This window comes from Megachile rotundata, chromosome 5 (assembly GCF_050947335.1).
Source record: "Megachile rotundata isolate GNS110a chromosome 5, iyMegRotu1, whole genome shotgun sequence".
Classification (NCBI taxonomy): domain Eukaryota; kingdom Metazoa; phylum Arthropoda; class Insecta; order Hymenoptera; family Megachilidae; genus Megachile; species Megachile rotundata.
In genome coordinates, this window is record NC_134987.1 from 4714338 (window position 1) to 4858516 (window position 144179).

The following is a 144179-nucleotide window of genomic DNA, read 5'->3' on the forward strand; positions in this document are numbered from 1 at the left end:
ATTTGGTAATTTGGTTATTTAGTAGTTTGGTAATTTGATTTTTTGGCAGTTTGGCAATCAAGCAGTTTGATAGTTTGATAGATTGATAATTTGGTAATTTGTGAATTTGCTTATTTGGAAATTTAGTAATTTGAGAATTTGATAATTTGGAAGTTGGAAAATTGGGAATTTAGAAATTTGAGAATTTCTTAATTAGAGAACTTGAAGATTCCTGAACAATTGAGAATAATAAATAAAATTAATGAATAATTAATAAAATTTCAAATTCAGATATTTAGGAATTTGCAAATTCATTAATTTGGTGTTTCGATAATCCGATAATTTAGTAATTTAGAAGTCTATAAACTAGAAAACAAATGTTACTAACCACTAAAATTACCGATTGAATGACTTCCAATAAGCAACACACGAACAATACGTCTCACAAAATCCAAAAAAAGTGTTTATTCAAACAATCATCAGCCCATTATGCAAATGATCGTAATTCCGAAAACATAAGAATATAGTCGGTTAAGTTTTCGCGGGCTGATCCAGCGAGGCAGCTCTCACGACGTGCTGCGTTTTAATGTTGCGCTTCTACGCTCGAACATTTCGGGTTTGGTGTTTCTATTCCTGGAGCGGGTTGACTCCTCGCTCGGCTCCTACGGGAGGTGCTATGCCCTGGCTAGCAAACACGACCAGTCGTGGCAAGTCGAGACTCGAGTCTCTAACGTGCTTTTGCATGTCGTGTAACGAAATAGCGGACGTGCGCGTGCGATCAGACAAGCGGCGTGCCGATACTCGCCTAATTTCCTCGCGAACATCCACGTTTCTTGTTCTCGATCCTCGGATCCGAATCGTTCGTGTTTCTTTCCAGTGCACAACCTTCGCAAACACCACTTTTTTCTCTTCACCATCCGTTTCTTTCGTTCTCGACATCGCGCACGCACCGATCCGGAGCGTGTGTGCGCGTCGATGAAAGTTGCTGCTCGTTTCGCGTACACCAGATTTAGTCTGGAGAGGTGCCGCATTGTCTTCGACGATTTTCTTCGGAAAACTTTCAATTACTCCAACTATTTCTGGGCTTGAGCTCACTATGATATATTTGTTACGTCCGCGACAAAAGCGCGGGGGGTGCGCGCCGTTTGACGTGCGTTACGACGACAATTTCTCGAGGAGATGCAGCGAAGTCTAAAGTCGATGTTCTGACAGCAGGGAAGCGGATGACAAAGCGGAAGTAAGGATGACGATGCTTGAAATTGGTCGGTTGATTGACTCTATGATTTTAAGAATCACCGATTTTTCTGAGTGGTTTTAATGGGTTTGAGAAGACATGAAATTTTTTAGTGATTTCGGAAGGAAATAAAATCTTTGGGAAATAATTGTTTTTGAAATTAAAATATAAGGGATAGATTGTGATGGTTAAGCTTTGGAGACAGATAAGAACGATTGAGAAATCTTTGAGGAAATAATTGTTTTTTAGAATTAAAATTTGGATATAAGGATTAGATTGTGAATGAAGATTAAACATGAGTAAATACTGCTGATAAATAAGTAGTATATTTCGTAAACAGACTATTGAGCTGAAGGAAGTAAATCTTCTTTAAAATTGTTCGTTCTCAAGTTTTAGCTACGATAAGATGATAAATATTTGTTAAATAGTTATTTATATAATATCGTTGATAAACTAAGGAAGGTTAGGAATAAAAGTACGTTTATTAATTGATGCATTATTGAAATCTTCATTTTTAATTTTTCAACGTTCATTTTGTAGCATATTGTTTTGTAAACAGATTTTTGAATTTATGGAGGTATTAAAATATTTTTTCAAATATTTATTCATTTTCAAATTTCAGATATAATATGATGAATGCTAATTAAATAATAGTTATTTATTTAATATCCTTGACTAAATACAGAAAATTAGATATAAAAATATGCCCATTAATTGATGCATTATTAAAATTTTTCTTCGCTTTCCAGTAATTAATTTATAGCACGTCGATTCTTAAACAACTTTTTTAATTTAACAAAAATGTAAATATTTCTTAAAATTTTTATCAATTTTCTAGATTCAAATACGATAACTGGATGATAAATATCAGTACAATAATTTTTTTTTTATATCATTGACAAAATAAAGGAAAGCAGTAATAGAAAAATATTTTTCAATTGAGTATCACTGAAATCTTTTCCCTTTATCTTACAACATTAATTTCGTAGCGTATTGTGACATAAACAAGTTTTTTAATTAAAAGTTGCTTTTATTCTCAAATTTTAGATACTAAATTTCTGTCAAGTGCAATAAGTGTAATAAAGCTTTTGTAGTTTAGTTGCATGGAGAAAGGTAGTAATGGAAATTGATGAATTATTAAAGTCCACCTTTTTTGATTTTATGTCATCTATTTTTTAACACATCGTTTCACAAATAAACTAAAAAGAATTATTAAGAGTTTGTTTCGTTGTTTATTCGCAAGATTTAGATATAACAATTAAATCGTGACTTTTCAAGTTTGTTTCTTAATATTGTTGAATTAAATTCTATACAACAAAGGAAATCATACAGTTTATGATGTAATATACATATGTTATGATATATTTATCTATTTTTACTGGTTTCAATAACCTTTTTCTGTGAAATTTTTTAAAACTTCAGAAAGCAAAACGCATTTCAAATTTGATATTTTTAAATTGACAAGTGAAATAAAAAAAATTATATGTTGCACCTTCAGAAATCATTATTTTTTAATTACAACAAATTCTTTGTTTACATTAAGTCTAATATCAGTAAATATTGAAATAAATATTTTTACAATTATACAAAGCTTTTGCAAGAAAAATATTCGATTTTGTCAATAAAATTAACATTGATCAAAAACAGCTTTTCTCAAAAATTTAATTTTGACATAGCTTTATTCATTTCCACTCTTCAATTATTATTGTCACATGAAAAGTTCAAAGTTAAGTGAAACAAACTAAGAAAATAATAATATTACAAGGTTAATTCATAGAAAAGAAAATAATTGCAATTCCACATTGAATCACAAAGTGACATAACTAAATCTGTAACAAAATTCAGATTTTAGAAGAGGAATGAAATGAAATGTGTTTTACATAAAAAGTAATACAATAATTTGCAGTAATTCAACAAAGAAAATATTAGTTCCGTAAATAATAGTCTCTGTTACAGTAACAGAAGTATCTCAGTTATTTCGAATAATTTGAATTTAAAAAGTTCACTGAATGAAAGATATTTATGCGATTTGTTACATTGTTTTCGTACGTTTCGGCGGGATAAGTTTTTTAACGCGAGTTCGTTGATCGACGAGGAAAACACTTGGAACACGTTTATCTTGAAAATTATGTTAACTTAAAGCACATTACGAAAGAACACGAGTACTTTTCATGTAACTAACTTTTCAAATCGCATAAACCGAACTGTCTCGTATACTTTCCATAAAATTATCTTTTCTTGAAATTCAACGATGGCGATTCAAGGAACTTTCATGAGATCAAAGACCTCCTTTTCCTTCTGGTAAAATTATTGCTTACATCCATTCTTATATCTTTTATCACTTTGCTGAACAGAATTTTTTGTGTCAATACGTTTCATTACTGCATGCAATGTCTATTGTGACCAGTTTTTGAAAATCGGTTTTTTGGAAAGTAAATGTATTATTTTCAATCTTATATTATGCAACGAATTATTTTTTAATAATTTTTTTTTAATTGCTGGATACTGGGGTATCAACTTTTATGTATTCCAATTTGTTCTGCGTTTAGTTTCCAAAATAATGTTTAATTATATTAATATGTCAACTTTTTGATTGCTGAATTAGTGAAATATCAATTTTGATGTATTTTTATTTGGTCTATGTTTAGTGTGTAAAATAATATTTAATTTCTTCAATGAATCAATTTTTATATTGATGGATTAGTAAAACTTCAATTTGTAATTACTCTAATTTGGTTCACGATTAACTTGTAAAATATTAATTTCATTAAGTTTCGTTTCATCAATGAATCAACTTTTTGACTGTCGAATCGGTAAAATATCAATTTTGATGTGTTCTTATTTGGTCTACGTTTAATATGTAAAATAATATTTAATTCTTTGAATGAATCAATTCTTATATTGCTAAATTACTAAAACATCAACTTATAAGTATCCTACTTTGATCTACGCGTTGCTTGTAAAATATTTAATTTCTTCAATGAGTCAAATTTTTGATTGCTGGATTAGTAAAATATCAAATTTCAAGTATTTTTATATTTGGTTCACGCTTAATTTGTAAAATAATGCTTAATTTCTTGAATGAATCAACTTTGTCACACAAGTTCCATTAGAATGTAAAATTTCAGTAGGTTAAAGTTTTTATTTCAAAATGTTTGTCAACAATTATTACAATGATATTTAACATCTTCCAAAATAGCTTCCTTGATTCTTTTAATGACTAACTCTTGAAACAATTTCCAAAATTCACTTTGGAAAACTTGTTTCAAGTATTTTTAACTTCAGACTTGTTGTTAGAATTTATCAAGTAGTGATAAAATCAAATTTCAAAATATACGACGACTTTATTTTAAACAATTTTTTCTTTTAACTATTTAATACCACATCAGTTTGTTTTATTAAACGCTGCAATTTGTTAAATTGTTTTAGTGTACAATTTATTAAAATTTCATGATGCTAGAATATGTGAATATTTTATGATGTTACAATTTGTGGAAATTTTAGGATTCTAAATTTGATGGAAATTTCATACTGCCAAAGTTTGTAGAAATTTTAGACTTCTAAATTTGATAGAAATTTTATGACGCTAAAATTTGTAGAAATTTTCCGATGCTAAAGTTTGTGGAAATTTTAGGATGCTAAAGTTGGTGGAAATTTTACGACGCTAAAATTTGTAGAAATTTGATGATACTAAAATTTATGAAAATTTTCTAAAACAAAATATGCTAAAAATTTTATAAAATATGTTTAAGTTTTTCCATATAAAATTTGTGAAAATTTTACAATACAAAATTTGTGAAAATTTTATAATTATAAGAGTGAAAATTTTCAAATGCAACATATGTCAAAATTGTACAATGTAAAATATATTAAACTTTTACGATACTAAAATTTGTGGAAATTTTACAATGCAAGGTATATTAAAATTTTATACTTCAAAAATTTGTCGAAATTGTACAATGTCAAGTATATAAAAATTGTACGATACTAAAATTTGTGAATATTTTACAATGTAAAGCCTACTAAAATTTGTGAATATTTTACAATACAAAAGATGCTAAATTTTACACTACTAAATATGTAAAAATTTCATCTCAAATAGGAAATACGAAACTATAAATACGTTTTCACTTTATTCATATATCTTTTCCATGTGACTCAATATAGGAAACATTACATCCTTAAAGAAAGTTTCATAAGAAATTCGAAATGAATCATTCTGCTAGGTTTCCGTACTTGCAGACTTAATCAAGAAATCTCGCTACATTTCATGTTTTATTCTTTCCTTCTGAAAATTTCGTCGAAAAGGAAAGTGTCGGCTATCTCCACGAATTTGACCGCTTATTCGTTCCATTATTTTTAGACAATCACGCCTTGTGTTACAAATAGTATCACGAGGCGTTATTATCGTCCATCGTATGACAACCGCTGGTGCACTCGCTATACCGAAATATTACTCGGGTTACTGTTTTGTCTTCGTTTAAAAAAAGAAATAAAAAGGAAACTTCTGGTGGGTGTAGAAGTTGTTTTATGTGACAGCTGTTGTCTCCGGGTTGAGGAATACGCTTTCATAGGTGACAAATCCTTCGAATCGCACGTTGTCGACACATTTATCCTATCATCTTCCATTTGCTACTTATCGAGTATTCTTCGAAAATAATTTGTGAGGGGATTTATTTACTCGACGACATTGTTTTATGGGTTGTATCGAAAGAGAGGTTGGGGTATACTGTAACTGTTGTGACTGAATTGCATAAGAGTTATGGGCGATTTTTAATTTTGATCGATTGAATTAATTATACTTTATACAAACATTGTAATTTATTGTTTTTATCACAATTATTCGCAAGTTGATCAGTGCTCAGAATATGCAAATCAAAGTTAACTTTAATATTTAACATTTTAAGTTGGTTAGTCCTTGATAAATTGTTACTAAATATTCAAAATATTTATTCAAAGCTATATTATCATTCAAATAGAAATTCACTATAATACTGAATAAAAAATATAGTAATGATAGAAGTATAATGATATATGATGTAATCATTACTATAATAATGATATACATTCTATATTGATTAGTTTGTAATGAGTTGTCACTAAATATTTAAAATATTTTGCAAAATTTTATAATCATTCGAATCATTCAAATAAAAATCCACTTTAACGTTTAGCATGTTGATTAATTTCTAACAAGTTATCACTGGATATTTAATGTAGTTATTCACAATTTTATTATCGTTGACATATTTCACATCAAAATGAACTATTTAATATTTAAGATTCTAAGTTGTTTAATTGTTAATAAGTTGCCTTTAAATATTTAATATTATATATTCATAATTGCATCTTCACTCAAATCATTCGAATCAAAGTTAACTGTTTAATATTTAATATTTTAAGTTAATTTTTAATAAGTTGCAGCTAAATATTTAATATAATTATTCACAATTTTATCGTCATTCAAATGATTCATATTAAAGTTCGCTATTTAATATTTGTCATTTTAAGTTAATTACTTTTTAATAAGTTATTGCAAAATAATTCTGAAACATCAGATATTTAATAATTTGATGATATAAAATCATTAGAGAACTTTTTCATATTTTCATTTACAATATATGTATACAAAAGTTCTAAATATTTTAGGATTTTAAATTCTAAAGTTTAGCAATAATTAATTGAAAGAGAAGTTGTAAAATGCATTAACCTGCACCGAATTCCGCTACTTTAGATTTTAAACTAATTTGCTGTGTGTTATTTTGTTTCACTTTTTAGTTCGCCAATTTGGTATAAGATGGAAAGAATAACCATCATTAAAATGATGAAACTTTGGCGTTTTCTGTCGTGGTACAAAGAATTCTCTTGAATCAGTGATTCCCAACGTAATTCGCAATAATAATTTATATAAATTATTGTATACGTTATACTACTCTATTACAACAGTTTTCATGAAATTCTTCCATCTTTGTGATACAGTGTATGTGGGGAAAATATTAAATAATTCTTTTTATATAATATTTAATATACATTTAGTACTTAGATATAATTTTTTATAACACATATAATTTCAATACTTAATTCGTCTTACTCAATATTCATATATCAGTGGGACATTTCTCTTATTCAAGGTACACTCTATTCAACCCCGCGCAATTCCCGATTCTTACTTCTTTTAACATTCATACCAATTTATAAAATATCTCACTTATACCAACTTCACTCACTCAGCACTCTTACCAACCTTATTCATATAACACTCTTACCAACTTATTATACTGTAAAAACCTCACAGTATATTCTTCCAGATTTTTAATATTCGCGAAAGAAGATTAGAAAATATATTAGTTTATTATTTTAAAACGTATTATTCTTAAAATATATATTTAAGTATATATAAATATATAGAAATGTATATAAGTAAAATATATATTTCAAATCAAAATTCACTTTAATATTTAGCATTCTATGTTGATTAGTTTGTAATGAGTTGTCACTAAATATTTAAAATATATATTTAAAGCAAATGTATTATTATAAAAATATCTATTAAAACATAGAATATATTATTTTATTATTTAAAAAAAATGTATGCATATAAATCTACATATATCATTATCTAAATTCAAAAGAACTTGCTCATCATAAATATTTTGAAGTCATTTTATTTTTACAAACGTTAGAAACAAACGAATAGAGAACAATTAGTGAATGACTGCAGAAAAAGTTATAAAAATTGTGGTCTAGGTAATAATAAGCATATAATTTTTATAGTATTTACATATTGGTATCTAACAAACAAACTTCATTCTTCAATGAAGTTTGATCGAAAAGAGAGTGAAGATTTAAAAATAATTCTCTTCGTCTATTCATAGATTCGAATGTTAATCGTCACGATATCTTTGTACGGTCTGCTAGAATATAACCAGTTAGTGTCAGTATGTTTTAAATTAAGCACAAAATTCTTGTCGAATATTTTTTCACTGTCGGTTAATTGACAACCTAACATTTAACATATTTTATGATCATATATCATCCTACACAATTTTTTGTTAATTAGAGGCCATGTCTTGTATGTATGTACATCATTCGTTATTATGAGTTTTTTTGATTTCTTAAATGTCATTATTTGAATATTGTATATTATCTGCTGATATTATTGGTACTATTATTAATACTGAGTATCTGTTTATTCACTTCTTTGTATTTTTGAAGACGAATTATACATACTTGTTAAAAGACACTTTTCTGTATTTTTTCATAAATTATATGTGTTTTAATTCTGACTTTATTATTTACTGATTTGACATTTATTTGTATCACAAGAAATTAATTTGTTTGACAATTTAAACCCTGGAGTCTGTGAAATTGTTTAGAAACAATCAAGTACTATCGATTTGAAGTTCAAGTATAACAAAATTTTCAAAAACTTATTTTCTATATTTGCAAATTTTCATATTACCAAATTTTCAAATTTCCAAATTCCCACATTTCCAAATTTCCAAATTTCCAAATTTCCAAATTTCTAAATTTTCAAATTACCGAATTTGTGAACTTTCAACTTCCAAGTGGTCCAAATTCCAAAATTCTTAAATTCACAAGATTTCCACATTCTCAAGTTTCCAATATTCGCAAGTTTTCTAATTTTCCAAAATCCAAACTTTTAAATTACTGAATATCCAAATTATCCATTTTACAAATCACCAAATTTTCAAAATCTTAAATTGCAAAATTTTTAAATTTCTAAAATTCAGTGTGATATTTTCTGCTATCACATACCCATTTCATCATATGTGACATACAGCTCAAATATAGTATACTTCAGTATATATACTATATTATATTAGAAATTTAGTATACTTTAATACATTATATTAAAAATTTAGGTTAGGTGAGATTACGATTATACCATTAGGAATATTAAAAAAATGCAAACCGATGATTTAATGGAAATATTGTGCATTTAATTAAAATTTTCTCACAAATGTTTATCGAGAGATTTCATACGTAAGCACAATTATTCGGAATATTGACCTTGACAACATATTTTGTATACAATTACAATATTTAAAGTATTTTTGTGAATATCTCTGAAATTAAGGATTAATGGTGGTTATATGCATAGAAAAAAGTTATTCACTATAACGTCCTTGATACATGATCATTGTAATGAACTCCGTGTCCCGTTGCAAATAATAACTACATCAAAAATATTATTACTGATACCTCTAAAATTGAGACCTAGCAGTGGTTGTACAAAGACAAATTTTTCAGTATAGCGCCCTTGCTATCATACTTGGTCACTGAAATTAATGAACACTATCCTAAATAATTACTAACACATCTAGCTGCGATTAATTAATTTCAAACATACGTTGTTAATAAGTATAATTTGTAGATGCGTTAAGTGAGCACAAAGCAGGACAAAATTAAATAGTCCACAAATAAAATTTCAGTAGACGTATTTCTGTCTATTGTCATCAGGTGTATTTCGAAGCGTTCGTTGCTTCGCCCTGTCCAATTCGCAATAAATCGCTTTGGTACGCTTAAACGCTAAAATAGAATGGCACACGAATTAGACAAAGTTACAATCCCGCGAATACGCCCTCTTTACCTATTTTCCCCGTGTTTTACTCGCTCCAACACGCCGAACACGAATTAACAGCTTCATCTTCGGACAGGGCTCGTAAAGATTGTCAGACTACGATAGTTTGTTTTTTCTAGTAGAATGCTGGAGCATCGAGTCCGAAAGGAGCCAGTGAAACGTGGATCGTTCCGCAAATTTATGCCCTTCGTTAACATTACCGATCAAACTAATGTCACCGTCGGCGTCAGGTTTCCGAGATGATCGATGATCGCGACGATCGTTGTCGGTGAATGAGAAAGGTGTTTCATGGTGATCGGTCGGATATTTCCGCCCGTTGATCAAACGAATTCGCAAAATCCCTCGCGACCGTTTAAAAACATGAGTGATCCCGACGCAAGTGTGACCGTGTCCGAAGTAACTCGGACGTCCGTTTCTTCGAACACGTAAAGTTACGGAGGGTCGTTCGTTGATCGGGAACAGCGATTAAAGATGCTTTGACTGCGAAGAAGAATGTGCAGGAAGATCCCGGTGACGGCACAGGATCCCAGCTCTTCGAAGGATCCTCCGCTGTCGAGATCGATCCCCTCTTCGAAGCAGAGCGAGTCGTCCATTTTTAAGAGAACCGTGCGTTGAAGTCGGTGGATCGACTTCAAAAAGTTCCTTCGAACCTTTCCGTTCGCTCCTATCTTTGAAGTCGCACCGACCCTAACCAGACAAGATTCCTGCTCGAGCGACTCAAAGATAGATCAAAGGCGAGGAGGGAGACGATCACGAAATCGAGCACGAAACATGTGAAAGACGAGGATCCAAGGGATCGATGGACGATGTTGGAGTCGTCGGTGATCCAGTGATACCCTCTTGCCGCTGTCGTTCCCTGATCCAAAATGCTGGACATATTTCGGGGCCTGAAGAGCTTGATCAAGATCTCCCATGTGCACATCGACACTGCCGTTTTCAGACTGCATTATAGTCTGACTGTAATCCTGTTGATCGCATTCTCGTTGATCGTCACTACCAGACAGTATGTTGGCAATCCCATCGACTGCATCCACAGCAAGGACCTCCCGGAGGATGTGTTGAACACTTATTGTTGGATTCATAGCACTTACACGATCACCGCTGCTTACAGGAAGAGAGAAGGCTTCGAGGTGCCCTTTCCTGGCGTCGACAATTCCAAGTTGCATCCCGAAAGCGAGAGGAAGGAGTACAGGTATTATCAGTGGGTCTGCTTCATGCTGTTCCTTCAGGTAATCAGACGTTGATATATTTTGTACATCTTATGCTAAGGATTTATTATACACCAAAGTATTAATATTCTAAATTAGTTGAGTACATTCACACTTCAAATAGGTGCTTCTATTTGGACAGATTCGTTCGCTCAACGATTAAGTATTCGTTATTCTGACTCTGTATAGCAGGATTGGGCAAGCAGAATGATAAATGTGTTCCGGGCTATTAGCGTTAGGAAAGAATTATGGATGAGTTGTTAGGCTCCTGGTGTTGAAGACTATAATATCTCTGTTCTGGGTGGATATTTCATGATCATTAATGTTCTTTTTTTGCTGCATTCAATTTAGTATGTTTATTAACAATATCAGATTGTACAGAAATTCTATAACACAATATATGTATAACGTACATACGTTATAGAATATATTTTACATATACACTGTTATAGAATATATTTTATTAAATATACATAATATTGAAGTTTAACTTTATATATACGAAAAAAGGTGTTGAATTCATTATTGACATAATCATTCATTCATGACATAATAATGACACCCAATTCGAAAATCATTTTAACGAATTTAGGTATGAGAGATTAAGATATCCTCAAAGTGATATAAGTAAAAGTATTATCACAAAATTGGTAGTTTGATGCTGATGAATATGAATACTCATCTAAATGCAGGGGTACCGATCATAAGAACATTCGGCAACGAGGAAAGGCGGATAACGAGCGAACTGGTTGCGGCTACGCTCGAGGAATTTACTTGCTGCTTACAGAAGCTTATATCTAGTTCATTGCCAAGAAGGAAACCCTAAGCATATTAACCCCTTAAACCCGCTACTTCGTCGCCGAGGGTCGCTGTCGTGCCAGTTGCCTTGACGTTCGGTCAAAGACGCTCCTCCACCCTCACCTTTTAACTGATCTCTTCAAGTAGAACGCATGTTCTTAGATGGAATTACTCTTTACGCGTACTTAAAGAGTTTCTTCGTGATAGGCGAGATTTAGGAAATTATGTAAAATTTTGCTGCTTACAAATCTCGAGATTTTTAGATTTTTAGACTTTTAGATTTTTAGATTTTTAGATTTTTAGATTTTTAGATTTTTAGATTTTTAGATTTTTAGATTTTTAGATTTTTAGATTTTTAGATTTTTAGATTTTTAGATTTTTAGATTTTTAGATTTTTAGATTTTTAGATTTTTAGATTTTTAGATTTTTAGATTTTTAGATTTTTAGATTTTTAGATTTTTAGATTTTTGGATTTTTAGTTATATAGGTTTTTAGATTTCTGGGACTTTAGATTTGTGGGGTTTTAGATTTCCAGGTTTTTAGATTTGTGGAGTTTTAGATTTATGGGTTTTTAAATTTATGGGTTCTTAGATTTTTAGATTGTAAATTTATAGTTTTCTAGATTTCTAGATTTTTAGATATCTGGATTATTGAATTGTTAGATTTCTAGATCTCTGGATTTCTGAATTTCTAAATTTTTGGATTTTTTAATTTCTAGATTTCCACCTTTCCAAATTCGTAAATTTTCCAAAACAAAAATGTGCAAACACGCAAGTTCTCAAATCTTGAGATCTTGAGTATCTTCAATGCCACTGTTCAATCCCACATCTTCAAATTCCACAATCCCGAAATTTCCAAATTAAAAAATTTCCAAATTTTCAAACTCCCAACTAAAGCATCAAATCTCTACTTTTCCCAATTCCTAAGTTTCAAATTAACCGTAACACCCAGTGTATAGAAAGTTAATGAGGCATGTGCTTAAATATAGTCGTTCAAAGGAATAGTAGAGCAATGAAATTAACGATTCGTGCAATCTGCGTGTTCGACCCTGTTCATTGACTTACACCCAAACGAGATGGAAGATGTCCAACTGGTCTTCAGCGTAATTAAAATTATCATCGTCGCTGTTTAAATATGATCGAACTAATGCAAGCCCTTGATCTAACTATAGACCGACAATGACCCGAATGCTGCTTCCACTTTTTGTTGCGTTATTTCTCTCCATGTTCTTTCTTTTTTTCTTTCATCCGTTACACGACAAGTTCTGCTGGCCTACGGCCAATTCTCGATAATCGCAATATCGCAGGATGTTTTTCAATTTTTTCTCGATCCCTTCGGCCACTTCATCACCGATATAAATTAATGTCACCCTTGGGGGACTTGCGTCGAAGATTTCGTTTCGTACGCTTATCTCCTTGAATCTGCTTCGTGTAAATGCTACTTAAAGCTTTCTGCGTTCGTGTAAACTTATTTTATGGTTAACTATTTGCCAGTATAATAATACATTGGGGTTATATTGGCATCTCAAATGAGCTATTAGAAAAGTAGTTTATAAACGTGAGATGATCGAAGAGGAGGGAAGAACCACTTATGCGTAAAAGCGTTTTGTGCGATGTATTGTACTTAGGGTTCTTTGCGTTTATTTTCAAGCGAAGAGTGTTCGAATTTGGAGATTTGAAGATTAAGGACGAAGAAGAATTGAGAATTTTGAACTTGTATATTTGTAGTTTAGTAATTTGATAATTTGATAATTTGATAATTTGGGAATTTGGGAATTTGTAAATTTGTAGATCTGCGTGTTTGTGAATTTTGGAATGTGACAATATGGTCATTTGGGAATTTAGTAACTTGAAATTTGAGAATTTTGGAACTTAGAAATTTGATAATCTATTTACATAGTAATGTGGTAATTTAGTAATTTGGTGACTTGGGAATTGGGTAATATATGAATTTCTGAATTTTGAAAATTTGGTTATTTGGAAATTAGGGAATTTGGGAAATTTGGAACAAGGTGAAGTGGGGTAAGTTCGTAAATGGGGCAAGTGCGTATATAGGCTATTTTTATTACAGTATGAGCGAAATTTCTTCATTTAGTATGTTTGTTGCCTTGTTTTGTTTTACTATATCCCCTTTTATATTTCAGCTATGAGTATTTGTTTGCAGTATAGAGTACTTGCGTAATGCAGTGAAAAGCATTTTATAGCAGATTTGTTAATAATTCTGCTTTTGTCCCATTGCACATGAAATAAAGTTTCAAAGTATTTTTAACTTCAAGTTACGCTCTTATCCCATTTTCGGGGAAAGTGCAGAGTAGGTGACATTTTAAACAATTTCCTATCAAAATCAAAATGTATAAAGAAAATTAAGGTCCTAGTTAATATTAATTAAATAGTAGTAATTGTGCAAAACGTTCGATACTGACAGCGTTAAGTATTTACATAGCAGACTGAAAATACTTACATTTAAATACCAATTTTACAAAAACCAGTCTGCTCTTACCCCACTTCACCTTATTGGAATTTGAGAATGTAGGACTTTCAGAATTTGATAAGTGACAAATTTTAGAATCACAAAATTTAAAGATTTGTGATTCTAAACTGAGATTTGAAACTAGGTTTTTGTATAATTAAAAATATTGTATTCGAATATTTGTCTTTAACAATTTTAAAACTTAGAAATTTGCAAAATTTAATAATTTAAGAATTTGGAAGTTTGATTATTCACAACTTTGGTGGTTTGAAAAACTAAGAATATAGAAATGAAAAAATTTTGAAATTTGTTTAATTTTTCCAGAAGTATGTTCTAATTATGATACAGGATAGCTGTAAAGTATAAAAATGTGTAAATTTGTAAATTGTAGAATTTTTTAATTTTGAGATGTAATAAGTTAAAGTACGAGATCTTCTTATATTAAATATTAAAAAATTTTAATATTTTTCAAACTTCTTAATAATAAAATTTGAATATTTGATAATATAGAAATTTTTCAGAAATTAATAATATATTTAAAAAATTTCTAAGTATGAATTTCTGTAAATGTCAAAGTTTCATATGCGTAATACTTCATACCACGAAAAGCTAAATCTCCAGACAGGAAATAGCTATGTATACAGTTCTTCCTGACTGCTTTTGTCATTAATCTGGTAGATTAAATATTCTTCTTTTAACGCGTTTCTCAGAAGAAATTTGATCGACGAGGCACGTTGTATACGAGGAAGATCATAACCTTATGATTAATGGATGTTACAAATTAATAAATTCCGCTAAAAGGTATTATTATCAATTATCTTCTGTACATCGTGAAAGAACAATGTCATATGTGTAATTTAATCGTAATTGTAACATGTTTCTCTTGTGTTATGTACAGGTGTAAGTGAAACTAAGCAACTCCAATAATTATATTTCATGTATTCAAACCCTCAAATTTCTAAACTTCCAAATAAATTCCAGGTTCCGAAATTATTAAAGTACTAAATTTCAAAAATTCCAAATTTCAAGATTTCAAGATTTCAAGATTTCAAGATTTCAAAATTTCAAAATTCTAAAATCCTAAAATTCGAAAATTATCAAGTTACCAAATTGCCAAATTCTCAAATTCCAAATTTTCAAACTTCCTAATTTCCAAATTTCCAAATTCCAAAATTTCCGAATTCCAAAATTTCCGAATTCCAAAATTTCCGAATTCCAAAATTTTCTAATTCCAAAATTTCCAAATTCCAAAATTGCAAAACTCTAAAATTTCCAAATTCCAAAATTGCAAAACTCTAAAATTTCCAAATTCCAAAATTGCAAAACTCCAAAGTTTCCAAATTCCAAAATTACGAAATTCCAAAATTCTAAAATTTCAAAATTTCAAAATTCCGAAATTCCAAAATTCCAAAATTCCAAAATTGCGAAACACCAAAATTACCAAGTTACCAAATTACCAAATTACCAAATTGCCAAATTGCTAAATTGCCAAGTTTCCAAATTTGAAATATTCCAAATATTCCGAATTTCCAATTTCCCAATTTTTCAGTTTTCTCAATTTTCAATTTCTCAGTTTCCTAAATTCTCAAATTCCCAAATCCCCAAATTTCTAAATTTCTCTCGGAAAAGAAAGAAATACTCCAAATTTGCTATTTCTTATTTGCGACTTACTGTTTTTGGAAGGAATTAATTTATATTTGATCACTTTACTTATTTTAAGTCATACTATATTGTTTGAATAATGTGTAAAGCTAATTTGGTCTCAGGAGACGACTATGTACAATCAGACCAAATTTGACTGTCGTAAGAATATTGTGACAATGAAAGTGGAGAAGGTTTCTCACATGTTAATTTTTAGTTAATTGCTTTGCAAGTTTAGAACGTAAGATATTTGGAAATTTGGGTAATTGAAAATGCGAGAATTTCGACATTTGGAGCATTGAAAGTTTCAGGACTTGGAAAATTAGGAAATTGAGAATTTTTAAAATGGAAAATCTAGGAAATTAGAAATTTGAGAGTTTAAAAGTCTGAGGAAATGAGAATTTGAGAATTTGAAAGTCTGGAGAAATGAAAATTTGAGATCTTGGACATTTACAGATTTGAAAATTTTTAAATGTAGAAACACGTGAATAAAGGAATGATTTTCATCCCATACTGCTTGTCTCTCAAAAACAAAAAAACGTGTGTTACACATTATTCGGTATTTAATATACGTCCAAGTTTAATATAATTGAAATAAGAATAATGCAACCTTAGTTAATCATAATTAAAAACAAGGAAATAATACATACATTGCATAAACAAACTAACTTAATGATACAAAAAGAAATAGTCTCTAAATTGCAACCACTCATCTTTACTCGCGAAGCGTCGCAACGAAAGTGAGCAAAGAACACGCGAAAGCAATAGAAAAATACAACTCATGCAAACTTAACAAAATTACAAACCTTATGTTCTTCACAATCTTATGTTCTGTCAATCCAACATTTAAAATGGGCCGAACAACTCTTTAATAAGTCTGTGAAGTTTCATTGGAATCAGTAAGTGTCAGTCGCGTAGTGTTACTTGTTAGAAGATCATATAAGTTATGTGTTTAGCATTCGAGGCCAAGGGATGCCTTTCAAGTTCGGTCAGTCTTCTAACGGCTTGCTTCCGTGCTCCACGTGTCTCTGTCACCGTGTCCGAATCCTCTCGTTTAGTTCGAAAATCTCCATTTTCTGTCAACAGTGATATCTTTTTTCTTAACACGTTGACTGCCACAGTGATAACCACCACGTATATTAATAACACACCCTATTGCGACTATTCAACGCTACTGTCATTTCATTCTCCAATTTAGACTTTTCTTCTTTCTTAAAATTTTCCTCTTTCTAATTGTATTTATTTTTTATTAAATCTGCATTAAATTTGTATTAAAGTTGCATTAAATTTGTCTTAAGTTTGTCTTAAATTTGTATTACATTTGTATCAAACTTGTATTCCTATTAAATTTCTACTACATTTGCATCAAACTTGTATTTCTATTAAATTTCTACTAAAATTGTATTTTTCTATTAAATTTGTATTAAACTTCTATTAAATTCCCATTGAGTTTCTACTAAATTCGTACTAAATTTGCTGGTGTCTCCAGTGATCCCTGCGGCAGTTAACGTGTTAATCGTGACAAACGTCCACATGTGTCTCCGGACCATGCACCCCATTGTGAATTCTTGACGCTCCCGTTGTCTTCATCGAGTAAATCATCAGCGACAAAGATAAATCCAGTTACGAGTTGACACAGTTCAATTGTTACAACGATGATCGAAGGATCGAAGAGGTTCAATGGAAACCGTTTAACGTACGTGCTATTCAAAAAGAAGAAATGACCAGCGCCTATCAGTGATGATTTAGTATTCAAATGGTACAACGCCGACAAGATGTATGCAATACTGTTACTGCCTTTTCGACCGCAAAATTTTGTTAACGCGGAGTTTCCCGGTGGGAATCGCGAGAAACGTGATGAAGAGAACGATACGGATTTGAATATCCAAGAAACTATCCTGAACTGTTGAACATCAATTACTGTCAAATACAGTTTAGAGAACGAATTTTTTAGGATATTGAAATTTTGAAGGAGATCGAGGGAGAAAAAGAGACTCCAATTAAATATAATTCCTAATAGTTTTCCAACCTTGAAAATAACCAAATAGAAATCGTATGATACGTGAAGCCAAGAGGAAACCACCATATGCTAATTTTGGAAATTCGAGAAGATGTCTCCAGAATAGCGAAGATACTTTATGAAACAAACCTTAAAGTATTTTCGTGTCTCTAATATTGAACCTACGAAATTCGAAGCCAAGGAAGTCACCATACTCAAATTTTGAAGATTATCCTCCCAATACATTTCTTCAGTGTTAGCAACAAAGGAACCTTGCCAAAGTATTTTCTTAGATTAACTTCCGCTCAACTTCCTCAATCAACCTTCATTCAACTTCCAAAATTACCTTCCATTCAACATCCTCAATTAACTCTAATCCAACAACTTTCCAATCTTCTTCAAATTTCCGAAGAAGCAATTTTCACAAAATAAATTTACACAATATTTGAAGTCTGAGGTTGAAAGAAGGCATGTTCAGCACTTCAGTTTCAAGGTGCAACGTTCCTGAGGATCTCTGAGATTTCTGTGGCTACAGTTTCGAAGGATCCGCTGCAAAAACGGATTTGTCAAACGAGGAAGAAGGCGATTGTCTTCTGGTCGAGGAGGAAAGTACGCGATCGAAGGCGGTTCGCCGTCCGCGACGTTCGAAAATGCCTCTGATGCTTAGAATGATCGACGTGTTCGGATATTTGAGATCGCTGTTCAAGGTACAAAAGATCTCGGAGGACACTATGATATTTCGATTGCATTATCGCGCGACGGTGGCGCTCTTGTTGGGCGGTTGCTTGACCTTAGCCTGTAAGAGTATTTCCGGTTCGCCTATACATTGTGAAGCTTCCGGTTCTGTGGACAAGGTTGTTTTGGAGACGTTTTGCTGGTTGCATACTACTTATAGCATGGTGCACGCGTTTAATATGAGTCTTGGTCAGGCGGTGCCATATCCCGGTGTTTCGAATAGCAAGGGTGATGGGATGCATGGACACACCTCGCATCCTTTGGTTAAACAGCACAAGTATTATCAGTGGGTCATCTTCTTTCTGTTACTGCAAGTATGTGAGATTTGTTATTGTCTTAAGTAACGATAGTGTTGAGTATCGAGTTGTAATGGTAGTAGAGTAGGAACAGTAGTACAATAGTATTTATAATACAGGAGCTACGATAGTAGAGTAGTAATAGTAGTGAAGTAGTAATAATAGAGGAGTAATAATAGTAGTGAAGTAGTAATAATAGAGGAGTAATAATAGTAGTGAAGTAGTAATAATACTAGAGTAGTAATAGTAGTAGAGTAATAATAATAATAGACTAGTAACAATACTTACAGTAGTAAGTATAGTAAAATAATAACAGTTGATCAAATGTAAATAGCTTTAAGATGAGTTGTATAAAACATACCAGTGTCTAAACGAAACACTTGAATACAAGTAAATATCTCGATGATCAACCAATTAAGAAGAAAATAATTAAGACAATCGTAATTTCTTTTGTTTTTGAATAATGTGAAATTTTTATAACTAAGATGAAATAACAGAAGTCGACATTTGTGAAAGAGAAAGTTGTAGATTAATTAAAATCTGAAAATGTTCATATTGTCCAGTAATGAAACAATATTTTTAGTATGTCCTGGTTATCAATCATTACTGTCCCAAATATTAAATATGTATTTAATTATACTGTATTATATTAAATATGTATTTATTACTTGTAATAAATTCGTTTGAAAAATTGCAATGAGTTTTTTCTTCTGAATTAATTTTGGCGCACTTTTTATTGGCAACTTGAAACGTGGTTTGTTGTAAAGGATTTTGTTACTGCACAAACATCTTTTTGTGTGTAATATTTTTTCTTTTTCTTTGGCATTCGGAAAATTTTATGTAGCTTCATTATATTATTATTTCTTGCTATAATGTTAGAGAAATAACAGAGTATATTATAAAATTTTAAGTTATGTTGATATGACGAGTTTAAGAATAAACAGAATTATATTATTATATAGTTATTATTAACATAAATGTATAGAATACACAACATATTTATTTTAATACAATAAATATTAACAATGTAATAAATTTACTAAGATTGATTCGTTTAACAGGTCGATCTCATGTGAAATAATCTTTGCATCGACATTCAGGATCTAGTCAATGTCACGTTATCACATACTAGCGGAAAAACACTATACTTGATTTCCATATTTAAACAAAATTAATAAGAAATTAAATTAATTTGAATTTCTTGTTATTTAAAAAATCTAGAACAACTTTTCTATTTACAAAATTATATAAAATTAATTCATTATAACTTTAACAAAAGTACTCCCTCGCCAGCTTGAGGCATTATGAAACAAGTTCAAAAAGGTTAAATCTTGGAGTACTGTACAACAATATTTTTACGTGATATAAGTAGTGAATTATAAAAGCTTATAATATCTATGTATAAAGCTAAGACATTTTGCTTAAGTTAATCGTTCAAAATAAGTAGAATATTATTGTTAACAAAATTTCAAACAAAAAGTTTGAGTATTAGAATATTTATCATAATAGAAACGGTTAATTTGATTCTCCGTTTTTGAAAAGAGTAAGTTTTAGCATTCGAAGTTTAAATCATCAACGCTCTTTACTGAAAGGGGTCGCTAATCCCTACAATAATAGCCATTCTTTTAAATCAATTGAAGGAAGCATTTTCATTGGGAAGTCGAGAAGTCGATCGTTTTTATTATTACTGAATTTGGCGGTTCAGGTAGCTAAGGTAGGGAGCTAGGAAAAGTAAAGGAGAGGGAGAACGTTTCGTCCGGGACCTGCTAGTGGACTCATCAGTAAGGCGTTCTAGCAGGCCCTTGCATTAAACGCGGGGATGTAAGGAAGGGATGGACAGGAACTATATACATATATGAATAGGAAGACTCTTTGAGTACTAGCGAGAAAGTCTAGGTCTCGATCCTATGCGCCGTCTAGTGGCGATGAGCATGGGAGTGAAACCGCCACACTGAATATTATTAAATTACTTTTATTGTTACTGAAATTTCTATGTTACAATACAGTTATAACGGTTCTAACAAGAGAGCAATACATAGGAAAATGGCTTAATGTTATGATACTTTGAGTTTTTTTCGAAACCATGCATTGAGAACTGGCTGCGTTGATATTATAATTATAAATGTACCAATTTTCTTCACATTTAGCACACCCATATAACACTAATACTATCAGAGTAGATAAATGATCATCTTACAAATTTTCATCTTACAAGTTTACGTAATTTACAATAATAATAAAGGTAATTGTTAAATATTTCAGTGTGCTGTTTTAAAACATGACCAACTATACCTACAAAGATTCATAATTCGATAAATTTGTATCTTATGTTGTATATCGCCTAACATCAATAGCTCCGAATATCCCCTTAACGACAATACTGAAGGTAACATGACTTTTATTTTTGAAACATATTCCTTTATTGCGTAATTTTTATATATGGAAAATAGGTAATAATAATTAATAATGTGTACATATAAAAATAATCAAAATATGCACTACGAAATAATCAAACAGAGAGGGTTATACTTACGAGTTTGAACAATTTTTTATCAAAATAATGGAATTGTATAAATTTTATACTTTGTGTTTATTTTCTGATAACAATTTTTTAGATTGATATAACAGATGTCTTATACACTGTGTATGCATGTAAGAAAATTAGAAATTTGGTAATTTTCAATTTACCAAATTTTCAAATTATCAAAACTGTCAATTTTTCAAAACCTCAAATTTTCAATTTCTCAAATTCCAAAATTCCAAAATTCCAAAATTTTAAGATTCCAAGATTCCAAGATTCCAAGATTCCAAGATTCCAAGATTCCAAGATTCCAAGATTCCAAGATTCCAAGATTCCAAGATTCCAAGATTCCAAGATCCCAAGATTCCAAGATCCCAAGATTCCAAGATTCCAAGATTCCAAAATTCTAAAATTTCAAGATTCCAAAATTCTAAAATTAGAAGATTTCAAAATTCTAAAATTCCAAATCCAGAAGTCCCAAAATTCAAAAATTCAAAAATTCAAAAATTCAAAAATTCAAAAATTCAAAAATTCAAAAATTCAAAAATTTCTAAAATTCTCAAATTCATAAATGACTGAATTCCTTGCATTCGCAAATACTTACATTTGTAAATTTCTAAATCTTCATGATTTTCAATTTTCCAATTCCCAAATTTGCAAACCTCTGAAAGCCCCTTTCTGGGAATCTCAGAATTTGGCAGCCTTGGAAACTGCGGATTTGGGATTTAAGAATGTGGAAATGCATGTATTTGTAGTTATAGAAATGTAAGAATTTACAAATTTAGAAATTTTTGAATTTGGGATTTTAGAAAATTTGTGAAATATAGGAAAATTTAAAAATTTTGGAAGACTTGGAAATTCAGAAATTTGATGACAACAAAGTTGAGGAATATAACAGTCTAGTAATTTAGCAAAATTCCAACGATGACTATAACTTCATTGTTTGCTGCATTACCTTAATTTCTAAATTTTTAATCATAAGAAAGTTTTAAAACTATAGAGTTCACAATTTTTTTCCAAAGTATAGCTTTAGAAGCTACCAAAATATCTGATAGACCATCTAGTGCTTATTTCTACGGTTAATTTTATTATTCCATCGTTAACATTTATCACAGTTAAAGTAATTACATTTTATATAAGGTAGAGGTTACAAGAATAGCAATGTCTGTACATGTGTTAAGTAAAAGTACTGGTGTTACTATCACAGTATGTATACAGAAACCACATTCTCGCAGACATGTATCATAAAAATGATTCGAAATATTTAAAATGGTGAACAAAAACAGAAATTATTAACTTTAACTTTCTACTAACAAACGAAATAATTTTACCATCTACACAAGTATTTACGTATTTTTTAAATGTAGTGTTTTAGACAAATATTTCAGCATTTTGTTTTAATAAAATACTTTAGATAAATACTCAAGTATTTTTATATAAATATTTAAGAATTTATTATATCGATAAAAAACTGCATAACACCTTCAACATAATTATGCTGACACAGTCCACGTTAGATAATTAAAAATATAAAACTATAACCTTATTAAATTATCGTAATCTTGTAATTAAATCCGGTGAAAACTAAGCCTGATCACATTTCAGGACCATAAATCAAGACATAACTTAGACTTGATCAAATTATTAGAATCTCAATACAAACCCGATTAAATTTTCAGAATTTTAAATCAAGACTTAACCTAGACCTTATCAAATTATCAGAAGCTCTGCTTTAGACAAACAGCACATGTTTGGACAAAAAGAGACAAGTTTTCATACCTCGCCGTTTCTTCATTATCGATCAGTCGTGGCTACATCATAATCATACTCATAAGTCAAGGTTAGGCCGAAAACCTTCGGTAGGATTTGCTCGAACAATAATAACCTCGTCTTAATAAGGAAAATAGGCAGATATTTTGTTAGAAGGTTACACGTAATCGGCGGATTTAAATTTTTGCTGCCCTTGGTTATTATCATTTTTATCATCAGTGGCTATCATCATTATTATCACCTCTGTTTATCATAATTTTTGTTCAAGTTTAACTCTTTGTGATCGAATTAAATTTGGTCATGGGTGTCGTACTGGTCGGAGCTAATTTCCCTTGGGCAGTGATACATAGCATGTAAGATCATGAAGGATAAACAAGATTTATTAATTCTTTTGTGAATTTACCATCAATATAATCGATAAAGTTGCCCACTTTTTGGATTCCCGTCGTTACATTAGAATTTTTGGAAACATTTTCATTCGAATATAACATTCAAAATATTTGGAGAAATTTTTCCTTTCGAAATATATGTCTAAAAAATAGTATGTTCCCAACATGTTCGTTAGTCCAATAATATTTCATATTAGGATCTGGCATAGTACCCATGTTAAAGATTAAACCCAAAAAGCTGTTAACTCTTCTTTCGTCACATCGATCCAGTTATTCCATGTTGATCACTCAAATAAGCTCTGCTGTTCTATTTTATTTTTGGCACATTTATTTGTTTCTAGTACAATTGTTTCAAGTAGTGTATCTGTGAAGAAGAGTCTGAAAAAGTCGATAGGTTCGATGCAATGTACAGGTACATTAGGTCCAACAATCTTAGATCCTGTCGAAAATTTGCTTTTTGATTGTGGTTGAATAAAGTATAAGATTAGTATGGTTCTTTGCTGTGGTGGCTGAGAGTAGACATACGAACTCAAAGGGTCAATTTAAGTGAAATAATGAATACATAATCATAGTTAAACATAACAAAGTAAGGAGGTAATACATACATAGTAAATAAACTAACTTAATAAAAAGTCAAAGCTTATTATATTAATTTGTAAATATGAAGTTGCTTAAAACAAAAATATTTCTAACAATTGTTACTGCAAAAATACTATAATATTATAAACTGTTACTATTGTCCTTGACAATAGTCTATTTAGCTAATGCCTAAATTCTCCGCTGCAATTAGAAAAGCCTGTGAAAGCAGATTCCGCAAAGCCTATTTTCGTCAAAATGTAGATGTAACAAAACGAAATGGAAGGAAAGTGTCACTCGTTCGAAGAGAGATGTACCATAGGGTTTTCCGCTTGTTTGGCCAATTTTACCCATTTGCTGGCTGTCTCCACCTGGAACGTTGCTCTTTTTCCTCGGAAGTGCGAACAGTGGATGTATGCAACTGGCACGTGAGCACGATGCGAAATATAGTTAGCTTAGTTCTATTTTCATCCTTGGATTTTCCCTTTTTATTGGACTCGCGTGAACGCAGCGTACGGAACGAGAACAAGTGACCCCTTTCAATGGCTAGGTCTTTTCTTCGTAGTATGTTATTTAGAATTATTTTTTTCTTTAACCCCTTGCCATAGGTTGACGACACGTGACGCATTTGTACTTTAATTGTAATAAATCGTACAAGAATTTTTTTAATAAATTATTATTAGGAGAACTGAATGTAACTGTATATTGAAACACTGTATATTGTCTGCATAGGAAAACCGTATCAACTCCAATAGGTTTATGGGGGCGACTATGTATATTATACCAGTTTCCTTGTCAATAGGTAGTCGAATTTTTGTCTTTTTTACTTTGTCTTTACTATGTGTGTCTGTGGAAAAAGAATGTAAGAAAGAGAAAGTAACCATTTTCTTTCCACAGCTGCATATTTTCAAATTTCTACATCCTCAAATACTTACATCCTCAAATCCATACATCCTCAAATCTCTACATTCCCAAATTCATACATCTGTAAATCCTTAGACCTCCAAATAGCTAAATTCTCAAATTCTGAGGCTTCAAAATTCCTAAATCCTGAAGTCCCAACATTTCCAAATTCCTACATCCTCAAATCCCTACATCCCCAAATTTCCACATCCCTAAATCCCAACATTCTGAAATTCGTGCATCCCCAAATCCCTACATCTCCGAATACTCACATCCCCAAATCTCAACATTTTCAAATCCCTACATTCTCAAATTCGTGCATCCCCGAATACTCACATCCCCAAATCTGTACATCCCCAAATTCCAACATTTTCAAATCCCTACATCCACAAATCCATACACCCCCAAATTCCTACATTCCCAAATTCCAACATTCGCAAATTCGTGCATCCTTATATACCTTCATGCCTAAATCCCTACATCCCCAAATATTCACATCCCTAAATCCCTATATCCCCAAATCCCAACATTCTCAAATACTTACATCCTCAAATCCCTACATTCCTACATCTCTACATCCCCAAATTCCAGCATTCGCAAATTCATGCATCCCTATGTACCTACATTCCTCAGTCCCTATATTCCCAAATCCTTATATTCTCAAATTCACGCAATCCCAAAAGAAGTGAAAAGAGTATTGTTATTTTTCACGCATTTGCAATACACTTCGATTTAGAATTAAAATCCAACTATAATTAAATTTAGTCAAGGATAGTTGAATACAAAATTAGCATTACATTTGAACTTTCTTTATGTGTCTAAACCTTGTAGCTGTGCTTAGTTAGTTCTGACTAATGGACGTGACAAATGAATCATAAGGCAAATGGCTAACATGTTGGTTGGCATGGTGGACGTTGATATTTATTTACGTACTTAACACCATATATTTATAATAATACTAAATATACCAAAGTGTAATGTATACTTTATTTGAAATGGAAAACGAATTAAAAGATAAAACATAAATTAATATACAGGGTGTCCCGGTTTTTGTCCGGCCAAACTTTGGCAGCGTGTTCTATGCGTAAAAGTAAGAAAAAAATGTTATATGAACATATGCTCTTCAATGTTTTAGTAAGGAGTTATAATTAATAATACGAAATTATAATGAACTTGCATTTCGTCGATATAGCGTACGTATTCGTAATAACGGACGTCGTTACGAAATGTCAACTGGTTAATAAATCGTTAATAAAAATGTCGATATCAATTACCAGAGCAAACAGATATAAGAGTTTACGTAAACAAAAGTAGAGATATTCATAATACGTTTGTATACTGCGTCGACGAAATGCCAACTCATTATAATTAATATATTAATATAATTAGTATATTCAAAATATACTTAATATAACCATTTTGTATTCAAAATATTAATATTTATGTACTCATTTGCATTGAATTTCTAACTTTCAATAGAAATAATATCATTATAGTATGTGTGTACTTTCAAAATTAAGTAGATAGTGAAAGTTCATGAAGAAATTTGTGAAGAACAATTAGAATGTTGTATAATGTTGTTGAAAACATTACTTATTTTATTATTATAAATAAGCAAACTATTTCACTTATTTTATTGTTATAAATAAGTAGAATTGCATTTGCGTACAACGCCAGAAGTATACGTGTGTCGGCCATTTTTATTAGTTCATGTGCTCATTGTTAATGTTGCATGCTTTATAATATACTGAAATACATTTATAATTTCATAAAATAGAGATCTGCTTAATGAAAATTAGAAGCATTACTATTGTTATATATGTGAATAATAGTTTTTAATTGTGGGTGAGGTTTAAAATTACAAGTATGACTTAAAGTAATAAAGAAAAAGAAATAGAACTGTAATGAACCATGTGAATTACAAGTCTAGTTTAAGTTATTTATAATATTTCATTAAATATATTATCAGTTACAATTGTATTACATTCATTTATCATTAGTAATATGCGATAACAAACCAACAATCACAATAGTTTAAAGCTATTAAACTATGACACCTTTCAAATTTTAACTTGAAATTATTCTTCAAATTAAATCATTTCTCTACAATTAATTTTTTTATTTTTCATGCAATAGTTGAATTAATTCAGCGGTATTATTTTCTACAGCTCATTCTAGATCTAGAAATGTGCATATGATGTATTTATTTCTACCATAAGGTCTTTTAACACCTTCAGGATTTGACAGTGGCTAATTTTAAACCATTTCACATATAAATATCAACACCATTTTGCAATATCAATTATAATCAGATTAGAGAATCCCGATTTCAGTTGTAACGGAAAATACAGAAGTTGCGGCATGACTTTGATATTCGCTTATTTCCCGCCATGTTGCATTTTACTGTACACCGCTGTATTTATATTTTATAGACTGATGAATTAAGCTAGAATTTACAGCCTGATTAAATAGTCTCTAATAAAAACACATTAATGTATCAAAAAATATATTCCTCAAATTATCTACATGTAACTGATAATTTGAAATCCCCACAGTTTTGGCAATTGTTTGCATTCAAACAAAAAATATTAAAATACACCTTTCTTTCGAAATAGGTATAATGTGAAGTGGGGTAAGTTCGTAAACGGGGCAAGTACGTATACAGGCTATTTTTATTACAATGTGAGCGAAATTTCTCCATTTAGTATGTTTGTTTCCTTGTTTTGTTTCACGATATCCCCTTTTGTATTTCAGCTAAGAGTACTTATTTGCAGTATAGAGTACTTGCATAATGCAGTAAAAAGTATTTTATAGCAGATTTGTTAATAATTCTGCTCTTGCCCTATTGCACATGAAATATAGTTTCAAAGTATTTTTAACTTCAAGTTACGCTCTTACCCCATTTTCGGGGAAAGTGCAGAGTAGTTGACATTTTAAACAGTTTCCTATCAAAATCAAAATGTACAAGGAAAATTAAGGTCCCAGTTAACATTAATTAAATAGTAGTAATTGTGCAAAGCGTTCGATATCAACTTTACAAAAATCAGATTGCACTTACCCCACTTCATCTTACACAAAATTATAGTAGAAATAGTATTAAGGAGTTTCGAAGTGTCAACATACTGAAATCTTATCCGAACCTTAAATCTCAAGCACCGAAGGGTCAAAATATCGACATGTTTTTGTTTTTTTAATAATCTCGTGTTAACATGTGTCTCTTGGCACGCAGCAAGGATACCAAATTAGATATGCATTTCGTAGGGAACGATAAAATCGCAATAAACGGTGGATTGATTAATTACTGTTTATTTAAGAGCAATTAATTCGTTTAACGAGTTTACGTTGTCGCGGAAACACGAAATGTTTCGTATTCCATTAGGAGAGTCGTTAAATTTTGTAATGTTGCTTTTAACGCTAGCTCGACTACCATTTCGTTCAGACATATGAGGAATAGTGACATAAAAGTGACTGGATTATTGTTTTCATGAATAGAAATGGATATTTTCATTTCCGTAGATCCAAATATTGATTTGAACAAATGTTTAACTCTCGTACAGCGAATAACTGGGGTGCGAACAATTCAAATTTCATTTTATGTACATTCTATATTCATGTTTGTTTTCTCAGCTATTCAATATTTTTGTCAATATTATCTTCTGTTGTCAACATTGTTTTCTATTGTCAATATTATCTCTTATTATCAGTATTATTTTCTAAGGTCAATATTATTATATAATATTCAGTCTGCTGAATATTTATAAGTCTAACTTCAAGAGAAATATTTATATATTTATTTAAATTTATACTTCTTTTATGCAAGTATAATGTAAGATAAGGGTGCACACTTTCATTACGTTATTGTTTACAATATTGTACAATTTTTAAAGAATATAAATTTCGTTAGTAAAACTTTCGAATATTTCATATTTTGGTTCTTATGTAGTGTTTGGAATAAATTAAAATTTCAAAAAAGCGAGTCTTCATTCAATTAAATCAAATTTAACAGATTTGGTTACAGTCGAAATTATCATATGTGATATGAAATGTAAAAGTGTAAAAGATAAAATGTAAACAATTAGTTGGAAAGTGAACACAATGAATTAATGCAGTAATTTTGAATGAGTGAATGGCAAGAAACTAGTGAAAGAATCAGTATATTTCATTTTGAAAATACTATAAGTCTATCTATTCTCATTTCGAGATTTAAAGATTTGTATTTGAACTGAGTCAAAAATATTATACTTAATATTGCATAAACCATTTTCTTCATTTGAATTAATAACTCATTTACTTTTTCTAATGATGCGTCTTATTTCAACAAATATAATAAAGAAAATTAATTTAATGAATTTCTTTTTTCTATTATTTAGTACCACTGACAGATCTACTTGAGATAATCACAGATCTGTTTTCTAGCCGTTATAAGTCATTGTATGACATTTTCTAATTTAATAAAATAACACGAAAAGTACTATAAAAATAAATTTAACCCAATAATTTAATAAAATCTATCAAATTAAGAAATACAAGTCTATTATTTAAAGTTTACAAAACAGAGCTGAATGAAATAAGAAAGTTCCTATCATTTCAATAGAGTAATAGCACAATCTTCTCTCTAATTTTGTAAAGACATTAATTACTCTTATTTTAAAGACATTAATTACAAGCAATTATAAAGACTTTAAGAGCTGTACACACTGAAATTATAACACTGACTAAATTAATGCAATTAGAAAGCTGTTTCAATTGTTGATTCTACTGTAACTAAGTCACAATAATAAAATGCAGAATAAAAGGTTCATAACAGTTTCTTTATCTTAAAATAATCACGCTGATAAAAAATAACAATATTTTTGTAACACAATTTTCTAGAATTTTTAGGAAATAATATTCACAATTAAAAATATTAATAAATACAAGGTTTTTAAAAATTATTACATTTATACGGTTTAACAAGATTTTCGAAATTTTTAAAAATTACCTTTCTTTATCATTTTTCATTTATATATCTTAGATTTTGTTGTTAAATTCATTGACTCATGAAATTAATAAAATATTAACTCTTCAGGTTCACAATTTAAATTAAGATAGGAAGTAATGAATCGATAGATTTGTGGCTTTGCAGATATTCTAGAGAATTTACAATTTTAATAGATAGATTGATTTTATAGTCTTCCTGTGTCTATTGATGTTGCACGTTCATGGATGATCCAGAACTTTGATTCGAAGTTGTTTTCAATGGACGAAGAAGTTTCGCGCGTTGTGTACTGAAAGGTTCATTCACGTTTTTGGCACATCTGGTACATTTGTTTGCTAGCTTTCAGCAAATAGAGTGAAATAACACTCGGATTTTAACACGTGTTTCAGCGAAAGAGAGAAGATAACTTGACGTTAAAAAAAATCGTGTGAAACTGTATGAACGGTGTTTATGAAATATACAAGAAACATTTTTTTAATATTTTCACGTTTATGACGTTTAATGAGGAATATTTAACACTGAACCTACCGGCATATAATGTGTACTTAACTTGAAATTAAAAATGAAGTTAAAATATAAAGAAACAAATGACGAAACATAAATTAGTGCACACATTTACTCTTTATCTTGATGAAAATCAATGCTGATTGTAAAGAATGTATAATACTTTAACAAAATGTGTATCTTATAATGAGAAACTTGTGGAGCGGTCATTTGACCGGTTTAGTAGTTTTAGTGTTAAAATTGTACTATTATTAAATTGTACTACTATCGTTATTTATTGTGATATTATAAAAGTACACAAATGTAACTATGATTTATAACATGATATAACTAGTAGCGTGATATATGGATGTAGTTGATGACGTGATATAATTAGTATTATGATGTGATTAGTATTATGATATAATTAGTAATATGATGTAATTAGTATTACGATATAATTAACAACATGATGTAATTAGTATCATGATATAATAGTAATATAACATAACTGGTAACATGATATAAGTAGTAATATGATATAATGTGTATCATGATATACATAAATAATAGCATGATATAATTGCCATCAACGCATGCTAAATTAATATTAACCCCTTCCCGTGCTTTGACGAGTTTCACTCGTGACGCACTCACAACTCAAATGTGATTAATGTTACTCAAATTTTGAATACTCTTCAACTTGAATTTTAGATCTAACTATAATTTGCGTTGTCAAGGATCCCTGAATATAAAATACTTAGAACATTTTAATTTTCTTTGTTCGTTTTAATGTTATAGTCCTGAGTGGTTAGTCTTGACTGACGCACCTCATAAATAAATGGCACGGCAAGGGGTTAAATTAACAAATATATTAATTATAACATTGCATGAAATAAACTATATTTAAATATTAGCTATATTTTTTGGACAAAAATTTAATATAAATAGCAGACGACTGTTGTCCGCTTTTTTAAAAATATAACATTAAAATTACTAAATTTAAGGTAAAGTGGGGTAAGTGCAGACTGGTTTTTGTAAAGTCGGTATTTAAACGTAAGTATTTTCAGTCTGCTATACTTAACGCTATCGATATCGAACGCTTTGCACAATTACTACTATTTAATCAATATTAACTAGGACCTTAATTTTTCTTGTACATTTTGATTTTGACAGGAAATTGTTTAAAATGTCCACTACTCTGCACTTTCCCCGAAAATTGAATAAGAGCGTAACTTGAAGTTAAGAATACTTTGAAACTTTATTTCATATACAATGGGGCAAGAGCAGAATTATTAACAAATCTGCTATAAAATACTTTTTACTACATTATGCAAGTACTCTATACTGCAAACAAGTACTCTTAGCTGAAATATAAAAGGGGATATAGTGAAACAGAACAAGGAAACAAACATACTAAAATTAATCAAAGAAAATTTTATTAAACTATTTGCACATCAAATTATATTTACACGTACATGAACAATTCAGCAAACAGATATTTCGATTATTTGCGAATTAAATTTGCTAAGTAAAGTAAAATGATTATAATAATTTTTGATATATGAAATAATTATTATATGTTAATAATTATATTATTAAACGAAAATACATTATTTCATAAAGGACTTAAAAATTCAATTGTACTATCAAAGATGCTCATAATTTGATCACGTTTTAGAATTCAGATTCACAAACCGTACAAATAGAGAAAGTTGAAGTCTTATTTCAACAGTAGAATAAATAATTTTTAGCATTCGAATCAAAAGAAGAAAATAAATTGCAGACATTTCTCTTTATTTATTGAGAGTTTGTATTTCGTATTATATTTAATGGACATTTGTAAAATTTTGAGATTAATTCCTAACATTCCATGAAATAACTCAAATTAATATATCGACATAAATACTGTATAGCTTTAACAGTTTACTCAGAAAGAACATCTTATTTCCTGTTTATGAATTAATTAACACTCCTCAGTTCCTTAACGCCTAATATATGCACAGTTGAAAAACACTTTTACTTAGTATTTTTAACCTTGAATCTTATTTCATTCCACAAATATGTATTTAATTTGATGTGGAAAATAATTTGTATAAATTCCGTGCAAAGGAAGTGCATAACGCATTCCTCAATTTGCACGTTAATTTTTTTTCGCTGTAAATTACAAAATTAGTTACATGGTAGCCTTCACGTGTTACATGTGTTACATTAGTTACATGGTAATCTTCAATCTATCACTAGAATATACAGTCCTCGGCCATCGAGTTAGAATCACTACAAATTTTCAGCATTTTCCATGATTTAGACCTTCAAATAGCTAAATTCGCATATTCATAAAATCTGAAATCCTACTTTTCACAATTTTGGACCACCAAACAGCTAAATTCTCAAATTTCCAGATTCGCGAATTCCTAAATCTTGAGAATCCTATATCTCGAATTCCCTTTTTTTTTACGAGGGGAAATCTTCGAAAAGACACCCCCACTCCCCGGGAGGAGCGGGGACAGTGTGGGATTTGTACCCACTAAAACCCCTCGGTGATTCCCGCCCCGGCGGCATGGCGCGTCCCGGGATCGTGCGTTATCGTCACCGCGACATATCTGGAATTCCTAAATCTTCAAATTCGTATATTCATAAATATCTACACCTCTGAATCCCTACATCCCTAAATCTCTAAACGCTCAAATAACTAAATTCCCAAATTCCTAAGTCCTGAAATTCCTGTATCACACATACCTACATCCTCAACTCCGTATATCCACAAATCCGTACATCCATAAGTCTCTAGATCCTCAAAAGATAAGTATCCAAACTCCTGAATCCTAAAATCCTACGTCTCCAAAGTTCTAGACTTCCAAATAGCTAAATTCTCAAATTTCCCAATTCCCAAATTCCTAAATCCTGAAATCCCTGCATCTATAAATGCCTAGATTTCCGAAATCTTAAATTCTGAAATGCACAAATCTCCAAATCCTCAAATACCTAGTCGCTAAATCATCAAATCCTCAAACCATTGCATTAACAAATTTCTAAATCCACAAATCTTTGGATTTCCACACCTCCAGTTCTGAAATTCTTATAAATCCTTAAAAGAAAAATGGTTTCTTTCCTCCCTCACCTACTTTTGCCAACAATGCACTTGGCACATACAAAGTAAATGCAAAAATCCGACTACTTACTGGCAATGCTACCGCTCGGGTTACTGACATAAGACGGTAGCTTACGCTCGACTATCTTAAATATGATTTTTTGCCAGTACATATTTATACTATTTTGGTACTTCTGGACCCGTCTAATCACGGGTGTGTGCCGCCGCGTATAAAGGTTTTACGACATGGCCTGCCCGAGATACGCTAGCTACGCGGTGCGCGAAAAATACATTCTACTTATAGTTAGATTTTATTTATGTACAATATTTACAGTACTTTTTAGAATCATTTACGCTACAAATTTATATATTAAAATATTTTAAGTTGATACTTGAAATACTTCAAGGTAAAAGTTAAAATATTCCAAGTAATAACGGAAATGTCGATTGTTTTTAATTAAAGTAGTGATAGAAACTACAATTTAGAAGATTAGGAATATAGGAATCTAGGAATTTGGGGATCTATGTATGTGTTTGTAAATTTGAGAATTTGGAATTTGGGAAGTTGCAACATTTGAGAATTTGGGAATTAGGAAATTGGGAAATTGGGAAATTGGGAGATTGGGAGATTGGGAGATTGGGAGATTGTGAAATTGGGAAATTAGGAAATTGGGAAATTGGGAAATTGGGAAATTGGGAGATTGGGTGTTTGGAGATTGGGAGATTGGGAGATTGGGAGATTGGGAGATTAGGAGATTGGGAGATTGGGAAATTGGGAAATTGGGAGATTCGGAAATTGTGAAATTGGGAGATTGGGAAATTGGGAAATTGGGAGATTCGGAAATTGTGAAATTGGAAAATTGAATAATTGGGAAATTGGAAAATTGGAAGATTGGGAAATTAGGAAATTGGGAAATTGGGAGATTGGGAGATTGGGAGATTGGGAGATTGGGAGATTGGGAAATTGGGAGATTCGGAAATTGTGAAATTGGGAGATTGGGAGATTGGGAGATTGGGAAATTAGAAAATTGGGAAATAGGGAAATTGGGAATTGGGAATTGGTAAATTAGAAATTTGAATTTGAGTAATTGGAAGATTTGAGAATTTATGAATTTGGAATGTGGAAAGATAAATTTTGGAACTAAAGAATTTCGAAATTCGAAGATTTGAAAATATTATAATTTCGAAAATTAGAAATGTAGAAATTGGAATTGGAGACTAAGAAATTTGGAAACGTGGAAATTAAAAAGTTAGAAATTTTAGAAGTTTAAGAAATTAAAAAATTTTGAAATTTGAAAAGATACAATTTTGTACCCATGCAAACGAAGCCCGCATTCAAGTTTACATTATAAATAATAAGTTTTGTTATACACTTCTGAATTTAAAACCCAATAAAAGTCATTATATACAATGTGTACAGTGTATGAAAGAGTAAAATGGAGTAAGTGTTTTCTAATGTTCGTCAAGGAATTCTGATTTCTCGTGGCCTTTCATCGTTTAATATTAACTTAACGTTACGCATTCCTTAGCAGTGTTTCTTTTGCTAACATATTATCTTCATGGCCGAAGCTTGAAAATTGAAGAGATTCAGATATTGAGGCAGTTCATAACACCAGGGTATCTGCTTAATGCTTCTGATAGTTTATAATGAAGCAGAAATGGTGTTAAATATGTTATTACGTTGGAAGCTAATGTTTTATAATGATTGGCATTGCTTTCTAATCCACTTCTCCGTGAGCATTTTATTATCTACAATTACTTCTCAAAGATAACATTTATTGGTAACAGGAATATTAAGTGGTTTGTGCAATCAACTATTTGTTTAGGTATTTTCTTTTGTGAAATATGCGATCCATTATGCTTTTTTACTGCCCATATTCGAAATTTCTGAGATTTGTAAAATATTGTTCCAGTACATTTTTATGTTATTTATTGTCACGAAAGTAGCTTCTGGAACATCATAAGAGTAAAATACAATATACTGAACAAAGAAGATCTCAAAGATACTTTTAATGAACCTGATTATTTACTACGCTGTTATTCATTGTATTTTTATTCAGTTGTACACATTGTTGGTATCATTATGCTATTAGAATAGATCTATGAATTACGGAGCCTTTGTATTAAAATTATCGATTAAAAGAGATACATATATAAATAAGAATAAACAAACTTTTCAAATTGAATGTAATTATCAATGAATAGGATTCAGAGTAAAAAACTGCAACAGTAATATGTTACAATGTTGTAAATATTTACCAAAGAATGCGCGTTATGCTTTCGACGATTTTGGTAGAAATTATCCAAAAGAAATGTTTCGTATTAATCAATTATAAACTGTACTTTTGCCGTATAAAATATATATTCCATCATAAAATGGTCTAATATAGTAAAAAAGAATGCATGCAACATCTACAAGCCTTTTTATTTTTATTTTTCAGTAAATTCTGTAATACCGCGAAATTTTCAAGCTTGTCCATAATACGGAGGCCCTAAGCACAATATTTGCCATAGCCTTATATTTATTCTAACCTACAAAAGTAAAATGTGTCGCGTGTTATCTCCCAAATAATTTTATTTTCATTAAATTATTTTCTACAAAACAGTATTTAGAACGAAATTAAAGGGAGCAGCCAAACATAGAGACTCCGAAACTGTGACCTCCAAATATATCTGCAATAACCGAAAGATCTCCATAACACAGATAAGAACATTTGTTTTCATTGCGTTAAATAAATTACGAAAATTTAATTTCTTTAAAGAAAATTATTTTCAAGAAGAGAATGCTCAATGTTCATTTTAAGAATGACATTCCTGTAGCAGTACTTTTTATATTATGTCCATGCAAACTGGTTTGGAGCCTTCGTAATTGGGATATACATATATTCTGCAATATATAGAAACACAGTAGTAAGCAGCTGTTCTTTTTTTACTTTCAGGCGATCCTCTTCTACACACCACGATGGTTGTGGAAGGGGTGGGAAGGTGGCAAGATCCATGCGTTGATGATGGACCTCGACATCGGCCTCTGTTCCGAGGTCGAGAAGAAACAGAAGAAGAAGATGTTGCTTGACTATCTCTGGGAAAATCTTCGCTATCACAATTGGTGGGCTTACAGGTACTACCTCTGTGAAGTTCTCGCCCTGCTGAATGTGATCGGTGAGTGGCATGTTACTTTCTTTCCCAGCATACCTTTCAGCGCATACTATTTTCAATTTATCTTCGCGACGCTGATCAAAGAAGATTTTTTTCAGTTTGTAAAGTACGGGACAACAGAGTACAACTGGACATGTTTTGAAATAAATCTTTTGCCACTTTCGTGGTCTTTATAGCCCGAGTTATCTTTAGCTAATTAAGTATTGTTCGTTTTTGGTAGATTCAGACACACATTTTTTAAATTCTTACGCAGCAAAAATAATTTCGGCATGTGTCGTTAATCTGTTTTCTTTCGTACGCAGAAAGTATTCTAAGAATACCAAACGGGTGGCCCTTTGATCTCTCTTTGAAAGAACAAACCCTGTCTTTGCCTTCTTCAGTTATTTTTAAGACGACTGCATGTCCGAGCTCTGGTCGCTTAAATATATGACTTTAAGAAGAATATAACATCCTGTGTTTTAGAGAACATTGTACACTTTTTACAATTTTTATAATTTTGTAGGGAGATATTTAGACAAGTTTATTTATCAAAACCGTCTACTGCTCAAGTATTTTCTATCAAATTTCGAGTTCATATTTACTTTGAGGATACATCGTGTACTTATATAATTATATACATAAGTACCTGTTACTTCAAGTTACGAATCCCTAAAATATAAAATACCGAATTATTCGTTATCATTGTCGATGTTACACTACTCATTATTTTAGAATATTAAAAGTATAATACTAAAAAATACTAAGAGCTATGTAAGTCTACCAACAAATGCACAAAATCACAGTTAAACTTTAAACTTAACCAGGTATTTCTATGATACTTATTGTACAGGCGAGAAGTATGTTTACAATCCGGAAAATAATCATTTCTAACCTAAATATTTTCATGATATTTAATACGCTTGAGAATACGCCGCGTTTCTAAAGTTTGACCACCTGTTTCAGTAACGTTATGTGCAAAATTTAACACTAAAGCCGTCTGGTTCTTTTGTTTGAGAATTTCCAAATCTAAACACTTTTGTTTTCTTATTAGTTCGAACAATAGAGGTTAGTCTACATTTCAAATGTCTCGGCTCTAAAATAGCGCCCTCTGTTCCATGCTAAATCATCTGATACTGTATGTTTCTCTTTGGCCGTCAAATTTTCCCATTTGCCTTTCCTTCACCATTTTATTCAAACCCCGTTGATATGTTTATCTTCTCTCGATATTTGCTTTGTTACTTTTAACGATTCCATAATTCATCGGTGGAATTTAAAGTCTCGTTTGCTTTTGTTTCATATTTTTCTTCGAATCGACTCATTTTTAATATGGATATCATTGTTAAACTTTGTCTTGGAGCTCCATCTTTCTAATTTCTTTAGCATGCTCTGATAGCACTCCATACATACAGACGAAATATAATGATTCGGAATGTCTGAATTCATTGGTTCAGAAGTTATATTCTCCAAGTTTGGTTTTAGAGTACAGCTTATAAACCAGGTGAATATTTCTCCGGAAATTATGTATGTTCGTTTTGGATTACCATCTTCTTCTCTTTTATATAATTTAATAGTATTCAATAAATATGGATAAAATTTTATGATTTCGGATGTCGAAGTACATTGGTTCAAAAGCTATTCGCTGTTCAAGTTTGATTTTGGAGTGCAGCTTACAAACCAGGTGAATTCTGTTATTTAGTAAAACACTTATTATGCCTGGATCGATTCCATTAGGAATGCCATTAGGTAAACATTATTTCGGCAAAATTGTCGCTGTAAATATTCGCATAGTCGAAGTGCAAATGCATTGTCGTGAAAACATCCTCTTCCTCTCATCCACCCTTTTGCAGGACGCCAGCATGATTCCAATTTTTGAGTATGAGTATCGTCGCTAGCTAACATTTATTGAATTTCATTTAGTTAGAGTTTAATCGAAGTTTGGCCGTAATCTAACTGAAATTCAAAGTAAATCATATTTGCCTACGAACTCTTTACCGTAATTAACACTCTTACGCATATAGCTATCTGCGTTGAGTCCTGTGCAACTTTTGAAACAGTCCGTATAAATTTCACTATCGATGTTAATGTGTCTCTGTATAACTGGTAGTATAGTGAACGTCTCATGATTATGAATCACAATCATACGATACTTGCTTGTGTTAGTCGGCCATCCCCAACACCCAATGATCGTCTACTTTTCTGACTCGATCATATTTTCTTTTACCAAATTTCGCTTCGATCTTTGAAATCATGCAAAAATATGATTTGATTTGTGCCTGTTGACCGTCTGCTGGTGGCTGGATAAATATTTGACCTGACTCATACTACTTGTATTTGTCTGTACTTAAATTATGTACCTCAATAAGCATTACAAAATCAGACTTTGAGGTTCCTACTAATAGATTCTGACGCCCATAATCATTATATTTCGTCTATATTTACCAAATACTATCTGATTATGAAAAAAAAATACCAATAAAAATAGTCCAAAATTCAGTTATTACAACGAGCCTGGAATGCAATTTTAATGTATTTGTAGTTTTCGTCTACTGTTAAAAGTCGAAATACTTTTAAGGAAAGAATAGAAAATTGACTTTAAACTTCTGTAAAAAGGATAGGAGTTAATAAAAAATAATTAATAGTAATTAATATATGATAGTAAATAAGAATCATTTTTTAATACTAGTCATTAAATGATGTTAAATTTTGGATCCTTCACAATTAGCCATTGTTTATAACTAGTAACCTGCGAATTTATATAAAAAATATTAATGAAAATTTTATGTAATTAATTTTGAGAAATTTTAAGAGTAAAATTCATATAAAATATGTCATACTACGGTTCTATTATTACCTAGTTTTGTCCGTTTTTCAATATTTTGAGAATGCGTCATGTAATATGCAACAGTGTAATGCATGCGAAAAGACTGAGAAAAAATCACGATAAAGTAAAATTTCCAATGTTAGAAAAATAAACTTTATGAAACATATCTTACTGCATATGTGAGTCTGTTCATTTTACGAAAGTAAAGTTTATTTTTTTACCTCATATTTTGGTCCAACATAATGTTAATAAAAGATAGTATGGGGTTTAATCAGTTTCTTTTATGAAATAATTCTCTCTTTAGATAAAAGTAAAGATCAGAAATGTAATAAAACATGTGCGTTTTAAATAAGAAATTTTCAAATTTTTAGTTGCAAATTTTTTAATTTTTGATTTTCTAAATTTAAGAGTTTCTAAAATCCTCTATTTCTAGATTCGTACATTCTTGAATTTTCCAAATTTATAAGTTTACGAAGTATTTAATACTGAGAATTCAGGATTTTTTAATTTCCAAGTTTTTAATTTCCAATATTTCAAATTCCGAATTTGCAAATTTTTTAATTTACACAAAATTATTGAATTCTTCAATTTTTAAATTTGCAAACTAAACTTCCGTATTTTGGGATACTAAAATTATTACATCCTTAAATTTATAAATTTTCAAATTTCTGTGCGTTTAAATTTCAAAATTTGTAAATGCATAAACTTCAAATACTTGAATTCCACAATTTTTAATTGGAAATTTGAAATTTTCAAATTTTTTTTTTTAACATTCAACTTCCGGCTTTCCCAATTTCGTATATTCTCAGTTTAGAATTCTAAAATTAAAAAAAAACTTTTAAATTAAAATATTTCATTTTGTTGTTACATTTTATTTCAAGAGTGAAGTTAGGTGCAATACATACATGTAAATAAAAAATATATCTAAATCTTTATTAACACATTACTGTCCCTGTACATTGCCAGTGTTATTATGTACATAATATTAGATAATATTGGAAATATTAGACATATTAGAAATATTAACTGAAATATTAGATTCAATGTAGAATGAAGATTAAGGGGGGCAATACTTCTAGAATTTTGAAAAATTAAAAAATTTTTTTTTCTATAAAATGTTAGTGTAACATCTTAAAAATATTGTCTCAAAATTTTCAAGTGAAATACGAAGCCCTTTTGAAGTTATGGCCAATTAACGCCGCGAGTATTCACGCGTTCAGTGCGGAGGACTGAAACTTTAAACGCGTTTTTCTCAAAACTACATTTTTACAATTGGTGTGGCTGATAACTCAAAAACTAGTTTATCAATCGCGCTCAAATTTTTTGTACATATCCATGACAATAGTATCTAACATATGAACCTAAATTTATGAAATAAATTGAACATTAAAGTCCTTTTTTATTGCAAAATATTGCAAAAATTTTTAGTAAAATTCAAAGTTTTTCTTTAAAAGCGCGCTATTTCTTTAATTTTACACATTTTGCACATTTCTGAGGTTCATCTACTAACTGTGAATGTTAGTTTTCGAAACATTGTCTACAAACTTGCTTCAGACCAATATATCTAAAGCTAGAACCCACACCGATTCACGAGACGCGCCCAAACACTTCCAGAAAGGATTGTTATAATTCCGCCATTTTTAAGTGTATTTAAAAACAAAAAATATTGTGTAATAGGCAATAGTTATAATAAATTATACCTGAAATTTCAAAAACGCAAAACAAAGATATCCTATACAAAAAAATTCACAAAAATCAGCTTATTTTCATCGGTCTTAAGGTATTGCCCTCCTTAAACTATGTGTCGCAAGTAACTTGGCGTCGACGTATTGCAACGTTCTTTTCATTCAACGTTCCTAGAGTAATTTATTATAATATTTGAGATTAGAGATAATCAAATTGAAATTGAATTATCTATAATTAATCAGAGTTATCAATTACTTAGTATTTGTTGTGTAATACAACTATTTTTACAGTTAGTTTATAAACGCTATAAAAATAGTCCCAGGCCATCGAATTAGGACTACTACAACTTCTCAGCATTTTGTACGTTCTCCGCATAATTAAAACGCATATTCAAATTACAATGATATAATTTATTAGGTACTAACATGATACACTATTATTGTATATAACATTATTAACATATGTTAATATCTTATATATGTATCCTTTGCTTTTACCCTTTGTTTTTATATCTCTTTTATATCTTCATTATTTTCCCAAATATCTGTAATTTTTTTCAACTCAGATAATGTGATTGGAGTTGTAAACTAGTCTTTTGAGTAAACTCCATTCACCAAATTTGACCTCACACGCTTCCGATACTCGAGCCTAACGTAGACGCTTGCACAGGCCTTAATCGCTCATCACCCACACAATTGATTATCACAAAAGCAACAAATTGCTATGCATATATCGTTATTAACGTATTTAGTAATAATGTGCATGACTTAAGACAATTTTCCATATATAACATAATGTTATAGCAATAAAAGAGAAATTTTCATGCGTGCTCCTAATTCAACGGTCAGAGACTATACATATGTACATATACATATATAGACGCAATGTCAGTTCTCAAGTGAAAAGTGTGAATAATAAGTTTTAAGGTAAGAGAACAGGTATTTGGTGAATGAACGATCCACAATAAAATTTGGCAACGATACAGCTGGCCACCTGCTGCATTGGAATAGCAAATCCATGTGACTGACTGTCAGTATTATTTAATGACTACTTAGCACTCTGGCATGTTCATGTCAACCTTTGACACATGATTCTTCCACGTTACATTATACTTTTATTTCTTCCGCATTCAAGTTCGTTCATCTTCTTGTTCAAGTACTAACTCTCGACTGAAGAATGTTGAGTTATTTATGACGTTACTTAATCCATCAAGGGTCTACTCAGGTGATGGAATGCTTGTGAGTATAATTTTTAATGACTCTGGCGGAAAATTAATAACTCTGTCAATCTTTGTTTATCTTATGTTGCTTTGAACATGAGAGACAAGGATAGTTGTTGTTGATTTTGTTAGGGCCTCGATTACTTTAATCATTGGCCCAAACAAGGATAGTAGATATTTAATTTTTAAAAATGTACAAAAATGCGATTTCGTTTTGTCAGGATTTTGAAGCCAAGAATCAATATTTTTTCATGATATATTTTGCAAAATATTCTATGTAAGGTGAAGTAGGGTAAGAGCAGACTGGTTTTTGTAAAATTGGTATTTAAACGTAAATATTTTCAGTCTGCTATCTAAATACTTAACGCTGTCGAAATCGAACGCTTTGCACAATTACTACTATTTAATTAATATTAACTAGGGCCTTAATTTTCCTTGTACATTTTGATTTTGATAGGAAATTGTTTAAAATGTCAACTACTTTGCACTTTCCCCGAAAATGGGGTAAGAGCGTAACTTGAAGTTAAATATACTTTGAAACTATATTTCATGTGCAATAGGGCAAGAGCAGAATTATTAACAAATCTGCTATAAAATGCTTTTTACTGTATTATGCAAGTACTCTATACTGTGAATGAGTACTCTTAGCTGAAATATAAAAGGAGATATAGTGAAACAAAACAAGGAAACAAACATACTAAATGGAAAAATTTCGCTCATATTGAAATAAAAATAGCCCGTATACGCACTTGCTCCGTTTACGAACTTATCTCACTTCATCTCACAATAATCTGTGTCAGTAATGAGCTCAATGGTGTAACTTTACCCTTAAAGTTTTACGAGAAGGAAACATGCAAACTTTTATAAAAGAAATTTGTTCACGTCTCATTTTTCTGAAAAAGCGTTCTTTACCGCACTGAAGAATTACACAAAGAATATTTTGAAAAAAAAAGTCCTGACAAAATATTGCTTCTTAGCTTTCAAAACCTGGCCCAATGAAGTCACGTTTTGCACATTTTTGGAAACCGAATAACTCCTGTCCTTGTGTCTCTTAATGAATACGCTATAAGATAAACAAGGATCGCCGGAGCTTATCAATTTTTTATCGGAAGCTCCAAAAATGACAAAAAATGATACTCCGAGTATTCGGTGCTTATTTTTTACCCTTAATACATTATTTACTGCTAGCCTATTTATCGGCTTTTCGATTGCCAACGCTTATTGAAAAATTGAATTATTATAACCTTAAATTTATTTTATGAATATTAGTTTAGAAGGCCCTTTATTATATAAAATGAATGCAAAATAAAGTATAAATATCAATAAAATTACATTCCTTTGAAACAAAAGAAATAAGCACAACACAATGAATAGCGAAAATTTAGCCGGTACTGGAAGTAAATGTGTGCGCGACTAAGCCGGTACTTAATGAGTGGCAGCCTCAACAACGATCGGTCAATAAAGTGTTAAGATCTAATGGAATCATAAAACAATGTTATATTATTAAATTATTATATGAGCATAAAAAGGAAGAGTTAAAATATACAGTACAATAATGATCTAGTATAAAAACTTGATTGCAAATATTTACACACACAAAATTTAATTTAATATCATTATTTACTATCAACACTTTTTAACCAGTTAACTGTGATTGACGAGTATACTCGTCATGCGTATAAAGTAGTGACCATTGGCTATTTAACCCTTTCATTACGGGTGCCTCCTATAGGCGGCGGCCGCGCGTCGACCTGTGTGTACGGGTGTTATATGTAAATAACTGAATATTCATACAATATACTCATTTTCATGTGTTTCCTATAATACGATGAAACAGTTGTTATGTAGCTCTTAAAAAAGTGTACATACAGGACAATCACAAAGTGGCGTTGAAAAACGTTAGTCCGAATATCGAAGACTACTGACGAGTAAAGTGCACACTTCGCGGCGCGGACTGCCGTAAGGAAAGGGTTAAATTGTAATTTTTGAGAAAAACAAAACGTATTCTTAAATTTCAAGATGTGTAGAATATTTTGAGGCCAGGCCGGAATAAAACGCCGGAATAAAAGCGCCCCGCATGCACCGGCTGAAACAGTCGGTTTCAGTTCGCATAACGAATTTATTTATGTGCGACGACAACGTTTTTTAGATGTTAGCATAAAAGGAAAGCAAAAGCAAAAGTCGGAAAGCTGATTTATGATAGGGTCCCTTCAGGAATGGTCTATCATATGCATTTAATTTTTATTGTTTTTTCGTCTAATAAGTATGTAATATATGTTTAAGTTAACCAAATAAATATACATTAGTAATAAAAGTGTCAATTTTATAAAATAAACCCATCTTTTTGATCCAATATCTTACCAGCGCAACTTACTCTGTGATTGACGAGTATACTCGTCATCGCTCGATTTCGGCGACACAGTTAACTGGTTAATTAATATTTGAATGACTATATACATAATAAATAACGATGATGCATTATATATAATACATAATGAATGAATAACTGTACAGTCATGCATTAAATTTCGTTATATTTATAAGAAAGTTTACCATGCAGTAGCATAGAAAAATTATTTTATTGTTGAGTTATGTTTGACTCAGCATCCGTCACATTTGCGACTATTGCGTCATCTGCTGTTCGTGAGTCGATTTAAATTATTGGGTTAACCAAAAAGTATTGTTGTTTTTTAAGGCGACATTCAATTACAAATCTAACATATGTAACTAAAATTTTATTATGCTACATATTAATTGTTTTATCAATGTGTAAGGAAAATTATTATTGATCAAGATCTTCATTTAATCGTTACTAATCATCTATAACTATGCTTGTTCTTCAAGAACATGGATCGTTAATCACAGGAATATTTTCAACACAAAGTTTCGTAAACCGAAACTGACATCATACAGTGCAACCTCACTGTATTCTCTATCTGTCTTATTCGAGTTTAATCATTGTTCTTATTTTTGTAAACATGATGTAATATAGTATTGTCAAAATGAATTAATAGATCTTCCATTTTAAACTATTTATAATATAGTAGATGAAAAACTTCATTTTATTTGATACTGTTTTATTAAAATGTAGGATTCAAGATCACGTATGCATTTATAGAAGAAAAAGTATATGGCACATAAATTGAGTATACGTCATTTATTGATAAAAGTGACATAACCCTTTGATCAACCCAAAATAAAACCAACGTTGGTATTTTAAAAATTAATGTTTTGTATTTGTAAAAAACATATTAGATTTTTTATTCCTTTTCTTTTTTCAATTCAAGACATAGAATCAAGATTGATGGTCTAATATGTATTTTATTATTATTATGCAAAATGTAAAATAAATATTTTTTGTTCAATTTTGATAATTCAGATTTGTTGCTCGCAAAATAAAATTAAAAATTTAAGTTTCGAAATATGTATATTAACATTAAGGGGGTATTCCAGTGTGATGCGACTATTTTTAGCGGTTAGTCAAGAATTTTTTTCAATAACTGATTAACACATTTCGGTCCTGAAACTTTTCTCGTTTATTTGTCTATGTTTAGGTATATAAAAAATAATTTTTTCGAAGCGAAGTTATGTGCAGTTAGACGGCTGAGATCTAGAATGTTAGCCCCTCGAGAAAAGCTACCCAACTAGTCACCATGTTTACTGCCCTCCAGTTGGTCCGCAGTTACAAAATCGAAAGGATTGTTAAAATATATGAATATGGCTATCGCCCCTACCTCAGGTTTGAATAGATATTAACAGCTTTCAAAGTGGTGCAAATTTTAACATTGAATGTGTTATTTTGGTACATTTTTTCATGACTTTCTATGCTGCAAAATTTAAACAAACTAATATTTACGTATACCTGTGGTAGGGACGACACCCACGCATCTGCTAAACATGTATGTATAAGCTGAACCCTATTGGTCAAATCATTTTTGAGAAATCATGGTGACCAGCCGGAAAAATGGTGTTCCGAAAAAAACGATGTTAAAGTTATACGTGCATACGCGGGATAGTGCTATGTGCGATACGGAAACAGGTCTAGCGACGGGAGTTTTTCGAATTTTTAAACCCGGGTTTCGGCATTATACGCAGGAAAGAAGGGAGACTTTTTTAAGATGATAAAAAATAAATCGATTTTTTTGACCAGTCACACTGGAATACCCCCTTAAACATACCATCGTGTAATGCATAACATAATTTGAAAGAAAAATGAAGTATGAGATATATAACAGGTATAATAAGGTATGAAATGAAAAATAAAGAAGCCATCGATGAAATGTAACTGAATACATATTAATGTTTAGTTCAATAGAAATCAATATAGATTTCAAGAATAGCATCTTAACAATTCTTCTATTTATTTGGTAGTTTAAGTGTTGATATTTAAGTAGTTTAGTGTCAATAGTGAGTTATTATACAAAGTAATATAACAAATCGTCATTAATAATTTTTATCAAATATAATTAAATTTTATCAAATTACTAATCGAAGTCACAGAGCTTAACCTCAAAAATTCATAGAGCACGCTCTTATTCAAGCAAATAATTGACTTTTCGTTGCTATATATTAAAATATGCTATAATAATATACAATAATAACAATAGAATTCTTGTATTTTGTAAAATATAAATGAACTATACAATACACTATTAACGAAAGTATCGAAAATATTTCTTGTCTTTTCCACTAAGAATTTTTTATATAACATTCATATAATGTTACAATCTTGTGATATTACACAATGTTTTTTAAAATATATACACATATAATACAGGAATATTTTATTGTTACTCTCACTTCTTTACTATTGTTATTATTATTTTCTTATTACTGTTACTGTTATTTCCTTATTATTTCCATTATTGTATTCTTATTATCACCAATTTTGAAAGTTCAAAAATGTATTACCTCCGTAAAATTCTCACACACCGAATTAACAGTTTTTACAACAAAACGAAGAAAATTAACTCATTTTCAAATAATTTCTCTTATAACTCATTTCCAATGTTTCCTTAACTCTTCTATCACAACATTCGATGGCTACAAGGTCACATTCTATAAATAAATAAATTACGAATTCTTTACTTTGATGTCTTATTCTCATTTATTCAAATAGTCAAATAAAATTCGCAACGAATTCAATTTTAATTTCATTCCTTTTGCAAATAACGATTTTTCAACGATGCAGTCATCTTAAACAGCTAAAACGTTAATAAGTCAGACGAGAGAAACAAAGAAAAAGTACAAGAATGAGAAAGTAAGGAAGAGAAGTTTACGCTAGAGAGTTAAGTATGTTAGGGCCGCCTGTCGAATTTATAGCGTGGTTCTGGTTTATATCATTTATTTGAAGCGCACCTCAGATGAGGATTGTATCTTTACTTCTGAAACGACATCGCTGTATAGGACCTCAAAGAAGGGACAGTTCATTTCTCTCTAAAGATTTTAAGAACCCGTGTCCCTACTATCTATTTCCAGCAAAAGGAATACACATAATTGGACATCTGTTTAATGTCGCGTTCTCGGAACAGATTCTGGGAAGGCTATGATTAAATACAAGTTGTCCTTGTGATGCAGTCGAATATCTACTTACTGGTTCCGTAACTGTTGAGATTCTTCGTGTGCTCATTACCTAATCGTTCAAACGTTTCGAGTAATTTGTATAAATTAAATTGTATCTATGTTTATACTGTTGCCTTTAATGTTGAACTCTGTGACTTCATAAGACGGCAGAAGATAAAATTTTTATTGAGCAACTGTCAACAAGTTGTAAGTTCTGTCTTATATGTAAATTAACTCATTATTTTTAATTTTCTGATATTGGAAGGGACAATATTAGTTCTTGACAATGTGTTGAATTTATAAAGTTAGTTTCCTGACATTGTACTCTTAGCATTTTTTAGAGTACAGTACTTTTCCTGTACTGAGCATTCTAAACAACAGTGATTCTATATAAAGAAAATTTACTACGTAAAAAGAATCTTCTATGTGACTCTATAGTACTATATATTGTCTCTATGTCAAAATATTCTTCGTATGTTGAACACTAGATGCAGCATTTAACCTCTTGCCATACTTCCAACTAGTCTGACGCACACATAGTTGTATACTAAATACTACAAGATTTTTTTAACATTTTTAATATTTAATTTGAAGTTTAAGACCGAGTTAGAATAATCAAGGGTTACTGAATACAAAACTACCATAAAATTTCTGCTTTCTATATTCATTTCCATTTTGTACTGGTAGACAATTACTCCTGATTTACAAATAAATTGTCTGACAAGTTAGAATTCAAAAAGATGAGTTATGTGATAAATAAAAGATTGCGGGATCGTTCCATGACAATACGAATCACAAGAAAGATTTAAATGTGTGCAGGTCAGATGTTTCTGATGAACCGCTTCTTCGACGGTGCCTTTTTGACGTTTGGTATCGACGTGCTCAGGTTTCTGGAATCGGATCAGGAGGACCGGGTCGATCCGATGATTTATGTGTTCCCGCGAATGACCAAGTGCACCTTCTACAAATATGGCGTCAGTGGTGAAGTGGAGAGACACGACGCTGTTTGCATACTGCCCTTAAACGTCGTCAATGAGAAGATATACGTTTTTCTTTGGTTTTGGTTCCTCTTTCTCGGCGTGCTCAGCTTCATAACGGTTTTATACAGGGTGAGTGATATTTTTTTATCTTTAGAGGAAGGATATTTTTTTATCTTTTCGTGGAAGTCGATATTTTTTAGAGGTATAATTCATGTGCATAACTAACAAGTAAGGTGAGTAAGGTGAAATGGATAAGTTCGTAATATGAGCGAAATTTCTCCATTTAGTATGTTTGTTTCCTTGTTTTGCTTCACAGCCTTTTATATTTCAGCTAAGAGTACTTGTTTGCAGTATAGAGTATTTGCATAATCCGGTAAAAAGCATTTTATAGCAGATTTGTTAATAATTCTGCTCTTGCCCCATTGGACATGAAATAAAGTTTCAATGTATTTAATTTCAAGTTACGCACTTACCCCATTTTCGGGGAAAGTGCAGAGTAGTTGACGTTTTGAACAATTTCCTATCAAAATCAAAATGCACAAGGAAAATAAGGGTCCTAGTTAACATTAATTAAATTGTAGTAATTATGCAAAACGTTCGATATCGACAGCGTTAAGTATTTACATAGCAGACTGAAAATACTTACGTTTAAATACCAACTTTACAAAAACCAGTCTGCACCCCATTTCATCTTATTGGAGTTGCCTGCTGTTTTCTAAAAGGGTCAAGCCGACCCAGATCATGGTCGTTACTTACCAATATTGTGTGCTGTAACTACCAATATACAGGGTGTTATCCATAACGCTACTCACGATTTTTCTTCTATTTGCAGCCACCTTACGAAAAAAAAGTTAAGAACAATATTTGCAGGGTATGAAATGCACAATAGATATTAGTAAAGCGAATTTGAAAAACAGTTTGTTTCTTTTGGCAAAGTCAAAGTCACCTTGGGTTTTTTAAATAGGAACATACATTTTTTTTATTTATAACATTAGAGGACATTGAGACGAATTCAAAACACATATTATACGATATATTTATAATATAAATGCCTGAATTCCTAAATTCACAATTTTCCAAATTCTCTAATTCTAAAATTTCCAAATCTTCATATTTTTAATTTCTCAAATTCCAAATTCCCAAATTTCGAAGTCGTCAACTCTTCAAATCTTTAACCCCCCACATTCCCATTATCCGAATTTCCAAATTCCAAAATTCCAAAATTCCAAAATTCCAAAATTCCCAAATTCCCAAATTCCCAAATTCCCAAATTCCCAAATTCCCCAATTTTTTATTTCGCAATACTAAAATATATCGATTTTTAAATACCTAATTTCCCACATTTATTTGTCTCGAAATTCTTAGGTATCCTTACATCCTCAAATCCCTACATACCGATATTCCTACGTCTCGAAATCCCTATATCCCAACACCTGTCTATTACGATTCCTCTGCACAGATTTCGATATTCTTAATATACCTAGTTTTTCAAATTTCAATATTCCCAAAAAATTACGTCTCCTAGTACGAGTTTAAATCATTTCTGTAAAAAAAAACATTGGCTTAATAGCACAGGTCTACTATAAATTTTCAAACTTGTTTTTCTCAAAAGCTAAAAATTAAAAAACTCTGTTGTACATACTTTTCTTATTTTCTCTTTGTAAGCGTTAATTTGTTGTACGCTTTGTATGTGCGTGTGTGTGTGTGTGAGTGTGCGTGTCCGTTGCAGGATGCATCGGGGAGTGTCGAGAAGGATCCCGAATGTTCGGGAAGTGTGGCGAACGGAACAAACAATTGAAAGCTAAGGCTTCCAGAGCCTTCGATACAGAAATTAATAAAAGACGCGAGGACACGCGCCTCGGGGCATTACTTCGCCAATTGTTGTATAGATCACTCGCGGTACCTCGCAAATTTTCAGAAGTGGGATTCGAGGCTAATTAAGTTGCGGTGTGAGTTTGTGGTTTGTGCAAAGTTTTATGTTCTGTGATTGTGCCGTGCAGCAAAGTCTTCCGTTATCTTTCTGTAAAGGTGCTAAGATTAGTTGTGCTTTGTACAAACTGAGTAAACAATGAAAGACCCAAGAAACTTTCGCGTTTCGCAGTTGAAACAAAAATTGGCTGCGTTGGGATTGTCAAGCATAGGCAATAAGCCGGATTTAATTGAAAGGCTAATGGCAGCCGATCCGTCGGGAGCGTGGATGGACGATATAGTTCCAGAAGAAAACGAAGAAGGTGCCGCTGTGTCCAACATGGAGAAGGGAGCGACGGCAGAAATTCAATCGAATAGGGAAAGTGCAAGTACCACAGCTGCAAGCGACGTAAATTTGGCGATTATGTTACGTGAGATGGAATTATTGCGAAAAGAAAAAGACATTATGGAAAGGGAGCTCAAATTAATGCACAGAGAAAATGAATTATTAAGGGGCTCACCACAATCTAGTGTGGTTTCGCAGCAAGCACCGCAGGGGACAATTGTGAAGGCGGTGAGTGATTTGTTGTGTGATTTTGACGGAAATAGTCCGTCTTTTGTGCATTGGGAGCGGCAAATAAAATTATTGTGCAGTACTTATCAACTCGACGATAGTGCTGCTAAGATCCTGATTGCAAGCAAGTTAAAGGATAAAGCGCTTGCGTGGTTGCATTCGCGTGTAGAGCATATAGAAATGCCCCTTAACGATCTATTGCTAGAAATGAAGAATATGTTTGATCGGCGTGTCAATAGATTAACACTGCGAAAACAGTTCGAAGAGCGCGTATGGAAACGCGGTGAACCATTTTGTGACTATTATCATTCAAAGTTAGTCATGGGAAATAGTGTGCCGATTGCAGACGAAGAGATTATTGATTATATAATCGATGGTATTCCCGACGTTCAACTTCGAGATCAAGCACGGATTCAACGATTCACGTCTAAAACTGAGTTGCTGGCAGCGTTTGAGAAAATTTCGTTATCTGATCGAAGAGATCGGCCAGTGAGGGAAGGACAAGCTGGAAAAACGGAACCAAGGAATATCAAGGCCAATTTCAAGGAAAGTGCTACCGGACCGTCTAAATCTGTTAGATGCTTTAATTGCGGTAAGAGCGGACACTTCGCCAATGATTGTAAACAAGCGAAAAGAGAGAGAGGTTCATGCTTCAAATGCGGTGAGTCAAACCATACTATTAAAGATTGTCCAAAAAACGAAAGGCCACAGGTAAATTTGATTTCGAAAACTACTAGTCAGGCAGACGAATTTAAAGAAATTGTTATTTTTGATTTGAGCGTACCAGATGTAAAGTGTTGTCTCCAGTTAGAAACTTTGATAGATACGGGTAGTCCGATTACTTTCATTAAAGAAAAATATGTTCCAAGCAGCTTACTTGATAATAGAGACATTACAGAGTCTCAATTTCATGGAATTAATAATAGCGCGTTAAATATCGTAGGTGTTGTCTCGGCAAATATTGTATTGCGCGGTCGTGAGAAAGAAAATTTGTCTATTTTTGTAGTTTCAAACGATACTATGAGTGTGCCAGCTGTTATAGGTAGAGATATTTTGAAAGTGTTTACCATTAGTTTATCCGAGGCACCGAACACTGATGAAAAGGAAAGAAATGACGAAATTATGCACATCGATGTTTCAGAAATCCAAAATGAAAGTACCGATCGATTAAATATAAATCCTGAAATACCTGTTACAGAACAATTAAAATTTGAAAACTTATTTCGATCTCATTATTTAGATGCAAAAAGGCCAGAAGTACCAAAGATTAAAGCAGAGTTAAAACTCACACTTACAGATGATAAACCGTTTCATTTTTCGCCGCGTAGATTATCTTATTTTGAAAAGAATAAATTGCGAGAAATTATTGATAGTCTGTTAGAGAAAGGTATAATACGAGAAAGTGAATCTGCTTACGCGTCCCCTATAGTTTTGGTTAAAAAGAAAACAGGAGAACTTCGTATGTGCGTAGATTATAGGACGTTAAATAAAGTTATAGCTAGAGAAAATTTTCCGTTACCCATAATTGAGGATCAATTGGAAATAATGCAAGGTAAAACGTATTTCACTGTTTTGGATTTGAAAGATGGATTTTACCATATTAGTATGTCAGAAGAGTCAATTCCATTTACTTCGTTCGTAACGCCGATAGGGCAATACGAATTTTTGAAAATGCCGTTTGGACTGAAACCAGCTCCACAGAGGTTTCAAAGACATGTATGTACTATATTTAAAGATTTAATTGATAGCGGTGATGTTGCTGTTTATATTGATGATTTCGTAATAGCATCTGTCACAATAGAAGATCATTTACGTGTGTTGCAGAAAGTTTTTAAATTATTGATCGACAATCATTTAGTTCTCAGAATTGACAAATGTAAATTTTTATATACTACTATTGATTATTTAGGTTACACTATAAGACGGGAAGGAATACAACCCACTAAAGATGGAATTGAAGCCGTGATTAATTTTCCAATTCCTGAAAATGTACGGAGTGTTCAGAGTTTTCTTGGTCTATGTTCATATTTTCGTAAATTTATTGAAAAATTTTCAATAGTTGCTAAGCCGCTTTATCATTTACTGAGGAAGGACTGTGAATTTAAGTGGGGTGATATAGAGTTGAATGCTTTTAAAACGCTAAAGTCTAAATTAGTAGCCGCGCCAGTATTGGGGATTTATAGTCCGCATGATGTAACCGAACTTCACTGCGATGCTAGTTCGATTGGGTTTGGAGCTGTGTTGATGCAAAAGAAAAGTGATTTAAAATTTCATCCGATCTTTTATTTTTCCAAACGCACTACCGAAACGGAAAGCAAATATCATAGTTTTGAACTGGAGACACTAGCTATTATTTATGCATTAAAGCGATTTCGTAGTTATTTAATAGGTATTAAATTTAAGATCGTTACTGATTGTAATTCGCTTAAGCTTACTTTAGATAAAAAGGAAATAAACCCAAGAATCGCCAGATGGGCTCTTGAACTTGAAAATTATGATTATTCGGTCGAACATAGAAATGGTGAACGTATGAAACATGTAGATGCTTTGAGTCGGGTAACTAATATTATGGTTATCGAAGATAATCCGTTCGAAGTAAATTTAGCACTTTGTCAAGCTCAGGATCCTGTAATAGAAAAGATTATGAAAGAATTAGAAGTTAGTGAGAGCCGTATGTTTGAATTAAGGAATGGTCTTGTTTATAGAAAAAAAAAGAATGAATTATTATTTTATGTGCCTGCGAACATGGAAAGTAATGTATTGTACAGATATCATGATGGTATGGGTCATTTAAGTTATGAAAAGGTTAAGGATGCGATTAAAACGAATTACTGGTTCCCGCAGATGAAGGAAAAGATAGAGTCTCACATAAAAAATTGTTTGAAATGTATTTCTTTTTCACCAAATACAGGTAGAGTCGAGGGGTTTTTGCACCCCATTCCAAAGGGAAACTTACCTTTTATGACCATTCATATTGACCATTATGGTCCCGTAGACAGACAGCGACTCGCGAAACAATATGTTTTTTTGGTAGTAGACGGATTTACTAAATTTGTCAAATTGTATTCAACAAAAACCACAAATAGTAAGGAAGTTATCGCGTGCTTATCACAATATTTTGCTTATTATAGTAAACCCAATACCATTGTGTCAGACCGAGGCACTGCATATACCTCAAAAGAGTTCGAGGATTTTGTGACGAGTAACGATATAAAACACTGTAAAATTTCGACTGCTTCTCCAAAGGCAAATGGGCAGGTTGAAAGGGTCAATCGTGTCCTTACGCCAATGCTTGCCAAATTAACCGACAGCGCAATAGGTAATCACTGGTACAAAGTGCTAGAAGAAGTAGAGTATGCGATTAATAATACTGTGCACAAAGCTACACAAGAAACACCGAGTAAATTATTATTTGGCGTCGCGCAAAGAGGAAAAATAACAGACAACGTAAAAGAATATCTTGATTGTGCGGTAAAGACAAATGATAGGGATCTTGAATTGCTTAGAAGCTCGGCAGAAGAAAAAATTGGAAAAAGTCAAATGTATAATAAAAAGTATTTCGATAATAAAAGAAAGGATCCTCATATTTATGATATCGGTGATTATGTAATGATAAAGAATTTTGAAGCAACGTCTGGGGTTTCTAAAAAATTGATACCTCAGTTTAAGGGACCTTATGAGATTAAACGGAAATTGCGTAATGACCGATATGTATTGGGCGATATTGAGGGATTCCAAAGAACGCAGAAACCATACATAGGTACTTGGGAAGCTTGTAATATCAGACCGTGGCGCTAGGATGAGGTGAGCTTGTGTTGATTTTGAATTATTTGTATTTTGGCGTTGATTTTAAATTATTTATACTTTAGCTATAAAGTCCGGGCCGTACTTTTGTCAGGAAAGGCCGAGTTGTAAGCGTTAATTTGTTGTACGCTTTGTATGTGCGTGTGTGTGTGTGTGAGTGTGCGTGTCCGTTGCAGGATGCATCGGGGAGTGTCGAGAAGGATCCCGAATGTTCGGGAAGTGTGGCGAACGGAACAAACAATTGAAAGCTAAGGCTTCCAGAGCCTTCGATACAGAAATTAATAAAAGACGCGAGGACACGCGCCTCGGGGCATTACTTCGCCAATTGTTGTATAGATCACTCGCGGTACCTCGCATCTTGAAGAATTTCTTGATGTCCACTTTCACATGTTATTTGGTTAGACGCTGTATAATCAAATGTCGATACTATTGAGAAATACTGAAACTAATTGCGCCCTAAATATTACAGATTACAGATTACAGATTAGAATGAAGAAATGCAGTATAGAAATACAATAGGAATTGTTTTGTTTTATTAATACTATTTTCCTTTTGCAGATCGTAATTATATTTTCGCCGCGAACGAGGGTATATCTTCTAAGGCTACGGTTTCGTTTGGTCAGGAGAGAAGCCATCGAAACAATTGTTCGAAGAAGTAAAGTGGGCGACTGGTTTCTTCTTTACATGCTCGGTGAGAATTTGGACACGGTGATATACAGGGACGTGATGCACGAGCTAGCAAACAAACTCGCGTCGAGACACCATCATAGTGTGCCTGGAATTAAGGGAGAGCTTCAAGAAGCCTGATGGAAGTGAGTAATATTCCTCATTGTTATAAACACTTTTGAACCAGAGGAACCTGTTTTAATTCTCTCCGTATACATTCATGTAAGTTATACATCCGGTTAAACTTTGTTTTGGGGCATTTTTCTGAACTATTTTGCAGATATTGCTTCAAATATTATGCATAAATAATTAAATATATTATTTGATAAATATAGATGAAATACAGAAATTTATTGGACTCGAAGTAATTAATCGCAATTTATTAGGAAACTTGTAGTCTGGTTCTCAAATCGATGTATAGATACATATGTATATTTAAGTACAGAAAAAAACGAATAGTATTGCTTGGAATAAATATTTATCCGGGCACTTGTAGACAGCTGTCCAATTATTACACAGTCTTGTATACAGTCTTTTTACTGACAATTTTACTGTCTTCTTTGAGAATCATCTTGAATTTTCACACAATTTTAAATATTGACAAAACGAAATTTGGTAAAAGAAAATACAATCCAGTCAGAAAAGTAGACGATCAGTAGGTGTTGGGGATGGCCAACTCTAACACAAGCAAGTATTGTTTCAGTTATACATTGATCGTGTTAAATTGCAACTAACTAAACTGCAACTATACCTATTTCATTTACAGTTTTCTTAATAAGAAACATATTCTGCTACCTAGTTTTCTTTTTGTCTTCTATTAAAAGAAAAAAATACATGTTCTCAATGCCATGTGATCTCTAAACTTTAATACAGTACATATTTCTATTTCTTTCGTTTTCTACGGTCTTATAAACAGTTGAAATTAGATAAAGACAAACAAAGGAAGTAATATCAGAGGAACAAGTAACATATGGCCTATAATTAACAAAATTAAAAGCTATAAATGTTCATAATAAGGCAACCCTCTGACCTTCCACCGAAAGAAAAAATACACTCGTCCTCGCTGCAACATGAACTCTAAGTTTCAGTGCACCACATGTTCCTGACTCTTTTATTTTCCACGGCCTTATAAACGATTCAAATTAAATAAAGATGAACAAGGTGAAAAAGGAAATACAGCAGCACCAAGTTGAGCATGTCGTTTGTAATATTTTACCCCTTGAATTTTCATCGACAAAAAGAAATATATTCGTCCTCGATGCCGCGTGATCTTCGTTTTGGATCACAATTTTTCTTTAACTTCTTTTGCATATTCAGATACCATTCGATAAATATAGATGAAATACAACGAAATTGTCAGAATCTTTAGGAGCCTCAGAGTTTGGTTTTACAATCATTATTGAGGTACCTAATTTAGGTGTAGAAAAATGCAAGTAGTATCGGTCAGGTTATATATTTATCCATCCATCAGCAGGCGGTCAGTCAATTGTACTGAGAATGTTGCACGAATCAATTCATATTTTTACATGATTTTAAAGACGAAGCGTAATTTGATAAAAGAAAATACGATCATGTCAGAAAAGTAGATGGTTCTTGGGTATTGGGGATGGTCGATTCTAACACAAGCAATTATTGCATAATTGCAGTTCAGATAAGGCGTTCACTATACTACCAGTTATACAGAATCACGTTAATATCGATAGTGAAATTTATTATACGGACTGTTTCAAAAGTTGCACAGGACTCAACGCAGATGGCTATATGCGTAAAAGCGTTAATCACAGTAAAGAGTTCGTAGGCAAGTATAATTTACTTTGAATTTCAGTTAGATTACGGTCAAATTTCGATTAAACTTTAGCTAAATGAAGTTCAATAAGTGTTAGCTAGCAACGGTACGCATACTCAAAAATTGGAGTCCTGCAAAAGGGTAGATGAGAGGAAGCGGACGTTTTCACGATAATAAATTTACACTTCGACTATGCGAATATTTACAGCGACAATTTTGCCGAAATAATGTTGACCTAATGGCATTTCTAATGGAATCGATGCAGGCACAATAGGTGTTTCACTAAATAACAGAATTCACCTGGTTTGTAAGCTGCACTCCAAAATCAAACTTGGACAGGCAATAACTTTTGAACCAATGTATTCTGTCATACGAAAACATCAAATTTTGTCCATATTTATTGAATGCTATTAGATTATATAAAAAGTTAAGAAGATGTTAATTCAAAACGAAATTTAACCACATTTTCTATTAAAAATATACATTCCTATTTAGAAAGACAAATTTGAATGGATAACCTAAGATAACCTAACAAGACAGGTAATCTGTACAGGAGATAAGTGCAAGGAGACGAGGAATGTACTAGTAAGACAATTAGTATAGAAGGATAGAGAGATAGGCACAAAACAAGTGCCGTTAACTATTTTAACGTTTTTTCTTACACATACCAAGAATATGTTGTATTAGAACATAAGAGTCACTGCTAGAGTTCATGGGGTCAGGACTCTATTGAAATCTACAAGAAACTGTTGTTATTCCGCTATACTACGCTCTTTCCCGTTATTCTCTGCTATATGTATACATTTCATGTGTTGTTCTGTCATGTATCTGCAAATTTTTAAATTTCTTAATTTCTATGTATCTAAATTTGAAAATTTTTAAATTTCCTAATTTCTATGTACCTAAATTTGAAAATTTTTAATTTAAAAAATTTCTAAATTTCAAATACTGAAAATTACAAAATTCAATTATTCATTTAAGTGTTATTATAATGCAATTTATTAATTATTAATCGTAAATGATCCATTTAAGTATTGGTTTGCCACACGTTTTCAATTATTACTTCGTATGCATGATATAATCTTCGTTGCTGTATCTTATTAAGTTAAACTTAGTAGATTAATATTTGATATACACTTGTTAACATTTTCTATCAAACTTTTCTCTAGAAAAATTTATTTATAATTGCAAATTTAGCTTAAACACTAACACTATCAAACGTGTCATTTGATCCATACACGAGTTTTCCTTTTTAAATAAAAAAATCTATTAAAATACTTTTCTTGAAGTCAGTGTTGACTCTTATCAAGATAAAAAGTTAACGTTTATATTAATTCATGTTTCATCTTTTGCTTATTTATTTTTGTAGTTTATTTCTTATTTCAAGCTGTGTGTGCATTATACACCCATAGGTTCAGTGTTAATAGCTCTACCATATGAAAACGTCAGCAGCAAATTAGGCACTGACAAAGATTTTACCGAACTTGAAACCTATCGATTCACATAAAGAAATTAAAAGTTTCAGATTAACTTTTGTTACACCCTTATATTTGATAACGCAAGTAAACTGTCGTAAGAACTGATTCTTCTATTAATGTGATAAACAGTTATTCTGAATGAGTTAAATACTCCAAAAGACTCCTAAATATGTATATTGTGTGACATAATTGAACAATCGTAAAAAGGTACTGAAAATGACTATGTGTATCTCATAAATACCTCTCAAATGGTTGAGAAGATAAAGCGTATTTTGTATATTCAATATCATACTCCTCTCAAAAAAGGAACAAATTTTTCTGCTGCTCAATACCGTAATTCTATGATCACCATCGATCTATCAAAGGGACCGCGATTTAGAAATGTCATAAAATCGTTCAGGTGTAAAAGTACACGAAATCTGATCGCCGAAACAGCAGTTTAGGAAATATAGGGGGAGATAAAGTCCCCTATACTTATACTTGAAGATAGGGCTACACAAAGTTGAAGTCTATTTAAGAGGGAACCCTAATTTCATTCAAATTTTGCACAATTACAGAGGATACCAGAAGTAATAATTTCGCGAAAACCCAACGTGCAACTATTCAAAATAAGGGAGACATTAATCTTCAAATTTCTTGTAATTTACATATAAATGCTTGGCATTAGCATAAAATTAGAAATATATTGTAACGCAATGGACAAATGCTCAGTGCAATAAACTGGGAGTCGCAAATTCGAGACTCACAAAATTTATATAAAATTTTTTTTTCATTAGATGTTGGTCTTTAAATGTTTAAAATTAAATTTTTATTCTGAAAATTCTTTAAATTAGTTAAAAAATATTTGTCTAACTCTAATAGAAAAATTTGAATGAAAAAAATTGTATATTTAATTCTCTACAAATAAATTCTAGATAAGTATTGGTGCAATTATATACATACGTTTATTTAATAATTAAATTGTACAGTTTTCGTAACGATGTTAAAATTGCATTTGTCCTCTTCTAAATGTGTTAAAGTGCAGAAAATAAATGAAAAAAATCTGTGGACAAAAATCACTGTCAAATACTATTCTTAGTATTGTATATGTACACACTTATTGTTAGTATCACATATAATAGTGATGTAGTACTACTTTTAGTACTGTAATAGCATTGTAATACTGTTTTTAATATTGTAGCAGACCTATATCATTATAACTATAGCTTTAATTCACAAGAAATATTGTTCTCATTTTTATTTTTACTTTTCCTAATTTGTTAAAATGGTCTATGTTGGCAGAGTTCTCTTAATTAAAATAACATGTGTTTTATTTGTATATCAAATAATGTATTTTAACTAATACACTTTATAATACTATAAATGTAAATATTAAATGGTGTATAATATGTTTTTACGGCTACACCACAGCATCGGGACAAACAAAGAAACCCCTTTTTTAAGAGACATCTCGTGGTGGGATGAGAACGCTACAAATTCAGACCCACTCGCATATTAGTGTTGTTTGACTGGCGCCAATATTCAAATTTAGATTGGTACATTCCAACAGTCTAAAAAATAATAATGCATTATTGTCTACTTTCCAGTAGAGATAGATTTAATTTTTACAGGATTGAATCCAAACCTACTATTAACCTTGCGCACTACAATATTATTACACACGCATAACGCACTTCACTGTTCATACATGATAAACCAGACTCATATTTCCATTCCAACTGAATTTTTGGTTCAATTTTAATTACAACCTCCATATTCAAAGATCATTGAGTACAAAACATGCTTAAGTTTTTAATTTCTTTATTTGTCTTTGCGTTGTAGCTAATAAGTAATGAGCTGTGAATAACGCAACTGTCTAGAAAATTGTAAATTAAGGAGTTAAACATTAATTTACAATTTCATTGTACCCTGGCTGAACAATAAACACATATCAGTTAATTTAGTATTAAACGTGTTAATATAAAACATCTGAGTTCGTGATGACACATGTAGTTCAATCGATATACATCGTAAATGAATTCATTAGGATGCGGCACCGATTAATGTCAAGATGTTCAAGAACGCATGTTGTTTCTGAGCGTCGCGACATCGATCGATGTTGATGTTATTCGATGATCAAATTTCGTGTTCTTTCACGCCTGAACAAATTCACGACTCGTTTGAGTCTCACCGGCTTTTTGCTTAAGTGTAGATTTACTCGAGTAAGCGCGAACATGTTAAGTAGAGACGAGCATCAGAGCAATCGTAACGTAATGCATTTTAACCCAAACAAACTAGGATATGCGCCCCAGTTACACAAGTTTTAAGTTTGCACAATCATATATTAATTAAAAAGTACCGTTACACGAATATCATTCCTAAAATCAATATCTGTTCACTTCTTTTTACGAAGGAATTTTTAAGTAAAAGAAATTAAATCTTTGTAATTTATTTAACGAAATAAAGAGATTGTTTTTTCAGTATTACTTAATACATTTCAGTATTACGGAACGTTTTTGGATGTTGCAGATTCAATTTCGGAGTCCCAATGTTTTACTGCCCCCTGATACTTTCAATGTTCCTCTAACCTAACTTTTTGAAATAAATGACAGCTTCATTCTAAATACTTTCGTTTTGTGGAAAATTATTTAATATAAATACACGATATACACCTTTATTTTTGGAAGTTCAAATGAATATGAGGTTATGGCAAATACCTGCGCTTAGGACTCTGTATTACGGTCAAGTTTAGAAATCTCGCGATACTATAGAATTTACTGAAAAATAAAAATAAAGAGATCTGTAGGTGTTGCATGTATTAGATTTTTACTGCATTAAACCATTTTATAATATAATATGTATTTTAGACATATAATGAAGAAACGTATGTTTCATGAAAACGTGGAAACTCTTCATTTAGCGATTACATCCAAAAACATTCCCAAGTTTCATCTATTTTTGGACGCCCCGGGTTGGTGTCCCTCCCTAAGGGATTAAAACGGAATTTTGTGGCGTCATTCTGGTTTGTTTCGGTTATAATGTATCATATTACTCCGGAAGATGGCCTTGAAGTTCGTCCTTGCGGTAGATTCAACCCATGGTGTACGAAACCTTACACTAGCGCCCTCATATTCCGGTAATGCTTCATCATTTTATGACGAGGAAGATCAACCACGTTCCTGTTTTCTCTATTTTTTTGTAAATTTAAGAAGACTATAAAATAATCTGAATAATGAGATCATGTATATGTATACAGCCTACATGTGTGAATATACGTGACTATGTATCAATGCATGTTAATGTGTATGCAATATATGGATATATGTATGTGTATATATGTGGATATATGTAGATATATTTGGATATATGTGGATATATGTGTATATATGTGGATATATATGGATATATGTGGATATATGTGGATATATGTGAATGTACGTGAATATATGTGCATATATGTGAGTATTTGTGAACATATGTGAATACATACGAATTCTAAATAGCACTCTGCCGCAACAAAGTTACATAAAACTTTTGTACACGAAATCGAACGCGCCACTTGAAGTTCGACATGTAACATACTGTCGATACTCGACCTCATAGACATAAATTCGCTGGCAACAAGCTTCTGACATTAACATGTTCTCCTATTTTGAGCCATTTAACAGTCAGACACGACATACTTTGCACGTCTAATTTGAATTCGAAGAAACTTTGTTATCTTAAATGCGATGCATTCGGAACGTTAGCTACAAAAAGAAAGAGTGCAGCACTGGATATTTCTCGATCCTACAAACGATCTGCTATACACAAGATAAGTTCGTAGAAACTCGTATAGATTGTATGTACATCGTCGCAATTTTCACTTGCAATTTCATTTGAAAAATTAAGTTTAATAATTTAATAATATTGAGCTTTTTGGAAAGTAATTATATTTTTTATATATGCGAGTTAAATTATTTAATCTTAGTTACTCTTTATTTGAATTTAGAAGTAACGTACTTATAAGTATATGAGAAACAATGGAAGAAATTATGCTTTTTGTTTATGTTTATTGCTAGTGTATTATAATGTAACTGTTGTATTGTTTCCAATACCAAAAAATGAAGATGCTTTTTCACTGAGATTTAAAGTACTTTTAATATCTCCAAGTAGAATAAAAATTATTTTAAGACTTAAGCGATATTTCTGAATCCTGAAACAGATTTAGTATTTATACAGTGGCCTACATTTGGAAAAATCGACTACAAATTTTCTAAATATATAAAACACACATGTCACATGTCACATGTCAACATGAAAGTATAACATAATTAAGAATCACAGAAGGATGATTAACGACTGTCTTAAGAATGCTACTTTTGCTTATATTAATATTAAGATGAAATGGGTTAACATAATTTCCGATTCGATTTATGCAACTGAAATAACTGTAATCAGCGCGATGTGAATCAGTACAAATTAAAATGTAGGTTCCTAGGCAAGTTGAGGGTATATTTAAAGAACAAAGTTGGATTACCGTCGAGCAAGATATTATACATTTTTCTATATTACAAAAGAATATAACGTCGAACATTTTTTTTCTAATGTATTGTATTTGGAGATTTACATTATTCAGAATTAAATCATAGTTGCAAGAGTAAAACGACGTGGGTCGACCACTATGCTTGGCAGCAAGCCTTCATTTCTGCTGGATGCTTTCAGTATCATTAATTTGAAAGTCATAGTACGGATACTACATTTCCGTAATCTAAAATAAAATATTAAAAATGAATACTGTAGATTGTAAAAAGCGAATTATTTATTGATACATCTAATAACATTCTTCTTACTTTTCCAGATTGCCTCGGAGAGCCGTGGGAGCGATTAGGATTTTCAAGGGGAGTAAAATTCTTTTCGGCCAAAAATGGAACGAACGATGCCAAAGATGGAGATCCAAGGATGAAATAGAATGGATCACTTTTTATTTACAGCTCGACGCGTGTGTTTTTCTTATTTGTTCGAAAAATGATCGAAATCTTCGCGATTGATGTGTATATTACAGACAATCATAGTTGAATGGAGGTTGATCATTGTTTCGCGTAAAAGACAAATTGCCACTCTATGATGGTCTCTTTATTTCGATTTTTAAATATATTCACAATCAGGCTCGAGTTTCGTGACTTTTACAAAAGAGAAAAAGAAAAAAATATCTGGACTCAAAATTGCATCCTTTTCGTTTATGCACTTCGAATCTAAGGAATATCAGTATAGTTTTGTAACTGTTAATAAAATCAGTTGTAATAATTTATAAGATTCCAGCTGCCTTAGACGAAAATGAAAATACATGTATTCCTTTTGCCTTACGCATTCTACCTCGTAGTTTCGCTGAAAATCGAGGTTTGGAACTTCGCCATTTTCTTATAGAATGCGTGACACACCGGTAGAAATGCAACGAGGATCGATGTATTTTCTTTTACAAAGACTGTGCGAACGTAAGGAGATTCGTGAGAATAACTTTTACCAATGACTCTTGAAATAAATGTATTTTTATTTAAAAGGTAATTTAATAAATATAGTTTATCATATTAAATTTGGGAAAAATATTGTCCACCAGAAATTGACGGAAAGTTTTCTGCTCAATAAATTAATTTCATATACCAGCTTGAGGTTTCTGGATGTAAACCGGTTCCATACTTTTTTGTGCTTCTAAATTAGTCAGTTGATCATAAAAAACAAAAGAATTCATTAAGCAGGAATTTGTATTTAACATGATATACATCCAGAAGTCTTAAAGTATTCCTGTCATACTAAATACTGTATCGAACTAAACCATAGGAATCTCAAAACTCTTAAATCGTTATAACATTTAAATTTAAACTTACTAACTGCTTTCACTAAGGAGTATAAACTTAAATTTTAACTTTGTTTAATCTGATTTTTATTAAAAATGTCTCCTTCTTATCATTTTATTTGAACCTTTCGTTACATGACAATTTCAATTTTTAAAGAAAATTTATTTTCGAAATAATAGTAGTGAGAAAAGAACAATAAATAAATATCTGTTACTCATAAAATGTTGTACAAGAAGACGATATCGTATTGCAATAAATTAAGCACAGTACGGAATGTTTTAAATAATTTTCTTTTAATTGTAGTATACATTTTAATAAAATGTATATTTATATTATTTATAGTGTTTCATGCAACATACTTGGAAAAAAATGTAACGAAAGGTTAATATAAATGTTAGCAGTGAAAAGAGTCCTATTTTAGGAATTTTTTAAATAATTTGCAACCTATAAATGCTTAATCTAATTTTTATTAATTAATGGGTGCTTCTTTATTAATATATATTTATTAAATTTGAAGAAGTTTCACAAATAATATAGTTCCCGGAAAGATTAAGAAAACAACTAAAGGAAAAATCGTGAATGGTAAATCATTTCATTGGAATTGTCGAATTTCATATTTGGAAATTCAAGGATTAAGAAATCAGAATTTAAGCTTTTAAAAAACTTGAAAGTGAATTTTCTAAAAATTTACAAATTGTTGAACTAAATTTAAACACAACTTTTATATGAGTCGTTTATTTACCAGAGTGATTAATTCCTGGTGAGCCTGGTTAATCCGTAACGGATCACATTTTCTCAACACTTGCATTTTTTGAGGATTTTTATGAACGGACAATTAGGGCACATGTACTAATTACAGAACCTTTGTATTAAAATTATCGATTGAAATGGATACATATATAAGGAAGAATAAACAAATTTTTTCAAATTAAATATAGTTATCAACGAATTGGATTTAGAATAAAGAAGTGCAACGGTAATATGTTACAATGTTGTAAATATTTACCAAAGAATACACATTATGCTTTCGACAATTTTAGTAGAAATTATCCAAAAGAAATGCTTACTGAACTGTTTCGTATTAATCAATTATAAACGGTATTTTTGCCGTATAAAATACATATTCCATCATAGAATGGTCTAATGTAGTAAAAAAGAATACATGCAACACCTACAAACCTTTTTATTTTTATTTGACAATAAATTTTATAATACCGCGAGATTTTCAAGCTTGTCCATAATACGGAGGCTCCGAGCGCTAGTACTTGCCATAACCTCATGTTCATAAAATCCTGCAGAAGGAAAGTGTGCGTCGTGTGTCATCCCCCAAATAATTAGGTATTTTATTTTTATTAAATTATTTACTATAAAATGACAGTATTTAGAACAAAGTTGTCATATTTCACAAAAGTTAGAGGGCGACATTGGAAGTAACAGGGAGCAACGAAACGTAAGGACTCCGAAATTGGAACATCGGAATACATCTGCAACATTTACAAGGGCTCCGTAATGCAAACAAAAATATCTGTCTTTATTTCGTTAATTAAAAATCGTTTACTTAAAAATTCCTTCGCAACAAGAAATAAATAAATATTGATTTTAAAAATGACATTCGTGTACCAGTACTTTTTAATTTATATATCATCATACAAACTTGAAGTATCCGTAATTAGAACGCATAACCAATTCTGTTCCTACAAGGTTCGTTAAAAAAAAACTTGTGCAAAAGAAAGGAATAGTTAGGTATAATTTTCATAAATTTTGGTTGATTACAAAATATAAAGTAGGTATTATGCTTTTATCAAGCTTATCATCAGAGAAGCGATAATCCGAAGAATATGTATTATTGAAATTCTCCAAAATATTACGTATGGTATAAAATTTTGAAAAATATGTACAGTATGGTCTAACCGATGTATGATTTAAATCATATACATTATGATCCAAGTATGACTATCAGAGGCGAAATTATAATCATCTGAAGTCCAAAACAGACCAAGCATTTGTACAGAAAATTTCTACTAACCTACTTAATCCCTTTTCATAATTCTATGCTATTGAACCCGAAGTAATGATGTGTTATGAAATGATTTAGTTGCACGTCTACAGAATTTATGTTACAAAAGACGTATAAATACGAATTTCTACTCAGTCAAAATCCTCAAAAAGATCAAGCAACAGCATTCTTTCTGCAACAAATAGTTAAGCAAACTATACAGTGCATTAATTTCTCATGACAGTTATAAAATAATTCGACTGCACGTCTACAGAATTTATGTTACAAAATACGTATAAATACGAATTTCTACTCAGTCAAAATCCTGAAAAAGATCAAGCAACAGCATTCTTTCTGCAACAAATAGTTAAGCAAACTATGCAGTGCATTAATTTCTCATGACAGTTATAAAATAATTCGACTGCACGTCTACAGAATTTATGTTACAAAAAACGTATAAATACGAATTTCTACTCAGTCAAAATCCTCAAAAAGATCAAGCAACGGCATTCTTTCTGCAACAAATAGTTAAGCAAACTATGCAATGCATTAATTTCTCATGACAATTATAAAATAATTCGATTGCACGTCTACAGAATTTATGTTACAAAAGACGTATCAATACGAATTTCTACTCAGTCAAAATCCTCAAAAAGATCAAGCAACTGCATTCTTTCTGCAACAAATAGTTAAGCAAACTATGCAGTGCATTAATTTCTCATGACAGTTATAAAATAATTCGACTGCACGTCTACAGAATTTATGTTACAAAAAACGTATAAATACGAATTTCTACTCAGTCAAAATCCTGAAAAAGATCAAACAAGAGTATCCTTGCACCAACAAATATTTAAACAAACTCTGCAATACACTAATTTCACATGACAATTTCAATGAATGACGTCACTCAGAATTTCAACAAATCCTACCGTTATCGCAATTTCGGCAAACGGTGCAGTTTTCGTGCGTATAATTGACAGGTTCGGAGAAGAGGATCAGGACGATGGTGGGTACGGGTCACCATATTCGGAAGTGCGAGGCAAGAGTAGCAACCGGTCCATTGGTCCTGTCCGAGAGTCACGAAACAACGGGTTTGAAAAGGAGCCGGAGGTGAACGCGTTCCTTCTTTGTAATCTGATCGAGAACATTGGCATTTAGCACCCTTTACATCCTTTCACTGTCCACGCCGTTGGTCCAGCCACTGTGCCGTGTCAATTGCGTTCTAGTATCTATTATTTTTCTACTGATATCCTGTTATGATAATTGCATTCGTATTCTTTGTTTCTTGCATTTTTCTGAATGCTGGAAAAATTCAAGGTTAAATATATATTGGGCTCGGTATATTAGCGATTTAATATGGTGGCTGTGATGGAAATGGACATGGGTAGCAAGGCATATTGAAACTAATTATTATTAGCTCTGCCATGGTGAAAACCATGCGTAGCAACAGGGCTGGCGCAAAATGCGTGGAATGTGCGGAGTACATATGAGACTTTCGGGTAGAGAGAAATGTATGGAAGATATTTTAGTACTTTGTATTTTAATAATTTTTAATTTTTTAGTTTACTGGTTTACATACTTCAAACGCCCAAATTTATAGATTACCAAGCTACACCATTTTTATATTTGAAATTTTCAAGGTTTCACTTTTAATATTTTAAATTTTCAAATTTTAGAGTATTCAAGTTTTTAGGTTAGCGAATAACCAGATTTCTATATTTTTATTTCTAAAATTTTCAAATGTTTATATCTTCAAATTATAAATTTTTCAAATTTAGAAATTTGAAACCCTCATATTTTTAAAACTTTAAATTTCCAAATTCTCAATTTTTTAAATTTCCAAATTACCAAACCCTCAATTTTCAAGGTTTTACATTTTTAATATTTAAAATTTTCCAATTTTTTAGTATGCAAGTTTCCAAGTTACCAAATTACCAAATCTCTAAATTACCAATTTCTAAATTTCTCAAATGTTAATATTTTCAAATTACTAAATTATTAATTCCTAAATTTTGAGAACCTCCAATTTTTAAATTTCTAAACTCTTGAATTACCAAACTCGTCTATTTCCAAATTCAAAATTTTGAATACCATAAATTTCTAGATTTTCAAATATCCAAGTTTCCAAATTTCCAAATTCCTACATTTTAAAACTCTAAAATTTCTAAATTTTCACATTTCTAAATTACTAAGCCATTGAACTCTCAAACTTTTTAATCCATAAATTTACACATCTCAAATTCGTAAATTACCAGAATTATAAATTTTTTAATTTTTAATTCACCAGAAACGTATTGCAATTATTTCAAATTTAATATTTCAAATTTAAAACGTTATCAAATTGAAATATAACAAAGTTGGGATCTTCTAAATTTTTCAAGTATTTCAAATTTAGAACATTTTGTATTCGAAACATTTCATGTTCAAAACGCTTCGGATTAGAACTATTTCATATTTAGAACATTTTAAACTCGAAATATTTAAAGTTCATAACATTTCAGTATCGAAATAGTCTAAATTCAGAACATTTCAACCTTGATATATTTTAAATTCGAAACGCATCAAATTCGAAATATTTGAAATCCAAAACGCTTCCAATTCGAAATATTTCAAATTCAGAAGGCTGCAACTTTGAATAATTTTAAATTCGAAGCGTTTCAAAGTCGAAATAGTTAAAATTCAAAACGTTTCGTATTGGAAATATTTCATATTCAGAACATTTCAGTCTCAAAATACTTCAAATTCGCAACTCTTCAATATCGAAATTTTCCAAATTCAAAACATTTCGACTTTGAAATATTTTGAATTCGAAATTCATCAATGTCGAAATATTTAAAATTCCAAAAGCTTCCGATTCGAAATATTTTAAATTCAGAAGACTTCAAATTTGAAATATTTTAAATTCAATGCGCATTAAAGTAGAAATATTTAAAGTTCAAAACGCTTCCGATTCGAATTTCAAATTCAGAACATTTCAAACTCGAAACATTCCATATTCAAAACGCGCCACAAATTCGAAAGCCCAAGACTCGAATCGCCTCAAACTAACAAAAATGCTTCAGGCTCGAAACGATTTGAAACTCGAATGCTTCAAGCTTGAAAGATTTATAAATTTTATGAGTAGGTGTTCATCCATTTATGGTATTATGCGTAGAGCTCCACAAAGTTTATGATGAGCTGTGCATAACGTGCAAGGACTCTTAAAGTGTAGAGCAGTATTCCGGGGAATGTCCTGAACTCGCCTGGCGCCGGCCCTGCTTATTATGCATCATGCTTAAGCTCGAGAGACGTTGGTTGTTTAATAAACAAGCGTTGTCTCAAGCCTATAATTTAATTTACTAATTGCTAAATGAACTTGTCTCATTTTTATATGAACAGGTACTTATTTGTAGCCGTATTTCATTATCTTGAATGATGGCACCACAGATGGATTAGCGGTGTTATGTCGTATAATTAATTATGTCCTCTAGATTAATTGATCAAAATTATATTATATATCGTTGCATTATGTTTTCAATTTTGAAATGAATGCATTTTTGTAATTTTCTAAACGACAGGGTATCGACACCTGTGCAGTGTGAAACGTTTAATTTGAAAAATCTTCTAAGAAGACTTGTATTACTTTCAATTAACGATAAATTAATTTAATAGATATCAATATGTTAGTTGATTATGCAAAAATTTCAATGTTTTGAAATTATGATAAAAAATGTAAAAATGGTCTTATGCTATGGGTTGAAAAAAAAAAGATAAATAATATGGTGAACGCTAGAAAGTAAAAGATGTTTGAAAGTAGGAAAGTCGGAAGTTTAAGAAAACTTCATTTTTCATTTATAAAGTTGATTTAAGAAAATATGTATAATATAATATTTCCAATTTACAACAACTTCAAAAGATACAGCAAGAGATTATAATTACTAAAAACTAGAAATATTTTGAACAATTTCCTTAAATTATGAAATTTGCTCTTCATTTATGTTTGACATAAATCAAGCACAGATGCAGTTTATCATATGTCTGGTACATCGTAGACACACTGCGTTATGAATTTCTTTTTTAATTCGACTAAATATAAACGATAATATGTAATATTTAAACACTAATGAAATTTCAAAATGCTTACTTAAGCCAAAATGGATATAATTCCATTTAAAATCATAGTACTTAATATGTAAAATATAGGAAAGATATTTCCTGAAGGTACAATATTTATTACAATTTGATAATGTTAGTTTCAAGTTTCATAAAAAAGCTAAAAGATTATAGTAGAATATAAATATAATTTACACTAACAAAAGTGAAAAAGAGTGAGTGCATTCCTCATCACAAAATAAAATACAATGAATTTTTTACTAAAATTACTTCATTTTTCAAATTTATCAATATTGTAGGTTCTGAATTTGAAAGTCACGATACCTCCTTAACAAAATACAAAAGTTTCACAGTACATTATATTATGTAGCATGTTTGCAACAAAATGCAACAAAGGATTACATTCTCTTTTAAACCATTATTTCTCTGTATATGTCAACAACACGGAAAAACTTGTCTTTTGAGTTGACAACATTAGCAATCTGATGGGTAGCAATAGCGACTACATGGTAGAGGCTGTTGACAAGAAATGAATACTAAAATAAATCGTTTCATATAACCTAGGCATAGTACAGGGTGTCTCTTAAATAGTGGTACAACCGAAAAGAGGGCGAATCTACATAAAAAAATAAGTCAAAGATATAAAATAAAATTTTACCTTATGTGACTTCATTTTCAAGAAAATGGAATTTGTACATTTTTCAAGTATTTGTGAAGAAGTTTGTTTACAACGTAGAAAATGAGAACATCGACAAGTTGTTTGTTAATTCTACGATCAGCAAATATTATCAATCAGTAAAGGTAATTATTGGTTTCATTGAAATATGTTTACCTTTGTTGCTTTTGGTACATATTATTACATATGTATATGTGTTGCGATCATCGACTAAATTTATCACGTCAAACACTACTACCTATATCAAAATGTTACGATTGATAACGATATGTTATAACTGATTACAAACTTTAATGGCATTAACACCTAGATTTATTTATTTAATAATTTTAATTCATTATTATATAAATGAAGAAATTGTGTTAGTCACATTTTATGTTATGAGTCAACTTTTTTATAAATGATACAATTTTGTAAAAATCTATACAATAACGATTTCTGTAAAAAAATCATATCAAACATCCTTTACCTTATTACTGATATTAGACCTTGATGTGATATTGAAAACAATATACATGATACTCTGTTTACTTTCAATTATACAATTCTCATGACTGTCACATTTTTGGGAATATGTCAAAAATATCTGTCAGTTTCAAAGCCATTTAACTGCACCCATAGTACAGTCTACTGATTCGTCTATGCTTTTAATTTAATAGCGTAGACCAAATGTTCCATACATCCTTGAAAGTAAAGAGGTATAAGACTGCTGGAAGGCCGCTTTGAACGTAATTCTTTGCTCCTTATCCAATGACCCGGGTAGTTGTTACTTAACACGTATCATGCTATGTGAATTTCAGGTTTCGGATAGTATGTAATTATTAGCAGCAGAAACGCCAGTTACGATCGATTTTCTATTATTAACTGTGAAAAATTAAACTGTAAATTAAATTCTATTACTCTTCTTTATTACAAAATCAATCAGTTCATAATTGATATTTAATTTATAATTTAATTGAATTTCATTTAATTTTCGATTGTATTATTCATCTAATTGTTCAAGAAATATTGAAAATAAAGTAACTCTGTATTATAAAACAGTTTTATGTTTTATTTAAGTGAAATTTCTATTTTCATGAACAATCATTGGGATGCTCATTAGTTAGGAATTTGAAAATTTCGAAATTTTATAATTTTGTAATTTAGCAATTTGGAAATTTAGAGATTTGATAATTTTGTAATTTAGCAATTTGGAAATTTAGAGATTTGATAATTTTGTAATTTAATAATAGGAACATTTGGAAATTTGGAGTTTTAATAATTTACGAACTTGGACATTTGATAATTTAGAAATTTTAAGTTTAAAAATTTGAGATTATAGAGGGTTGCTACTTTGGAAATTTTTAACTTTAAGTATTTGGTAATATTTTAATGAAATAATTTGCAAACTTGGCTTACTGAAGATAATTCAGTAATTGGGAAATTTAAGCCTTGAAAATTTAAAAATATGGGAATTTGGAAATTTGAAAATTTAAGGGATTGGTAATTTGGAAATATTGATTTATACAATTTGATAATTTCGAATTTGTCAACTTTCTCAATTAGAAAATTTGTGGTTTTGATAATTTGAAAACTTGTAGGCTTAAAATTGTAGAAATGCAAAGCCTTAGTTTGCAAATTTTGTCGTTTGAATATTTTTAATCTTTTTAATCAAAAAACTTGAAAATCCATGAACTCTACTATTTAGAATCTGAAAAGCCATTTATAATTTAAAAATTTGTGAAAGTGAAACATTTCTCAACATGTAACTCCACATGCACCAAAATCTGAACTACAGAATACTGCACACATTATACACAATTCGAGCCGTCCCTGGTGGGTGCTTAAAATATTACGTCATACAATCGACCTGGTTTATTCGAATTGCAAATATCATTATTCCAAAAAATCGCATAACACTCGTGCTTGCTCCAGGAGAACAAAAAATAGCAACAGCAATATGAAACATTCGTTGCTCCAACAAATATGTTTAGAATTTCTTGTTCACTCAGAATCATCTATGAAAAGCACCGTTAATCGATATTTCATAATCGTTTCCTTTTATTGAAAAGAAACTGAAGAGAAAAGAGACGGAAAGTTTGGGTGTGGGTGTCCAAGGTCTTCTGCTTGCCATTTACGGCCGCGTGCAAAACCGGACACAGAGAGCTGCGACAATGAGCGAGAACGAGACAAAGTTGAAAAGAAGAAAGAAACGAAAAGGCAAAGCGTGTTTTGGTCTTATCTCGAGCTGGCAAGATGGCTTAAATCTCCATCTTGAAGTTGTCTGACTCTGTTCGTTCACCACTCATTCTTGGCAGGTAATTTTTACTTCACACCTGCTGTTATCGAATTAAATGTAACAATCTGCTTCTCTATCAGATATCGCTAATTATGGAAATATATGTGGGATGATGTTTTATTTGAGAGGTAGTTAACACGTTTACTTTTATGGTGATCACTAGCACCTAGTATTTTGTATAATTAAGTAATTAGTAGAAGGAGAAACAGAACGGAAATAAAAAGGAAAGAAAAAGAAATGAACAAGAAAAAAAATTTGTGCTCTTATTGCATTAAAAATGTACAAAATTAATATAAAAATTAAAATTTGGAAATTAATAGATGACATTCTTAATAAATAGTCTTAACCTCTTTTACTTTGTATAAATCTTTATTTTTAATATATCAATTAATTTTCATTGTGTTAAACAATTTTGTAGACATTTTCTAAAATATTTGTTATAATTATGAGAATGTGAATGTAAAATTTTAGTAAAATACTAAATAAATATTAATGACATTTTTTATAAAATAATTATTAGATATCTTTGATGAAGACCTCTTGAACAAAATGGATGTGTAAAAGAGCAGTAATATATTAGGGGTACCGAAAAGTAATCAAAATCTCTTCAATGACTTCAAAGTTTTTCAATGAAAAATTGAAGGACTTTTTTAAAAAGGGAATCGAACAATTGCCTTTACGCTAACAAAAAGCGTTAGAAAATTATGGAAATTATTTTGTTGATTAGCATTTAAGATTTCTTTAATAAATAAATGTTTTTCGAAAGCAAACGAAATTTTGATTACTTTTCGGTGCCTTTAATATGTTTAAAATGATGACATTTTTGTTCGGAAAAGTCTTTTTTTCTCCATTTATTTATTCCAATCTTACATTGGCACTTTTATATTATATTTTACATTTTGTATTTTAAATTTAATATTTTACATTTGATATTTTACATTTGATATCTTATATTTCATATTTTATATTTCATATTTTATATTTCATATTTTACATTTCATATTTTATACTTGTTATTTTAAATTTGATATTTGATATTTGATATTTGATATTTGATATTTGATATTTTATATTTTATATTTTATATTTTATATTTTATACTTGATATTTTTAATTTGACATTTTACATTTGATATCTTATATTTGATGTTTTATATTTGCTATTTCAAATTTGATATTTTATATTTAATATTTTGTACCTGATATTTGAAATTTGATATTTTTTATTTTATGTATTACATTTCATATTATAAGACTTTCATATTATTGATGTCTTCCAAACATAAAACATCTTCATAAATAAATAACAAATCCGTTACTAATACTGTAAAACATTTCTGGATCACCAACACACACGAACCACAAAAATTATGAAATACAGGGTCGACGATCTTCCTCTAATATATGCAGACAGGAGCACCATGTACAAAAGTTTCTCTTCTGAGTGAATATATTTGAAGAAGGTAGTCATTCATGGTGTTTTCTTACACCTCTCCATTGATGCTGTTAATATTTGCACATGCAAGCTAAGGTTAGCATGCGTGTACCGGATGAGTTATTAAAATCGATTTTCTCGAAAATAAAATGTCATATGAAGGGAAAAGATATTCCACTTTCGCTTGATCTTACGTAAAGAATTGCTTGATGCACGGTTATGTCATAACTGATATATTCTCTGACATTTTAACAAATCATTTCCTTTTGGTCATCTAATCACCCTTAAGTAGTTGATGATTTCTGGTATTTCTCGACTATTTTTGCATTGTTAATTAATATATTGTTCATTCATTTTTTGTGTGTTAACCCTTTGTTGCATAATTTTTTCAATTTTGAAACGAAGAATCATTTTAAATTTTCAGAAGTTATGCTAATAATAAACTAATGTAGTTATACTAATAATGAAGTTAATATAGTTATACCAATAATAAAATTGCAAATAATAAAATAAACAAAACATCTTCTAATAAATTTATTTAAACACATGCATGTATCAGTAATCAGGAGATTGATTAATGTTAAAATTTAGAAGGAATTGAAGCTTTGTGAATTAAATCGTTATTAACATAGATATAGTGCGATTTTCATTCACATAATTTCATTATAAACTAAAGTTAGGAATATTTATTGTCCAAACGCGTGGGAAGTTTAATTTGTTTAAAATGTTGAGTTAGACTTCATAATCGAAAGCAAATATTCAAATATTGTACAGGACCACATATATTTTAGCATTCTTACATTCTTATACTTCCATGAATCTGAACTACCAAATTTTGCAATTTTAATATTTATATATTTCTAAATTTCAAAATTCCCAAGTTTTTACATTTAAATTGTCAGGCTATAAATTTCCATATTCCTAAATTATACAATTATCAAGTATCAAAATTTCTAAATCTCCAAATTGCAAAATTCACAGATTCCTAAATACTGAGCTACAAATTTCAAATTTCAAAATTTCAAACTCTCAAATTCTTAAATTTCTGAATTTTCAAAAATTTCTTCAAATTCTGAAATCATCAAGTCCTTCAATCTTCGAATTCTAGAATTTCTAAATTCTCGTATCTTCAAAATAGCAACTTCCCAAATTCTCGAATCTCTAAATTTCGAAATTCTCAAATTCAAATCTTAAATTTTCCCAACTACGACATTTCTAGGTCCTTAATTCTCCAAATTCTAAAATTTCCACCCCCTTAAATTTTTCCATTAGAAAATGTCCAAATCCCCAAATTTTTAAAATTCTAAATGATCAAATCCTTTAATTCCGAAATTCCGAAATTTCCAAAATCTCCAATCTAGAAATTCCGCCACTTCCAAATTCTTAAACTTCTAAATCTTGAAATTTCCAATCCTCAATTCTCCGAATTCCGAAGTTCCCAAATTCTCAAACTTTCCCGACCAAATCCCAAATCCTTAAAACTTCAAATTCGTAAAGTACCAAATCCCTAAATTGTCAACCTCCCCAAGCCCCACCACCCCAAATCCTCAAATCCTGAAATTTACCCCTTCCAAACCACCAAAACCACTAAAAATGAAAAATGATTTTCACAATCCCGATAAGTGATCATCTGGAATACGAGAAATTCTGAAGTAGCCGTAGCAATGCAAAGAGTATAAGAAGCAAATTCTGTGGCTGGAGGTTGCAGAGCTTAGCGCGACATAAGGCCACGCACTCGCAGGCGTAAATAGGTGGGTGGATTGGGTAGGCAGGAAGGATAGCCGTAAGAACGCGAGAGTGGCGTGTACACACGCGAGGCCGTGTACACCGTAGAAAAGAGAGGGAACCGAACCGCTCGGTTTGTTAAGAGGTCTCTCCTGTCGCAGGTAAAACGTCGTCTCTGGAAAGTGAGTTCAGTCGCGGCCGCGCGATCGCGTCGAACGATATTTGTCTGCGCGGTGCAGCCTGTTCATCTTAGGGGCGTACCGTTCGGCTCCGTGAAACTCGGAGTGCATCGACAACAGCATCCTCCGCACGTTGCCACCGACTGTACAAGGTACGAGAAAACTACCTGTTTAACCGTTTGCCAACGACAAATAACCGAACGGACATTGTTGGCTTTGACCAAGCATCGCTTACCTAACACCGCTCGTTCGCTTACGTCGGTGACAAGCCGATTGTCTGTCAGCGTGAATCGTTGTCGGATGAAAGAGACAGAGAGTCGTGAGAGTTCGGGACACGGATGCGTGCACACGTTCGAATTGTCACCGGTTCACCTGGATGATCATGGGATACACCCACGTAAAAAAGAAATACCAAGCCAAAAACGGTTTGCCAATTTCACGCCTCCGAAATGCTCTCTGTCTCCGTTTAATGTAATTTCATACTGGCAATGATTCGGTTTTCACTTTCTCGAAAAAAATCTGACTCTTTCCGGGAAAGGAATGCGCGGTGTCCATTAGCCTGGCTATTAATGCAACCGGGCCCGTGTGTATTAACGGCGGTCGGTAAGTTTAAGAAAGCGAACGGCCGTGCGTGCAAATTAATTACTTTCACTGGACAGAGTACGGGACGAAAAATCGTCGGATAGCTGTGCCGCTGGTCTCCGGTTACTGTGCAACCGAGTCGACGAATAATCCCTTCGTGTCTCGCTATTATACGGAACACGACCACTCAGGGAGGTCCTCTTTTTCGCAAGCTTCTACATTTCGGCCGCAAAACGACGAAACCGCGCGGTTAAACGACTCGACTCGGCTCGGCTCGGCTCGGGATTCCGCTCCCCCCTTAACACCCCACTACTCGCTGGCCCCCCTGTTGCCCCCCTACGTCGAGAACCGGTCCTGCTCGCGGCCGCTAGCCGATTTTGCCTGGCAAATACGCAAGATCGCCATCTTGGATCCGCCGGGGATGACGTCATTGGTACAAGGTACGGTCGCTTGCTCAATTCTAGCTGCAGCTAGAGATGGAAACAGAGGCCACGTTCAACTTGATGCTTCGATATTTCCTCTTTCGCTTTGTTCGTCTTTATTTAACCTTAACCCTTTATAAGGCCGTGGAAAATAAAAGAGACAGAGATATGTATTGTAGTCAAATTTAGAGTTAAACATCAACTTGGATCACAACCTTTTTTAGATTCTATAGCACATTCAGATATAGATGAAATATAATGATTTTGGATGTCCAAAGTCATTGGTTTCGAAGTTCATTATCTGATACTGTATGTTTCTCTTTGGCCGTCAAATTTTCCCGTTTGCCTTTCCTTCACCATTTTATTCAAACCTCGTTGATATGTTTATCTTCTCCCGATATTTGCTTTGTTACTTTTAACGATTCCATAATTCGTTGGTGGAATTTAAAGTCTCATTTGCTTCTGTTTCATGTTTTTCTTCGAATCGACTCATTTTTAATACGGATACCATTGTTAAACTTCGTCTTGGAGCTCCATCTTTCTAATTTCTTTAGCATGCTCTGATAGCATTCCATACATACAGACGAACAATATAATGATTTGGAATGTCTGAATTCATTGGTTCAGAAGTTATATTCCCCAAGTTTGGTTTTAGAGTACAACTTATAAACCAGGTGAATTTTTCTCCGGAAATTATGTATGTTCGTTTTGGATTACCATCTTCTTCTCTTTTATATAATTTAATAGTATTCAATATATATGGATAAAATTTTATGATTTCGGATGTCGAAGTACATTGGTTCAAAAGCTATTCAAATTAAAGTTTGATTTTGAAATGCAGCTTACAAACCAGGTGAATTCTGTTATTTAGTAAAACACTTATTGTGCCTGGATTGATTCCATTAGGAATGCCATTAGGTAAACATTATTTCGGCAAAATTGTCGCTGAATTTCTTTTGGTTAGAGTTTAATCGAAGCTTGGCCGTAATCTAACTAAAATTCAAAGTAAATTATACTTGCCGACGAACTCTTTACAGTAATTAACATTCTTACGCATATAGCTATCTGCGTTGAGTCCTGTGCAACTTTTGAAACAGTCCGTGTAAATTTCACTATCGATATTAACGTGTTCCTGTACAACTGGTAGTATAGTGAACGCCTTACGATTCTGAATTACAATCATGCGATAATTGCTTGTGTTAGAGTCGGCCATCCCCAATACGCAAGGACCATCTACTTTTCTGACATGACTGTATTTTCTTTTATCACATTACGCATCATCTTTAAAATCATGTAAAAATATGAATTGATTCGTGCAACATTCTCAGTACAATTGACTGACCGCCTGCTGGTGGATGGATAAATATATAACCTGACCGATACTACTTGCATTTTTCTACACCTAAATTAGGTACCTCAATAATGATTGTAAAACCAAACTCTGAGGCTCCTAAAGATTCTGACAATTTCGTTGTATTTCAGCTATATTTATCGAATGATATCTGAATATGCAAAAGAAGCTAAAGAAAAATTGTGATCCAAAACGAAGCTCACGCGGCATCGAGGACGAATATATTTCTTTTTGTCGATGGAATTCGAGGGGATAAAATATTACAAAGGACACGCTCAACTTGTTGCTTCTGTGTTTCCTTTTTCACGTTGTTCATCTTTATTTAATTTGAATCGTTTATAAGGTCGTGGAAAATAAAAGAGTCAGGAACATGTGTTGCACTGAAACTTAGAGTTCATGTTGCAGCGAGGACGAGTGCATTTTTTCTTTCGGTGGAAGGTCAGAGGGGTAAAATATTTGCCTTATTATGAACATTTATAGCTTTTAGTTTTGTTAATTACAGGTCATATGTTACTTGTTCCTCTGATATTACTGATATTCCTTTGTTTGTCTTTATCTAATTTCAATTCTTTATAAGACTATGGAAAACGAAAGAAATAGAAATATGTACTGTATTAAAGTTCAGAGGTCATATGGCATAGAGAACATGTATTTCTTTCTTTTAATAGAAGACAAAAAGAAAACTAGGTAGCAAAATATGTTTCTTATTAAAAAAATTGTACATGAAATAGGGGTAGTCGCAGTTTAGTTAGTCACAATTTAAAATTCCTTTAGATAAGAACAACTACTCAAATTTGATACGTTGTACATTTGAAACTTAGAAAGCTGAAATATTTGAATATTAGGGGATTTTTAAACTTGAAAATTTCTTATGTTAAATTATACAATTTTATTATGGCACAAAAGATATAGCAAAATGTTAATTGTAGTCAAATAAAAAATTTTCAGCATTACTCTATTAATATTTTCCTACAAAATTAGGTACTTTTAGTATTATTCATATTTTTATTACGTAACAGATATAATCAATCATTAGATATGCTATTATTGCAATGAAATTATACGAAAAAGTATACCACTTTATGTGAATTAAATCCATCTTTTATGAACAGTGACTTTTGTCATAATCATTTATAATCCAATGCATATTCATGGCTCTACAATACACACCTTTATGTCTTTAAAATTATGAAACACCTATATTTGACGTTTGAAATATTTTGTTAGAAATGTACACGCTATTACAAAAACTAGTTAATAGTTAGATATTTAATATATTATATATTATAATATATTATATATTATAATATATTGTTATTTAACTAATCTATAGCCACTTAACATGATAATGTTCAAATGAACGATTTTTCAAGAACCAATTAAAAATCTGTCATTGAATTTTCTAAATTCAAAATGAGGAATCCAATGTGGCTAAAAATGTTCTAGAAAATGACAATGAAGTTAGAAATATTTACATTACCGTCCGTAAGTATCCGGACACTTGATTTCGTTACATAAAACATAGTTGAACTTTGTACAAAAGGTATTTAGGGTTATCATATCATTTGTAATAATTATTATTATCTTTTCTGAGGTGCCATAACATAATAGAATTAATTTTTAAGTACAAATTATACAATGAGAATGTGAAAGTAAAATTCATGTCCAGAAGTACAATGTCCAAATTTGTGAATCCAATGTACACTTTCGATTCTAAAAAAATTTTAATTTCTACTGTGTTTCATTTCTATGGTGCAGAACGTATTCAGAGGGTTCTTCGATATGTTTCAAGTGTTTGTAAACTGTTGGTAGTTGTTTAGGTTCCCTCAATGGAGATAAGAATAGAGGTAACGCTACGCACTCGACAGTTTCGGTTTAGTTCGTCTGTAGCTTCTTTTCCATCGAAATATGAGTTCCAAACGAGAATTATTAATCGGAAAACGTTCCAGTATTCTGACCTTCGAAAAAAAATTGATTTTAGTTACTGTTGTAGATACTTGAATAACTTCCATGCAACGCGAATGCATATTTCGCTTGTGTCCGGATACTTATGGACGGTAGTGTAACACGTCACTCAATAAGTCTCCGGTCTAACTAAGAAAAACAAATTTTTTTTTAGAAATTCCACTTTAATCATCAATATACTTTCCTTCCAGTGTGATTCATTGATTCCAACGCTCCTGTAACTTTTCAATTCCCTTTATATAAAACGATTTGTCTTTGCCCCCAAAATAAGCTTCAGTTTCCGCAATCACTTCTTCATTTGAGCCAAATTTCTTTCCCTGGAGCATTTTTTTCATATCTGCAAACAGCCAGTAGTCGCTGGGGTCCAAATCTGGGGAGTACGATGTGTGGGGAAACAATTTAAAACGTAATTCATTTAATTAAACCATCGTGTTCATCGACTTGTGACACAGCGCATTGCCTTCGTGAAACAGCAAACGCGGAAACCACTTTGAAAGCAATTTGCATATGCCCAAGTTTTCATGCAAAATTATGAAGACACTATCTTTTGATATCTTCAAGGCATCAGCTATCTCACGCAACTTAAGTTTACGGTCTTTTAAAACTACTTTGTGGACATTTTTTATGTTTTCCGGAACAACTGCCGATTTTGGGCAACCAGAGCGTTCAGCATCATCGGTGCTTGTACGACCGTGTTTAAATTCAGCATACTAGTCAATGATAATTGATTTCCCTGGTGTAGAGTCCCTATAATGCTTATGAAGTCACTTTTTGGCTTCAACAGTATTTTTTCCGATTAAAAAACTGTGTTTAATCAACACACGAAATTCCTTTCTATCCATTTACTTCAAAATTACGAAACTAGAGGTACTAAAATGACTGTAACTTCTAAACTATTGGTCAGAATACCCTGAAATTTTGATACGTACTGTTTGAAGGTTAGTATTATTCAAAAATTATTGAGTGACGTGTTATATAAAAATTTTTGGATCTCTAGTGTAGTCATTTATGTAATTACACATAGTTTCGGTCCTGAACAAGATCTGTTAAATTGAATGAATATTTGTTTGGTTGATCAGTATCTTCGATTGATAGAGTGTGATCATCGCGTAAATTAAATAATGTTGTTAGAGTTTAAAAACACATCTTGTTATACGCTTCAAGTAATAAAAGTTCATCAAATGTAATCGTAATTATTTATTATAGTGAACCAAGCTACACTAAATACAAATCCGACGACAGCGACTCGAAAAACCCCTAAGTACAAACTTGCATGAGAATTTATTCGAAAACGTTGTATCAATAAAAATGATCAGAAATAGCATAAAATTTTCAACTTTGAGCCGCCATATTGGATGTTGCCATCTTAAATTTCGAAAAACTTATAAACGCAACAAATTTCCTTCTCCAAGTTAAACTGAAACAATTGCAATGTAAATATAAAACAAATGTTTATATAAAAAATTGTATTTGAGAAAATTCGCCAGAGCAAATATACTTATTTCTTTTTTTAAATTGTAAGCGATCTTAATAACAATCTTAGAATTAATTCTTCGAAAATAATGAACTGAAATTTTAAAGGAACAGAATACTTTACGTGAGAAAACAGTTGTGTTGTATTCTTTGAGGAGACAAAACATCTCGAATTTCTTGACCGAAAAAGTCTTCACAAACATCGTTAATGTGAACGTTAACGGATTAACAAAGACGTGCAAAATGTGTTAATGAGAATCATCATCTAAAGTAACTTATGTTTTCATTGTATCCAATTACGGTAAATAAAATATGTGATGTTTTAAAGGACACATTATACGATTGCAATTTAATTGTCCTGAATCACATTTATTTCGAAGTATTTTGAGTCAAAGTATGTTGTCTCAGTTTGAGGTTGAAGGTCAATTGAAGGTCAACGTGTTCGGGTCGTTGAATTAGTCTTTCATCGGTTATAATGTTATATTAAAAAAGATACATTGACCTTGATAACACTGAAGGTTGTCTTGATATCTCGCAAAAGATAAAATACATGAAAATCAAGTTCATTGGATGAGTCTGTTAAGAGCTGCTCATTTTATATAAAATGATTTTTCGTACAATAATTAATGAGTTTAGACGTCAATTTTTGTTAAGTTGACTTATATTGATGCGTTCTAAAAAAACTTATCTTTACTTGAGAAAGAAAAGACTGAAATTAAAGATTTAGCAAAATGGAAATTGAAAAATTTAGGAATCTGGAAATAGAAAATTGGAATGTGCAGAAATTTTTTAATACTGGAATTGGGAATATGGGAAAGTTAGGAGTTGAAGTATTTGAAAATTTTTAACAATTTTAGTACTTAAAAATTAGGAAATTTAGACATTTGAACTTTGAGAAATCGACAGTTTGAAAATTTAGAGATTTTCGAATTTAGGAAGTTAGGAAACATGGAATTTGAAAATGTGAGGATTTCGAAGTTTGCATATTTGAAAAATATGATTCTCGGAAAATTTGCAGATTTGGAAATGTGGAAATTGGAAAATTTAGAAATTTGATAGTTTGAAAAATTAGTAATTTGGTAATTTGGTAATTTGGTAATTTGGTAATTTGGTAATTTGATAATTTTGTAATTTGGTAATTTGGTAATTTGGTAATTTTGTAATTTTGTAATTTTGTAATTTTGGTAATTTTGTAATTTTGTAATTTGGTAATTTGGTAATTTGGTAATTTGGTAATTTGGTAATTTGGTAATTTGGTAATTTGGTAATTTGGTAATTTGGTAATGTGGTCATTTCGTAATTTCGTAATTTAGTAATGTGGTAATGTGGTTATTCGAAAGATTTGTAATTTTGCAATTTTCTAATTTACTAGTGTAGTAATTTAAAATTTTTGTGAGTAGCAATTCAGAAATTTGGGAATTTGGAAACTTGGTGATTTGATAGTTTGGAAACTTAGTAATTTGGTAATTAGGTACTTTGAAAATTTGAAAATTTGAAAATTTGGTAATTTGTAATTTGGTAATTTGGTAATTTGGTAATTTGGTAATTTGGTAATTTAATAATTTGATAATTTGGTAATTTGGTAATTTGGTAATTTGGTAATTCGATAATTGAGTAATTTAGTAATTTAGTAATTTAGTAATTTAGTAATTTAGTAGTGTGGTAATGTGATAATGTCGTAATTTAGCAATGTAGCAATTTGAAAATTTTGTAATTTTGTAATTTGCCAAATTGCCAGTACTGTAATTTTGTAAGTTGGCAATTTTGAAATTTAGAAATTTGGAAACTGTACAATTTACTTATACTTTGCATTACGCTCGAATCTGATAATCGGCAATAACATTTTCAAACTTAATAATGTTCCTAAAAGTTTCATTTAGAAAATTATTCATATATTATATAAATATCTTAACGCATCAAAGATTAGTGTTTTTTTTTTAATTATATTTGCAAGTAGGAAGGTAATATTGAATATTGACAATTTTTCCATCATGATTGAATGGACGATTAAATAAAGAATGATTTATTCTCTACGTTATTAAATTGTTATTTCGAGAGAGTTGGATGTAGAAGATGTTCCTTCATTTCTATAGATGGAGCGAGTAAATTTACATAAGAACGTGACCTGTATTGAATAATGAGTAAACAATGGAACTGTTACTGACGCTTTACGCCCATCAGATCTCAGCATTCTTGACATTTCTCATTTATTCCCTACCGAGTGTTTCAAAACTATTACAAATTTTGAGAAGACAGATTTTTATTTGAGAACTTCATAAGTAAATGTTTGGTACGTACTTATAGAAAATAATATTTTATATTTCTTTTAGAATCAACTTGTATTTACTTAATACACAATGGAATTATTTTACTAAGATTTTTAGACTGTGAGTTCACGGTAATGTTTTTTTATTAAAATCGTCGATTTGTTAAGTTCTTGAACGTATTTACACGCTTCACACAATTTCTAGCAGGATTTTGTATACCAATTTCTAGCAAAGGGTGTCTTTTAACACCTTTTCGTTGGAATGCAAATAATTGCCAAGACTGTTGGGATTTCAAATTGTCAATTAAATGTAGATAATTTGAGAAATACATTTATTGATGCATCGATGTGTTTTTATTAGAGATTATTTAATCAGGCTATAAATTCTAGCTTAATTCATCAATTTTTTTAATGCTAAAGGAGGACATAATCATCCACCATTATGTGACTCTCAAATACTAGCTATAAGTATGAATATGATCACCCAATATTAATTTCCTGTTGCATCTTGCAAATTAAATAAAATAAAACAACAGCGTAGAATAAAGAAAAAGCATAAGTAAATAAGAAGATCACGCGTGTTCTTCAGTAAAAGAAAACTTGCAATACATCATTCAATAGCATGAAGCTGAAATATGAACCGTTCTAATAATATATTTTCACGACAGAATTTTTAGTTCGATGTTAATAATAATCTGCACAATCAAAGATCGCTACACGCAAACTGTGTTTAACGTTCTCACTTCCTTTATTCGTCGTAACATTGCAGCGATAAGTACCACTGACTGGTGCAACTATGAAGAGTCTTGTAACACCTTTTCGTTTGAATGCAAATAATTACCAAAACTGTGAAGATTTCAAATTATCAGTTAAATGTAGATAATTTGAGAAATACATTTATTGATGCATCGATGTGTTTTTATTAGAGATTATTTAATCAGGCTATAAATTCTAGCTTAATTCATCAATCTACAAAATATAAATATAGCGATGTACACTAAAATGCAACATGGCGGGAAATAAGCGAATATCAAAGTTATGTCGCAACTCCTGTATTTTCCGTCACAACTGAAATCAGGATTCTCTAATCTGATAATAATTGATCCGATGTTACAAAATGGTATTGATATTTATATTTAAAATGGTTTAAAATTAGCCACTGTCAAATCCTAAAGGTGTCAGAAGACCTCATGGTAGAAATAAGTATACCATATGTACATTTTTAGATCTAGGATAAGTTAGTAGAAAATGATATCGCTGAATTAATTTAACAACTATTGCATGAAAAGTGAAAAAGTTAATTGTGGAGAAATGATTTAACTTAGGCAATAATTTTAAGTGAAAATTTGAAAGGTGTCTTTTGACACTTTTCGGTAGAAATAGTGTTGATAAGGTTTTAGAATTAAGATCGTTCAAAATGATTATGTAATGAGTCTCAAGTTTATACAAATCCGTATTCATATTGATTATTAGAGAAAACAATATGAATTACTAGTTTTACTGTATTATGTGATAAAAACAATACATTTGATATTGAGATCAGATTAATCACTAGAAATTATTAGATGTTCGTATAAAAAGAAGTATATGGGGTATTTCAGTCTTTTACTGCAAAACTTTACTAACATATTCCATACAAAAAAAATAAGAAGAAGTTCTATTAAAACAGAAATTTAAACACTCCATGAAAAAATGAAACAAAAATACCAAATAACTTGGATCTGTTTTGTTTTTTAATGTCATATACAGTATGTCCCAATTTCGTACATAAAACTCTATCAGCATGTTCTACAAATAAAAATGACACAAAATTGTTATATGATTACAGGCTACATAATGTTTTGTCGAAATATTGCGAGCAATATACAAAATGATAATAGACTTGTAATTTAGACTTGTAATTTATAATATTGACTCTTGTAATATTGCATACAAATTGTCGAATTTCATATATTTTTTATCAGCTTTGAATAATACATTCAAAAACTTATGTTCATATTAACATTGTTTCTTATCCTTATTTGTAGAATATTCGTTAAGTTGCAGGGACAAAACTGAAACACTCTGTATGTCATACTAAACAAAGCAGTCGTCATTTTTCTTCTATCTTTTTAATAAAGTATTTGAAATCCTACGTTAGTATAACATTTTTTCTATTTCTACGAATAAAATATATTAATAAAGTTTACATAAAATTTTACAAAAAAGTTTTGCATTTGTGAATGCTTCAGAAATGAGACACTCTGTATATCAAGGAACATATAAATTAATGTCTCCGTAACAAAAAATAGATATAAATAGACATAAATTGGATATCTTGAAAAATTTATTATGTCAATTTTGTTTAGATAACCGATTTATAGACCGAGTTTAATTCACTATGTACGTTTTGCTGTCGATACGTCTTGACTTGCGTCAGATAGTATGCCCCATTTACATTTTATCAGCGTCATTAACAATTCCTCGTAATATTTTAAAACTTGAAAAATTATCTAAAAATGTCTTACTAAAAATTTTCTTAAAACTATAAAAAATCATAATTATCTATAATTATATAGTAGTCTATATTGACATAGTATAATTATATTATCTATAATTATATATTAGTGCCTCTGGAATCCTTTACACGGTTTCACCGTGAAAATAATTGCCATACTTGAATCACTATTGATTTGAAATAAATTCCTCAGGATGTGAATCACGGAATTTCCTGTCAACCTGTTTTAGCACAAAAAAGGATTAATACTTTTAACCTTGCATAGGTTGCATAACAAAGTTTCCATAGGGATTTTGCGGAATTTCTGGTTCCACGTATTTTAAATTTGTGAATCAATTCGAATGGGTAATTTAAAATTCGTCTCAAGTATTTCTGCAGTCTTTTTGTACGGTACTTCGATTTCTAAATGTAAATTGTTCGCAATATCGTAGAATGTAACTTTTACTCTTGTTCCTAGTTTCATTTAGTGTGTTTTTTTTTTTAAGAGTGGAAGGTGGTACTTGCTCGTAACCTATTGAAGCATGCGAAGTGAAATGACCGGAAACTATTTTCGAACAGACATAGCAGTAATTGTTAAAATAGTTGATAAATTATTGAACAAGTTATTTATTGTAATATTTAATGTTTTTAAAACGCTACTTATTTAATATCTTTAGTAGTTTCTTGAAATGTAGTTAAATTTATTCTGAAAAATATTAAAGGATGTTATTATAGATGTTAAAAAAAAAATGTTATTTTTTGAATTGATTAAATACTTGTAAATGACTATTCTATAATTAAACATTAATAAATAAAGATGATGAAGATGACTGATTTATAAGTATAGTTAAATTCACCTTAAAAAATATTAAAAAATGCTATTATAGATGTTCGAATATAAAAAACGATATTTACTGATAATTAGGGAAATATAAAAAAGTTGATAAAAAACTTATAAACAATTATTCTATAATTAAATATTAGTAATTCGTTGAAGATGAAGATTATATTAAAATAGTTGTTATGTATGGATAATTTTGAACGCATTAATTAAAACATTTTATTAATGATAAATATTGAAATGCTGAAAATCTTGATATAAGTAAACTTATTATTAATTCTTCGTAATAGGGAATGTTGCTAGGATGTTTTATTGACATGTAATTATTTCTAGACTTGTTATAAAAATAAATTTTATAAATTTTATAAATTAACAACAAACTTACTATGAAAATAAATTTTGTGAGTACTTATTAAACTCAGTTTGAAAATAATTTTTATAAATTTCTGCAAAACTGATTATGATAATAAATTTTATGAATAATTACTTAACTTACAAGGGAAATAAATTTAATAAATAATTAATGAATTCATTACTAAATACAAATGTAAACATATTCCTTTCACATGGAAATGTCTTATGCATGGAATATAAATAGCTAAAATACTTTTCTTATCTTAGGATTAATATTATCTCGTACGTTCTACCAAGAATTTATTGCCATCTTGACGAAATCAAGAATAATATGTAAATTACGTGAAATTCGTAAGCAGGTTTTGATACATGCACGCTTTCACTCAACAGTGCGGGATAACCTTATTCAATATCACATTTTATTACATAAGTTAAAGCCAATGGTTTTAATGACTACATGTAACTCTCACGTTAGTGTTCAAAAAACGTATTCTATACATAAATGCAACATACACTTCCTTCTGTTAATTGTGACAATAACGATAAATATGATATTTAACTGTTTTTCATAAAACGTTACAAACATTAATTATTTTTATGTAAGAGAAAACTCAAGCAGTTGAAAAATCGATTTTAATAAAAAATTTGTTATTTCACCATGCAATTAAACAAATTAAATTTTGAAACTCCTTAAAACATGCATTTATATAAATTTCTTTGGGTTAACTGACTTCTTAAGCTATCTTACACACCAGACGTAAAGAAATGATTTTAAGGAAAGTCAAAGAATTGAATTTTGTGAAGAAATTAATTTTTAAGTATCAGTTTTTGAAAATTTGATGTACTTAATCGTCAATCTATTATCAAATAATAAATAGTCTCTCCAATATTTTTATTTTTTGTAGTAATAAATTATTAATTTATAAGAGAAAATGTGAAATATAATTTACAGTATCGTTTAACATAAGCAACAAGTTTTTATTATTTTAAAATACTTGAAATATTTATTTTATTCAATGGTATTATTATTCATTAATACAAGAAGGTTCCCTTGAACATTGAGTTCTATAAAAAATATAATATGGTTCTCAAGGACTCAAAAAAGAAAGTGGAAACATCGTATTTTATACATATAGGGCGATTCACCTAAGTGTGTCACCTCAGTCTTTTGTGAACTGTTTATTATATAAAAATATGAACTATACGAATATTAGCACGATATCCAGAGAAGCACATAATATAATAATTAATTTATTATTTATATTTTTGTATTTTTTCTTTTATACTTTCGTTTTTTTTTAAATATTTATTTATCGAGATACAAGAATCATCGCGAGTTTGTTAATAGGAATGGGTACAATATACCGATACAGTTGGAAAGAGTATTGAATACTGAGTAAAAAGTTGATAGGATATATACATACAAAACTTAATAGTTATTTATATCTCAGTAACAACAGGTGTTGTTATTCAACACCTTCAATCTCGAATGTATTTTACGACACATTCTATAGAGACGTGAATCTTTGAAGTCGTACTGTTCAAAAATAAAAAATTAGTGGTTCATATTTTCGGTACTTCCTGTTACGATCTTTCAATATTGCACTCTAACCTAACTTTTGTGAAATATAACGATTCGTTCTAAATACTGTCGTTTTGTAGTAAATAATTTAATAAAAATAAAATACGTAATTATTTAGGTGATGTCACGCGGCACACGCTTTCCTTTTGCAGGTTAGAATGAACATGAGGTTACGGCAAATAGTAGCGCTCAGGGCCTCCGTATTATGGACAAGCTTGAAAATCTCGCGGTATTACAGAATTTACTGAAAAATAAAAATAAAAAGGTCTGTAGGTGTTGCATGTATTCTTTTTTGCTACATTAGACCATTTTATGATGGAATATGTATTTGATACGGTAAAACTACCATTTTTAATTGATTAATACGAAACAATTCAGTAAGCATTTCTTTTGGGTAATTTCTACCAAAATCGTCGAAAGCTTAATGCGCATTCTTTGATAAATGTTTACAACATTGTAACACATTACCGTTGCAGTTTTTTTATTCTAAATCCTATACGTTGATAATTACATTTAATTTGCAAAGTTTATTCTTTCTTATTTATATATGTATCTCTTTTAATCAATAATTTTAATACAAAGGCTCCGTAATTTATAGATCCATTCTAATAGCATAATAATACCAACAATGTATACAACTGAATAAAAATACAATGAGTAACAGTGCAGTAAATAATCAGGTTCATTCAAAAGTATCTTTGAGATCTTCTTCTTTTTGGTGTATGTATTTTACTGTTAGGTTGTTCTTGAAGCTACTTTCGTGACAATAAATGTCAGAAATGTACTTGGAACAATATTTTACTAGCAAATCTCATAATTTTTTAATAGATGATTTCTTTCTGAGAGATAGTAGGGGATAATAACGCAGAATGAATCCTAATAACTCATTAATGCAACAGAAAATATGAGATATTCTGCGTTTTACTTACTAACACAACGAAAGAAGCTTTTGGAACAACTTAATAAATAATTTCATTTATAAATAATTAAAGATGTATTTCACACAAATTAAAGACTGAGGATGAAGATAACTATTTTGAAAAATTACTTATTATGTTTGTCTTTATTTCGATAAAAATGGCTCTTTTGTAATGTCTATAAAAAATTTTTATTAGTGATAAATTAGAAATATACATTATTCATATTATATAAAGCGTATATTATAAAATTGGAACAACTTGATCGCTCTTTAAATTTGACTTCCTATATTTTTCAGTCGTATGAAAAACCCAAAAAACGTATAGAAAATTTATTTTTCTTATTAAACTGAGTTGATCTACTTTTGTTATGTATAATTTTCTTACGTTGTTGTACATATACATGTAATTTTGTCTCTATGTATCGTGTTGTCAAAGATTGTCTATACTATAGGCTGCAATTTTGAGTCTTATGACTTAAAATGTTTAGATTAGACTGCTGAAGACACTCTCAGTTTGTTGTATGAAGTTTGCCAACAATCTGACGTCAGGATCCTTGTCATCATCGACGTCGATCATCATCGAATTAATGAAAAGTCGTGTATCGATATCGTTTTCGATAATTGTTGACAGACTCGACTGAAACCACGTTAAAAATTCTATAACTTATCATTAACGGTACTTAATAACGATCATCATCATACATGGTAGTAATTGACATCAGTTGTGAAATCAACAATAATCGTATTCAGTATCGTTTTCAATAGTTTCACTCACATTCAATCATTCGAAACCACGTTAAAATCTGCACATCTCATTCTTGTTCTACCTACAGATTTACAGTAGGTACAAATTTTAAATGCACATTCGAATTCGCATAAGACACCCGGTCTGTAGACCTACTAGTTTAGAAGAATTTCATAATTGAGACAGACACCGTAAATGGTACACACACTCTATTTGGTAGCACATTTTTGAAAGTATCGTTACACGTACACCTTTTTTGCGCGGTCCTGTATATTCACGGGCTTCGTGCAAGGGCAACAGAGCATACACGAGTCCGAGTTTTGCGTGTGCGTAGCCAGTGAAAGTAGAGACTTTGTGCAATCAGACGATGTTGTCTCCTTCGGATACTGGTTCGACTTTAAAGGCTCGATGCCTGTCTCCTAGACTTTCAACCGGACTGGGTGTTAACGTCACTCTTCTTACGTTGCCCGCCTTCGTTTTTCCAACGATTCGACATTTTCTCGGACAATATTTTCATTACAGCGCTCTTATAACGTGTAACATTCGCAATAATGACATTTAACGATTGCTTAACACTTCGCTCGGAACCTCTTAATAACAGCAATTAATCATGACAGTTGTTAATTTTCTTCATTTCCTTTTGCGCTAAGGTCATAAAGTATATCGTTGGTATTAAAAAAATGTATATGATAATATACTGTTAAATGTACATTGCGAACTGTTACAAAGTGTAGCGTGTTTTAATTTAGTGCATTAAATACATATTGGAAGATAAATAGATCAAATGTATACTTTATTTAATATGTATATTTTATGTATACGTTACTATTTTACTTAAATGTTATTAAAAATAAAGTTTTGAATGTGTTCAAATTAGAACTCAAACTTGTATATTTAGTTATTTAATGTAGGTGATTTTTAGAAAATTTTTAAGTGAACAGTGTTTTCAATTTTCTCCAAAATAAGTGTTACAAAATATTATATTATTAAATATTAAGAAAATTGCAATTAATAAAAAACACAGTAGTGTTTCTAGACACACGTATTCAATTATTATCCGTAATAATTTAAACTAATTATTCAACTCTAATTATAACCTATCAACCAATTCAAAATGTACCCAATGTTTCAACTTTGTTTATTTATTTTAACACTGTAGTAATAATTAGCTGCAATGACACAATTGCCTAAAAAACTATAGATTGTCATGTTCAATTTTTACTATTAAATACATGTATTACATAAAAAAATAATACTTTAGAATTAAAATAAAGATGTTCAGCGGTTAAAGTTGTAAGATATGAAACTTTTTATTCGAGCATAATAATTTGACCATCAACCGTGATCCTGAAACCTAGTCTAGTTTTCCCAATGAAATAAAAAGATAATGATTTATGTAAATACGTGTACCAACGGAATTTGTACCAAGGACGGAGATGCACTGACCTCCGTTGGAATCGAGAAGAAACAATCGTGGGAGAACCGTGTCGTAGCTTGACATTCCTCGTTGAATCGTGAATCGCGAATTGCGAACACGTAAGAAACTCCTACACGAAAAATACATGTCCAAGCGATGGGTTCGTCCGATTTGGCGTCTGGAAACGTGATCAACAAGACGATTCGATACCTGTTGCTGTTAATCGACACCTTTCGTGTGTCATTCGTTCGACGGATCGATTAATTTTTGCACCTGACGCGTCACCAATCGTGATGAAATTACTGAATAGGTACTTGCATCTTTAGAATAGATAGTAAATACAGGGTGTTTCCGGTTTGGTGGTACAGAAAAAAAGCTATGCGACAAAATTAGCTGAAAATGTGGAACAAAATTGTTTTATGGATGTAAAATTGTCTTCATGGAAAACTGAATTTGTTCATTTCTGAAGTATTTGCAAAAAAATTTCAAACCAAACATGACAAATGCAACGACATTTTTAATAATGTATGGATTAATGAATATTATTAAATAAATACATTTAGTCGTTAATATTACTAGAGTATGTGAAAGATGTATTGATGATGTTGATCAATGTAATGATCATAGACATTATCTTCATATACATCATACACATCATAGATTTATATGGAAGAGTATATAAAATAGCAATAGTCTACTATTAATCCATTTACATATTTCATCTCTGAGCAAAAAAATTACTGGTGAATAATTGATGTTAATTTGTATGTGATCATGCGTATATCAAACTATGGTTTCATCTTTTTGAAATTCTAAATTAATTTTGTATACTTGTTGTGATAAAATCCTATACTAATCAATTTTCTCTTAAATTAAAAATTATTTAGCACATCATAAATGTTACTCCATAAACAATACATAAATATAACTACAAAAATATTATTTGTTTGTATATTAAATATTAATCTTTTATGAGGGATTTGAGACATTAATCTGTTATGTAGGATCATAAAAAAATTCTGTAACACTGTTCTATATAGACATACAAAATATTTAAAAACTTTGAGAACAAATCTAAACATGTTTTCTATCTATAACAAAACTATAAAATTGTTATAATTACGTTCAAACGTCAAAGTGTCTTTTATCCTAGATAAAGTTTTTTACGGCGCGATTGTGGTTGTGCTAAATATCGTATATCAACGAATAGTTATTTCCTCCTTGCAGAATATCTCGTTTCTGTATCTTTCATTTTAAGTTAAAATTACGGGTTTTCAGGTGAAAAGAATAGAGTACAAGGTTTCTTTTTTTGCTACTGACTTATGTTACAACCCAATAGCTATCGAAACCGGAAGACAGCAAGATGTAATTAAAATATCATTGACGCCTGGAAATAATTTATGTTATTTGGTATGCAATGTAATGAAAGTTGCTAGTTTTAATATTATGTATTCAGCGGAATGTCACGTAGGAGATTAAGTGAAAGTTAAATGGAAATGATTAACAACTTGGACGAAAAACGTTCTTCTACGAGAAGATTTATATGTAATAAAATATGGACGCTTTATGGTTGTACTTATATTGTATAAGTACATGATTATACTTATATTGTAGTCAAGAATGAAATAATTTTGACGAATGATGTAAAATAATTAATTATAACGTATAAATAAAAATTAGAAAGTTAACCGTTAAGTTAAAACATCTTTGAACCGCTTGCAATACTTCTTTTAGTATTTAAGCTCAATTATTTTCTCTAACTTAATGTTTGCTAATTATAGCCTCAATTCTTCTACTCTAATTACAGTTGATAATATTGTCTTTAAATTATTCAATACTAATATATTAGTGTAAGATAATAATTTCAGGTTTTTAGACTTTACACATTTTTAAGACATAGATTCAAAATTTGTTAGATATTCAACGTTTTCAATAATTGTACGATATTAAAAACTTTCAAGATTTCCAAAATTTTCACAAACCAAAATATTGTGGATTCTTGGGGCTTTCAAGAATTGAAAGACGATCAAAATTTTCAAGATTTCTAAGATTTTCAACAATAAAAATATTGTGAACTGTTAGAGTTTTCAAGAATTGATAGTCATTCAAAGCTATTAAGATGTCTATTAAGGTTTGCAAGAATCAAGATATTGTGGACTGTTAGTGTTTTCAAGAATTGAAAATCATTTAACACTGCCAACATTCTGAAGACTCGAAAGATTAAAAATTATTGAATCTCTAAAAATTGTTAAAAAGTTAAAAATTGTGAAAACTTTCAAGATGTTTAAGACTGTAACGTCTCTATCAGTCTTAAAATAGATTCAAAGCAGTATAAAGACAGCGTACGCATTATTTACTTCAATATTTGCAAGCAAGCGTCGTGACGGCCCCCATCATTTATAATACATAATACAGCATCTCAAAATACCGTCGATTGCCATATGCTTTTATGATACCACAAATTGCATGCTCTCATGATATCACAAAACAAGTGTGACAAAAGGCGTGCAGAAATGACCAAGTCATGAGCTCGTACACCAGCGAACTACATCAGTCCGTGACTGTCACGGTCTGGACACTTGAGGGGTTAATTTTATTGGTAACAAATTTGCCATCATGGGAATAGCAGTTATTCAGTGCAAGAAATTGACCACACAATTGATAACACGAAAAATAAACTATAATCACAAACATGAAAAACTGCATCAAATTTTATAATACATTAATGTTTTCATAGTATAATGTGTAGTAATATGGTGTTATAATATGTTGATAAATATGGGAGTATGTATGTAAGTATATAAATATAGATGTACAATTCTGGTTATACATTTTTAGTTATACAATTATAATTATACAGTACTTGTTATATATCTAATTATACAGTTCGCGTTGTACATTAATTATACAATTTTAGTTATGTACTTCTAGTTATACATATGTATAAGGTGAAGTGGGGTAAGTGCAGACTGGTTTTTGTAAAGTTGGTATTTAAAAGTAAGTATTTTCAGTCTGCTATGTAAATATTTAACTCTGTCGATATCGAACGCTTTGCACAATTACTGCCATTTAATTAATATTAGCTAGGACCTTAATTTTCCTTGTATACTTTGATTTTGATAGGGAATTGTTTAAAATGTCAACTACTCTGCACTTTCCCCGAAAATGGGGTAAAAGCGTAACTTGAAGTTAAATATATTGAAACTTTATTTCATGTCCAATGGAGCAAGAGCAGAATTATTAACAAATCTGCTATAAAATACTTTTTACTGCAATATGCAAGTACTCTATGCTGCAAACAAGTACTCTTAGCTGAAATATAAAAGGAGATATAGTGAAACAAAACACGGAAACAAACATACTAAATGGAGAAATTTCGTTTATATTGTAATAAAAATAGCCTGTATACGTACTTGCCCCGTTTACGAACTTACTCCACTTCGCCTTGTATTGTATATTGTAATTTATTCGTTATACTAAACTAGATACTATAATTATCATATGTGATGGTTGAACTTTTGTGACTCCTCATTGTTTTTACCTAAAGCGATTAATTGCTTAGTATTCCTTAACAATATCAACGGCACTGAAGTATTAGTCACTAAAACGTAAGAGACACAGCATTTCTCGAATTACGCAATACAATTTACTACTGCAGCATGCAACAAACGACCTACTTCCCTGTTAATTTGTACCATACCTAAGAGTGTCGACACCTGCATATCTTTTACTCTGTTCCTCTTACTCTTTTCGCTGGTAAAATCTTTCCGTTATGTTTCAATTCTCTAACGGAATGCTAGTGTCCCACGTTGGGTGCCGTTTGATGCTGGGTGAATGTTATGTACCTAAATTTTTAAATCTTAATACTGTAAAATTTATATATTCTTAAATGCGAGTATCTTTGAATAGATAAAAGTGGCTAAGTTTTGAAATTCTCAAGTTTTTAAATTGTTAAACTTTTAAGGGTTTAGATTGTCAAACTTTAAAGTTTTCAAGTACTCAAATTTACCGATTCATAAATTCGCAAATTTCCAAATTTCTAAATTTCCAAGTTTCAAATTATGAGATTCCTAAATTTTCAAATCTCCAAATTTCCAAATTCCCATATTCTCAAATCCCCACATTCTCAAATCACCACATTCTCAAATCCCCAAATTCTCAAATCCCCACATTCTCAAATCACCAAATTCTCAAATCACCACATTTTCAAATCCCTACATTCTCAAATCCCCACATTCTCAAATCCCCAAATTCCTAAATTCCTAAAATTTCCGAAATTCCCGAAATTCCCAAAATTCCCAAAATTCTCAAGTTTCCAAGTTTCTAAACTTCCATATTCTCAAATTGTTAAATTTCCAAATTTCTAAATTCCCAATTAATCAAATTAGGAAGTTTCCAAGTTATTAAATTCTCAAATTTCTAAATCTTTAAATCTCTAAATTTCCAAATTCCCAAATTCCAATACTACTATAAAACGATATACAAAATTCCTATCAACGTTTCGAAGTTTTGACCAATGAATCTCCAAATTGGTTCATTATCAATATCACTATTGGTTCATGGTCGTTAATAATAAAATTAATATTTACTTTGTACTAAACTATTTATTTTAAAGTAAAAAGTGTTGTTGCTAAAGAAAAGAGGAAATAGTTTTACAAGCAGCTGATGCAACACATGCGGTTTACAGTAGGTTAAGCAGTACTTGAAGATTGCACAAGTCCCATGCATCACTGAACCGTGAAAAAAATGTTTTTTCGATTTTTTTAATCCATTCTTTTATGCAAAGTAGAAGAGAAACTGGATTATAGAAAGGGATCAACACTTTCTACATCGTATTCTTTTATAAAGCTAACAAGATGACTCAAGTATCGTAAATTGTGCGGAAAGGTTTTCATAACAAAAAATAAGTGGTAAAATAATAAGATCAGTGCAGTTTACGATATATAGTCATGATAATAGGATAAAATATTCCATGAAAGTCTGCGTATTACTCATTTAGTATAATTTTGAATTGTTAATTAATCTACAATTTTTTATGATATAATTTATTGAAATTCAATAAATAACAAATCAGCTTAAGAAAAGACGAATTGACTGAATTAACAAATTAATTTGGTAAATAAGAAGTTAACTGAAGTAACAAATCAATTTGATAAATAATCAATTAGCTAAATTAACAAATCACCTTGATAAATAACAAATTACCTGAATTAACAAAGCAACTTGACAAACAACAAATAAACTGAAATAACAAATCAATTCGATAAATAACAAATTAATAAATGAACTTAGTTTTGTGTGAAACCGAGCATTATTTACATAAATACATAAAATGTCGTACATTAAGTTACCAACTTAAAACAAAATTGTATGTATACATTTAAAGATACAACTTCAATTTTTCAATTTTACATATATTTACAACTGCAGATACAATTACAATCTCACCACTTTTTAGGTTTTAGTATTTTGTTGTACAACATTGGTGAAATAGAAAGATTTGTCAATTATATTCTAAATAATAATTTATGGAGATTTTGTTTAAGTATGTATAAGAAACTATGCTGTACAAACAACTGCCATTTTCTGTCACGTAAAGATAAAACGTGGAGAGATTTTACGTGTTAAATGCAAATGTAATCGCATGTATAACAACAATAATAATGATTTTTTATCAATAGTGTTATTCCATAATAGTAAATTGATGAAATTCTATAATAATATTCGTTTGTTATAAATGGATATCTTCTATAGTGAATTCTATAATATCTTCTATAGTAGATTTTCAAGATACACTTCACCAATTTTAAAAAGCAAAACAAAAAAAATAAATCTACAGAAGTTATTAATTTTTCACGACTTTTGCATCCCAGTATAGTAAGTTAAAATGATAATAATACAAGATTGTATTAGATCTACATACTTAAATACATAAACGTATATTATAGTATTTATAATAATTGCTTTACAATTCATAGTAAAACTACCAGCAACAACCTAACAAATTAATCGTCCTAAAATAATAATAACAAGTACATAAATGCTCACAATTAAGAAACCTTATTTCATTATAACAATAGATATTAAAATTATCAATAAAAATATATAAAATCGAAGTAGTTATGTACATGCCACATAATACGATTATGTAAAATCATTTTCAAGTTATAAATGTATAGACAAATTCAATTTAACTTTATAAATGAAGTACGTCGTTAGACTTGCAACATTTAAAAATCTCTACAAGTTTTTATGTAATTTCAAATTTCTATGAACGTTTTGAAAACATTTCATGCTTCCTTTTATATTCCTCAAGCGTACGTGAGCTTCACTTTAAAAATCTTCTTGTTCCTTTCAGTGTTCAAGGACTTTCAAGGAACATTCACTATTTAATATTCAAACATCAGCTCTTTGCAAAGCTGTGAAACTTTAAAAATCATATTTTTTCCTGATGTCCTTGTCAAGTACATTTTCTTTTTAATTCTTTATCACTACACTTTTTATGAATTTAAATTCACTCACTCTTTGAGCACTTGCAGATAAGTGAGAAATAAGAACAGTATTGTAAGGAGGGTTTTAAGAATGACGTCGCCGATACTGGTGACGTGAATGTAATTAGTAATTCGGTAGTAAGTCGATTGTATCATGCGATATCTTTTCATCATTTGTTTTTCTTGGTTACGAGGTAACGAAGTATAATTTAAAAGAAAGGAGAGTCGTTGATAAGAGTTTGAATTGTTCACATCGTGGAATTTGTAAAAGCGTGGTTAATTGCGATAGGGTTTATTGTATTTCATGGTTTGAAGGTGTGAAGTTGTAATTTCGATTATTATTATTATTTCAATTAAAATAATTTTAAAATTTCTACAGTATGGTATTTTTAATAAATTGAAGAATTATAGTATGCATTAATAAATTGTAAAAGAATTATAAATTGAGGAATTACTAGAAAAGAGTAAATGATCTGTGTTATGTATAGTTATAGTGTAACGTATTACATAGATACAGCTTCTACTGTAGCATCCATTAGGTTGACGTTGTAATTATAAAATGGACGTGTGTAAAAGATCATACTACAATTCCAATTATTAACATTTTCAAATTGTGTATCTACCCTACTTGCTATTACATTACGATGTTATTCTTAATATTTGATTCTCTTACATACATATAGGTATATATTATTACGAATTTGTATTACAAATTCATTATGTTATAAATTTATTTTTAAAAACAAAATCATTTTAAAGATTTTCACTCGGAACTTTCACATATACTCTATTTCTACAATTAATTAATAATTATTACATAAGTATTTTTATTAGCTCTCTGTTTTGAAATAAAAATTCAATTTAATGTTATTATGCATATTTTGAAGACATAAATTTATAATAATCAAAGCAAATAAGAATACCAAAAAGATATAGTATTGTTTTAAGAATGTATTATTCCACAAAATCGATTCAAATAATGAAAATTAATAAAAATTTGAAATCTTACAGTTTACAAAAATATATTGTAACTCAAATGATGCTAATAACAAACACTATTTTGTGTTTTGCCAGTGAAACCAAACAAAATATAGAAAAGATTGCGTGATTTTTGTTGTCTCATAATATCGTGATAACGAATTTCGTAAAAGCGTCAATTGTTTATATCGAGTTATGTGATGAAGTTAAGTTAAGCTTATTATAATTACAGTCAGATTATAAAGTAATTTGTTGTATGCAATTTTTTCGTTAATGTTATATATGTATATTTTACTGAATCTTTTATTAAAATTATCTATGTAGTAAATATGTCTGATACATTCATGTATAGCCCATTTACTATTTTCCTAAACAAATGCAGACTTATTATTACATATACCTGAGTGTGTCAATAAAATATATACACACTATACTATTGTATATACAAACTGTATATACAATATTGTAAAAACAAACTGAGAGTATAGTGATCATATGTTGCCTCTTTTACAATTAAAAATATTCAAAATTATCAAAATTACAGTCATCTAACATTTTTACTCTCAGTATTATATTTGGTATATTCCCATTTAATTGGCCTACCCCGTATACATGATTTGTAATAATCAACAAAATAACTAAACATGAAGTACTGTTTTTAAATTTTCTTATCTTCAATAGTTCTAATTTCAAAAACATCGCACCGCAAGATACTAATGGCTTCTTTTCAGAGCGCATATCAAAAGATTAAGTTTTATTATAAATTACAGACTTCCTTTTACCATTTATGCGCATAAGGGTAATACTGTTACAAATCGACTACCAGTTAATTTTCAAACTGACTGTCAACCTACCAGTTAATTTTAAGACAAAAATTTTCAATTTGTTATCTGATATACTTAAACAGGTCACCGTATACGTATTTAAGTAGGTGTAACATGAACTGTATATTCAACAAACGCGAAGCCTCGAAATTTTATAAACTTGTGATCGTCTATAGGTTCCACAAACTTAGCTGGTTCCGTGGTTTTTCTTTTCTCAAATAATATTTCTAAACGTTTGTTATCATAACGTTGGCTCGGAAGAATCGAGGTCTTCACAAGAAGGTAGGCGTATGCGTGTAGAAGACAGGAAACAGTCGAGGTCGATATCGCGTCATCTTCATTTCATTTAATCGTTAAACGATCCACGAATAAAGAAAGAATAATTAACACTTTATAATCCGAACCTCCTATGCTTGTGAAAGCAAACGAAAAATACTGAAAACTCATTTTTTTAAGAGGATGACTATTAATAACCATAGTCACGAAATAACTGTATCTAATAATAACTTATAAAAATACTTTTCCTATTTCAAAAGCAGGCAAAACATCTTAATTCTTATGTTAAACAGACAGTTAAAGATATTCATATTAGCATACCCATATCCAGATATTTTCAGCTTGCAAAGAGAACAAATGTAAATTATGCAAAATCATCAAATAATCTTAATAACTGAATAAAATAAAATAGACATTATTTATAAATCTAAACTGACAGTTTCACATAAATCCATTTTCGAGAAAGGCTTAGCTTGTCTGACTCACCTATACAAAAAATAAAACTTCATTAAGATTTCGTACGCAGAAAATGTCATCTCGACATCATTCACACGCTTGTAGTCCTGTATCAGACTTAATCCTACCCACGGACATTTTATTTTTCGGATTTATATTTTTATTTGCACTTCATCCGGCTAAAAAGTAGCGAGGAGCTTATCGGGTATATAATTAAGCAAATTTTTTTATTTTCAGATCAGCGGCATGCGATCGTCGTAGCAAGCGTTGTGGGATAAGGGGAAGAGATTTCAATCGTTCGAGCGGCATAAGCGATAAACGTGAGTACCTATCAAACTAAAGAAACGATTATTCTCTTAAATGATATGTTATTATCAATCTGTATGTACGATATTATTAATTCACTTTATAAAATGAGCATTTAAGTGCTTCTTCTAACAGCAATATTTGTAAATTGTTGCGTCGTAGAATGACTCTTGCTGTGAGAGGATTGAACCGTAGTACATAAGTTTTAACGACTCAATAATTTAACGGTCTTTTCATTCTTTGAGACATATTTGTAGTTTCCAGTTAATAATTCTTTACCCGTAGCAGATATAGGGCCCAAGGAGTCATTACATTCTGGCCAGTTTTTCTTGATTTATTGTTAGTCATATCTGGTTTTCAGAATCCTTAGCCACAGTGTCTTATGTTTGCACTTTACCATTCATGTTGGGGTACTTCTTGGTTTGATTACTTGCTACGTCATTTTGTAGAAACCAGACCCACTTCATACGTCATGTCTATTTCCATCTCCACTCGAATTTAGCTAATCCAATGAAACTGTTCTCTCTCGCCAATGTCCCAAAAAATTGTACGCCCACTTCGAGCTTTGGTGAAATGTAAAACATCGTTGAAGAGACACTCTTGAACAGTCATCAAATACATAGTAAAATAAACGCTAGACATCCAAATTCATTTCTTATATACAGTCTACTTATATTTACTTATTGGTAATTTACCGATTCCATGCGTCGTTTAATCGTTGCTTACTGACACTGAAACGCACATTCAAAAATAAATAAAAAATGTGAACCAGTATGGCATTTTTTTCACGTTTTTAATATTTAGTGATGATTTTAAAATATATCTTAGTATTAGTAATATTATGTATAAATTTAAGTTTATACTCTTTAAGTTGAAATTCGTAAGTACTAATTTTGTTTTTATAACAATTTAAGACTTCTGAGATTCTCACGGTTTATTTTGATACGAAATTTATTATGACAGGTAAAATTTAAGGCTTCTAAATGTAATTCATGTTCAAATAAAATTCCTGCTTAACGAATTCTTTTGTTCTTAATGATCAATTGACTAATTTAGAAGCACAAAAAAGTATGGATCCGGTTTACATCCAGAAACCTTAAACTGGCATATGAAATTAATCTATTGAGAAGAAAACTTTCCGCTAATTTCTAATGGACAGTGTTTTTCCCGAATTTAATATGATAAACTATATTTATTAAATTATATTTTAAATGAAAATATATTTATTTCAAGAGTCATTGGTAAAAATTATTGTCACAAATCTCCTTACGTTCGCACAGTCTTTATAAAAGAAAATACATTGATCCTCGTTGCATTTCTACCGGTGTGTCACGCATTCTATAAGAAAATGGCGAAGTTTCAAACCTCAATTTTCAGCGAAACTGCGAGGTAGATTGCGTAAGGCAAAAAGAATACATGCATTTTCATTTTCATCCAAGGCAGCTGGAATCTTATAAATTATTACAACTAATTTTATTAACAGTTACAAAACTATATCGATATCCCTTAGATTCGAAGTGCATAAACGAAAAGGATGCAATTTTGAGTCCAGATATTTTTTTCTTTTTCTCTTTTGTTGAAGTCACGAAACTCGAGCCTGATTGCGAATATATTTAAAAATCGAAATAAAAAGACCATCGTAGAGTGGCAATTTGTCTTTTACGCGAAACAATGAGCATCCTCCATTCAACTATTGTCTGCAATATACACATTAATCGCGAAAATTTCGATCATTTTTCGAACAAATAAGAAAAACACACGCGTCGAGCTGTAAGTAAACAGTGATCCGTTCTATTTCATTCTTGAATCTCCATGTTTGGCATCGTTCGTTCCATCTTTGGCCGAAAAGAATTTTACTCTCCTTGGAAATCTTAATCGCTCCCACGGCTTTCCGAGAAAATCTGAAAAAATGAAAAGTATGTTATTAGATATATCAATAAATAATTCACTTTTCTTAGTATTCACAATATTCATTTTTCATATTTTATTTTAGAATATGGAAATGTAGTATCCGTACTATGACTTTCAAATTAATGATACTGAAAGCGTCCAGCAGTGGTCAACCCACGTCGTTTTACTCATGCAACTATGATTTAATTCTGAATAAATCCCCGAACACAATACAACAGAAGAAATGCTCCACCTAACCGTTATATTCTTTTGTTAAATAATGAAATATATAATATCTTGCTCAACGATAATACAACTCTTTTCTGTAATTATATCTTCAATTTGCCTAAGAAACTCCACTTTAATTTGTACTGAAGCACATCGTACTAATTATGATTATTTCGGTTGCACAAATCTAGTTGTAAATTACGTTAACTCTGTTAACATAATTATTAAAATGCTTTATTAAACGCACTATTAAAACGCTTCGTAACCAACATTCTTTAACTCTTAATTATGTTATAATTTAATCCCATTACCGTTTTATTATTTAAATTTTAATTTCCGTCTTATTTGTTCCATTTAATTCTTCCCATCTTCTTCCGAAACATTCATTGTGTATAAAAAAAGTATATCTTATCTTATAAATACACTATAAATAAATTATTAGTATTAATATAACAAACAATGTAGTATTAACGTTAAACGTAGATTACTTTTTAAAGTAGAAAATCATGCCAAATTAGAAACAAATACGTTTCACACTTAATCTCCCGTTATTCAAGTTGTAAAAAATACGCCAGTTGTGAATTATCTATACTCTTTGAATTTGAGGTTAATCTACAAATTCTAATCTTCTAGCAATGTCATCTGCACCTTATGAAAAATCCCCTCTTCTTTTATTGCAGTTTTTCAATCTATAAAGATACCGAAGAACTCAAGTGTATTATTCAGCAAAAAAGTACAACGTGCGTATAAACGTGTAATTTTCTATAATCTATGTATCGTGAGATTTCCAGTTTATGTAATATCGCAAAATATTTCCCGTGAAAACGGATAGCACATTTGATGACACGCATCAGTGAAGCTATTTTTGAGAAAGCTGCTTTCTGTTCATTTTACTAATTTACAATCGTACAATGTATCGATATAAAATTGTATTTGTAACTTCAAACAATTTTAGTATCATACAAGACAAACAACATGAAAAAATTTTGAAATAATGAAATAAAATGACGCTGTGAAAAGCGAAACGCATGGAAAGAATCTCAAACTTTGTCAATTTGAAAATGCTAAAAATTATAAATGTTTTTGTTTAAAAATTTCTAAATTTCGTAAATCAGAATTTTCAGAAGTTTAAGAATTTAAAAATTTAAAAATTTGCTCATTTTCAAACTGTATTCTTAAGTTTAGACACTCAATCATTTTTAGATTTACTAATTGTTCCTAACTTTACAAACGTTAAACATTAAAAATTTGAAATTTTCCAAATGTGAAATTTTAATTTACAATATTTTAAATGTTGTCAATTTCAAAGAATTTATCAAATGTTTCAAAGTTTAAAGTATTTCAAACTTGTTCACAGCATGAAAGAATAACAAATGCAACAACATTTCCATTAATTTAAGAATCAATGAACGTTCTCTAGCCGTAAAAATTTGTTATCATTCGTTCTTTATAATATTATTGATATAGGTGCTAATGTATAATGCGTTAAATTTAGTCGATGATTACAACACGCATATGTAATAATACGTGCCAAAAGCAACGAAAATAAACATATTTTAATGAGATCAACAATTACCTTTACTGATTTATAGTATTTGCAGACTGTAAAATTAACAAACAACTTGTCGATATTGTCATTTTCTACGTTGTAAACAAACTTCTTCACAAATACTTGAAAAATGTACAAATTTAATTTTCTCGAAAATTAAGTCGCGTAAGGTAAAATTTTATTTTATATCTTTGACTTATTTTTTCATGTAGATTCACCCTCTCCTCAATTGTACCACTATTTAAGAGACACCCTGTACTATGCCTAGGTTATATTAGACGATTTAGTTAAGTATTAATTTCTTGTCAACTGCCTCAAACACGTGGTCACTATTGCTACCCATCAGATTGCTAAGGTTGTACTAGGTTGGCGCACTGTCAACTCAAAAGACGTGTTTTCGCGTGTTGTTGACACATACTGAGAAATAATGGTCCAAAAGAGAATGTAATCCTTTGTTGCATTTTGTTGCAAACATGCTATATGAAATAATATACTATGAAACTTTTGTATTTTATTAAGGAGGTATCGTGACTTTCAAATTCAGAAGCTAAAATATTGATAAATATGAAAAACAATGTAATTCGAGAAAAAAAATTTATTGTATTTTACATAATTTTTAATGTAACATTCATATAAAGTCAGTAAAATATACCAATAATATAACATACACGAAGAACAAATATGTTATCTATTAATTATTGGAAATAGACTATGGATGAGGAATGCACTCGCTCTTTTTCACTTTTGTTAGTGTAAACCATATTATATTCTTCTATAATATTTTCGTATTTTTAAGAAAATTTAAACTAACGTTATCAAATTTTAATAAATATTATACCTTCAGTATATATCTTTCCTATATTTTACATATTAAGTACTACGATTTTAAATAAAGTTATCTGTTTTGGCTTGAGTAAACATTTTGAAACTTCATTAGTGTTTAAATATTATTATTATTTATATTTAGCCGAATTTTAAGAAATTCATAACATAGTATGTCTGTGATGCAACCAAACATATGATAAACTATGTCTATGCTTTATTTGTGTCAAACATAAATGGAGAGCTAAATTCATAATTACCGAAATTGTTCAAAATGTTTTTCATTTTTACTAATCTTTCTTTGAATTTTTCCAAAACGTTGCAAATTGAAAATATTTTATCATACATATTTCCTTAAATCAATTTTATAAATAAAAAGTGATGTTTTCCCAAGTTTTATTATAAACTTCCTACATGTTCTATATTTTTGCAAGTTATATCATTTTACTCTTTTTTACATTTCTATTCATAATTAATCGTAATTACTTTTGTTATATTTCATCGTTACTATCGTTTGAAAAGAAAGACCTTTTTACAAATACTTAAAAAATATTGAAATTTTCTTGAAGGTGAAGCATCACAAGGTAAAATTTTCTTCAATAATATTTTGAAAATACCTTGCACAGTTAATATTTTTCAATTATTACAAAGAAAAATTGTCAACTGTAAAGAAAAATTGTATTCTATATTTTTTATTTATTTTACCATATTTCGTCTTTTTGGTTGCACCAGCATTTCCGAAATATCCTGTACAGTTAATGTTTTTCAAATCTTGCGATGTTCAATTATCTACGGATAGTATACGTACTAGCTCGCCATTGATTCTGTGTAAAGGGAGCATTACCACGGCATCCTAACGGTGCGAGTGCATCGAAGCATGCCAGAACTTTCCTTCGTGATCCCGCATCACGCTACGCAAAGAACAGAGAGTTTCGGATAGGCCAGGAAGTATCATAACGATTGCACACATCATGCAAGACTTCCATTACGAAGTCCAGTGCCGTCCAACTTTGGTTGGAGCGCGACACGGAAGAAATTTGATCCTTTAATCATTTCTGTTGGATGCTGATCCTTTGCGATGCGGTTTAGTCTTACTGCATCCTTGAAATTTCATTTTTCTTCGTTACTTGTTAACTTTACCTTTCTTGAAACAGATTACAAAGTCACAAATTTTATTTAGGTTATGTTATCGTTTCTGCAATATTACGTTTAGGGTTAGATTAAATGTTAACTTGTTTTTATTGGATAGCTTGTTGATATAACATGGAGAAAGATAGTAGAACAAATTATTGTAATTGAAATAAAAAATCTTACTGTATCCTTGAAATTCTACTTTTTTGCATTGTTTGTTAACTTTACTATTCTTGAAACAGATTACAAAGTCGCAAACATTACTTAGGTTATGTTATCATTTCTACAATATTATGTTTAGGTTAGGTTAAATATTAATATTTGTTTATTAGATAACTTGAAGATATACCGTTGAGAAAAGTAATAGAAATGATTGTCATAGTTGTAGTAAAAAATTTTCTTATGAGATTCATTGTTTCGAAGCGATAGCATTTTAAGTAGTGATGGATTTAAGTGCTGGTGAAAGTAATTCGTGAACAATTTTTGGATGTGTTAAAGTAATATATGAAATGATTGTTTTATTAATGTATTATCTTACTTAGTTAGTGTTTATTTGAAATAGATGCGCGTTAGTTTACTTAAACGCAAAAATGATGCTTCTGTGGATCAGTGGTTCTCAACCAGTGGAGGTTTGCTATTACTGCTACTCGAAACGTGAAACTGAATTTAATACAGAAACTCTTTGCAATATGCAATTTTAACACAAACTAAACTTTCAACGTAAAAAAATAAATATAGAAGAAAAACTTGAGTTCGGATCAAATTTACGTTTAGGATGTGGTAAAACAGATTGAAATATAAAAAAACTGATTATGTGATTATGTTAAATTGATTGCGAAATTGAGAAATTCCTAAAACCCCAAATTTTCGAATTGTCAAATCACTAAATTTCCAGATTTCTATACTTATATATTTTTTAATTTCTTAAATTCTCAAATGCTCTAGTTTTCAAACTTTGAAACCTTTCCCAAACTTTCAAATCTTCAAACTCTTAAATTTTCAGAGATCCAAATTTTTAAATCTTCAAATTCCAAATTTCCGTGACTTCCAAATGTAGAAATTCCTAATTTGCCTAAATCTCTAAATTCCTAAATGCCAACTACCTCAATCGTCAAATTTCTAAATTCTTACAATTAGATTCGCAAATATCTTATATCAAATTCAACCTTTTTTGTGAAATTCAAACTTATTATTTGAATAATTTATTTCATAGGGGTAAAAAGTTATTTGAATTTTATACAGAAAATTTATATAACGTCCTTAAAATAAAAATAACAAATCAATTAACATAATTCATTGATAGAGTAATATAAAATTGAAATAACTAATTATTTGAATAATTCATATTTGAAGTAACTAATAACTAAAGGAATTCATTGTTGGAATAAATTATAATTGAAATAATTCATTGCCGGAACAATTTATAATCAAAATAATCCATAAATAATACAATTCATTATTTGAATTTTTCCTTTCGTTTCAGACAAGTATTTAAATACCAAAAATGTTCTACTGAATTTAATTCCATCATTTTCAAACCTCGATTCCCACGATTACTCTCCATCAAAATATTTCCTTAGATAAAACATTATTAACGACGAAAGAAATCGCACAGTAACATTAGGTTCAGTACACGAACGTAAATAAAGATTCGAATGAAATTTAATATTGAAACCATTAAAGAGATACTTAATTACATGGATTAACAACTATTGAAAATTACATGAATGCAATTGATTGCAGAAATACCTGTACACCATTACATCGATTCAGACACAGATATCCTGACTTCTAGCAGATGTACCGTAAATCGGATTCAAAGAAAGCGTGGTGCGAGACGAAATTTCCTGGAATTTTTCTTGCATTAGTATTCCTAGCTTACATCAGAGACGCGATTGAATTTCGCGGTGGGTAAGGCTGTAAAAAATCCATTCTGCAGAATTCTTAAAATTCCTCAGGAGTTCCATTCAATTTTGACAGCTTAAATTAAATCGACATGTTTTATGAGCTCTAATAGATTCACTTTTCTCAATCTGGAAGTCAGTTTAGTAAACCTAAAATTGCAGGATGCTGCATGGATCCGCCATTAAAATAAGGAAAGTAAATATAAGGTGAAGTGGGGTAAGTTCGTAAACGGGGCAAGTGCGTATACAAGCTATTTTTATTACAATATGAGCGAAATTTCTCCATTTAGTATGTTTGTTTCCTTGTTTTGTTTCACTACATCCCCTTTTATATTTCAGCTAAGAGTACTTATTTGCAGTATAGAGTACTTGCATAATGCAGTAAAAAGCATTTTATAGCAGATTTGTTAATAATTCTGCTCTTGCCCCATTGAACATGAAATAAAGTTTCAAAGTATTTTTAACTTCAAGTTACGCTCTTACCCCATTTTCGGGGAAAGTGCAAAGTAGTTGACATTTCAAACAATTCCCTATCAAAATCAAAATGTACAAGGAAAAACAAGGTCCTAGTTAATATTGATTAAATAGTAGTAATTGTGCAAGGCGTTCGATATCGACAGCGTTAAGTATTTACATAGCAGACTAAAAATACTTACGTTTAAATATCAACTTTACAAAAATTAGTCTGTACTTACCCCACTTCACTTTAACACAAGGAGAATAGAATGTCTTGTCTGTCCAAGATTTACTCGATTTTGACTGTTTACTACTCCAAATATTCTGCTTTACTTTATTTGTAACAGTACGCCATTAAAATAAGAAAAGTTACCTGTTACATTAACAGAATTGAAGGTTATATTTGTCTAAAATACTGGGTTTTGATTATTTATCACTCAAAATATTCTTCTTTACTTTATTTGTAACAGTACGCCATTAAAATAAGAAAAGTTACCTGTTATATTAACAAAATTGAAAGTTATATTTGTCTAAAATACTGGGTTTTGATTATTTATCACTCAAAATATTCTTCTTTACTTTATTTGTAACAGTACGCCATTAAAATAAGAAAAGTTACCTGTTACATTAACAGAATTGAAGGTTATATTTGTCTAAAATACTGGGTTTTGATTATTTATCACTCAAAATATTCTTCTTTACTTTATTTGTAACAGTACGCCATTAAAATAAGAGAAGTAACCTATTACACTAACAGAATAAAAAGTTATGTCTGTCCAAAATACTCGGTTTGACTATTTATTACTGAAAATATTCTTCTCTACTGTACTTATAATAAATCCGCCATTTAAGTAAGAAAAACAAGTATGACACTAGCAAAATTAAAGTTTTTTCGTCTATCCAAAATACTCGGGTGTTTTGACTGTTAATATTCTTCCTTACTTTATTTTTGTGGATGTTAAATAATTTTGTTCATCGATGAATTCATGTTGAAGAAATGAAAATAAAATTCATTGACAAGTCCCTCGAAGAAAAAATAATTATTTTGGTAAATTTTCTTCGACAAAAAGAAATTGTTTGCGTAGTTGATGTTTGTCTTTCATATAAATCTACCATCATTCTTTTTCTTGTACAAAACTTCACATCTTTACTTCTTCTACAAAAATCCTTTCTTATAAAAAATATTTAAAATCCATCTTTGGTCCTTATGCAAAAACCTTTTCCTTATAAAAGAAAGTTTAAACCCATCTTTAGTCCTCATACAAAAACCTTTTCCTTGTTCAAAATTTTAAATTCCTCGTCAATATCGGAAATCCCTAAAGGTTATATTATAAAAAGTAATTTTGTAGAATATCTCGTAGAAGTGTTAGAAAAACATAGATAAATAAAAAATTGAAAATGTAAATTGTGTACATAGTCAGACACATAGATCACTTAGAAGTGACTAAGGTTTAAATATTCTTCCATTTTTGCCGTTCGTCATCAACGATTGGATCAGCGAATCGTATACAGGAAATGGTAATAGTTGTTCGTTGTAAATTCAGTTTCCGTGACGACTGCAGTGAATCACGCGTTTATACATCAAGCAGGAACATCATTGTTTAATTTATACCAGAAACGATTTGTACGCGTATTAGGAATTATTGTCGTACGTGAGGATACTTGAAACCAAGGTGGCAACGTTGTATATGGGGTGTCTGACTTATTGTGGTGCGGGTTAACTCCTTGCATTAAAATCTATTTGGTGGATGCATGAGATGTAACGAATTATACACTGCTACAATAATAAGGCGAGTAAAAATGTTAATATATCAATTGTTACGCATTTAGCGATATTTAGCTCTGCAAATTACAATTAGACTTAAATTGAACAAAAACTAAAAGCAAACTTAAATTGTAGAAACATTAAATAAAATTTAAATTGAACAAGAGTTAAATTAAAATTAAATTGAACTGATCATTCAATCATACTCAACGCGAAAAAAATTAAATTACACTAAAATTGAACAAGAAATAAATAAAATTTAAATTGAACAAGAATTAAATCAAACTTACACTGAACTCAACACTCAATCATACTTAAATCCAACAAAAAATAAATTAAACTTAAATTGTACAGAAACTAAATAAAATTTAAATTGAAGGAGTATTAAATATTACTTAATTTTGAAGCTAGTTTTTATTTTAAAAACTGGTGAAATCTATTAATACATCATCATCATTATAATTAATCGAGTCTGTTTCACCTCCGATTCAATGTGTTACGTAATAATGACTTATTTTATTTTCATACAAACGATTTCAACCGAACATTCATAGAAATTGAATAAAATCAAAAAACATAATAGTAGACTAATGAACGTAATAAACATAATATAATTCTTGTTAAAAGAATTGTAAATGAAATGTATAGCTACTAGTTATTTCATAAAAGTGTATAATACGTTGGTGCAAAATGCATGCATAAATTCGACGTAACAGTAAAACCATCGATCTTCCAGCTTTCAGTTCCACTTTTCCTTTCATCGTGCAGTGAAGCAACACGCTCAAAAACTCCGTCCTCGGTTTTGTAATCCGACGTAAATTGCCGTCACCGTTAAGAAATGAGCACAGACTGCCTGAATGATACTGGTTTCTTATTGAACACTGTAGCACGAACGAGAACGAATAAAAATCGGATCGAACAACCACGGTGAACGTCGACTTTGAATTCCATTCACGACCAATCTGATCTGACATTGAAGATCGTAATCCATTATGGCTGTTTACGCCCTACAGGAAAATGGAACGTCGGAGAACGATTTGATGCATTTAGCAAGTGACGTTTACCACTCCCTGAGCAATATAAATAATAAGGAAATAAATAAAGTGTAGAAATATATCTCTTTCTGATTTTTGCTTGAAATCGTAGTTCTGTTAGAAAAAGAGAAATAATAGCAAAGCATTTCAGTCATTGATGTATTCATTTTGTAATGTTTCTGTCAAGTTTAAAACTCGAAAACTTCACTTATGTAATCTTCATTTTATTTGTATTTCAATTTGAACGCTCTTTTTTTGAGGCTGTTATAAGACAACACACCTACTTTTTCTTTCGCTCGACAACTATAATATTACAAGCTTTACGTGATTAATTGCAGTTGATATCGCAAAGTCATTAGAACAACAACCGTCTAATGTAAACATCATTTAATTAATTTTACCGTGTACTATGTGTAAAATAACTGTATACGTTCAAAACCAACAGATTACGTTGTAGTTTATAAACCACATCCGTAGGAAAATCGGGGTGAGTTGCAATTACGATGCAAAGTTTACTGTTTAAAATAGAATTTTGGAAATGAAGTCTGAGTTGGCTTGACGATATACACTGTACACCTATGTACAGAACTTGTTTCTACTTTGTTTATGCAATACCAAGTCGTTAAAATTTTTGTGGTTTTTGATACAAATAGCAATTTTTTGCATTTCTTTTTTACGTAAATCTTTCTTTCCCGACAATCTGGTAAATGTAAACAAACTATAGTTACTGCATTTGAATTAGTGCTTCTTCAGCTGCATTTGTGTTTGAATAATACGAGCATAGGCTATCCTACTTTGAACTTATAATTTATTCATAATGTCAATCAAGATCATCTGTTGCACAAGAAGAACGTAATCTTAATTCAATATATTAATTAATTGTTTGATTAATAATCAATGAATTAATTTAAATTATGCGAACCTATGAAATACATGTAGAGGTATTATACTTCTCCCACTGCTTAAAACAGTAATTAATAACGTTATGGATAACAGTTGATAACAAATTATTAATAATACTTTATAATATAATTAATTTAAAACCGCAGAATAAAAATGTATCCACACAGATTTATCACAAAATATAAATAAAATAAGAATTCTCAATTCATCGCTGGTTATTTAAGAGTAATGCAAGCTTCTGAATTAACATATCTTGTTTTTCAAAAGAATTTTCGTTTAATTGAAACAAGAGCTATCAAAAGAAGAAAGATGATATCTTGAATATGGGATTTAACTGGCATGGAATACAGAATATAATAACTAACCCCGGTTTCCAATACTTAAAATATTACGTAATTTCAGTAAAATTAAGGTGTTCGTGTACATATCCTCTTGAGAGAAAAATCACACGAGAAAGCATTTCTCGTTGGAAATTATTTGCAGCTGAATGATACAATAAAACGTCGATACTTTCCTGTTAAATACATTTCCGGGTAAGAACTTCCTTTGCTCACAAATATTACTCGCAAAAAACATAGATGAGCTACAAGAAAACACCGCATGATATTCGCTCTTCGTAATTTTCCACTGCGCCCCAATTCCAGGAAAATATCGAGATTCTGTAGTAATTTTCTACGTAATACATCCTTGCGAGAATTGCTTTCGATATCTTCTTAAATTTTACTTTAAATAGATAGATAGTTTTATGTGAAATGATACATTATAATATAATTAATTTGAAATCAAGATTTGATTTAACTATTGTATAATGATTTATCAAGGTATAAGCAAAGTGAAGATTCTTAATTAACCCACTATTAAAAAGTAGCTTTTGTTAAAGGATCGTTGACCATGTACAAATTTCTGAACCAATCTTATGCAATTCGTGCCTTTCGGGCACATTCAGTCGACCTGAGACCGAGTTGCGGATTTTAAGGCAATTACGTCAATGAGAGCAGTGAAACGTTCACTTTCCTTTTTACTCTTTTAGCGTTGACTTTTTTTCAGCTCGAGATATTTGATATTTGTAGCATATTCTTGCCTTGATTCATAATGAGACTATGTGGGGCGCAGCTGAAGTGCCTTACGGGCATTCAGCTGTCAAGGTTTAATAAAATAATTTAATAGACTATTTCGATTTATTGCTATTGTTATTAATTTTCGTAGAACTCAAAATTTTTTAATTATTTAGCCAAATTAAATTCGTAGCAGAAATCAGTTGTGATACCCATAACCAACTAAAATTGCGGATTTTCAAATCCACATTCTAAAATTGTGGATTTTAAAATAAGTTTAAAACACGCTTTATCTTTTGTATCATTCTTATAAAACAGAATAATTGTATATTTTAAATGATTATATAGTAAGTATCGTCACCACTAATTTGTACTAATAACACTTACCGAATAACAAAGTACTGATTTTGTACAGATTCATGATTAAATTCTGTTAAATACATGCAACATAATATATTATAAAATTCTTGTGTCTTATCAAACTTAAATTACTATGCAAACAAATTATTGTGTCGAACATACTTTTCATAATTTACGAAATTATTGAAAATATTTCTTATACACTTAACAAATTTTTACTATGCTTTCTCAAAATGTTTCGATATTATATTACTTCTTCTTAAATAATTGTTTCTTTAAAAAAATATTTATTCTCCTTAAATAATTGTTTGTCAAAAATATATTTATTCATTATTTTCATTAGCGTTATAATACTTACCAGAGTTTAAAAATACATGTTTCTTTAAAATTAAAAAAATCATACGAGAGGTTATTTGCACATTCTAAATATAGAATTTTTTATTATCATTTTGAGGGCATTCAAATGTCTCATCATTTTTATTAGCTGTTTCTGTCTGAAGTGCCTATTGTTTGCAAATATTATTAAAATGAATTAATATGATACCTAAGAATAAATAGTAATTAACTTCAACTTAATTTTACAATATCTTTTTAAAGATTCCTTCGGACCAAGAATCGTAATGAACGTGTGTTTGTTAATTAACATAATTTCAGTGTCACTTGTTGCAACACAGTAAATCAACAGCATTTTAAATTGTATAGCGATTTCCCACGTTATTTTTGAGATTACATCGAAGAGCATGATGCATCACATTATGTAGCTAATCAGACCATCAAACCTGTAATTGTTCATAAAAGTTTTAGTTTCTAATGTATGCGTTTACTAAATATTGTTATTCTACACTTACTAATGAAAGTATCGTAAATCTGACACGTGTACACCTTAACTGATGAAACCAGTAAATGCATAAATCACTAATCAAAAATTCGTAATCAACATACCATAAAGTAAGACGAAATGCTTTAAATGTATTTGAAAATGATTATGATATTAAATTGTAATATTATTTAGTGTTTTACAAATATATTGTTTTCAAACGAAACATTTTTTCTTCGGGCAATATTTATACATATAAATACAATATTTATGTTTTATAAATAATTGAAATATATTATTTAAGGTACATCATAGGAACTAAATTTCAAAAAGCAGAAATCAAATATACTCGTCATGAGAGAATTTGAACTCATTATACAATTATAAAAATTCCGTCAAAATTAATAACCCAACGGCTGTATCTCCCTCTCAGAATAAAAAAGAAGAATACAAAAATGATCTCAGAAAAAATTATTTATTATTTTTCAGACAAAGAATATTTATCACCTTGTAAGTTTTATTTACTCGAAAAAATTGCAACTAAGTATTATAAGTGTTATAATGCAAAGCAGAATAAAAATTCGTTTCTATATTAATTTCAGATGCTGCCGAGGTTGTTGGCCGTGCTCTGTACAGCACTTCCGGTAGTGCTGTCTCAGAGCAACTATGCCTCGCAGGGCAACAGCATCGAGTATCACCCAGGTTTGCCTCCGAGCACAGTACTAAATGGCAAGGTAACCAAATTGGACGACATCTCATCGATGATATTTCTGAATCGCACGAAGGCGTACCTGAATTGCAGCCAGGGTAGCATGCAGGTTGAGTTGAAGTTCGAGGAACCGTTTTACGGTGTCGCCTACGCGGATTTCGATCGTAACAGCGCCTGCATATTTAAAGGACGCGGATCGACCAGTGCTAAGTTGGAACTACCTCTAAAAGGTACGCTTTCCCTTTCGTGATTTACAATCTATTTGCTTCGATCGTTTCGAGATTCAAGTTACTTTTTTACGAGCCCACGAAACCCACGCGAAAATAATGTCATATGCAGATCACGTTGCTTTCAACCCGGGAAAGAAAATCTGCTCTCATCTGTCTACTAAACAATCAAGATTCTCATTACCTGATACTATAAATAAACGGTCGTTAAACAGTTCTGAATCCTTTGAACTTAATGAATTTTGTATGAGATGCAGTTTCTGTTGCATAGACAATGAGGCGGATTCAGGACTCGCATAAATGGGACTAATTTTTCTACCAGCATATTTCGTTCATTTAACGAGTCGAAACTTCTGCTCCAGACGATTAAATATGAAACGATGAGTCTATAAACAAGCCGGATGTACTTGATGGATGTTCATTGATATTCTAGGATGCGGCACGAGGCAGGATCCTCAACGCGTGTTCACAAACAATGTCGTAGTACGCTTTCATCCTGGTCTCGAAATGGATGGTGACGAAGTAATCACAATAGTTTGCAGATACCCTCCCCCTAGGGCGCCCATTCCTGCAGCGCCTCCTGCTAGCATGTGAGTTCCACATCGACAGGAAACCAATTAATGTTTCCCTGTTGCATCGATAGAAGACAGCTATTTTCTCAATAAACCAATATTACAGTCAACCCTATGTAATATTATATAACAGTTATTTAACATTTGCAACAATTATATAACATTATACAATTAACTTATACTACTTGAAGGGATTCAAGTACATTCAACTGTATTTGTTGCAACACCCATCTAAATAATTCCTTCCAGTTCTTCGTGCGACTTAACAGAATTACTTAACAATATTAATTAAACTGATAGCTTATCACACTTGTCACAAGCTACTTAAATAACCTGAAATTATTTTGTTGTATAGATTGGCTACCCAGGCGCCCGTTCCGTTGGCCGAGCCTCCTCTCAAAGGTTTCCAGATACTCCTCATCATTTGCGCGATCCTGTTTCTCTCGTTGCTGTTGCTGGGTCTAGGCTGCTCGTACATGTGCCTGAAGCGTAGGAACGTTCGCGTGATACACCGTCATCCATTCGGAAGTGACTCTGGTTCCGAGTTAACGAAACCCTCCACGCCTAATCTGGGTAGCATCATTATGTTCGAGGGACTGAAGATTCCTCGACCTAGACCGTTCCATACATCTACCTCCACTACTGGCAGTGATACGCATTTAATGAACCCTTCGTTGCCTAGCGATTACCCCAGCGAAACCTCCGAGGTATGTATTTTTGATTATTGGATTATAGTGATTACACCTGGCGTAGATTTACAATGGTAATAGTTTTAGCATTTTCCTTGTCAATGTCCTAGGTACAGTTCATAATCTATTTCTTAACAGGATAGTAATGTTCAAGTTCAAGATATGCTGTCACTCGTTTTTTCATAAAAAATATACTATAGAACAACCACAAGACCAGAACATATAGTTACCTTTGGGATTTAATGATATTACTAAAAAATAAGTAGTAAAATTGTATTCCAAAATAGTACGTTATTCATTAAAATCCCTAAAACTATTACAAACACCTTGAGAATCTATCAGAAATATTTCTTTCCAAATCAAACATGATGCAGTACATCCTGTGTATCTCTTGAACTTAATTCTTGTATTAAATATTGAACTATTTCTTTTACAAATTCCCCTTAATTTATTCAAATGTTAAATTGTTCTTTGCAGGGCGACGAAGAACCTTCATTACCGGGATCATCGGCAGGTTCATACGACAAGCAGGTGTTCGTTCATCACGAGACTCACCAGCGTCAAGAGATGCGTACCAACAGCTCCTTGTATTTGGATACGGTTGCCGCAGAAATGGAAACATCGTCAATGACAGCTATGAACGCCTCGAGAACAACCGTTCCCCGTCACATAATGGCAGTGCCCATCGAACCAAAGTTTGACGTACAAATGCGAGTGACGAAAGTACCGCCCACTTCACCTAGCCCTCTACCTTCCGAATCCGATATAGCGAGTGTCGCTCTAGAGAGGAATTTGACTACGATCTTAGAGAAAGAAGAATCTAGCCTTACTCGTAGCATGGAAAGTCCACCTACGAGGACTACCTTCTCCTACGTTCCAGAACTCCATGTACCTCCAGGAGGAAGCTCTTCCACTTCGACGATATCCAGACAGCAAACGCCGCCCGTTTATTCGAGAATCTTACGAAAGCAAGCTGAACGAGAAACGACCACTAGTACCAGTATTCTTCAAGAACGCATTCCATCGCCTTCGCCCGTTGAACAGCCGCCTCTTCAGCACCACGAGATTCGCAGGCCCAGATCACTGACTTCTCTGAACACCGAATTAACGGAGACACGGTCCTTGACGGAAGTCACCGACCACACTCATGCTAAATACAGAGTGGCTAGCATCCTGGCACCTACACCTCCGCCTCCTCCTCCGATCGTCCCAACGGTCACAAGCACGCACACGGCCGTCCAGCATCGTGAACACCGACTGTTCCGCGAAGAAGTAACGGAACCATTGGTCGAGCCACAAGTAGTCGCCCCGAGACGTCCAGAGATAACCACCCACGAGGTAGACGACGTGTTCCTGAAGACGGTGACGGAGAAGAAGACGATCGAAGATGTGGAGCGTCATCGTCGTCAAGTAACCGAGTACCGAGCTAAGCCTCCACCAGATCCCAAATGGGACGTGACCATCAGGAACTATCCAACCGAGAATCTCCCACCGCCTCCACCAGAATGGGAAAACTTCTCCGACGTCAGTTCCAATTCTAATCTGACCATCACCAACGAACCTACAGGCATCCAGATCGACGCACCGGTAGACGAAGAAGCTGACGTGAACATAGAGCCGACGTACACGGCCCGTGCTGAAATACCCTGCAGACCACCGCCAGTATCGCACCGCTCCGTCGACGAGACCGACACTGACTGGTTCAGCAGATTGTCCCGTGTTCTGGACCCGCGTTACGTGTCGGAGTTCACGGAAGAAGAACGCGCCAAATGGCGAGAAATAATCACCACAGACAGCACTTTGAGGACTCTGCTGACCGAAGCTGTGGTTAAGGAGGACTATGAGCTCATACGTAAGGACGCGAGATACACTAACTTGTTCCCGCCAGCCAAGTGGGATGTAATCATCCGCATCCTGGGTCCACCTTCGATGCATGCCGGGTCCACGTCCTCTTCGACTCACGGCAAGAACCACGGTCAACGGTACAAGAGGTCCAAGTCCTCGGAATGGGACACCAGATCCAGAAGGTCCTCTCTACCGACATTATACGAGTACGAAAGCGACGGAGGCAGCTCTGCACGTACTCACAGTCATCGACTGCAAATGTCCCAGTCGGCCACAGCTATGGGTCAGTCGCGTTTGCGTAGATTAGGCTCCAGTCACAGAGGCACTGGTGGAGCCAGCGAAGTGGACGTCAGGTCGATGTCTGAGATGACGGTTCGCGATTTTGCCAGGGTGGATCGTGATGATCTAACGAGCTTGAGCTCGTTCGAGGGCGGCGACTCCCTGGTGAGATCTCTTAGCCAGCCTAGCTTAGCCAGAAGTGGGTCGGAGTTCACGGAACACTGGGGTATCCCGGCTGGAATGATGGATCTTCCGCCTTGGGCCACGGAAGAGGGAATCAGTTCCGTGGAAACTACACCCAGAGTGGTGAGAAGAAACGATCGCCTGGAGGTTTTAGCTTCGTTCGACGATCGCAGACAGGGGTCAGCCACGACCAGATCCAGCCGGTACGTGGAGAGAGAGCTGAACAGTGTTCGAGTGACCGAGGGCCAGAGAAGTTCGAATTGGTTCCATGACGATTCTGAACCTGAAATGCAGATCTGAACTACTAGTTCGGGTTGAAAATTGCCCTTGATTGCCTCCTGTTGCCTTGGTCCTTTTATTGTCAGTAATTCTGATACGACTGGGACCCACGTTTCTTCCGATCGATCGCTTTCTGTTTTAGCGCCTCGTTTAGTTGTACGACGTTTTTGATAATTTTTCTTTGAAATGTGTAGACTGTACACACTGCCCTGTCAAGATGACTAGTTTATTCGTTCTCTTCGTATCTGGCAGATCGGGAGACGCTTTCTTTTTTACGAATCTCTTCGAACGAACGTTTACGTACTTACGACTCGGCGCGTTGGCTGCAACGTGAATCGATTGAAACGAATTTAGCAGTTGTGGTAAACTGACGTGCTTTCATTTCGATAAAAATTAACTTTAATTGGGAACGATGTCGTGATACCGAGCAGTTAACGCGTTGATGAACCGTAGCCATTCTCTCCACTTGCCACTCGAGTTTTAGAGAAGAAAATGGCGGACAATAGACGAGACTCGACGCCAACGAGTGGAACTGTAGACCCTGGCTGAACTATCGAATTATCTTAGAAATTAACTCGATCATAGTTAAAGTGTAAGTTTAACAATTAACCAGGCAACAATTTGCTTATCTAACGGTCGATCACCGAATGGCGTATTTCAAAGATCTCTATGATCCTTAACCCTTAGATTCCTGACCGAGTTAACTGGGGTCTTTCACGCTTATTTTGTTATAATTTTGTATGATTATTCGACAATTGTTATTCAAAGTTCTTTAATACAATTATCATTTGAAAATGTCCCCTCAGTTATTATTTAAGGCTATGTCTGTGAAATTACATGTATGTCTCGTACTATTATTTGAAGTTGTATACTCAACTGCTATTTGAGGTTATGTCTCGTATGAGGTTATGTTCGCTTTATGGTTATTTCTAAGATTTTCCTCAATATTTTCAGTATTTCTAGGAAAGTAAATTTTCAAATCCGTGACAGACCCTGGCGACCCCATTTTGGTCGTACGTAGATTCGGTATTTAAGGGTTAGAAACCACCTTAAGATTGTGAGACGATATTTAACACGTTCGCTACGAATGTTTGCAGGCCTATATTCAAAATTATGATTTTCGAATACTTGAGATCAGAATTTTCGCAATATTTATTTTACAAGTACAATAAATGTAAATATGAAATTTATAGTTACTAATTACATCACTTTCATTAAGTATCGTAACGGTGCTAAAAGTTACTGAATTAAACCTACTTCGAGCTCTATGGAATACTTGACTAAAGTGCAATTTTTAAATTTACAACTAAACTTTCGCTACGTGTAAAAATTTATTCGGATCATATCACTTATTTTAAGGTTAAGTTTACTTATATATACGTTTAGAAGAAGTTTGAGTTCCAAATGTAGCCGCCCTTCTTCTTCGTTGTTTTTAAAACACAATAACCACCTCCAATTTAATCGTTGCAAACAGCATACCTTTTTTGTAAAATTTATGAAATAAAACGATATTTTCTTAGACTTTAACCTGGACGATGAGTTAATTTGTCACTCGATAATTATTTCGATTAATTAAAAGTAAAAGATGTAAACTCTATTCAGTTTCGTTCGCTTCCAAAGTTGGCCATTTTCACAAGATACGTGGTCCAAAAATAATAAGACTATATTTATCTCCATGTCACAAAATGGTCGCATTTAAAATAGTTTATTTAGGACACCGAATGTTTTCATCTGTCCCTCGGAAAATTATTTAAAACATTCGAACGTACGAAAATGACGAGTTTTTTAATTCTAGACATTAAAAGAAGTCACAAGGGTTGAGATCCGATAGATTGTAGGGGCTCGGACACTGCCATAACTTTTTTACAGCTAAAAAATCTGTTGACGGATGTGATGCGAACGAACGCGTTCCATTTCCATGACCCACTCAGCCAGCATATTATTATTTATCTGATAATTACTCTATATCAACTGAACTGAATCAAGATGTATATAACCTAAATACCTTAATAAAGTTCGTGGATAGTAAAGCTCTTTTGTTTTTTGTCAATGTTTGCCAATATGATTCATAAAGTAAGTTCATGATGACTCTCGTAAAGTCTCATTACTTCTAAAGCTAAGCATGAATATGTCACCTGAAACGAACTTTTATAAAATTAAGAAAAACGAGCAGGTAATCGATGAGCTCATGTGCGGGGATGAAATTTCAAATTTTTTAATTTAGATTGGAATGTTAAAAATTTGGAAATTTGATGATTTGTTATTAGGTAATATGGTAATTTGGTAATATAATAATTTTATAATTTTGATAATTTAGAAATTTAAAGATGTAGTAACATCAAATTATTAAATTTACGAAACTGTAAATTTGAGAAGTTAAAAATTCAGAAGAGTAGAAATTTGGAGATTTTGAAATTAAGAAATTTGTAAATTTGAAAATGTGAGAATTTAGAAATTTGTAAATTTGAAAATTGGAAAATTGGAAAATTTAGAAATTTACACATTGGAAAATTTAAGAATTTAAATATTTGGTAATTTGATAATTTAACAGTATGGAAGTTCAGAAATTAGACACGTAAAAATTTCAAAATTTAGAAATAACAATTTCTCAAATTTATGAACTTGCAATCTTGGGAAGTCGAGCATAGTAATTTAGAAGTTTGAAGATTTCGAAATTTGAAAACTTAAAAATTTAGTAATTCAAAAATTTAGAAACTGAGAAATTTAAAGATTTGAAAATTTAGAAATTTGAAAATTAACTATCCGTAAATTCTAATGACTGTACACTATTATTTGGTTTCGAAATTACTGTACACGTATTTAATTATGCATGAAGATATCATACCGTATTTTTTAAACGATTATTCCTATTATTACTTAAATTGTGGTAGCTTTTCCACAATATATCATTGCCACGATTTACTGCCATCTTTAATAAAAGAATCACATATTTTCATATTACGAAAAGTAAAAAATTATTTTAATCTATGTAAACGTATCTATTTTGAGAAGTAGAACAAAATGAAACAAATTTTTCTATAACATAACTGCTACATACAAACGAAATTCGTACAACTTCTAATTTGTTCGGGTAAAAAAAAAAACGAAACTGTTGTTAATATTTATATAATTCTAATTTAAAAGATAAAAGGACGAATACAGTATATATGTGTTTAAAATTTGGAGAAGATTATAAATGCACTTCATTATTGGAAGTGCGTCAAAAATATCGCTTTTGCGTCATGTGTGCGAAAAAAATCACAACGATGCATTATATGCCCGCATGTTATTAGAAATTTTATAGGTAACTAGCATTTTAATGAATTCGAGTATAAAATTTAAAAACACATTTTCAAGGTTTAATATTGTAAGAAAATACTATTAAACAAAATCGATTTTTTCAAGTGTTTCAAGTGGGAATACTCTATTAAACAATTTTAGTTACATAAATAACGCAATTTAGATGTTGGACGTTCAGAAAGTACAAAATTAATAATTTATTTGGTTATCATATGAGATAAAATAGAAATTCCACTAAAATTAATATTTACTTAGAAAATACTAGTTTAGTAAAAAACTATTATTGGCTAAAATTATGACACTTTCTTCCATCACATCAAATATACAAATCCAGACATTTATTATACCAAGAAGTAAAAAATTCATTATTATAACTATGTCCTATATTTCAATTTTTCAACAAAAACCGCTTTTACCTTTATAATGTTCATTACAAAGTTTTATACTAAATCCTGATCGTGGACTAATCGTTTTTTACTTCATTTTAGTTTTCTACGATACTATCTTATCAGCTTTTTTAAATATCATCGTTTAAAATACCTTTCTAAGGCGTATCTGGTGCGTCATCCCCTATTTTTGTATCTAGCGATGCACCGCTTCCGTCATCTTCTTCTACCGAGTTAAACAGTATAAAATGTGAATACTTGAAAAAAACTATATTTCCTATCTTATAAGATTGAGTTTTCGAAACGTTGATTTATTATAAAAGCAAAAATAACTTTCTCTTTTACATATTTATTAACAAGGATGTACCTTATCTAACACGAACGTTAACGTATAAAATACATAAAATAAGTGGATCGTTTTCGTGACAAAATCTCCGTATCGCAGAGACAGATTTTCTTCCGCGGATACCGTCATTGGAATACAATGGAAACAACAGGCAACACGGAAGTTAGCGAAAGTGTTAAATATTCGATCGGTGGTGTCGCTGCGATAATATGTTTAAGTAGGTAAACGAAACATACGGTGCTGGGTTATACGCTTCAGACAATAGCTAAGACTTCCCTCTTCGAGACGTACTTAATCTTCTCAGAGCTTAAATGTATTCCATAAATAGGTTCAGAAGAAGACATTGAATTCTGTACTTAACCTCTTCAAGGAAACTGTAAGACATGTACAGGATGTGCATTAAGTGGGAATGGTTGAATGCCTCTTAAAAAATTTTTTTAAAATGTAATGTAATTACAGTTATTAAGAAAATATCTTCACAAAACTTGTATGATATCAAGACGGCCATTTTATCATATAAATAGTTGTCCCATAGATAAAATAGTGGTGGATATTTCAAGTTTAAGGTGTTCAATAGAGATTCAAGGTGAAGTTAGTTTTTTTAAATGCAATCTTGTATTTCTATTCATAACATGGTATCGTTTTCTGAAATAAATTCAACGACCTATTAGAACACATCGTTGCATGTCGAGACACTTATAAATATCTGTAGTTAGGTGGACGCAAATCACTAGCATATGTATGGCCGTGTCGCTTGTTGTACCGATTGACACCATCCACGCTGTGCATAAACAGTAATTACGCTTCTTGTCTCCCGTTTCGCCCCTTAAATTCATGCTTTTCTTAGTCCCGCACCTTATTCTAAGAGTCAGTTTCATTGGGGTGCTTTTATCGAAGTTCTTCGCTAACTTCAGTGTGCAATAAGTATACATTATCGCGTAGAAGGACGAGTTCTACCTTGGCCTTGGCAGTTAAAAACATTTTTAGAAAACAGAATAAATAAATATTCTGAATGAAACTATTAATAATAATGGTAACTTCCAAATTGCAGTGTCAAGTGTTGGACTCACTTAAGGCTCGTTTGAAACTGACTCTTAATATAAAATTAGAAACTAGGAAAGGTAGGAGGTTAAGGGACAAAAAAGAGACAAGAAAGCTAAACACTGTTTATGCATAGTATGAATGGTGTCAATAGACTCGACAAGTCATCGCAATTACGTTTGCCAGCGATTTGCAATGATTATTTGCAGATGTAATTTATAGTTCCTTCGTATGCAATAATATCAAGTAATAAGTTATTAAGAAAATACACGTTACATTTGTTTCAAAAAAGTCCCGTTTAAAAAAACTAACTTTACCATGTAATATTTGCCACCACCTACAAAAAACTATGAATACCATACTCCTTCATACCATACAATTTGTGTAGAAACACTTTTTGCTAATTTCAATAATTTAAAAGATATTTAATCGTTTCCAATTAATTGACACACCCCGTATGAGTACGTTCAGGGCTGGCTCTAGAACTTTTCAAGCCCCAGCCATACAAATGAAAATCAGGGACCTCTTTAAAAACAAGAACGAGGGTAATATTTGTTAAAAAAAAAACACGATTTTTAAATCTGCGTTAACTTGTATTACTATAGTTTAAGATTGCAAAACTAAAATATAACATGACAATAAAAAATCTACAGTATCAAATTATTTTAAGAAATTTAAAACTCTTGTTTACTTCTTTTAACGTCCGTAAACATATTAATAACTAGACTACTGTTGATAACAGTGAAGTCTGAGCGCGCGTATATTGATTGATTGTGCTACACCAATAAAAATCAATCGTTCATTCTATGATTTGAAAAGATATAAATAGCATTAGCCTCGAGCTTTTTTTTTTCATTTTATGCTGTTAAAAACTTCTATAACTTTGATAATATTTAGTTTGTTTATTTTATCGATTATGCTTCATGTAAATTATGTCAATTGTATTAAGTTTTATCATTTTTTTATTCTTGTGGATGAAATTTGTGATATGTGAAAATTATGGAATCAATTCAAGCAATTTATGCGGAAAACAATATGAAAAGATAATTTACAACTTATATTCAAAGTAGTATGTATTTAAAAACTACAAATCTCTTGATGCCATAAATCTTCTCCTTTCAACAACGGATGGTTTCCTTCGAATATTGTCAAGTCGCTCTCGTGTAAATGGTTTCAAGATTGCAAGGTAAAAAAGTGGATTAAAGTGGGCCAATCTCAACCAAATTTTCATCTGCAATGCCTCATGCTATGAGGATGCTAAGTTCAAAATTTGGTTGAGATTGGTCCAGTAGTTTTGGCCCTAGCGTGGGTAATTTCCCTACATTTTTCATCTTATAGTCTTCGCTAACGCTCAGACAATAACCGTTGAGCAAAAAGTTTCTAAAACAAAGTAGTGACAAACATTTCTATGCGGGCCGTAGGCACTATTTTGCCTTCGAGTGTACACAGCTCTGAATACATTTAATTCCTTTCTGAAAACGACCGATTCTCACATATGTGGACGTTATCCTTCTGTGTATATTTGATATACGAATTTTGGCCATTTAATAAATAAAGAGATATAATTTGAGATATAATTCTTTGCTATAATAATATCCCATTGCTTTACTGGTTTCCGTGCATAATTATTTAAAAAGTTTTTGCTTTGAAGCGTGAACCAGCTTTCAACATTTGTTCTCACTTCTTTGTCGTTATGTAACTCGATTGCAAGTAAAAAAACTGAACGAAAAAGAATCTTGTACAAAAAAAATGTAAGAGATACAAAAATTTTATATATCTTCTGAAGAAATTTAATTATTAAATACTATTTTTCAACAGTAAACTTTTCTTAAATATTATTAGTAATAAGATGATACAGGTTATATCTACAAAAACATTTACTTTTCTTTCGTTGAATGATCCTCGTTCTAATATTCGCATACCAATATCAGTTTTTTTGAGAATCATTTCTTATAATTGTGATATTACAAGTTATAAATGAGTACTTACATGTACGTCGTAGAGTAATATTGACGGCCTGTCTTGAACGTCTTTTACCAAATTATTTTTATTTGTACTTCACCAAAATAACATTAAATACTCTTTGTGAAGGAATCACTCTCCGGATTGATAAAACTCATACCTAACTTATCAAAACTGTTTTGAAAGATTTCATTCATTACATTTCAATAAAGCTCCTTGCTGATTTTTTTTGGCTTTTCGTCGGTAGAGGGCGTACATGTTCAAGAATTACCTCCATACCATTTACCAGAAGATATCTTATATATATAATAATAATATATAAATTGAGGAAATTGTGCCATTCCTAAAATCATGTTCATACATTTTTTAACTTAATCGTCGTGTTTTTGTAGCATTTTCCGCACTTTTTAAATGTGAAGTGAGTGACAGACGAAGACCGAATTGACTTTGCGGGCCTCTTGTGGCAAAACTGGGAAACGTCGACAATTCTTATCTTTCTTTACCCTGTAGAAGAAAGGTATCGGAAAATACAATTTTGTTATTCTAGAAATTTGAGAAAGGGACATTTAATAAACAATATTTTCTTACGTATTCTGCTTTCTAATTTTTCTTTGTATAACTAAATACAGTAGTACAAAACTCAACTGCAACTTCTCATTTAAAACGTCATAGATAAAACATTTCCATTTGCCTTCGTTTTAAAAAATTTAAATCTTAAAACTGTTTGAATATACATATAGACTGAATACTAACTGATTTGCTCCAAAAAGAGTTTTATTTTTAAAAGTGTATGTATATGTATTAGGGTGGCCCTTAGCTATAGAGCTCGATTTTTTTTTCGATTTTTTCATCGTCTCACCCCCTAAAATTGTGACACTTGATGAAAAAATGATAATGTCAAAGTTTCAGCATGATTGGATAACAGGAACCCGTGCCGCAATCGAGTTGAAGTTTTGGAATTTGCACGATTTCAAGTTATCATCGAATATGTTAGTGGTATTTTATTTTATAAGTATCAGTGAACATTTTATAATGAAAATATAATTTTTTACACATGTAATACCAGCATTTACATACAATTACAACACATACATATTTACATACAATACATTTACACATAAACGTAACTTTTAAGTTATCGAAGAATGCGACGGTTGAGCAACTGGGAGCTGTATATAATTTGTACAAAAGTTGATAAATTTTTTAATAATTTCGACTGTATTAACACTTATAAACAAATTTTTTTTAAATACTTATAAGCAAAATATTCTTTAATGGAATTTCAGTTGTCTCATAAATTAGCCTATTATTAAATTGTACGTAGCGTTTAATATATGTTCTGTGTTAATGCAGATTTGCTTACATCAGGATAAAGGCTTTTATAATTCTCAATTATTTGTAAAATGTATTGTTTTTCTTCTTCATTTCTGGTTATTGTATTCAGTAATAAGTTTGACACCACGTTCAGCGGTATCGTTTACCACTTTTAAATTTTTTGCAATTTCCAAACCTTGTAGATATGAAATATCATTTTCCCACAAGAAAGGGTCTTTGTCTAAGAAATCAGTAGATATATTGAACCTATTAAACCAGTTTTTAGATTCAGTAGAAATGAAGCTATCGATATTCATGTTTGCATAATTTTGTACGTTTTCCGGAAGTATTACAAGTTTCTTTACTGAACGTTCCGTATTATAATTTTTTAGAGCCTTAATCATTTTCCTTTTTGTGTTCAATGGTATTATTTCATCGAAAAAGGATAATGCCACGTCCTCAGATACAAAGTACCATAAATGGGTAGAAAATTTGCGTATTCCTATTCTAGCAATATTATTATCAACTGTAGAATACAAGTATAGATTGTGTAGAAATTTTAAATCTTGTAATGGTGCTTTTATGGGAATTAGTGCATTCATCCAGGCTTGAATGTATAAATTAGCTAAAAAAATACATATATCACTTATCCCTATGATATTGTTATTATCCAATAAAAATTCTTGCCGGAATAAATACATTTTTAATACGTAAATTGCTTTAGCCATCCATCTAGCATGATGAAACGCTCCAGGAACATGAAAAGTACTTCCTCGTGGAAGAGATCCGCCAAGAAAAATTATCATCAACTTCAAAAGTTCTTTGTAATTATCTCTCGGCTGCTTTTGTCGTAAATGGTACAAGCAAAAATTTATTTTTTCTTCTATATCCTGGAGCTTTCCATAAACATAAGAATCTTGTATACATGTTTTAAAATTTGATAAATTAATCTTAGGCCAAGCTTTTTGAAATTTTTTAAAAAGCGGTACTTCTTTCCTGATCCCTTAATCAGGTAAAGCTCGGTAATATTCACCACTGCCGGGAATCTTTTTGTATATCTACCATGCAGAGCACCTACTATGTATACATTTTTCTAATATCGAAGTATTTGTTTTATTTTACATAAGATCTCTAATGGCTAACTGAATAGGAGATTAGTTTTCGTATTCGAGATGACCTCTTCAGCAACTACAGAATGAGATTCATACTAACATTAGCGGTAAGATTCATTAATCTTTAGTATATTTTTTAAAATATACCAACACTAAAATTATATATGTAAAAAATGATATTTTCATTATAAAATATTCACTGATACTTATAAAATAAAAGACCACTAACATATTCGACGATAACCTGAAATCGTGCAAATTTTAAAACTTGAACTCGATTGCGGCACGGGTTCCTGTTATCCAATCATGCTGAAACTTTAACATTATCATTTTTTCATCAAGTGTCACAATTTTAGGGGGTGCGACCAAAAAAAATCGGAAGTCGAAAAATAAGGGCCACCCTAATATGTATACGTATTTGACAAGTAGAAGAAAAGTAACAGTCATAAAAATTGAAGAAAACGATTTGTCATTGCCCTCAAAATAAGCTTCAGTTTCCGCAATCACTTCTTCATTTGAGCCAAATTTCTTTGCCTGGAGCATTATTATCATATCTGCAAAGAGCCAGTAGTCGCTGGGGTCCAAATCTGGGGAGTACGGTGTGCGGGGAAACAATTCAAAACGTAATTCATTCAATTGAACCATCGTGTTCATCGACTTGTGACACGGCGCATTGCCTTCGTGAAACAGCAAACGCGGCACCCACTTTGAAAGCAATTTGCATATGCCCAAATTTTCATGCAAAATTGTGAAGACACTACCTTTTGATATCTTCAAGGCATCAGCTATCTCACACAACTTAAGTTTACGGCCCTTTAAAACTATTTTGTGACATTTTTTATGTTTTCCGAAACGACTGCTGATTTTGGGCAACCAGAGCGTTCAGCATCATCGGTGCTTGTACGACCGTGTTTAAATTCAGCATACTAGTCAATGATAGTTGATTTCCCTGGTGCACAGTCCCTCTAATGTTTATCAAGTCACTTCTTGGCTTCAACAGTATTTTTTCCGATTAAAAAACAGTGTTTAATCAACACACGAAATTCCTTTCTATCCATTGTCTTCAAAATTACGAAACTGGGGGTACTAAAATGACTGTAACTTCTAAACTATCGGTCAGAATACCATGAAATTTTGACACGTACTGTTTGAAGGTTAGTATCATTCGAAAATAACGTGGGTCTGTCACCAGTATCGCCATATATGTGTGAGACCGGGGACTTATTGAGTGACGTGTTATACGCCATATCCGACGCGAATAATTTGAACAGAACTTATTGTTAGAAGCACTAATATAGACGTTTGCTTTAAAAAGAAACACTCAAGAAGGTACATTTCCTTCGTTGTAAGATTACTCATTTTGACATGCGTGTTCATACATTTACTAAAGCCGGAATAGCACTCAGTGCTCGACGTAAATGGTTATGAATGAACGAATACGTTGCAATGCCATAAACGATGATGATATGCATTTAACACGTTCACGCCGGGGGGAATATTTACATTTTTTTTCGTGGGGCGGGGCGACATTGTTACTCCTTTGAAGCTTCGAACGCGCTAAATACGAGATCAAAACAGTTTTGGCATGCTTATAAATAAATAATTGTTATTAATTTAAAATATTGAATGTTAATGCTTATAATACTCAATTTTTGTTTATAATGTTGACAAAAAATAAAATAAACTTACATTTTGAACACCTACCTGTGATGCACGTCGCCCCACGGGACAATTAAGTGTGACCCACCGGTGGGTCACGCCGCCCCTCAGAACAGTCAAGCGCAACCCACTGATGAGTCATCCCGGCGTAATAGCTTACTATGAAACGCGCTATATTATCGGTTAGAATTATAAAGAAGCGTGTGCGGAACAAACTTCCGTCCATTTTAGCGTTGATAACAAAACGCCATTTTGTAGACTGACGGAGTTTAACCGTTACTATATAGCGTAAAAATTCGCGACGAATCTGCCTTTGATTAGCATAATGTTAAGCATCTTCTGTGTATTCAAATGCAAATCACTCTTCTCTCAGCAGATAATGTATTAAATTTACAAGAGGTACTTTCGAAATTTATAAATAATAAAATATCTGTAAGTAAACGTTTGCTTTTAAAAGCAAGCTGTTTTATTGAGCGGTTTTCACGAGTGTTGCATGTTGATAAGTCAAATATTGTCTCGTTGGATATCTGCGCATTAGAAATCGACGCGTTAGATATTGGGGAGTTGGATATATGCGCGTTAGAAATCGACGCGTTAGATATTGGTGAGTTGGTTATATGCGCGTTAGAAATCAACGCGTTAGATATTGGCGCGTTGGAAGTCGACGCTTTAAATATTGAGGAGTTGAATATGTGCGCGTTAGAAATCTACGCGTTAGATATTGGCGCGTTGGAAATCGACGCGTTATATATTGGGAAGTTGGATATATGCGCGTTAGAAATCGACGCGTTAGATATTGGTGAGTTGGTTATATGCGCGTTAGAAATCAACGCGTTAGATATTGGCGCGTTGGAAGTCGACGCTTTAAATATTGAGGAGTTGAATATGTGCGCGTTAGAAATCTACGCGTTAGATATTGGTGCGTTGGAAATCAACGCGTTAGATATTGGGGAGTGGGATATATGCGCGTTAGAAATCGACGCGTTAGATATTGGCGCGTTGGAAATCGACGCGTTAGGTATTGGTGAGTTGGATATATGCGCGTTAGAAATCTACGCGTTAGATATTGGCGCGTCGGAAATCAACGCCTTAGATATTAGTGCGTTGGAAATCTACGCGTTAAATATTGGCGCGTTGAATGTTGAATATGTAGCATTAGCATTCGTCACATATCCTTGCATATTGATAAGTTAGATATTGCCGCGTTGGATATCTGCGCGGTGGAAATCGACGCGATAAGTACCGACACGTTGAACACTTGCGCACTGAATATATGCGCATTGTGTATTTATATGATAGATATCTACGCATTGAATGCTCATACAAATGTCACTCCACCAGTTGGCACGTGGGTCGACCCAAATTAATAAAAGCTACGCCTATGCCCACCGTGAACACTTCCAGCGTTGCACTTCGGCAAATAAAAATAATAACAATAATAGCAACTGCTCAACACAATTCGCATTATCTAACTCACTCTCAAGTTTGTCAACTGTCATGGTTTTCGGCCTAATTGGAGTCCATGAGCACTCGAGCCTATTTTTCTATTCTGACTAATAGGAACCATAACTCTTCTAAACACCTAGGTCAACCTCCTCATAAGACAACGCGTGGGTTAACAAAGGAAGCTGGATATTATCGTGTTAGATATCGATGCATTGAATCCATATACGGTATTATAATGCGTTGGACATCGAGTGTTAGATATTGACTTGTTAGATATCTCTACGATGAACATCATCGTGTTGGATAACTGCGTGTTAGATATTGGATTGTTAAATATCTATACGACGGATATCGACGTGTTGTATATCAGCGCGTTAGATATTGGATCGTCAAATATCTATACGACGGATATCAACATGTTGGATATCGGCGCGTTAGATATTTGATCGTCAAATATCTATACGACGGATAACGACGTGTTGGGTATCGGCGCGTTAAATATTGAATCGTTAAATATCTATGTGACGCATATTGACACGTTGAATATCAGTGTGTTAGATATTGAATCGTTAAATATCTATACGACGCATATCGACGCGTTGGATATAAGGGTTATTAGACATTAGTGCGTTAAATATCTTTACGATAAACATCGACGTGTCAGATATCGACACGTTAGATGTCGACGCATCGAATACTGACGTGTTCAATATCGATTCGTAGTATATTAATAAGTATACATATAGCAATGTCCCACACTTAGACATTGTATTTCATTGTGTTGTAATTATCAAATATTCAACATTGACTAATATGGTATCAATGAGTTATGTATCATGTGACTCTCGAATTGATATTTAATTCGAGAAAACAACTTAGTATATTTACAAAAAGAAATTCGATTGTTAGTTACTGACGTATATTCATTATCATAACATCTATCACATTAAACTTCTATTGATTGCAAGAAAAAATGTGCTTTTGTTCTTGCTCACGAAGTTTATTTTATTATTTTCTTCTTTTTGTTACAGTTTAATTTGTTAATAGCAGATATGAATACTGATATACGCATTCTATTTTACCGCGTGTATATGTTATATTCGATGGCATAAATCTTGCACTATGACTGGCCGAGTAACGCAATTTTAACGGAACACACGCCGTCGCAACGCTTGTAATATAATAGCGAGAGCTATTCAAACTGAACATTGCAGTATAAACAGGAAGTGCTTAGAAATATTTAAAAGAAAGAGAAAGTTAGGAAAGTTCAAGAGAAAAGATTGAGGAAAAAAATAGGCAAGAACGTGATGGCAGATATGGCCACAGAACTGCACCAGAATGTAACTTAACGATCTTAATAATAATTAAAATTTATGTTCACAACGCAAATTCTGTGGTGACGTAATAAGTAAAAGAGGAGATACAAGAGGCAGTAAATTATTTTAAAGCAATTTATTTTAGAAGTTGAAAGTATTTTGGTAGCTTCATTCTTAAATGCACTTTAAGATTTATATTTTTGCGCGTGCTGTGTGAAAACAATATCGCTAGCGTCAATGATGAAATTTAGAAATATCGAAACAGAATATTGCGCTTTCTGCCTAAAACTTTTTTGCATTTTGTTAAGGGTCACAAATTAGTATATTGACACGAGAAAATTACAAAATTAGTTTCACAATTGGCTACAGGCTTTATATATGGAAATTTTTTAAATTGCACTTAAAAATGGTTAGCCATCTAGCGGTAGTAAATAGGAACTAATGAAATTAAATTTCAATTTAAATTTTTGCATTTATTCACATCTCCGTCTTGCTGATACTATTAGAATGCTCTAAAATATACTGCTTTTAATTAGTACTGTTTGCCGGTGCAATTTAGTACATTTTATTGTCTATTAAAGCATAAAATTCAATAATTGTTGAATTCGAGTGAAAACGGTGCAGCCTACGTCATCCATCCTGCAAATAGGCTGAACTACACAAAAAAACTGTAGTTTAATTAATTCTCATTTTCTGCCGCTAAATGGCGGGACGTACGACATAATGTGGCGTGTATTTAAATAGATAATTTTATTTTTACAATTAAATCTTATTTCAATTATTTACAATGATTTAATTAACTTTTTAATACACAAACTTTAAACTTTAAATTTTAATTAGTAATTATTTGATTACTAGAAATTTTTGACGATGAATATTTTCGATCTTTTCCGCTATAAATTCTTGTGTCCGACTAATCATTTATAAAGAGAATATCATAATTTACGACAAAAGAATTTAGATGCAAAGTTATACAAATTAATTGCAAATTGACTTTACCTACAAAAATAAAACAGGAATTGATTTTATCTTCACAAGGAAACATATCGAACCGCGACACACCGATTTTAATGAAACTTATGTGAAAGATAGTTCTCAAAAAAATATTTGACACGTATTTTTTTTTATCGGCAATCGTTCACATTGAAGGGGTGAAAATAGCCCTCGAAGTTGGGGGTTGAAACCATGTTTTTGGGGATATCTCCGGAACGAAAGAAGATAATTGAATTCTTTTTTTTGTAAATTGTTCGTCTTTAGATAGGAAATTTTTGTGCGTAAAAAAATTTCAAGAAACTTTATTTGTTTAAATAATATTTAAAAAATTCATCATTTTTGTTTAAATTTTTGCACTAAATGTTGATCTATTTTTTTGCAACTTCGTGTACGTAAACTATGGACAAAAATAGAGGATACGTGTTTTTGGACCGACGTCGAAGTAAAATAGAAAAGTCTTTGGAAAAGACAAATATTGGAAAAGTATTGGAATTGATTCTGAATTTAATGTTAATACATGTTCTTAAATTAAGGTTTACAGAATGAATGAATAGTAAACGATTTTGTTTTTTAACATAAAATTGAATACGATTAAACGACAATAGCTTTAACCATTTAGCATTTGTTCACAAATGCAAATAGAACTCTTCTTGACCGACGACTCTGATGATCATCGCAAAAATGGAATAAATCGCGCTATCTCTCAGGCGACCAAGGTAAACTACACGTTTCTGAAACTGTATGTTCATTAGTTCCAACCAATTAGCTTTGAGTTGTTTTGACTTTACCAAGCTATTATTTTTAACCATTCTTAGGCTAATCCTAATTAGTCTAAGGGTTTTCGTCTTATGTGCCGCTATCTAGCGGTAGAATATGAGAACTAATTAAACTGCAGTTTCAAAAGTGTGTAGTTCACCATGTTCGCAGGAGAGATGGCACTACATGTTCCATTTTTTATAAAAATTTAATTAATATTGATTTTATTAATTAATATGCTATACATTTATTACATATTTATTAATATTGATTCTATGCTGTTTGCAATATATTTCGTGGATTCGAAAATGCGGATTTTGTGTTCAGAAGAATTCGCATGCAACAGTGTATCTCGTCGATGATATAGGAAATGACATAAGAATGGTAAAAAATTTTCTTTGGAGTCGCCAAAGACTATTCTCACAAATATCTTCTTTTGAAAAATGGAATTTATTTGCAGAATTTTTATCAATAATGAAACATAACGATTTTGCAAAGTTTTGTAAAAATTGTTGAATATAAAGTTTGTAGCACATTGCAGAGCCATTTCTTTGACTATATCTTACACGTAGAACAATTTGCGAGTGTCAGCAAATCGCAAATGTACTACAATTTTCAAGAAAATTATTTCTACCCCGATAATTCTATGTTTGACTAGAAGATGTTGTCAGCAATAGTGTTTACAGGCACCGTGCGCGAAAATGTCAGTTTTTAAAAATATTTAAAAATGCGACTTTCAAGATGATTGTTTTTTAACAATCTTCTGAAATCCACAAGACAGTTTAAATATTTCTACGAAACAAATACGTGCTCTTTTAATTTATTTTCGTATGTCATCATAAATATACTATAATTATATCTGTATACCATAACACTAATGTCTGTATCTCTTCAATAAATAAATTTAAATCTTTTACAAAGAAAAAGTGGAGTATTATTTGTAAAACTGAATAATAATTTTATTATGTTCCACTATGGTTCTTCTCTTACAACCTTCTTTATAAGTACCTTTTGTCTTCTTAAATCCATAAATCTGTTTTTGCAAATATATTAAATTTACAACTAATTTTCTAATACTAAATTAACCCTTAATTATGACATTGAGCTATGAAATCACCATAGACAATTTAACTTTAATTTTAGTCCCTGACAATCTGAAAAGTATAGTATATACTTTTTCAAACTTCGGTATTTTCATAATTTTTTTCTTCAAACTATTATATCTTAAGGGTGTTCAACTACAATTTTAGCTCCTTACATTAAAATCGGAAAAAGTTTTTTACTTTTCTATGAAATCCATCACTCTTTCAATTTTTTCACTTTTAAAAATTTTTTTTAATATTCAACGTTTAAATTTATTGGAATCGACTGTAAAATATTACAAAAACAACTCCCAAAGATTATTTATAATTTTTTCCAAATTACCAGTGTGCCAAGTATGTTATTCTGATGAAGTACAATCGTTATGGGTGAATAATATGAAAATGTAATATCATTAATAAACATGGGTGTACAAAGTAACAGCAATAGTAAATTACTAATCATTTCGTGTTTTTAAATATGGGACAAATAAAGTACATAACTGCTTTTACTTCAATTCATTTTATATTTATAAATAAACATTTGTTTACTAGAAATTTTATGATATATTTAAACACAACTAATATATTTAAGTACATTTCACCTATTGCATTTACCACAATCAATAAAATGTGAAATTGTGAATATCTGAAAACTGGATTTAATGATTTAGGTGTAACAGTTCTGTTACAGAAATAAGTAATAAAATTTGATCTAAGAAATTTTTTCCTTGTCGCAGAAACATTTTTACAGATTAGCAGTATACAACTCTCTTCTTTTTGAAAATAGATTTTGTTCTCCGATTTGCCAAAATGCAAACGGTATTCGTTATAAACACGAGAGAGATAAAAATTCGTCAGTTAATAACGTCACTAATTTAAAATTTGTATAAAATTGAATTGAAATGTTTTCAAACGATTAATTTCACATTTTTTGCTTTTTGAAATAATATTGAACATTAAATACCCAACGTGAATTTTTTAAATAAGTTATTCCTTATTTATTAAGTACTATACATATTCTTAGTAGCAATTTCGAAACAATGTATTCCAATCGTAAATCTTTTTACAAAATCATATAGTTTCTACAACTTAAATTAAATACTTATATATTTAGACTTTATAAATATTAAATTTGTAATTAGTCGTTATTTTAGGTCAGTTTGTTAATCTAGTAACATGTATATGTTTGTTAACGATACAAAAATTCTTGTATTTGATAATTAAAGTTTGGAACTGACTATAACACTAGTTGATGAATTCTTTCTTCTTGTAAACAGAGTAATTTAAATCGTTAGTGAGATATTAATCATCCGCAAGTTGTTATTATTTTATTTTTATTATTATGTTGCTCTCTTATTAGCAATACAATCAATACAATAATAATAGCGCAATCAAAAGAATTTCATGTCTTCGAAAACAAAAGAAATATGAAGTATAAATGATTTCGCCTAAATTCCTTTTATGACATAATTGTTTTAATTTCAGAGTAATAAAAATCATTATGTATTGTGTTTTGTGGGAGAAGTTTATATCGAAAACACTGTAGAGATGTTACTAGTGTATTCATAATTCGTTTCAATTTAAAATTAAAATATTTCTGTCATGCTACCTTACCTGTCGTATTTGTTGTAAAGTCACATAACCTATATAGAAACTTTATATTTTTAATCAGAACTTTCAAAAGCGCAACGAATGTTTCAGAATATAAAATTGGAGTTTTTGCATGATCGGTAATAATTCGAATGTATTTAAAGAAATATAGATATGTATTTTAATTTGTATTAAATGTAGGATAAAAATAAAATATGTAGATTAGCAACTATATTAAAATAAAATAAACTGTGTTCTTCGTTTTGTGGAACAAGAGGTACTAACAATCGAGTATCGTGTAACAAGTAAGTAATACAATTAGCAATCTTATATAACATAGAAGTAAAAAATGATATAGATATTTTAATAAAAAATTAAACTGTAAATCAGAACTGAAAATCTTCGTAAGCAAAAATTATGTAAACAATAATTATCACAGCTTTCTAAAGGTTTTTACGTTCATAGAACAGATAGAGTAAAATACTCAAATAAATTTCAATATTTCTAAATTAACTAATGTGGCATTTACACTAGACAATTATTGGTTGACCAATCGAAATAATCATCCTCACATCACCAAAATAGTTATATTTAAAGTATGTAATTTGCAGGATATGTCAAATAACCAAAAACAATTGAATATACCTTAAGGGGTTGCAATTATTAAAAAAATATTCCTGTAAAAATTGTATGGTACGAAAGAGAGCATTATGTTGTATAAATAATTTTTCTGTAAGTAAAGTAAGTGGTGGTAAAGATTCCATGGTCAAATCAGTTTTTTTAAATGGGACTTTGCATTTTTTTATTCGTAATATGAAAGAGTTTCCTGAGACAAATGCAACGACTTATTACTTGATATTGTTGCATACAAAGGAACTATAAATTACATTTGCAAATGATGATTGCAAATCGCTGGCGAACGTAATTGCGATGACTTGTCGAGTCTATTGACACCATTCATACTATGCATAAACAGTGTTTAGCTTTCTTGTCTCTTTTTTTGTCCCTTAAACTTCTACCTTTCCTAGTTTCTAATTTTATTTTAAGAGTCAGTTTCAAACGAGCCTTAAGTGAGTCCAACACTTGACACTGCAATTTGGAAGTTACCATTATTATTAATAGTTGCATTCAGAATATTTATTTATTCTGTTTTCTAAAAATGTTTTTAACTGCCAAGGCCAAGGTAAAACTCGTCCTTCTACGCGGTAATGTATACTTATCGCACACTGAAGTTAGCGAAGGACTTCGATAAAAGCACCCCAATGAAACTGAATCTTAGAATAAGGTGTGGGACTAAGAAAAGTATGAGTTTAAGGGGCGAAACGGGAGACAAGGAGCGTAATTACTGTTTATGCACAGCGTGGATGGTGTCAATCGGTACAACAAGCGACACGGCCATACATATGTATGCTAGTGATTTGCGTCCACCTAACTACAGATATTTATAAGTGTCTCGACATGCAATGATGTGTTCTAATAGGTCGTTGAATTTATCTCAGAAAACGATACCATGTTATGAATAGAAATACAAGATCGCATTTAAAAAAACTAACTTCACCTTGAATCTCTATTGAACACCTTAAACTTGAAATATCCACCACTACTTTATCTACGGGACAACTATTTATATGATAAAATGGCTGTCTTGATATCATACAATTATGGTGAGGATATTTTCTTAATATCCAACTTCTTAGAGATATTTAACCATTCCCATTTAATTGACACCCTTTTGTACATTACGTATAAGTATGTATAATTACATATTAAATCGTACTTTTTGAAAAAAAGAATATTATTATTTCACTTATTGATATACTCATTTTGTAATTTTTCTGTCGAGTTTAAAACTCGGAGATTTCACTCATTTTATTTGTACTTATTTTATTTGTATTTTAATTTGAATGTTCTTTTTTATTTTCTTATCAACTGTGATATTACAAGGTTTACATGATCAACTGCAGTTGATATTGTAAAATCATTAAAGCAACAGCTGTCTAATGTAAATGCCCTGTAATTAATTTTTCCGTGTACTACGTGTAAAATAACTGTATCCGTTCAAAACCAACAGATTACGTTGTAGTTTATAAACCACATCCGTAGGAAAACCGGGGTTAGTTGCAATTACGATGAAAAGTTTACTGTTTAAAATAGAATTTTGGAAATGAAGTGTCTGAGTTGGCTTGACGATATACACCCATGTACAGAACTTGTTTCTATTTTGTTTATGCAATACCATGTCGTTAAAGTTCTTGTGGTTTTTTATACAAATAGCAAGTTTTTGCATTTCTTTTTTACATAAATCTTTCCTTCCCGGCAATCCGGTAAATGTAAACAAATTATAGTTACTACATTTGAATTAGTGCTTCTTCAACTGCATGTGTGTTGGAATAATACAAGCATACACTATCCTAATTTGAACTTATAATTTATTCCTAATGTCAATCAAGATCATCTGTTGCACAAGAAGAACGTAATCTTAATTCAATATATTAATTAATTGTTTGATTAATAATCAATGAATTAATTTAAATTATACGAACCTATGAAAAACATGTAGAGGTATTATACTTCTCCCACTGCTTAAAACAGTAATTAATACCGTTATGGATAACAGTTGATAACAAGTTATTAATAATACTTTATAATATAATTAATTTAAAATCGCAGAATAAAAATGTATCCACGCAGATTTATCACGAAGTATAAATAAAATAAAGATTCTCAATTCATTACTGGTTATTTAAGAGTAATGCAAGCTTCTGAATTAACATATCTTGTTTTTCAAAAGAATTTTCGTTTAATTGAAACAAGAGCTATCAGAAGAAGAAAGATGGTATCTTGAACATGGAATTTAACTGGCATGAAATACAGAATATAATAACTAACCCCGGTTTCCAATACTTAAAAGGTTACGTAATTTCAGTAAAATTAAGGTGTTCGTGTACGTATCCTCTTGAGAGAAAAATCACACGAGAAAGCATTTCTCATTGAGAATTATTTGGAGCTGGATGATACAATAAAACGTCGATACTTTCCTGTTAAATACATTTCCGGGTAAGAACTCCTTTTGCTCACGAATATTACTCGCAAAAACACAGATGAGCTACAAGGAAAGATCGTATGATCGAGTTTCTGTAGTAATTTTTAACGTGATTCTTACAAGAATTGCTCTCGATATCTTCTCGTGCAAGTTTCACTCTAAGAGGATAGATACCTTTGTGTGATATGGTACATTAAGTATTGTTAAGTACTAAGAGTATGGATTTGTCAAATAATTAGATTATAAATGTACAGTGAAAGTACTATTAAATTTCAAACTATTTATCTATGTTTTTCGTTATAAGTACATGTTTTATTTCAAATGTTAGTAACATACTTTTGGAGCAAAGTTTCTTTAAAGATCGATTTTATATCATTCTCGTATTTTTATATTTAATCTTTCCGAATGAAAATAAAGGAGCAGAATTAAGCAAACGAATTTTCATGAATAAATAATACAAAGTTAGAGGAAGTTAAAGGGGTGAAACAACTAATTATTTTTGTTAGTGTTAAGTGTAACATCCAAAGGTTCGTCAACATTTTGCGAAGGACTGAATTCTTGTTGTTGAGGCAACTGACAGAATAAAGTAGAGATTGGTGTGTGTCGAGATGTCCCTTTTACTGTAAGATCCATCTCAGCTTCTTGAGGCCTGTCTCTTATAGGTAGGGTCGTGTCTCTTTCTACTGGACTACCACATATCCTCGGAGGGGAACCACAACCACATTTCATTCTATCTGGGGACTTCTCACAGGACAACGAATATCTGAAACATAATATTAATTCTTTATGTTTCAATGCCGATTATTTTTTCATAACTTTATTTTGTATACAAGGCGAAAATTTCTAATAATTTGTAAATCGTTCACTGCAGAAATCAATTTTTTAAACTAAAATTGCATGATTTCCGAGAACACATACAGTATT

At 31.0% G+C, this 144179-nt stretch overlaps 3 protein-coding genes across 11 annotated transcripts in view; 2 read left to right on the forward strand and 1 right to left on the reverse strand.

The window, feature by feature from the left end:
• Nucleotides 1-675: 675 nt before the first annotated feature.
• shakB (Innexin family member shaking B) lies at nt 676-64845 on the forward strand. 6 transcript variants are annotated; one of them, XM_076532226.1, is made up of 6 exons: nt 676-1216; nt 9938-11047; nt 36615-36834; nt 48918-49207; nt 55923-56176; nt 64114-64845. In XM_076532226.1, the coding sequence occupies exons 2-5, from the start codon at nt 10685-10687 to the stop codon at nt 56169-56171; spliced, it is 1122 nt and encodes a 373-aa protein (XP_076388341.1). In that variant the 5' UTR covers nt 676-1216; nt 9938-10684; the 3' UTR covers nt 56172-56176; nt 64114-64845. The 6 variants fall into 6 exon arrangements, with proteins under 6 accessions (XP_076388341.1, XP_012140000.2, XP_012140002.2 ...); XM_012284610.2 differs by having other exon boundaries at nt 9941-11047; XM_012284612.2 differs by having other exon boundaries at nt 10049-11047.
• Nucleotides 64846-77445: 12600 nt separating this feature from the next.
• pot (zona pellucida domain protein papillote) lies at nt 77446-127662 on the forward strand. 2 transcript variants are annotated; one of them, XM_076532247.1, is made up of 7 exons: nt 77446-77640; nt 78148-78510; nt 103144-103226; nt 117729-118065; nt 118496-118652; nt 118990-119341; nt 119801-127662. In XM_076532247.1, exons 4-7 carry the CDS (start codon nt 117729-117731, stop codon nt 121928-121930), a joined length of 2976 nt encoding a protein of 991 aa, XP_076388362.1. In that variant the 5' UTR covers nt 77446-77640; nt 78148-78510; nt 103144-103226; the 3' UTR covers nt 121931-127662. The 2 variants fall into 2 exon arrangements, with proteins under 2 accessions (XP_076388362.1, XP_003703053.1); XM_003703005.3 differs by lacking the exon at nt 78148-78510 and having other exon boundaries at nt 77447-77640.
• Nucleotides 127663-138961: 11299 nt separating this feature from the next.
• The window catches only part of LOC100882773 (uncharacterized), a 23838-nt gene continuing 18620 nt past the window's right edge, over nt 138962-144179 (reverse strand). For all 3 annotated transcript variants that reach the window (XM_076531771.1, XM_076531770.1, XM_012284606.2), the window contains one exon: nt 138962-144018. In XM_076531771.1, the coding sequence (XP_076387886.1) occupies nt 143745-144018 (274 nt within the window). In that variant the 3' untranslated portion in view covers nt 138962-143744. The remainder of the gene's footprint in view (nt 144019-144179) is intronic.

Bases quoted from the DNA above. Each gene is read 5' to 3' on its own strand.
- shakB (XM_076532223.1), top strand. From the start codon at position 18,584: ATGCCTCTGATGCTTAGAATGATCGACGTGTTCGGATATTTGAGATCG. The intron at 36,835-48,917 runs GTGAGTGGCATG...AAATGTGTGCAG, and splicing joins CGCCCTGCTGAATGTGATCG to GTCAGATGTTTCTGATGAAC. The intron at 49,208-55,922 runs GTGAGTGATATT...TTCCTTTTGCAG, and splicing joins TCATAACGGTTTTATACAGG to ATCGTAATTATATTTTCGCC.
- pot (XM_076532247.1), top strand. From the start codon at position 117,729: ATGCTGCCGAGGTTGTTGGCCGTGCTCTGTACAGCACTTCCGGTAGTG. The intron at 118,066-118,495 runs GTACGCTTTCCC...TTGATATTCTAG, and splicing joins GTTGGAACTACCTCTAAAAG to GATGCGGCACGAGGCAGGAT. The intron at 119,342-119,800 runs GTATGTATTTTT...TGTTCTTTGCAG, and splicing joins ACCCCAGCGAAACCTCCGAG to GGCGACGAAGAACCTTCATT.